The 110,078-nt window shown below is 40.9% G+C and overlaps 3 protein-coding genes and 1 long non-coding RNA gene across 6 annotated transcripts; 1 reads left to right on the top strand and 3 right to left on the bottom strand.

The window, feature by feature from the left end:
• Positions 1-3,654: 3,654 nt before the first annotated feature.
• LOC139387579 (cullin-1-like) lies at positions 3,655-20,571 on the bottom strand. Of its 2 annotated transcripts, XM_071133911.1 has the most exons (23): positions 20,344-20,539; positions 19,422-19,475; positions 17,953-18,310; positions 17,588-17,765; positions 15,609-15,776; positions 15,455-15,505; positions 15,256-15,346; positions 14,976-15,139; positions 14,670-14,832; positions 8,391-8,521; positions 8,142-8,249; positions 7,917-8,023; positions 7,650-7,698; positions 7,283-7,414; positions 6,947-7,064; positions 6,652-6,728; positions 6,419-6,550; positions 6,115-6,207; positions 5,396-5,443; positions 5,189-5,271; positions 4,938-5,043; positions 4,605-4,718; positions 3,655-4,378 (listed from the first exon to the last, which is right to left on the bottom strand). In XM_071133911.1, exons 3-23 carry the CDS (start codon positions 18,090-18,092, stop codon positions 4,298-4,300), a joined length of 2,334 nt encoding a protein of 777 aa, XP_070990012.1. In that variant the 5' UTR covers positions 18,093-18,310; positions 19,422-19,475; positions 20,344-20,539; the 3' UTR covers positions 3,655-4,297. The 2 variants fall into 2 exon arrangements, with proteins under 2 accessions (XP_070990012.1, XP_070990011.1); XM_071133910.1 differs by lacking the exon at positions 19,422-19,475 and having other exon boundaries at positions 20,344-20,571.
• Positions 20,572-22,441: 1,870 nt separating this feature from the next.
• On the bottom strand, positions 22,442-109,808 carry LOC139386844 (contactin-associated protein-like 2). Its single transcript, XM_071132695.1, has 26 exons — positions 109,676-109,808; positions 95,152-95,245; positions 68,724-68,834; positions 68,369-68,562; positions 66,453-66,600; positions 63,800-64,003; positions 63,164-63,348; positions 62,224-62,367; positions 54,630-54,888; positions 48,201-48,350; positions 46,455-46,617; positions 44,922-45,028; positions 44,565-44,684; positions 44,182-44,297; positions 43,765-43,849; positions 40,059-40,215; positions 39,725-39,852; positions 39,444-39,614; positions 37,059-37,277; positions 36,485-36,721; positions 36,083-36,313; positions 35,542-35,675; positions 34,782-34,875; positions 31,460-31,690; positions 25,434-25,508; positions 22,442-25,342 (listed from the first exon to the last, which is right to left on the bottom strand). Exons 2-26 carry the CDS (start codon positions 95,231-95,233, stop codon positions 25,143-25,145), a joined length of 3,945 nt encoding a protein of 1,314 aa, XP_070988796.1. The 5' UTR covers positions 95,234-95,245; positions 109,676-109,808; the 3' UTR covers positions 22,442-25,142.
• On the top strand, positions 82,363-84,826 carry LOC139387608 (uncharacterized). Its single transcript, XR_011629195.1, has 3 exons — positions 82,363-82,401; positions 83,791-84,025; positions 84,533-84,826. It is a non-coding gene; the product is annotated as an uncharacterized lncRNA (long non-coding RNA).
• LOC139386843 (protein transport protein Sec61 subunit gamma-like) lies at positions 107,939-109,685 on the bottom strand. 2 transcript variants are annotated; one of them, XM_071132692.1, is made up of 4 exons: positions 109,218-109,685; positions 108,701-108,815; positions 108,213-108,315; positions 107,939-108,074 (listed from the first exon to the last, which is right to left on the bottom strand). In XM_071132692.1, the coding sequence occupies exons 2-4, from the start codon at positions 108,792-108,794 to the stop codon at positions 108,065-108,067; spliced, it is 207 nt and encodes a 68-aa protein (XP_070988793.1). In that variant the 5' UTR covers positions 108,795-108,815; positions 109,218-109,685; the 3' UTR covers positions 107,939-108,064. The 2 variants fall into 2 exon arrangements, with proteins under 2 accessions (XP_070988793.1, XP_070988794.1); XM_071132693.1 differs by having other exon boundaries at positions 108,701-108,812; positions 109,218-109,413.
• Positions 109,809-110,078: the final 270 nt, after the last annotated feature.

Raw genomic sequence — 110,078 nt, 5'->3', positions numbered from 1 at the left:
CTATGCTCTTATGGGAATGAGCTGAATGCCCCCTCTGACTTTAAATATTGTAGGGGGCTTGGGCTAATGCACATAAATGTGCGAAATCTGATTTAAAAATGGATACAATTGACATGGTTACAGGACTCATTCTGGTTCTCTCTGAAACATTGTTAAATGGTTCTGTATCTGATGAAGAGATTGAAGTAAATGATTCTAATGAATTTAGATGTGACAGATTACAGAAAGGGGAGGAGTGGCCATACATGTAAAAATCTAATTTGATGGCGTTCCAATCTTTAAATATCTCTGTTCGCAAGAAATTTGAGCTCCTGGTTGTAGATGTGTCCATAAACAACATTTTGGAAGACAGTAAATGCACTGAAGTGTACAAATTCCCTTCTTCCCTGCCTAAGAAAGTTCTGTCTGACTCTTATTTGAGAGAAATGGTGCTTTAATTGACCCTGGTCAGTCAATCGAGGGCTCTTCCTTCTGCCAGCCTCTAGCTGACTCAATGGTTAACCTGTCAACTTCCAGTGAATATTTGTTTTCATTTCTACAATTTACTATCTGTGATGTGCTAGATGCCTTGCTTAATGTGGATGTTAAAAAAAATCCACTGGGGCTGATACGCTTGATCCATTTTTGCTGCAGCTTTCTGCCCCCGATTGCTGAATCATTAACCCATATTTTTAACCTGACGATTATATCTGGTACTATCCCCAACATTTAGAAGGCGGCCCATGTACTCCATCTTCACGAAGGTGGTGACCCATGTGACCTAAATAATTATAACCCTATTTCTAAACTTTCTTGTCTAGCTAAAATATTATAATCCTTGATCAATTCTCAGCTAACCGCAGGGGTCGATTCTGTGTCCTGTACTTTTTACTGTTTACATTAACAATATCGGGAAAAAAAACTGTAATAGACACTTGCATGCCGATGATACTGTTGCGTATGCTATTGCCCCCATGGTTGACCAGGCTCTATCTGAACTTCAGTCTGCCTTCATTGTATTACAGAAAAACTTTATTGACCTGAAGTTAGTATTGAATTCAGGTAAAATTAAGTATATGTTGTTCTCTACAGCGTATAAAAATAACTTTGATTTAAGCATATGTACTTTAGATGGTATCCATGGTGTCCATTGATTGTGTCCCTACTTACAAATATCTGGGAATCTGGATAGATGATAGGCTGTCTTTTAAAAAACATATTGATGAGTTAGTTAAGAAGCTGATGTTAAAATGGGCTTCTTCTATAGAAATAGGTCCTGCCTCTCACTAAATAGTAGAAAACAGATTATTCAGTCTACGTTCCTATCGGTCCTAGACGATGGCGACTTCATCTATATGAATGCAGCTGCCACTTCATTAAACCGTTAGATGCAGGTTATCACAGCGCACTGCGCATTATTATGGGTGACAGTTTCAGTACTCATCACTGCATTCTCTAGCAGAAAGTTGGTTGGCCCTCTGATATCACATAGTTTGATACATTGCTATGTTTTCATTTATATAGCCCTTATACAAAAACTGCCACTGTAACTAACATCTTTATTAAACTTTAGACATAGGAATTACCACACCCGGTCTCAGGGATGGTTAATTCTGGAAATTCCTTTGGTCTCTACTGAGATAGGTAAATCAGCTTTTAGTTTTCTGGCACCTTATTTGGCAACAATGCAAAACATTATGTTTGGCGTAAAAGCAACACAGCTGAACACACTATCCCCACTGTCAAACATGGTGTTGGCAGCATCATGGTTTGGGCCTGCTTTTCTTCAGCAGGGACAGGGAAGATGGTTAAAAGTGATGGGAAGATGGATGGAGCCAAATACAGGACCATTCTGGAAGAAAACCTGATGGAGTCTGCAAAAGACCTGAGACTGGGACGGAGATTTGTCTTCCAACAAGACAATGATCCAAAACATAAAGCAAAATCTACAATGGAATGGTTCAAAAATAAACATTTCCAGGTGTTAGAATGGCCAAGTCAAAGTCCAGACCTGAATCCAATCGAGAATCTGTGGAAAGAACTGAAAACTGCTGTTCACAAATGCTCTCCATCCAACCTCACTGAGCTCGAGCTGTTTTGCAAGGAGGAATGGGAAAAAATTTCAGTCTCTCGATGTGCAAAACTGATAGAGACATACCCCAAGCGACTTACAGCTGTAATCGCAGCAAAAGGTGGCGCTACAAAGTATTAACTTAAGGGGGCTGAATAATTTTGAACGCCCAATTTTTCAGTTTTGATTTGTTAAAAAAGTTTGAAATATCCAATAAATGTCGTTCCACTTCATGATTGTGTCCCACTTGTTGTTGATTCTTCACAAAAAAATACAGTTTTATATCTTTATGTTTGAAGCCTGAAATGTGGCAAAAGGTCGCAAAGTTCAAGGGGGCCGAATACTTTCGCAAGGCACTGTACCTGGTAAAATAACGGATAAATAAATAAAAATACACTTCTGAGTGATTTCAGAGAGGCCCAACTCTGCAGAAAACCTGTCTTTATATAGAAGTTGTCTCGAGATGGCTATGCATATTCTTGGCATATGGCTAATAGCATAGCATCTCTCTCCATTACAAGCAGTTGATGTCAACAACCCTCATCAAATATTCAAAAAGGTTACAATAATGACATGTATCCACCAATCCAAAGAAAGGATAGGTGGGGGCTAGACAACTCGCTGTGGCTAACGACTCCCATTGTTAGGCCAGAGAGACATGTATCTTGTCAGTATATCCATAATCTTTGGTGATATTAAGCACGAGCACCACCACTGCACACACACACATATTTACTATGACAATAGAATAGCTATGTCAGCAAATTACTACTGTCTGAACAAACAGAAATCTGATTTGGTCACTTGCTGTTTGGATAGTTAGTATTCCAAAACAGGTTTGAAAATAAAAACTGATTTGAGCATTAAGACCTGTGTGAACAAGGCTTTAACGCCACCAAACAGTCATCCATATGTATGTTGAAATGGGTCTGCATTCATACAATAATTAAAAACGTAAAAAATAATAGCATTATGATAGGCTAATTTAAAATGTTTATTATTGAAATAGGCAAGAGAACCCCAAGATCCAATCTCATACATTTTCTGCCCGCATCCTGCCTACGATGTGAACGTTTTCAGTGATTTAGGCTGTGTTTAGACAGGCAGCTCAATTCTGATATTTTTTTTCTCTCAAAAATGTGTCTTTTGACAAATCAGAAAAAAAAGACCTGATGTGATTGGTCAAAATACCAATTAGTGGTAAAAAAAAATATCTGAATTGGGCTGCCTGTCTAAACACAGCCATTAAAGTACATTCTGATTAAAACTGATCATGGGAAAGTAGCAACCTTCGGTTCTAATACCCACACAATACATCTTGTTGACAAGCTTTACAGTTTACAAATGAATGGCAATGAACAGCTAAGTAGGTCATTCATGGATTGTAACATCAAGAAACCAGCAATGATCTATAATATCCAGGGCTGCGTTTAAACAGGCTGCACAGTTCTTATATTTTCCCCCTCTAATTGGTCTTTTGACCAATCACATTAGCTCTTTTTCACAACCAATTAGTGAACATTGTTTAGAATTGGGATGCGTGCGTAAACATCTCAGCCCAAAGTTCACATCAGCTTTGAAGGAATAAATACCATCAGAGGGAATACAGAAACCTTTAATTTTTATTGACCATACATTTAAAAAAAAAAGTGAACCACACTATACAAATGTTTTTCTGGTAGCTGGTAACAATGCAGATTACACTTCTAAGGGCCTTTTTCAAACACAGATCGCTTTCTGGAAGTGCAGCTAAAATTGCACTCATCTTTTTTTAAAACATACGTTCATAATTTGCTACTGCCACATAAAGCAGCAGTGTCTTAATAGCTTCTCATCTATTACGTCTTTTTGCTTCTTAAATGCAGATAGGCAGTAGCATGCAACCCTCGGTGTGAAGGGGTTTTGATAGTTTTTTTTGTATGTTATTAACTTTGCAAGATAAAAGTAAAGAGGTAAAGGTCTCTGTCGATATTTACATATCAAAATGTATCTGTCGATCCTGAGCAGTTCAGATGGGATCTTCAAACAAACACTGGGCGAGCAGCTATCCCATAATGTCAGAGTTTAAAGGGAAGTCCAGCTTTCGCAAACCACCTTGATGATGATTGACAACTTTTTTCTTCTTTTTCTCCTTCTGTGCTCACATTCCTGACAACATTGGCCAAATGTCAAAAGGAATGATGTTAATTACTCAAAAGACAACTTTAAAAAAAGAAAGGAGGGAGGGTGGAGAACAATGAAAAGGTTTTAAGCCAAGTAGCTGTAAGTGTCTTTCTCTCCGTCGACACGCTCCAGGTACTCCTTCTCGATCAGGATGTCGATACATTTCTGAAAGACAAAAACCATACATGACCATTACTAACATGGCACATGTTGCATACAGAAAGTGGTTTCCATAAACCTACAGGAGTATAGATTTGTTACATTTCTGAAAGACAAAAACAAGCACGTTCCTACCATGGCAGATGTTGCATTTACAGTATGTGGTTCCAAGAAATCCTCTGGGGTAAGGTACATTTCCATCTAACGTGGCCTAATTTACGGCATAATTTACCTTGATGACGGGAACTCTTGGTTTAAACCTGGATGACAGCTGATTCAGCACCTCTGCCAGGAGTTGCTGATGTTTTAGCACTTTGCGCATCTTCATGATTCTCACAATGGCAGCCTACAGCAGGGTAGAGAAAGAGAGGACACAGCAGGTTTAGACCAAAATGATCCTGGGTGAATATTCTAGACCAGAGAGGTTGTTTGTGCACGCTAGACAATAGACAGATTTTTGTGAGTGTGACTGAATGCTTGACAAGGTGAGTAATGTTGACAGTGGCAGCATGCAGTGTGAGTTAGATCAGGGGAAAAAAATAGAAGTGTGAGATGTACAATGTACCTGTATTAACAGTTTCCTGTCCTCCTCTATGTTCTTGTGAGTGGTTTCCTGCTCCTGCTTCTGCTCTGTCTTCATTGGCACGTTAATGTTCACCCGAAGTTTTTTGCTGTATAGATTCAAATCAAAATATATCAGCAACAGTTCATGGAATCTATTACAGTACAGTAACATCACAGCAATTTGGAATATCTGGTTCCACAACTTGCAGGTTTGTGACCTATATTGATTACATGGTGTGTGTAATGACTCACTTTTTGTATCCCAGGAAGAGTTTTATTAAGGTGTCTGGTTTGAACTCTACTTCATCCACATTTGCATTCTCATCCTCTAGGACCTAGACAACAGAACATTGCTTAGGTCAAAGTTGAAATCCACAGTGCAGAATAGTTAATTGATGGCTCTCCTAGCAACTAGAGTTCTTTGGTAGATTATCTGAAAATAAGAGGCATAAAACCTACCAGCAATTTAGACTTCAACAAGATTTGCAACACCTGCACCAAAATGTCCTGGTGAGAACAAAAACAAAACAAGCAACGTATAAGGCAGATAGTGGGCTGTTGCTTTCAGCTTATACACATAGTATACCAAACATTAGGAACACCTTCCTAATATTGTGTTGCACCCCCACCTCCCACTCTTTACCCACGGAACAGCCTTAAATTGGTTGGAGCATGGACTGTACAGGGTGTCGAAAGTGTTCCACAGGGATGCTGGGCCATGTTAAGTTGGCTGGATGTCCTTTGGGTGGTGGACCATTGTTGATACACACGGGAAACTGTTGAGCGTGAAAAACCCAGCAGCGTTGCAGTTCTTGACTCAAACCGGTGCGCCTGGCATCTACTACCATACGCCGTTCAAAGGCACTTAAATATTGTCTTGCCCATTCTCGCTATAAATGGCAGGCATACACAATCCAGGTCTCAATTGTCTTAAGGCTTAAAAAATCCTTCTTTAACACATCTCCTCCCCTTAATCTACAATCAGTGGATTTATCATCAATAAGGGATCATAGCTTTCACTTGGATTCACCTGGTCAGTCTGTCATGGAAAGAGCAGGTGTTATTAGTGTTTTGTATTCCCATCAGAGCATAAGGTGTTCCTTTGAAAGACCATCCATCAAAGAGAATAGACTCTCTGTCTGTAGCCAACTAGATGCCGTTGAGTTGTCAGTACTCACTATCTTGATCTGTGTGCTGTCTGCGAGCTGCTGCACTGTGTAGACGTCCTCAGCATTGTACTGCAATAGGATGGCCATCTGGAAGGTAGAAGCCTGGGAGGACAGGAGGAGCAACAGGAAATACGTCAAAACCATTCAATAGTAGAGGATACCATGACATCTCTGCTCCATGCATATTGTTGATTCATTATTTTTTTCTTGTTAAATAGTCAGCACACACCAGTATGTTTGTTCAACAGTGATGGTTGTGAGAGTCTGAGAGGAAATATTCATATTTATCTGATCAGACAACCCCTGTAATCACCTGCAGAGTGTATCTGTTCTTAAAGCAGTTGGTGACCAGCTCTCCTTTGGACAGGTGGTAGAGCCAGGTCAGCTTGCGCCCGCTGTGTCTGCTGGCGTAGAAGGCAGTGAACCTTTGGTAACTCCTCTCCAGCTGAATGAGGGTAGGAGAGAAGAAAAGAGAGAACAGTGAGTAAAACAGTGATCAATGTCAGTAAATTGGGTCACTGTGGAGGGGATCAGTTAGTCTCTCACCTCAGAGGGCAAGGCAAATGTACAGGACTGCTGGAAGGGCCAGGAACCAGAACTGAGGACCTGGATGCTGAAGTCCACTGAGACGCACACACACAGAAAACCGATCAACAATCTTCCTATAATAGTTATTTGTTTCGAAGTGATTTTTTAAACGTTTGGTTAGGAAAAACCAGGGCCCTACTAAATCAATCCAGGTTTCCGAGATTAAGAAACAAATTTCTGTCATCACATAATGAATCCCAGAATGGGGGACAAGGTACCACCGCATATCAGAGTCACAGACAGATATACTCACAGTCCAAAGGCTCAGAGTTGGTGAGGTGCTTTTTAAATTGTTCATTTAGGTCTTTGCTGACTCCGATGTCCTGGAACATGCGCTGGAGTTTGGAGGTGTACTCGAAGCCGCACGCTTGCTGTTGGGAAAGAGGGCAGGACATGCCATTAGGACAGATGATCCCAGGTAAAACACAGTCCAAAGACTGAGCAACCAGAGAATATCTAACAGATTTGTACAATAAACAAACTGCACAACTCTAGTTACCAATCACAATGTAATGTCAATATCACGTTGAAAATGCCAAATTAAAAACATGGTCATGAGGAGGTAAACAGATTTTTTGTGGTATAGTACCTTTAGTTTGGAGATCATACTGGCTTCAGCATCATCACTGGCGCTGTTCTGATGGACTAACCGCTTAGCCAGCATCTTGGCATAGAACTTCTGGAACACATCTTTGTCCTCTATGTACTTAAAGACCACCATCTAGGGAAGAGAACACATAACAGTTAGAGAGCTGTGAATAGAGACTACATCTCGTAAACCAACTCAAATGCAACGCCGGGCTGAAGGAGGGGGAGGAGATTGGGTCTACAATGGAAGGCAGCCAGTGCAGAAGCTCCACTTTTCATCCTGTCGACTACAGGCAACCAGATAATGTATAAAATGCAGTACCAGTGTGGCAGCTGAGAAAAAAGAAAAAAAAAGCAGTTCAACTCACCACTTGGTTTAGTGTGTCTTCTAGCTCTGCCTCCTCTGGGTTCTTTGAGCTGTGCAAAAAAAGAAAGAAAATAATTCAATTTAAAAATCAGACATCCTGCTCTTGTATGTTAGCAGTGTCTATTAAAACCACAAGAGTAGACGTCGTATTGACTCTAGTCAATGTGAACCATTTCAGAACAAATGTCCATAGCAATACTGGAGTGCTGGCTACTGGTCTCAGGTTCTGAGTTATACATTAAGTGAATGTGCCAGAGCAGAGGCACACCTCTTCTTCAGCAGAGAGTCACAGTATCTAGCCAGTAGCTCTGGGGATTTGCTGGATGACTGCACCATCTTGGTCACAGCATTGTTGTTTATGAAGCGTCCACAGGCCTGTGAAGACAAAAAATGGGTGTTCAAAGTTAACAAAAACAACAACAGTAAGTGTGTGTGTGTGTGACACCGTCTGAAAATGTCTAACACCACAAAATATAGTAAAATATGAACACACCTTGTCCAGAGCAGCAACAAAACCAGCATCGTTGTTGAACGCTGACATTACTAAAGCATTATACTTCTTGTGGACGTCTAAGATGGTCTGGACATACATTTTGGGATCCTGTGGTGAAATAAATGAAAACAAAGTCAAGGAACACTCAAGTGAACTGGAGAAAGGACTGTCTCAGATTATTCTAATAAAGATGTGAACCGGTAAAACCCAATGCGTACATTTAACTATTAAATCCATTGTAGTTCTTACATTGAGAGCTGCTTCTCCACACTTCTCTATAGCAGCAAGGCCCTGGTTGTATATGTGCGTCTCCAGGAGTTTCTTCAGCTCTCCCAATCCATCAGTGATCCGGGACACCAAATTGTACATCCGCCCAAGGTCTACAGACAGAGAATGGCGATGCATGTCACATACTCCAAACACTACACTGAAATTCTTACATACAAGCCCTTAACCAACAACGCAGTTCAAGAAAGAGTTAATGAAATATTGACAATTATTTATATAAATATATATAAAAATATATATATAAAAAAAAAAAAAAAAAAATATATATATATATATATATATATACATACACACAAATAAATATATATATGTGTATCAATCAAAGAGTAAAATACATTTACATAACAATAACAAGGCTATATATAGGGGGTAACGGTACTGAATCAATGTGCGGGGGTAATTTGTAAAGTGACTATTGATAGATAATAAAACAGTTAGTAGCAGCAGTGTAAAAACAAAGAGGGGGACGGGTCAATGTAAATAGTTCAGGTGGCCATTTGATTAGTTTAGTTGTTCAGCAGTCTTATGGCTTGGGGGTAGAAGATGTTAAGGAGCCTTTTGGTCCTAGATATGGTGCTCCGGTACTGCTTGCCGTGCAGTAGCAGAGATAACAGTCTAACTTGGGTGACTGAAGTCTTAAACAATTTTTTGGGCCTTCCTCTGACACCGCCTAATATACAGGTCCTGGATGTCAGGAAGCTCGGCCACAGTGATGTACTGGGCCGTATGCAACAGATCTGGATGCTCTCGATGGTGCAGCTGTAGAACATGAGGATCTGGGAACCCATGCCAAATCTTTTCAGTCTCCCGAGGGGGAATATGCATGGTTGTGCCCTCTTCACAGCTGTGTTGGTGTGTTTGGACCATGATAGTTTGTTGGTGATGTGGACACCAAGGATCTTGAAACTCTCAACCCGTTTCACTTCAGTCCCATCAATGAGAATGAGGGTCTGTTCGGCCCTCCTTTTTCTATAGTCCACGATCAGCTCCTTTGTCTTGCTCACATTGAGAGAGAGGTTGTTGTCCTGGCACCACACTGCCAGGTCGCTGACCTCCGCCCTATAGGCCGTCTCATCGTTGTCGGTGATCAAGCCTACCACTGTTGTGTTGTCAGCAAACTTAATGGTGTTGGAGTCATGCTTGGCCATGCAGTCGTGGGTGAACAGAGTACAGGAGGGGACTAAGCAAGCACCCCTGAGGGGCCTCAGTGTTGAGGATCAGCGTGGCAGATGTGTTGTTGCCTACCCTTACCACCTGGGGGGCAGCCAGTTAGGAAGTCCAGGATCCATTTGCAGAGGGAAGTGTTTAGTTCCAGGGTCTTAGCTTAGTGATGAGCTTTGTGGGCACTATGGTGTTAAATGCTGAGCTGTAGTCAATGAGCAGAAATCTCACATTGGTGTTCCTTTTGTCCAGGTGGGAAAGGGCAGTGTGGAGTGCGATTGAGATTGCGTCATCTGTGGATCGGTTAGGGCAGTATGCAAATTGGAGTGGGATTAGGGTTTCTGACATGATGGTGTTGATGTGAGCTATGACCAGCCTTTCAAAGCTACGCGGTAATAATTTTAGGCAGGTTACTTTCGCTTTCTTGGGCACAAGGACCATGGTGGTCTGTTTGAAACATGTAGGTATTACAGACTAGGCCAGGGAGAGGTTGAAAATGTCAGTGAAGACACTTGCCAGTTGGTCCACGCATGCTTTGAGTACACGTCCTGATAATCCGTCTGGCCCCACGGCTTTGTGAATGTTAACCTGTTTAAAGGTCTTGCTCACATCGGCTATGGAGAGCGTGATCACACAGTTGTCCGGAACATCTGGTGCGCTCATGCATGCTTCAGTAATTGCTTGCCTCAAAGCGAGTATAAAAAGGCATTTAGCTCATCTGGTAGGCTCACGTCACTGGGCAGCTCATGGCTGGGTTTCACTTTGTAGTAAGTAATAGTTTGAGACATGCCACATCCGACGAGCATCAAAGCCGGTGTAGTAGGATTCAATCTTAGTCCCGTATTGATGCTTTGCCAGTTTGATGGTTCATCTGAAGGCATAGCGGGATTGCTTATAAGCATCCGGCTTAGTGTCCCGCTCCTTGAAAGCGGCAGCTCTAGCCTTTAGCTCGGTGCGGATGTTGCATGTAATCTATGGCTTCTGGTTGGGAAATGTACGTACGGTCACTGTGGGGAGGACGTCATCGATGCAGTTATTGATGAAGCAGGTGACTGAGGTGGTATACTACTCAATGATGAATCCCAGAACATATTCCAGTCTGTGCTAGCAAAACAGTCCTGTAGTGTAGCATACGCGCCATCTGACCACTTCCGTATTGAGCGAGTCCCTGGGACTTCCTGCTTTAGTTTTTGCTTGTAAGCAGGAATCAGGAGGATGGAATTATGGTCAAATTTGCCAAATGGTTGGCGAGGGAAAGCTTTGTATGTGTCTCTCTGTATGGAGTAAAGGTGGTCTAGGTTAGTTTTTCCTCTGGTTGCAAATGTGACATGCTGGTAGAAATTAGGTAAAACTGATTTAAGTTAGCCTGCATTAAAGTCCCCGGCCACTAGCACTGCTTCTGGATGAGCATTTTCTTGTTTGCTTATGGCCTTATACAGCAGTTGAGTGTGGTCTTAGTGCCAGCATCGGTTTGTGGTGTAAATAGACAGTTACAAATTATACTTATGTGAACTCTCTTGGTCTACAGCTTATCATGAGGTATTCTACCTCGGGCGAGCATTACCTCGAGACTTTTTTAATATTAGACATCTTGCACCAGCAGTTATTGACAAATAAACACGACCCTCGTCATACCAGACATTGCTGCTCTGTTCTGCCGAAACACGGAGAAGCCAGCCAGCTCTATATTATCTGCATCATCATTCAGCAAATCTCGGTGAAACATAAGATACAGTTTTTAATGTCACATTGGTAGGATAGTCTTAATCGTAGATCGTTCAGTTTGTTTTCCAATGATTGCACGTTGGCCAATAATACAGAGAGTAGTTGTGGTTAGGGTTGCAAAGGGTTGGAAACTTTTCGGGAAATTTCTGGAATTTTTACAGAAATTTTCCATGGGAAGTTAAGCCAAGGAATTTGGGGAATTTTTCTTAAATTCATCCATTTTTTTTTAGCTTATAACAGCGAACCTTTGGCATATTTTGGTTAAACTATGGAATTGCAACCCTCTGCATGCACAGTGCACTCTTCCATTCACATGTACAGCTGATTCTCAAGATCTTGCACACTAATGAGATGCTATGGAGCCCACACTACTACACTGTTTGAGCCAAGGACCACATGCTTTATGGTAAGTTTTGAAACACAATACTGGGTGGGGTGAATTTATTTTATACGACATACATGATTTTTTGTTAACTAGTAAATAGTAGCCTACAGCAAAGTGTGTTTAAATAATTTCTAACTTGTTAACCATTTCTCCTAGTTAGTTCTTGCTACCATGTGGGTTTTAGCTTGCTTGAGCCTGCCAACTGAGGAAAGTTAATTCACCTGTTTCCATACGCGTTTCATTTTAAAACATTTATCTTACAAAGGAGTTGTTTAACTTCTTAAGGTATAGGGGGCATCATTTTCACTTTTGGATAAATAGCGTGCCCAATTTCAACTTCCTGCTACTCATGCCAAGAATATAAGATATGCATATTATTAGGAGATTTAGATATAAAACACTGACGTTTCTAAAACTGTTTGAATCATGTATGTGAGTATAACAGAACTTATGTAGCAGGCAAAACCACGAGGACTAACCATTTTTTTGAGGTCTTTGTCTGTTCAGTGAGTTCTCATTGGGAAACGATATTTCTTAGGCACTTGTTTGCAGTTCCTACCGCTTCCACTGGATGTCACCAGTCTTTGGAATTCGGTTGAGGTTATTCCTTTGTGCAACGAAGAAGTACGGCCATCTAGGAACTGGGTAACACTGTTGAGAGTTGCGCAAGACTTGAAAAGTAGCGTTGGTTTATTGTCTTCCTGTATTGAACACAGATAGAACTGTCTTCAATTTGATCGATTATTAACGTTTAAAAATACCTAAGTTGTATTACAAAAGTAGTTTGAAATGTTTTGGCAAAGTTTACAGGTAACTTTTGAGATATTTTGTAGTGACGTTGCGCAAATTGGAAGCTGTTTTTTTCTGGATCAAACGCACCAAATAAATCGACATTTTGGAGGATATATATGGACGGAATTAATCGAACAAAAGGACCAATTGTGATGTTAATGGAACATATTGGAGTGCCAACAAAAGAAGCTCGTCAAAGGTAAGGCATGATTTATATTTTATTTCTGCGTTGAAATATGCTACTCTCTTTGTTTACTGTTGTGCTATCATCAGATAATAGCTTCTTATGCTTTTGCCGAAAAGCCTTTTTAAAATCTGACATGTTGGCTGGATTCACAACGAGTGTAGCTTTAATTTAGTATCTTACGCTGCATTTTCCCTGGCTTTTGGCCAAGTGGGATGCTACCGTCCCCTATCCTAGAGAGGTTAAACTAACTATATTTACCTGTACATGGAATTGTATTTGTTTTTTTTTTACTCAATTTTTTCATAATCTTTATAGGAAAATGCCTCGGCACTATCTGATGTGTGGAGTCATTTCACTGCAGCTAATGTAGAAGGAAAAGCTGTGTACATTTGCAAAGACTGTGCCAAATCATTTGTGAAGAATGCCGAATCAAAGATGCCGAATCATCTGGCCAAGCGCATAAAGTTCCCTCAATGCTCACAACAAGAAACCCCTGACAAAAGTCCCTCTACTTCTATTCCAGGTAAAAATGATGAATCAGACACGTTATCGATAGCAACAGCTCATGGTCCTCCTGGAATCAGAAGTTTTTTTACTCAATGGAGGAACGTAGTCTGAGAAATGCTGATGAATGTCTTGCTCGAGCTGTGTATGCAATTGGTTCACCTCTGATGTTCACAGGTTTATGTATATTGGAAGAGAATTCTGAATGTTCCTCTCCCAGCATACCCCTCCGAACAAACATGCTTTATCTACTCATTGCTGGATGCAGAGTTCAAGTGAAGGTCAAGCAAATCATAGAGAAAGCAGACTGTATTGCAATCATCTCTGATGGGTGGACAAATGTTTGTGGGCAAGGAATTATTAACTACATAATCTCTACTACCTCATCCAGTATTCTACAAGTATTCTACACTGGTAGAGACCAGTGTGTCTGTTGTCCCTTGTGTCTGTGCTCTTGTAGAATACTGGATGAGGTAGTATAGATTATGTAGTTAATAATTCCTTGCCCACGAACATTCGTCCACCCATCAGAGAGGATTGCAAGTCATCAATGGCCCATCAGGAGCTGAAGGCAGTTATCAATGACCTTGGACCACAGCAGGTATTTGCACTGGTGACAGACAATGCTGCAAACATGAAGTCTGCTTGGTCTAAAGTGGAGGAGTCTTACTCTCACATCACACCCATTGGCTGTGCTGCTCATGCATTGAATCTGCTCCTTAAGGACATCATGGCACTGGAAAAAAAAGAAGTGCTTTTCAGCAGCAGGGACAGAGACTGATAAGGATAGAGGGAACAATGAATGGAGCCAAATACAGGCAAATCCGTGATGAGAACCTGCTTCAGAGGCATTTCACTGTACTTGTGCATGTGACATTAAAACTTGAAACCGTCCTTAGACTGGGGTGAAAATGTACTTTCCAACAGGACAATGACCCAAAGCAATGATTGAATGGCTTCAGAACAAGAATGTGAAAGTCCTTGAGCCAAAGCCCAGACTTAATTCCCATTGAAAATCGTCAGAAAGACTTGCTGTTCACCGCCACTCTCCATCTAACTTAACAGAGCTTGAGAAAATCTGCAAGGAAGAATGGGAGAAAACCCCCCAAATGCAGATGTGCAAAGCTAATACAGACATACCAAAGACTACTCAAACCTGTAATCACTACCAAAGGTGCTTCTACAAAGTACTGACTCAGTGGTGAAAATATGTATGTAAATGAGATCTGTATTTAATTTTCAATAAATTCTAAAAACATGTTTTCACTTTGTTATTATGGGGTATAGTGTGTAGATGGGTAATTTTTTTTATAGATTTTATAGATTTTGAATTCATGATGTAAGAAGAAAATGTGGAATAAATAAGTGGCTATGAATAATTTCTCAAGGCAAAGTATAAATGTACGAAAAGTACATAAAGCACAAATCTGGCAATAGCAAAAAGGCATGTCTGGCTGGCAATTGCCATTTGGACTCTCATCCATACCTTCATTTTTGTCAGCGTCCAGAAGGTTCTGGAACTCTGTGTGGAAGATCTCCAGGTGCTTCTCAATGAGCACCTGCTCACACTTGCGGGCCAGCTCGTCCTGCGTGCTCTCATGGAGGTACACCTGCACCCTCCGCTGCTCCTCCAACAGACGCGCCTCAGCCTGAGAGAGAGACAGAAGGAGAAAGAGAGCCGAGTGAGAGACCGAAAGAGATGGAGAAAGAGAGGGATTCTGTACATTTTTACACTAAACAAAAAGGCTACTGATACATCTATTTGGCTCAATATACTGGTTTCATAACCCACCTTTTTCATGTATTCAGTAACTGGATTTTGTTGCAGGAACTCTGTGCTCTCTCGTGTGTAAAAGCGCTCGGTGTCCGCCAAGAACTGAGTCTCGAAGTACTCTTTGTAGACTGACAACGTGGGGCCTTTGGCAAAGGCATCATCCTCATTGAGACCCAACTCAACTGAAAGACACACAACCTCCACTGTCAACCAACATAATTTCAGAACCTTGACATCACATCTCACAAAAGTTTCAAATTGGTTGAACAACACACCATTAAAATATGCCAGGACCTACCATAGGACTGGACGACTCCACTGATAAGCCTAGTGTTGATGGTCTCTCCGTTACGTTCCTTCTCAATGAGCTTCAATACAGCATTTGTGACCTTAGTTGGGAGGGGGGACACATTTAGGATCATACCTTCAACAAAATGTATCGTAATCAACTAAGACTGGGAATAACTTTTCCACAGCTAATCTGAGCAGATACTCACTTGTTTATTCAAAGGTCTGAAAAGGCATTCTCTCCATGTCACCAACGCGAGCTGAAAGGAGAGGAAAGGATGAGGCAATGCATACAATTGAGAAAACCATTTAAGAATATAAGATTTAGGTTAACAAAAAAACAAAAAAAAAGTTTTGTCTTACGGAGTAGATTTCATATATCCCTTTGCGCCCCTCGTCACACTCGCGGCGGACCCAGTGCCGGTTGAGGTAGGCACAGATACCATTCAGCACTTTGCTGGAGAATCTGTAGTCTTCCCACTGCTGAGTGTAGAACTTTAATACACTCTCATCCATCAGGTCTTCTCCGTCCTGCAGATGATGGGGACATGAGTGATATTTACAGTGGCAAGAAAAAGTATGTGAACCCTTTGGAATGACCTGATTTCTGCATAAATTTGACATAAAAATTCCCCTGATCTTCATCTAAGTCCCAACAATAGACAAGCACGGTGTGCTTAAAGTAATAACACACAAATTATTGTATTTTTCTTGTCTATATTGAATACATCATTTAAACATTCACAGTGTAGGTTGGAAAAAGTATGTGAACCCCTAGGCTAATGACATCTCGAAAAGCTAAATGGAGCGAGGAGTCAGTTAACCTGGAGTTCAATCAATGAAACAAGATTGGAGATGTTGGTTTGAGCTGCCCTGCCTCATAAAAACACTCAGAATATTTGAGTTCGCTATTCACAAGAAGCATTGCCCGATATGACCCATGCTTCAAACAAAAGAGATCTCAGAAGACCTAAGATGAATAATTGTTGCCTTGCATAAAGCTGGAAAGGGCTACAAAAGTATCTCTAAAAGTCAGTCCACGGTAAGACAAATTGTATAGAAATAGAGAAAGTTCAGCACTGTTGCTACTCTCCCTAGGAGTGGCCACCCTGCAAAGATGACTGCAAGAGCACAGCGCAGAACACTCAATGAAGTTAAGAAGAATCCTAGAGTGTCAGCTAAAGACTTACAGAAATCTCTGGAGGATGCTAACAGCTCTGTTGACAAGTCTACAATGCATAAAACACTAAACAAGAATGGTGTTCATTAGAGGACAGCATGGAAGAAGCCACTGCTGTCCAAAAGAAACATTGCTGTATAAGTCTGAAGTTCACAAAAGAGTACCTGGATGTTCCACAGCGCTACTGGCAAAAAAAATTCTGTGGACAGATGAAACTAAAGTTGTGTTGTTTGGAAGGAACACACAACACTATGTGTGGAGAAAGAAAGGCACAGCACACCAAAATCAAAACCTCATCCCAACTGTAAAGTATGGTGGAGGGAGCATCATGGTTTGGGGCTGCTTTGCTGCACTACGTAGAGTGACTCTCTCAGTATCTCTACACCTGGACAGCTTGCTATCATCAACATAAAAATGAATTCCCAAGTTTATCAAGACATTTTGCAGTAGAATGTTAGGCTATCTTTCCGCCAATTGAAGCTCAACAGGAGGTAGGTGATGCAACTGGACAACAACCCAAAAGAAAGAAGTAAATCAACAACATAATGGCTTGAACAGAAGAAAATACACCTTCTGGAGTGGCCCAGTCAGTCCTGACCTCAACCCGATTGAGATGCTGTGGCATGACCTCAAGAGAGTGGGTCACACCAGACATATGAAGAATATTGTGGAACTGAAACAGTTTTGTAAAGAGGAATGGTCCAAAATTCCTCCTGACCGTTGTGCAGGTCTGATCCGTAACTACAGAAAACTTTTGGTTGAGCTTATTGCAGCCAAAGGGTCAACCTGTTATTAAATCCAAGGGTTCGCATACTCTTTCCAAACTGCACTGTGAGTGTTTACACTGTGTGTTCAATAAAGACATGAACAATTATAATTGTTTGTGTGTTATTAGTTTAAGCAGACTGTGTTTGTCTATTGTTGTGACTTAGATGAAGATCAGATAATATTTTATGACCAATTTATGCAGAAATCCAAGTAATTCAAAAGGGTTCACATATCACTGTAGTTAGAGATAAGCATGCAAATGTGGTAGGACATTTGATATGCTTCCTTTTAACCTTTACTGGAAGGGCTAATGGAGAATTAACTAGCAGGCCAATTCATTTAATCGATTCATTGACCTCAGTCCATTTAAAAAAGGCACAGAACAGAGCATTACCTTGAGCAGGTTGGTCAGGTAGTTCTTGAGGAACTCCTTGAGTCTCTTGTAGAGCTCCAGGCCCACAAACTGGGCCCCTCCTGGGGTGGGGGCCTTTTTGGAGGGCTTGGATGGAGGGGGCCCTGCCCCACGGGCCTGATTGGACTGATGCACACTGGTACAGTAGTTATAAACATGTCTGGGTGGTGGGTAAAGGCAACAACATAAATGTAGAAACTTAAAATACTGACAATGGATTATCCCAAATATGCTTTAAACTGAGGAAAACCTGTTCTGGTGTCAGCCATAAAAACTGCCCTTAATAAAGAGACACACTTGGAAGCACAGTCAGAGAAGCCTGGGAGTGTATTTATGTGGAAGGATACGTGTACAGTTCCATATATCGTGATTTGGCCATGCTCTGTCTGGTGTACACCTGCTGTATTCCTGCTCGCAGGTCATCCCAGATCTGGTCCAGGCCAATCTGCTTGAGCCCATGAGGGTTCTGGCTTCTGTTGGATGACATTGTCTCTTTGCTTGTTGTTGCTCTCCTCTCAGATGCTCCGTGCCACGTCTTCTTTTATTGCTTGTAATGAAACCGTCAAGAGCTACTCCTCCATAAGGTGATAAAGAGAGAGGCCACAATGTAACACAGAGACAAGGTGGGGTCTTCTCTTTGGAGTGGCAGACGATCTTGGAAGACCCCCTTCAAGTAGCAATCAGGAGAGCATCCTGCCAAGAAACCTGCAAACAAACACAATGTAAGAAAGGAGAAAACATTGTATAAGTCACATAGCACAGGCCCTGAAGATTAAGAAAAAATATTGCATTGTAGAATGTTGTGATTGCAATAATTGATGTTGACATTCAATTGAAAAAGATCATTACCTGGCTAGAAAAAAAAACATGCAATAGGATCTAGCTCATCAATATTTGCACTTGAAACTGCGTCCATTGTAGACTACAGTACACAGCAAAATGATTGGAATAGTTCCCCTGCCATATAAAGCTAGTATCTGCTATCCAGGTGATAATGTATGACATATTGTTAGAGATTAGTCTACTGAGTGTTATATTGACTCCAGCCTCCCCTTGATCAAGACCCAACAGCTGGGCCTGAGATCTGACCTTCACTGGTCCTAAATACTGTAACTACATTCGTGTCAGTGAGTGTCTGCCCACCCCAGTGCAGCCTGGCTGGGGGAATACGGCTGACTGGATTTGGCTTTCCTTCAGGTGGAAACCTAAACCCTACTGCCCTCGGCTTCTGTTGTTAAACCTGTGCAGGGTAGGCAGGGCTGATTTCCGGCATGGAGCAGGAGATCATTCAAGTGATATTGAATAATACATTGAAGGTAGAGAAATCACAAATAAAAAAATATATAATTTAAGCGTAGACAAGAGCGCAGAATTATGATTTCAAGATGAGGCCAAACCTGACCTTATTTCATTACATGTTTATATGTAAATATGTTAACTTGGATTCTACTAAGTCTTAGAATACAACCATAGACATAAAATACACAAGGGGTACGCAACCCTGGTCCTGGAGCAGGCACTTCATGTTTTTGATTTAACTGATCTGGAAGACCAGGTGTTTTGAATGTAGGCAATCACTGAACTGATCATTTAGTTAAGTCTAGTGCCTAGTCGGGGGGGGGGAAAATCCTGCGACACTTCAGGAACAGGTTTGCCTACCCCTGATATAGGCTAACCAAAGTGGATATAATGATATCCTTGGATAATAAAGTAAAACATATCTTATGCGAATACTGCAAGTAATTGTGCATGAATGACAAACATGAGATGGTAAGATAAGTTTTGGGGCTAATTGTTAAATAATCAAGATAATTACCATTTCAGTCCAGGCCCAAGTATTCATCAATTTATCACAGGGACAGTGTTGTCTCTAACCAAGGCAAAAGATGCAGATTAAGCAGCAAACACACTGAAAAGAGGTAGCCTAACAGTGGGCAGCAAAGAGGAAGCTACAACGATAGGGACAGTATATTTTGCCAAAATGATTGCCACTGAGTTGGTGGCAAACAATCTTCGAGGGACTGTAATGCCTGGCTTGCAATCCGACATTACATACCTATTCTCTGTATATTGCTAGCTAGCTTTTATTTGCAAAACCTAATATTGATAACAACTAGTCCAAGGCAATATCTTGTACATTAAATATGAACTTTCTGGCAATGCTAGCTACTACACATGTAGTCTCCATGCACAAGCTTGCCAAGGAAGCTTCTGAACTTTACATTTGCTATCTAGCTTTGTCATGCCATGGCTAAACGTGAAATATTAACCTGGTTAGTGGTGCAGTGTAAGCAAACGTAGCAGTTAGCAATGTTTTTGACTAGCTGACATTAGCATTACATTTGCTAGGTGTACTGTTAGCTAGCTAGTAACTTAAACCAAATAGTCGATAATACAAACTGCAAATTTGGATTGGCAAACGTTATAACCAACTTAGCTAACATGGTATTAGCCAGTGAGCTATCAGGGTAACGTTAGCTAACTACCGTGAGAAATGAGGCCTGTTCAGGCGCAACGCTAGAGCTAACTTAAGCTACCTGACCACAGAAGCCAATTAACGTTACGGAAAAACAGCCAGGCAGTGTTCTCTGTATAAATACAACACACAATAGTCGTGTGTGTTCTGTTTTTGTATAACTAGCTAGCTAGAATAATATTCAAGTTCACTGGTGATTTGTCGTTATGCTTAGCTAGCCAGCCAGTTTAGCTACTGTACTAGCTAGCTGACGTTAGCTTACCATCGTGTAGTGCTCGTTCTTGGCTCCAAATTAAACAAAACAGTACCAATTAGAACCAAATATTACGTTTTTAATCTGAGTAAAGTATTGGAATACTCCTTTTCAAAGACACAACCCCGTTTCCCTCTAAATTATTTACTTTTCACTGCCACAACAATAGCTGCGGCAGTGCATAGAAATAACACTTTACAAATGTGTTTGCAGAAAGATGTCCCATGGAATTTGAGTGGAATTTAAAGTTCCGGACACGCACGGCTGATTATAATGGACATACTGTATGTTGTGCATGGAACAGCATGATTTGTGAGAAGGTCAAGGTTCTAATGAAAACTGATTGATAATCATGTATGCCACTGCAACAAACAATTTGTCGTTATATTCTGAAACATCCTACAATTAATGATATTAGTATTGGTTTTATGCAGGGCTGGCCCCAGCCAAAAGTGACTTTAGGGCCCCTCATTTTAGGAATTCAGTCAGGTCTTAACTTACTAGTGAGAGTAAGAATAGTATAATACACAAGGTGCAATTCTGACATTTGGTTGTGTATCAGCATTTTGTTGTTGTCAGTCACTCAATGAACCATGTCGGCTAACAATTTTCAGATTGGTAAATTAGTCTAGTCAGCAATCTAAATTTAGTAATCATAGCCAAATACACACTGGGCACATTGGTCACTCTCACTCAGATAATGTATTAACATGGTATAGGTCATGGCAAACTGTGTAGAATTGCAGGAAATTTGCCTTAGAACTGAAAAAAAAAACATATCCCCTCAATAGTAAAATAGCTAGAATTTTAGGAATTTGTATAAAATTGCAACATTTTCTAATGGCAAAATGTGTAGAATTGCAGAAAACTTGTTACTTTTAAAGCATGTTTTTCTCCACTGTCAAGAGGGGCCACTAAAATGTTTTACTGTGAGGTGGGGGCCCTCCCAACCAAATCTCACTTAGGGCCCCCAAAAGGCTAGGTCCAGTATAGTTTGACGGACCAGGCTAGTGTCTACCATAAATGTCAGGGAGAGGAAGGTTCTGATGGGGAGGCATCTGATGATAAAGCAACCACACTCTTTGTATGGCAAGGCTTGTTTAATGATTTATATTAAGACAAAAATCACATTACGTATGCAATCTCAAGCCTAACATACAATACTGAACATAAGTAACAAATTAAATGCATTTTGGGGGACATGATCTTAAGCCACTGTAAAATACCATTTTTTACAATTTGTTTTTCACACAGAATTAAAGAAAACTGCCATTTAATTGTAATGAAAAATTAAAATATTATAAAAAGGCTTTTGCACATCATCCCTCAGAAACATACAAAATATTTCCAAGTAATTCATGTAAAATATATTGTACTGCAATGTGGTACTGTTTTAGTTTACATGTCATGCTGCTAATGAAAGTAAAAAATTGTAATCAAACGCCAATTGTTCATTTGACAAGTGGTTATCAGTAACATAAATAGTGTATCCATTATCAGTATGCTATAATATTGAAGTGTTAATCTGACGTGAGCTCATGCTTTGTCATAGTGTTGCTCTACAGTAATTGTCCTCTGATTATTTTAGCTTACAAAATAGTAAGCTTTGATACAGTTGCAACTTGACTATTACCACATACAGTTTGTGATATTCAAATGAGCAAAACTATCTGAAGCACAATCAAGGTTTTGCTCCCCATTACAACAATAAGCCAAACTGTACCCTTGTGAGATGCAGAGGGTTTTGTGTTGATTCATAATAGCCTACATGACAAAATATCAACAACAAACAAACAATGACGCAATTACCAAATAATAAGTGGTGCAAAATTGCTGTGGGCATGTGGAATGCTGACATATGTAAGGAGGCATGCCTTCAGTTTGCAGAATGCAGTAACCGCTAATAATTTCATGTTCATTGCAAAGGTTTTCATTACTCTCTCTCATGCTGTCTACATTTCCCTTAGCTTCTCGAACCCCCCAGTTCTTGTCTTCTGCGCACACACTGTGTTGTCTGTTATGCCACTCTAAATACTCAACCCACATGATGTGAATATGAGCATCTTAACGTGGGAAAGGCTGACATAGAAAGCATACTTGAGTCTTGTTGGCACTTGTAAGAGAGAACCGTTTAATATTGTGGGGCATTCTGAAAATAAGGAAATAAAATTAGTAGACATTAAACCTCACTGTACTCTAACAATCATATACAGTAAAATATTACATAGTACCACATGATGCCAACAAAGCCATACAAGTTCAGGTATTAATTAAGAGCATGTATACAGTTGTGGCCAAAAGTTGAGAATGACACATTCATTTTCACAAAGTCTGCTGCCTCAGTTTGTATGATGGCAATTTGCATATACTCCAGAATGTTATGAAGAGTGATCAGATGAATTGCAATTAATTGCAAAGTCCCTCTTTGCCATGCAAATGAACTGAATCCCCCCCAAAAAAATTCCACTGCATTTCAGCCCTGCCACAAAAGGACCAGCTGACATCATGTCAGTGATTCTCTCGTTAACACAGGTGTGAGTGTTGACGAGGACAAGGCTGGAGATCAATATGTCATGCTGATTGAGTTCGAATACCAGACTGGAAGCTTCAAAAGGGTGGTGCTTGGAATCATTGTTCTTCCTCTGCCAACCATGGTTACCTGCAAAGAAACGTGCCGTCATTGCTTTGCACAAAAAGGGCTTCACAGGCAAGGATATTGCTGCCAGTAAAATTGCACCTAAATCAACCATTCATCTGATCATCAAGAACTTCAAGGAGAACGGTTCAATTGTTGTGAAGAAGGCTTCAGGGTGCCGAAGAAAGTCCAGCAAGCGCCAGGACAGTCTCCTAAAGTTGATTCAGCTGCAGGATCGGGGCACCACCAGTACAGAGCTTGGTCAGGAATTGGCAGCAGGCAGGTGTGAGTGCATCTGCACACACAGTGAGGTGAAGACTTTGAGGATGGCCTGGTGTCAAGAACGGCAGCAAAGAAGCCACTTCTCTCCAGGAAAAACATCAGGGACAGACTGATATTCTGTTAAATGTACAGGGATTGGACTGCTGTTGACTGGGGTAAAGTCATTTTCTCTGATGAATCCCCTTTCCGATTGTTTGGGGCATCCGGAAAAAAGCTTGTCCGGAGAAGACAAGGTGAGCGCTACCATCAGTCCTGTGTCATGCCAACAGTAAAGCATCCTGAGACCATCCCTGTGTGGGGTTGCTTCTCAGCCAAGGGAGTGGGCTCACTCACAATTTTGCCTAAAAACACAGTCATGAATAAAGAATGGTACCAACACATCCTCTGAGAGCAACTTCTCCCAACCATCCAGGAACAGTTTGGCGATGAACAATGCCTTTTCCAGCATGATGGAGCACCTTGCCATAAGGCAAAAGTGATAGCCAAGTGGCTCAGGGAACAAAACATCAATATTTTGGGTCCATGGCCAGGAAACTCCCCAGACCTTAATCCCATTGAGAACTTGTGGTCAATCCTCAAGAGGCGGGTGGACAAACAATACCCACAAATTCTGACAAACTCCAAGCATTGATTATGCAAGAATGGGCTGCCATCAGTGGCCCAGAAGTTAATTGACAGCATACCAGGGCGGATTGCAGAGGTCTTGAAAAAGAAGGGTCAACACTGCAAATTTTGACTCTTTGCATCAACTTCATGTAATTATCAATAAAAGCCTTTGACGCTTGTAATTATACTTCAGTATTCCATCTGACAAAAATATCTAAAGACACTGAAGCAGCAAACTTTGTGAAAATTAATGTCATTCTCAACTTTTGGCCATGACTGTAGTGTATCACTGTCCATGGGGACAGCTGAACTTAAGCCATGTTCTTTCATTTTCCTTTTAGCAAATAGCAACCATCATAAATACATCCCTATTGGCCTTAGTATTTATATTGTTTCAAGGGACAGTCAGTGGGCCCATAATGAAATAGTCTAAAACAGAAGGCTAAGTGGCTGAACCCTGAAGGCACGTTGGGTTAAGCCAGATATTGTAATTTCTATAACTGATATGCTTGTTTGTGCTATAAACCTTTTCATAACAATATCATAGCAATTCCCTTACAAATGTCCCCAAATGTGAACCTGTCATCTCTTACCAGATTACAATCTTTCCAAGAAGAACCATCACGTAGCAAGACTGGGCAAAACAGATAAAGCGCGCTGAATAATTTGGTACAAAAAAAATTTGGCGAGATAAAAGACACATTTGTGAGGAAATACAAGTGCTACTGTGTGGAATGGTGCAATGAAGGGATGTCATAATCTTGAAGCATGCCATTGTATTATACACACAAAGGACTGCAGTGCAATCAAATTAGCACATTACAATACAATGTCAATGTCTGACATAAACCTTGTGTTTTTTAAACTGTGTAGGAATAGTCGTCTCATTTGGCAGCAAAGGAAATAAGTATACAGTTTGTGCTTGACCCACTAAATGCAGGCATAAACATCTCTACAATCAAAGCTCAAATCATTAAGACATATCAACTGTAATGCAAAAATAAATAAAAAAGTTATATAATTTAATCTCCCCCCATTCTCAGTTCAGTGGATGCAGTAATTGAAATAATGGCTCCATGTGAATGACTGATATCATGTTGACAAAACTCCTCACTCAATGTAAATACATTATAGACAAGCCAGCCAAAGCACACATCTAGTCCAAGGGGACATCTCCCTAGTCCACAATTACACATCATTCATCCCTCATCAAAGAAAGCCTTGCCTTCACACAGCGAAGAGCAATGGGCACACCTCTGCCCAGTACCAAAATGTGAATGTCCGATTAGATGAACCACTCCTTCTTGCTCTCATCGATGGTTTCTGTGAAGGCGGGGTCATTGACAATGATGGCTGCATCGGCACAGTCCGCAGACTCCGCCCCTTTGGCCTCGTTGGTGTGGTAGGAGCCCTTGTGACGGAACATATGGCGAATCAAGAACACCAGGGTGCAGAGGATGGTGAAGATGACCAAAGCAATGATACCTGCAAGTACAACGGACATTATGAGGAACATGACCTTTAAAAACATCAACAACCCTGTATAGTCAGCGAGTTGGTTACTGCTCCTACTCACCTCCGATAACTGCAGAGTTCTGATCAACTCCATCCCGGCTAACTCTTTCCTCGTTGAATGGGAATACAGCACCAGCTGAAAAAGTAAACAAAAACAAAATCTCAGCTACAAAATATCTCTGCCCCAAAACAATCCAACAAGCTAAAAAAAATGTAAATGCAGTCACATGTTTTAGAGACAGAATATGTCAATTGTAAACTGGCACATTTTGACATCTATTAAAACAACTGGACAGGAGATGTACACTGAGTATACAAAACATTTCCATGACCGACTGACCAGGTGAATCCAGTTGAAAGCTAGGATCCCTTATTGATGTCACTTGTTAAATCCACTTCAAATCAGTGTAAATGAAGGGGAGGAGACAGGTTAAAGAATGATTTTTAAGCCTTGAGAGAATTGAGACATGGATTGTGTGTCATTCAGAAGGTGAATGAGCAAGACAAAAAACACAAGTGCCTTTGAACGGGGTATGGTAGGTTTGTGTCAAGAACTGCAACGCTGCTGGGTTTATCACACTCGATAGTTTCCCGTCTGTATGAAGAATGGTCCACCACCCAAAGGACATCCAGCCAACTTGATACAACTGTGGGAAGCATTGGAGTCAACATCAGCCAGCATCCATTTGGAACACTTTTGACACCTTGTAGAGTCCATGTCCTGACGAATTGAAGCTGTTCTGAGGGCAAAAGGGGAGGGGTACGCAACGCAATATTAGGAAGGTGTTCCTAATGTTTGGTATACTCTGAGTGTATAGCATGCAGTATATGCACAGTATGTGAGTCTATGGGGGAAGTAGGAGTGGGCTCAGAGTCAAAAGGGGCAGTCTACTCTTTTTTTCCAGCTGATCTCTGTGGGCACTAGTCCATTTGAGTGGATCCTGCAGAATCTGTGCAAAGAACACATTTTAGTCATTTAGCAGATGATCTTATCCAGAGGGACTTGTTTTAAAAATGATATTTCTTACATTCAGTCATCTAACAGAGTCCCATCCAGAGAAGCAACCAGGGTCAACGTCCTGCTCAAGGGCACGTCAACAGATCTTCCACAAGGTAAAAGAAATGGGGACCTGAACCAGAACTATCAGCTAGATGTCTACCGAGTTAATTAGGGCCGATTTCAAGTTTTCATAACAATCGGAAATCGTTATTTTTGGGCGTGGATTTGCCGATTTTTATTTTATTTTACATTTTTTACACCTTTATAATCTATGTTCTCATGTTCTGAGCAAGGAACTGAAACGTTAGCTTTCTTACATAGCACATATTGCACTTTTACGTTCTTCTCCAACACTTTGTTTTGCATTATTTAAACCAAATTGAACCAAAATGTTTCATTATCTACTTGAGGCTAAATTGATTTTGCTGTATTATATTAAGTTAAAATAAGTGTTAATTCAGTATTGTCGTAATTGTCATTATTACATCATCCCACCCATCTCTGCTGGCCACCCTCTTCGGATTTCTACACACCATACAGTGAGGGAAAAAAGTATTTGATCCCCTGCTGATTTTGTACTTTTGCCCACTGACAAAGAAATGATCAGTCTATAATTTTAATGGTAGGTTTATTTGAAGAGTGAGAGACAGAATAACAAAATCCAGAAAAACGCATGCAAAAATGTTATATTGATTTGCATTTTAATGAGGGAAATAAGTATTTGACCCCCTCTCAATCAGAAAGATTTCTGGCTCCCAGGTGTCTTTTATACAGGTAACGAGCTGAGATTAGGAGCACACTCTTAAAGGGAGTGCTCCTAATCTCAGTTTGTTACCTGTATAAAAGACACCTGTCTGCAGAAGTAATCAATCAATCAGATTCCAAACTCTCCACCGTGGCCAATACCAAAGAGCTCTCCAAGGATGTCAGGGACAAGATTGTAGACCTACACAAGGCTGGAATGGGCTACAAGACCATCGCCAAGCAGCTTGGTAAGAAGGTGACAACAGTTGGTGCGATTATTCGCAAATGGAAAAAACACAAAAGAACTGTCAATCTCCCTCGGCCTGGGGCTCCATGCAAGATCTCACCTCGTGGAGTTGCAATGATCATGAGAACGATGAGGAATCAGCCCAGAACTACACGGGAGGATCTTGTCAATGATCTCAAGGCAGCTGGGACCATAGTCACCAAAAAAACAATAGGTAACACACTACGCCGTGAAGGACTGAAATCCTGCAGCACCCGCTAGGTCCCCCTGCTCAAGAAAGCACATATACATGCCCGTCTGAAGTTTGCCAATGAACATCTGAATGATTCAGAGGACAACTTGGTGAAAGTGTTGTGGTCAGATGAGACCAAAATTGAGCTCTTTGGCATGAACTCAACTCGCTGTGTTTGGAGGAGGAGGAATGCTGCCTATGACCCCAAGAACACTATCCCCACCGTCAAACATGGAGGTGGAAACATTATGCTTTGGGGGTGTTTTTCTGCTAAGGGGACAGGACAACTTCCCTGCATCAAAGGGACGATGGACAGGACCATGTACCGTCAAATCTTTTCTGTGAGAACCTCCTTCCCTCTGCCAGGGCATTGAAAATGGGTTGTGGATGGGTATTCCAGCATGACAATGACCTAAAACACACAGCCAGGGCAACTAAGGAGTGGCTCTGTAAGAAGCATCTCAAGGTCCTGGAGTGGCCTAGCCAGTCTCCAGACCTTAATCCCATAGAAAATCTGTGGAGGGAGCTGAAGGTTCGAGTTCCCAGACGTCAGCCTCGAAACCTTAATGACTTGGAGAAGATCTGCAAAGAGGAGTGGGACAAAATCCCTCCTGAGATGTGTGCAAACCTGGTGGCCAACAACAAGAAACATCTGACCTCTGATTGCCAACAAGGGTTTTGCCACCAAGTACTAAGTCATGTTTTGCAGAGGGGTCAAATACTTATTTCCCTCATTAAGATGCAAATCAATTTATAACGTTTTTGACAAGGCGTTTTTCTGGATTTATTTGTTGTTATTCTGTCTCTCACTGTTCAAATAAACCTACCATTAAAATTATAGACGGATAATTTCTTTGTCAGTGGACAAACGTACAAAATCAACAGGGGATCAAATACTTTTTTCCTTCACTGTATTTCAACTATGCTGTGATGTTTAACATACAATTTGAATCTATCTAATCGAATAGAATCCACAGAGTGTGAGTTGAAGGTAAATACTTTTATTACGAGTATTAGTATATTAGTAATTGACTGACCAGATCTCTCAACAATACTATTTCTAAGGTCAATTTTGATAAATGTTGTGCATTTTCAGCCATTCCTGAACCTGAGACCAGAAACAGGCTACCTAAGTGCAATACCAAAACAAATTGTCTATTGATTCTGCATCCTCACAACAAAATCTGCAGGGCTGCGATGATTGATTCTGTGCAATAATTTTAGCTGAAAAGCATGAAGTCTTGAATATTGCATTGTTTTATATATCAACTCATACACCTTGTCCATGGAATCGCTACATAAAAAATATCTTCCCAGCGATTTACAATTAAGATAGCTTGGTTGGACACATACCACATACAGTGGTGAGAACAAGTATTTGATACACTGCCGATTTTGCAGGTTTTCCAACTTACAAAGCATGTAGAGGTCTGTAATTTTTTTAATCATAGGTACACTTCAACTGTGAGAGACGGAACCTAAAACAAAAATCCAGAAAATCACATTGTATGATTTTTAAGTAATTAATTTGCATTTTATACATCAGAAAAGCAGAACTTAATATTTGGTACAGAAACCTTTGTTTGCAATTACAGAGATCACATGTTTCCTGTAGCACTTGACCAGGTTTGCACACACTGCAGCAGGGATTTTGGCCCACTCCTCCATACAGACCTTCTCCAGATCCTTCAGGTTTCGGGGCTGTTGCTGGGCAGTACAGACTTTCAGCTCCCTCCAAAGATTTTCTATTGGGTTCAGGTCTGGAGACTGGCTAGGCCACTCCAGGACCTTGAGATGCTTCTTACAGAGCCACTCCTTAGTTGCCCTGGCCGTGTGTTTCGGGTCATTGTCACGCTGGAAGACCCAGCCACGACCCATCTTCAATGCTCTTACTGAGGGAAGGAGGCTGTTGGCCAAGATCTCACGATACATGGCCCCATCCATCCTCCCCTCAATATGGTGCAGTCGTCCTGTCCCCTTTGCAGAAAAGCATCCCCAAAGAATGATGTTTCCACCTCCATGCTGCACGGTTGGGATGGTGTTCTTGGGGTTGTACTCATCCTTCTTCTTCCTCCAAACACGGCGAGTGGAGTTTAGACCAAAACGCTCTATGTCTCATCAGACCACATGACCTTCTCCCATTCCTCCTCTGGATCATCCAGATGGTCATTGGCAAACTTCAGACCGGCCTGGACATGCGCTGGCTTGAGCAGGGGAACCTTGCGTGCGCTGCAGGATTTTAATCCATGACGGCATAGTGTGTTACTAATGGTTTTCTTTGAGATTGTGGTCCCAGCTCTCTTCAGGTCATTGACCAGGTCCTGCCATGTAGTTCTGGGCTGATCCCTCACCTTCCTCATGATCATTGATGCCCCACGAGGTGAGATCTTGCATGGAGCCCCAGACCGAGGGTGATTGATCGTCACCTTGAACTTCTTCCATTTTCTAATAATTGTGCCAACAGTTGTTGCCTTCTCACCAAGATGCTTGCCTATTGTCCTGTAGCCCATCCCAGCCTTGTGCAGGTCTACAATTGTATCCCTGATGTCCTTACACAGCTCTCTGGTCTTGGCCATTGTGGAGAGGTTGGAGTCTGTTTGATTGAGTGTGTGGACAGGTGACTTTTATACAGGTAACAAGTTCAAACAGGTGCAGTTAATACAGGTAATGAGTGGAGCACAGGAGGGCTTAAAAGAAAAACTAACAGGTCTGTGAGAGACGGAATTCTTACTGGTTGGTAGGTGATCAAATACTTACGTCATGCAAATAAAATGCAAATGAATTACTTAAAAATCATACAATTGGATTTTTGTTTTAGACTCGGTCTCCCACAGTTTAAGTGTACCTATGATAAAAATTTCAGACCTCTACATGCTTTGTAAGTAGGAAAACCTGCAAAATCGGCAGTGTATCAAATACTTGTTCTCCCCACTGTATCTCAGTCATAGTAAGTACATTTTTCTTCAATAAAGTAGCTAATCAGCAAAATCAGAGCTAGTAGGGGAAAAATCAAATGCAAGTACTGGTTCACAAAATACTTTGTTTTTTGTTATTTTCACATACACACATGTACACACATACAGTAGGGCAGGGATCGCAGATGCCTCTCACAGGGAGCTTATGCAAGGCTAAGATCAAATGATAAAAGGATTCTCCCTCTTATTCTAATTTTTCATCTAAAATTCTATTTGTCTTTTACTATCAGTGGTGTAAAAATCAATAACTGAAAAGATCAACCCACTACTTCCATTAGGCCTAGCTGTAAGATAATTGAACTTGTTAATATTAATCCTTACCAAAGCAGTATCACTAAAATGACTTATCTGACCTATTGAAACCTCACATATGCCTCCATAGGTTAAACATACAGCATAGTCACTGAGAGATGGAGTTCATACCCTAGTACAGAGCAGACCATTCTCAGAGCAGGCAGGAGATGGATCTTGTGTTTCCCAGCAATATATCTCATGTATCTGGAAAAGCTCGCCCAGGATCAATACACTGACCCAGTAATAACCACCCTGTAGAGCAATCCGCAGGAGCTAAACAGCACATGGGTTTAAATGGTACAATAGCTGGAGGAGAAGAAAAATACCACCATTAAATATAACGGCTTGACGTTACAATGAAATATCAGATCTCTTTGGAGAACTGAGTGGGACCGCTGGTGCTGCCAGTTGACCGCTGACAATTAATCTACTATACACACTAACGGCCTTACAGTGCTTACCGTAAAAACGCAGTATTCAAGATGGAACAAGACGTAAAACCACAAGAATAGAATCCCATGACACTGTATAAATAAATGGTTCCATTGGCTGGACAATCAAAGGAGATAGATTAATACATAATGATTTACTGTACCTGAGTCCATGTGCCAGGGATCGTTGGCAGCAGCCATTGGTGAGATCGTGAGAGGAGACGCCCCACAGTTTGACTCCACTAGAATGCCCTGGGTGGTCACCGGGGCGACGATGCTAGACCTCAGTGCTGCCTTCAGAGGGGCAATGTTGTTGAAATGAACTCTGGACAGGCAGCCCACAAACCCTGGAGTGTTGTACTTCTCTATGAGGACTGGGTCAATCTGGCCAGTTTCTGATCAAAACCAAGACAAATTAAATTAAAACATAACAGCAGTTCTGGATTAGATAGGAGTTCTTCCTTATGGTATCCCTGTCAACCCATGTGAAATGTATAGACCTTGAGTGTATCAGTGCACAGTAGAGCTTTATCATCTTCTGCTTGTGTGGAGCTGCTGACTGATTCTATTTGACCACTTAATACTGGTCTACCACCACGATGTACTACTACTCAGCACACTGCAATACTGTAAGCCTCCCCAGTTTGATTTATGTTCACTGGAATCTAGCCTCTGGTTGGTGATGCTGTATTCCCAATCCCTAGTCTCCCCCTACATTACAGACAGGCAGCTACTGTACAAGCTCCTACTGCAGACATATACTCCCAATAGACCAGGGAAAACAAAGTATCCAATTCTACTGCAATACAGCATTCTCCAAAGGTGGCTAAAGAAGAAGAATCTCACCATTTTAAGGTTACATGTAAGAAGGATGTTTCATATGCCCCCGGGTTAAAAAAAATACAAAACACATCCTGTTTGGAACATTAGCCATACATTGTGCCATTCATGATCTTTACTTTTGAGAACTCATCCCAATACCTACAGGAAGAAAATTCACCATCTTAAACCAATGATAAAACTACAGTGGCAAGGTTTGTTAAAAGCAACATAGGCCTACCCTACAGTATATCCTGTATAGGAAATGCCAATCTAAAACAAATCTTGCAACCACAAATCACAAGGTCAAGGTTTACAATAAGTCTCCCCAATACCTATGTATTTAGTGTAGTTACAGTTATGTTGTTATCCAAAACACTATGCCACCTCAAGTTAGTCAAATACAGAAGAGTAGTACCTGTTTGCCCTGTTGTCCTCCCTGAATGTAGTGATGCTTGCTCTGCCTCTACCTTGCAGACCCTCTATCCACAGCACAAATCCTTGCCTTATACAGTGCTACCACTGGCCGCTGTACACCTGTCCATGTCCATGATCGTCTGTCTGTCTGTCTGTCTGTCTATGATCGTCTGTCTATGATCGTCTGTCTGTCTGTCTATGATCGTCTGTCTGTCTGTCTATGTCCGTCTATCTGTCTGTCTATGATCGTCTGTCTGTCTGTCTGTCTATGTCCGTCTGTCTGTCTGTCTATGATCGTCTGTCTGTCTATGTCCGTCTGTCTGTCTGTCTGTCTATGATCGTCTGTCTATGATCGTCTGTCTGTCTGTCTATGATCGTCTGTCTGTCTGTCTATGATCGTCTGTCTGTCTGTCTGTCTGTGATCGTCTGTCTGTCTGTCTGTCTGTGATCGTCTGTCTGTGATCGTCTGTGATCGTCTGTCTGTGTCGTCTGTCCGTCTGTCTGTCTGTGATCGTCTGTCCGTCTGTCTGTGTCTATGATCGTCTGTCCGTCTGTGATCGTCTGTCCGTCTGTGATCGTCTGTCCGTCTGTGATCGTCTGTATGTCTGTCTGTCTGTGATCGTCTGTCCGTCTGTCTGTGATCGTCTGTCCGTCTGTCTGTGTCTATGATCGTCTGTCCGTCTGTGATCGTCTGTCCGTCTGTCCGTCTGTGATCGTCTGTCCGTCTATGATCGTCTGTCCGTCTGTGATCGTCTGTCCGTCTGTGATCGTCTGTCCGTCTGTGATCGTCTGTCCGTCTGTGATCGTCTGTCCGTCTGTGATCGTCTGTCCGTCTGTGATCGTCTGTCCGTCTGTGATCGTCTGTCCGTCTGTCCGTGTCTATGATCGTCTGTCCATGTCTATGATCGTCTGTCCGTCTGTTCGTGTCTATGATCGTCTGTCCGTGTCTATGATCGTCTGTCCGTCTGTCTGTGTCTATGATCGTCTGTCCGTCTGTCCGTGTCTATGATCGTCTGTCCGTGTCTATGATCGTCTGTCCGTCTGTCTGTGTCTATTATCGTCTATGATCGTCTGTCTGTGTCTATGATCGTCTGTCTGTGTCTTTGATCGTCTGTCTGTGTCTATGATCGTCTGTCTGTCTATGATCGTCTGTCTGTCTATGATCGTCTGTCTGTCTATGATCGTCTGTCTGTCTATGATCGTCTGTCTGTCTATGATCGTCTGTCTGTCTATGATCGTCTGTCTGTCTATGATCGTCTGTCTGTCTATGATCGTCTGTCTGTCAGTGAGTCACCAGGTCCATTTACCTCTATCTGCCTCGCTGCCAGCTAGTAGTCTATTTGTCTTCCTGCCAATACATCTATCAATCTCTCTGTTTGTTTTCCTGTGTGTATACCTGTCTGTCAGCCTGTCTATGTACCTGCCAGGGTGTCTACGTGCCTGCAGCCTTGGTTAGCCAGCGAGCTCTGAATATGAATGCACCCCGAGTGATTCAGTCCACCTCCTTTCCCTACCTTCCCCACAGCCAGACCAGAGAAAACATGGAGAAAATATGATGTCATGGATCAGTGAACTAATGCATTCACCGCACGGCTCAGAGAAAACCTGGATGTGCGTACAGGAGTGCAAGATGGGGGATCAGGATCGGGCCTCTGTGCTCCCTCCCTCCCTGAGGATGATGTCAGAGATCGGTGGGCCTGTTGTTAATTTATTCACAGAGTGCAGCAGCAAAGCACTCTAGGGAGTCGTAAGGCTTTACAAGCCAGGCAGAATGGGGCATTCTACTGTTCTCAGAACAGGACCAGTGTACTGGTGTCTGACTCCTGCTGACACAGTACTGCTCCCTCCCACCACATCACATTATTAGAGTTCCTATTCCATCCCTCGTCTGGTTACAGAATACTGTTGTGTTGTGTGCTGCAGTGGTGTGGTACTACATCAGTCAGATTAAGACCTAGACAATATGGCCACTAAAATACACGTACATGATTTTCTGTCAAGGCAACATCACCTTTACCATCTATATTGATACCCTCATTACATATATTAATACACCTGGACTAAACCAGGACTCATCACTTTTTAGCCACGGATGGGCAACACAAATTATGATTCTGTTTTTTATCAGAACACACAGAACCAAAGTCCTAAAATGACTTAGGGGCGAATTCTAAGAGATCTGTACACATACCTCTGATGGCATTTATTATATTTGCACTCCAGTAATACATGGATCATATCTGCACTTACCAAAGACTTTCCCCAGGAATATGGTCTTGACCAGGTTGAACTGAGTGTCAGAGTCATCAGGCAGAGTGTAGCTGACTGGGGGGTAATGATCCAACTGGAAAATAATACCATATGGTCCTGAATCATGATGTATTACAGTCAGTTATAAACCCAGTTCAGCTGTACTGTATTATTACTGCCCCCTCGTGGTAGGCTTTAGAAAAAGTGTGCTAATAGCACAATGCACTAAACACCATCTCCACAGACAAGGTGGGTCAGGTGTGTCAACAGCCTAATGCAGTCAGAGGACAGCACACTCTCACTGAGAGTGGTGTCCTCCCCTCCTGAGAGCACTAGTCCTGCCGTTCAACTCCTTAATGAAGTGCTTTATCTATAGTCTATGTAGCTATCAATCAGCCTAATGTAGTCAGAGGACATGGAAAGGTTGTATTTTGTTGGATTTCATGACGTCAGCAAATCTCCCACTGAGAGCAGTGCCCTCCTTGGGACAAGTAGAACATTAAAGTCCAACCTTTCAACTGCTTGATGAAAATGGTTCTTTAAATAAAGCTACATTGGTATGATTTTTACCTGCAGCCTAACGTAGTCTTAGAGGAAATAAAACATTATTATTTTTTTTTTTAATTTCATGACTTCAGCAAATCCCACTGTGTGTTAGATCAGCCTTTGTGACAGGGGAACACTAGGGTCATACTGGACCTGCAGCTGAAAAGTGCTTTATAGAGAAATAAAACCACATTACTGTCCTCATTATTATCACCTGCAGCCGTACGTTCCTCTCCTGCCTGGAGATGTTGATGTGGTGGGGCTGCCCGTTGGCCATGTTGCGCTGGTCCAGGTCGATGGTGAACGGCTCCCTCAGGCCTCCCAAGCTGTAGCGGATCTGAAGTGTTCCTGACAGAGGGAGATGGAATGGACAGTCAGTCCCAATGTTCCATCACCATCGTAATTCATATGGCTGTCAGTCCATATTCTGATAGGCTTAGTAACATGGTAAGAGTATCACACTCAAGTGGAAGTTGTATTTTAAATGACGCTTTACATTGCCAAATACTAAATTGACTATCACTCTCTCTTTCTGCTTTTTCAGTGAAATATGTATGTGCCTGGGACCATGCCCAACCTGTGTGTTGCACTATATAATTAGCTATTGAGCTAATTTACAGTACATTCTGTGGTTCTTTGCTGACTGAGTCATTAACTTCACCCTCCAAGCATTTCAAACCCTATAAACGGACAGCCAGGGTTGCTCTCTTGTTCTTTCAAGCATTTCAGAGCAGTTTGAGCAGTTTCTCTCTCACCATTATGTCTGAGCACCACAGCCAGGTAGTCCTGAGTCCTAGAGCTGATGTACACCAGGATGCTCGGGGCGTTGGAGGTGCTGAAGCTGAATACCAGCTCCTCCTGGGTCAGGTTGCCCTCCGTGGGCAGCAAGGGAGACAGGCTCTTCACATCCCTGATAGCTGGAAGGCTCCTCTCGGGAAGGAAGTCGTAACGAACGAGTGTTCCACTCTCGAAGTAGCCGCCCACATCTGATACACACAGGAGACATTTGGCAGCAATACAAAACATCAGCATAAGTTTGAGAGATTGACAAGCGTATCGATATTAGCCTCCCTAAATCACTGTGCAAAGTTGAAAAAAAAAATACCAGGACATATTCAGAGTTACTATTCTCTCACATGACTGTGACTGTATTTTACCTTCAGTGCAGAAGGGCCCATCATACGCCGTCAAGGTGCAGTCACATGAGTAACCGTTGTATTTCTCCATGCACTGGCCACCGTTTCTGCAGTGCTGCCCATAGCTGGTGCAGTGGCCAGAGCAGCCAGGCTTAACCCCTGGGGTGACCTTCGCCCTCTCTTCCAGGTCAAGGGTCACACCGTTCATCTTCAGGGCACGGATACATCCTAGGAACCCCCTCTGGCCACCCGATGCACCTGGATGATAACGTTTATGACAAGAAGTTGTATTAGGTATTTTGGTTTACAACAACTTATGTTACAAAGTACACTTCTGGTAAAAAAACTACTAAAAAAACAGGTAAACTCATGTTTTTTTTTAGTTGTTGAAGTTGTTGAATTGACATCCTTATACCTTTTGACATTGTTGTTGTGTGCAATGTGAAGACTGCGTGGGCCTGTATCCAACAGTGCAGCCTGTATAAGTCGGGTCATAACACCAAGAGCTGAGCAGCAGTAGTCTAACCCACATAGACATATAAACCGGATCATCATTACGCTATGTGGTGGGAGGCAGGTAGGCAGGATATCTTACCCACGTAGAGCTGGCTGTATAGCTCCAGGCGGGTGTGACCCTGTGGGGGTGCAGGGCGAACCTCCTTGTAGTGCCCATCCAGCTGCAGCACAGCTTCCTTCACATTGCGCTCAGCCACCACCCTGTGCCACTGGTCATCATTAAGAGGAGTGGACGACCTCACACTCAGCTCCACCAGACCGTTGCCCACATCAAAGGAGAAGGACACAACCGTGGCAGCTGGGCAGGAGGGGAGAAAGGGCAAGGAGTTAGATAAGGTTTTGGGTGCTGCCAAACAGGCTTTGGATGTCAGAAGTGGAGAGGTCTTGTATCTGCCTTATGAGCAGGTGGGCACAAAGAGGATAAGTAAGTAAGAGTCTAAGTAAGTAATTTTTGGTGAGAAACAACTTAATTAAGAGGTGGAAATGTGTCAAGGAGGTTGTTTTTGAAACAAGGATTAGGCTTGGGCTATACAGGAGATTTGAAAGACCTTGGTCTGTTTCGGAGTGGTTGAAAAGCTAACAAGCATTTTTACCGAAATTGAATTCTGCTTACATACAGTGTTGACTTTTCCCATGAATGCGAAGGAAACTGTTGTATAATTTCCGTTGCTGTTGAAATCATGATGACTTCAAAATAAAAATGAATGACACTATGTATAATTCACAGCTCTGAAAAACTGATCACTTTCTAGATGTGTATTTGACAAGTACCTATCAGCCATTACTTATAAATGCGTAAAGCAGACAAATACTTCAGGGAGCAGTGAAATAGCTCTCCCTTTCACAACGACACAGTTCTCTCATTTCCCCGTCTATCATCATTTACTTTATTGAAACCCTGTTGACAGGTACCATCATACCCCCTGTTGGGTCCAATTCTACAGAGACGTACGTTACATACTGACAACTTGTCTAATCACCCAACACCCTGTCCGATTGCTTAATCCACAGAAATCCCAGACTCCAGGCTGCCATCGAGTAATGAGATTTCACAGCGATTGTGATTGAGCTCTTTTCCACTTACCAGGGGGTCTCACCCTGGACCACATTGGGAGAATCATTATTTGATTTTATTTCCCAACCGACTCAATAGATCTGTATTAAAGGGAGCTGTCTGACTGCATTTGTTCTCCATTCAGAGCATGTACTGAAGCTGTGGAGATGACATGGGGGAGCCTTGTCAATCATAGATCCACCTGTTCAGAGCAGATGCTTGGCCTGCAGGACTGGCAGAGAACATTCTGAAGCTCAGAGAGGAATTTTGGAGTGGAGCCAAGTCTCATTAAAACAACTGCCAGTGCCAAGCTCTAAAGAGAAATTCTAATGTGTACCAGTACTCAAGAGTGTTTAAAACTGTTTAAAATATAAAAGCTCACCAGAGGCTTAGTAAATCCATTTCCCTTGGCAGACTAATACTATACCTTGTGAATATTAAAATGGGGGGAAAATATTGAATATGATTTTTTTTTAACAGAATATTGTCTGTCTCTGTCTCCAAAGAAGAGACCGTGTTTCTTCAGAGCAACTGAATCACTAATAATACTGCTCAAATATTGTCAACGCATTGCACCAAAAGATGGCGTCAGTAAAGCTTCAAACCTGCCAGAGAAAAAGGGTCAGAAACAATAACAATGGGTTCTGAGGCGACGGAAGCAGCTCAAAGATATTTCTGACCATTGATCTTTCCCAGCGGAAGGAAACTGCTCTCCCACCAGCTCACAAATCATGCTTAAATGTCACTGGAAACCAATTTCATCTAACAATACCATTTCCAAACAGGGTTCCCACTGTGCTGGTGAACTTTAAGTTAATACTGACTTCTAGCCATTTCTAAGTGGAGATTTCTAAAGCACTGAAGTTGAATATAAGCTGAAAGAAGTATGGACTACGATCGATGAGATAGATGGCAGCCTTTATGGAGAGCCCTAGAGGTACCTTGGGAGGTTTCACCTTCACAATGTTCTCAGACTGAGACTCTACAGTACACACACACACTTGTCTACCATCTACCATCTTGTTACAGTCCCCAAGAGTTGACTGAGAAGCTGTACTAAGAACTGAATGGTAGCTCTCAGGGAACATGGCAGGTGACAATTGCTTAGTGACTGGTGGTTTGTTTTTAGTAGGAACACGAGATTCTTGTTTTGTGGCCACAAGACAGACAATATACTTTTTATATAGTGGAAAGTCATAGTGGCAAGTCAAAGTTGATATCTACTGTGAATAAGCCTTACCAACACTGTCCAAAACCACTGAATTTATACTGCATCTATACATTATATATTGTAATGGGAAAATGTTTTGCAGATGTTGACCCAGAGCTTTGATATTGAACTGCACAGACACACATCCACAATATAAGTCTACAGGTAGTGTTACTGTTACTGAGTAGTGGTATACTCACCTTTTAGTTCCAGGCGGATGAAGTCAGCGTTGCCAAGGTTCTCCAGAAAGACGCCATAAGAGGAGGAAGTCTTGAAATAGAAAGAGATGTCAGCACTGGTCTCTCCTTGGAAGGTAGGGAAGTGCAGGTAGGATCCAGGCGTGTTGAAGGATGCTGCGTTCCAGTAGTTACCTGGGAAACAGACAGGAAACATGAATCACTCAATGTGCATTCTAGTCATACAAAGCAGAGAATAATGGCCCAAAATACTACCATAGGTGTGGAAATTATAACAAACTCACCATCTCCTTGACAACGCAGTGGACCCACAGTCAATTTAGCCTCCGAGCCAGCACGATTAGTGTCACCAACCACCACCTGACTCACAGGCAAATGGTCTTTATACACCAGAAGACCAGCGTCCTCTCTCCTAAATTAAAAATAAATCAAATATGTGAGATACAGAGGAATATTTTCACTACAAAAAGGCACAACAGTAAGATTGTAGCTCAAAGCAAATGTTACAATGTATTATGTCTTGATTCATTTCATGTATGACATTTCAGGATAACTAGATTATAAAACTAAATTTTAATACTGTAAACATCGAATCCATGGTCTTGTTCAGTCACTCACCACCGTGTTTGGTCAGCGTCACAGTTGCAGTAGTACTTGGGGTCGGTGCAGTTCCTCTCGATTCCACAGGCACACTTCTGTATCCCTGGGCCTGAACCACCCCAGTAAAAATGCCTCTCATTGGCCCTGCCAACCCACCATGTAAATGGAGATCCCTCTGCAAAATAACAACAACATGAATCAGCACAGTAAAAATGCCTCTCATTGGCCCTGCCAACCCACCATGTCAATGGAGATCCCTCTGCAAAATAACAACAACATGAATCAGCACAGTAAAAATGCCTCTCATTGGCCCTGCCAATCCACCATGTCAATGGAGATCCCTCTGCAAAATAACAACAACATGAATCAGCACAGTAAAAATGCCTCTCATTGGCCCTGCCAACCCACCATGTCAATGGAGATCCCTCTGCAAAATAACAACAACATGAATCAGCACAGTAAAAATGCCTCTCATTGGCCCTGCCAACCCACCATGTCAATGGAGATCCCTCTGCAAAATAACAACAACATGAATCAGCACAGAACTTACCAAAACCACAACATACTCAATACATAAGCATCATGGTACAATATTTGTATATCTACAGTAAACAAATGACCATAGATCGTCTAAGCAGTTTTTTTTTTCATGTACTCTTCTCTACTGGTACACAGACAATAACATGCTACCGTTGTTGATGTCAAACTCGCATAGCAAATAGCCTTGAAACTGAGATGAAGAGGCTATTGACGCCTATACTGCTTATGTTATGTGCAGTCCCATGTTTAGATCCTTAAACAAGTGTAACCAGCTGATCCATTTTCCTTCACTCTATTTGGCACTTTACTTTTTTATTGATTGAGACAAGCTATGTGGTCTATTAATCAGCTATTCCTCCTGTTCCACACCAACAGCAGCACAGACCGATAGTGTTATTCAGCACTCCAGGTAATCAAAAATGACTCGCTCTAAGGAACGGGAAAATAACTGGCGTGAGGAATCACATCAAGTGGAAATGTCTGTTTGTATAGATGGACAAACAAGATCATTTATCAAGACAAACACACCCCAGGGCATTTGTTCTTGTTCAACATCTCCACCGTGCTTGTGTAGTCATACTGACTACTGTAGGATCACTGAACAACTCTTGTGTTTTGCTGTTTACAATGTGAATTATGCTTTTGAATTTCAAGTAGTTAAACAACAGGCATGCTTAACAATAAGCAGTGGGAAAAAAACAATGTTTACACAATGGTAATTTGGGAAAGACAAGAAAATATAATTTCATTTGCCATTTTCCATCTTGTCATTGTTACTTATCAGCAGCACCTGGCTGAAGTTTCCCTCCAGTGAATGACAAATAATAATTTTATGAAAAATAATAATTGGCTGGTAGTACATTATTGAAGGGGTCTGGTATCAAGCCACTGACAGTGAAATATTTACACAATGTTTGCATCAATGGGGAAATAATAGTTGAAGGACAATGGGACTGCTGTTTCTAGCCACAGGGGTGGTCTGTTCAACACATGCCTCAGAAATCGGCTAAAAAAAATTCAGCAAAAGCCAAGGGGACACAGAGTGAAGCGGTGAGGCTCCAGGGAGAGAACAAAGGCTGTTACACAGGCTGTTCCCCTGCAAGGTATCCATGTTCCACACTGGTCCACATGCAGGGGAGGGGGGGAGGGGGTGAAGAGAGGGAGATGGAGAGACAGAGAGAGGGGGGTGGATGGAGAGAGGAGGGTGGATAGAGAGAGAGAGATTGAGGGGAGCAGCATGGACCATTGTGGGGTTCTGGGTATTCCCTGGCTATAGAGTAATCAATAATTCAGGTTCTTTATGGTGATGAGAAGGGAAATAGGCTAAGCTGAGGGCCTGGAGGCCAAGTGTCTCCCGTCTGTGTGAGGGGAGAGAGACAAACCAGCAGCGGTGAAACTGGGAGGTAGAGTAAACTTCTATTCCTCAATACTGGATGAATGGGCACCACTGAGGCCAACACAATAAGACTACCAAATGAGGGAGAGGTACTACCACCAACCAGCAGCTCTGACCAGGACCTCTTTCAGCTCACTGATCCTGCCAACCAACACGCTCCCTTTCACCATGCTAAACGGCTGTTGAGCAGCAAGGTGTACAGAGCTCACCAGAACACTAATGATGTGTGGGTTTTATCTGTCAACGTCTCCAGTCAGTCAGGCCCCTGTCTCAGATCCTAACACATCCAAAGGACATGATGAAAGCTTGTTATGCTGCTCATATACACCGAGTGATGCACAAATCAGTGTCTACTCTAGAGGCTGGGAGCTGGGGCTACCCTGCTGCTGACAAAACCTCAGGCTCAGAACTCTATGGACCCTCAGGGGGAACGGCTGTTGCTTGATAACGCCAGATGAGATAAAAATCAAACAAGGTAAAAAAAATTTAAAAACACTACATTGTTGGATGAAACTGACAAGCTTTTAGGTTCTGTGGCTGTCATGGAATTTCAGTTATAATGTTCCATATGGTTGGCTTAAGGGAATAAACCAGTTCCATTTATCACAGGTCGTATTCCTCAGAGCCACTGCAATAAACGCTTGGCTCAATTCTATGAGTAATGACAAGGGATGACAACTGCTGTGTCGCTGTCTAATGTACGCCAGCTTGTCGCTGTCTAATGTACGCCAGCTTGTCGCTGTCTAATGTACGCCAGCTTGTCGCTGTCTAATGTACGCCAGCTTGTCGCTGTCTAATGTACGCCAGCTTGTCGCTGTCTAATGTACGCCAGCTTGTCGCTGTCTAACGTACGCCAGCTTGTCGCTGTCTAACGTACGCCAGCTTGTCGCTGTCTAACGTACGCCAGCTTGTCGTTGTCTAACGTACGCCAGCTTGTCGCTGTCTAACGTACGCCAGCTTGTCGCTGTCTAACGTACGCCAGCTTGTCGATGTCTAACGTACGCCAGCTTGTCGCTGTCTAACGTACGCCAGCTTGTCGCTGTCTAATGTACGCCAGCTTGTCGCTGTCTAATGTACGCCAGCTTGTCGCTGTCTAATGTACGCCAGCTTGTCGCTGTCTAATGTACGCCAGCTTGTCGCTGTCTAATGTACGCCAGCTTGTCGCTGTCTAATGTACGCCAGCTTGTCGCTGTCTAATGTACGCCAGCTTGTCGCTGTCTAATGTACGCCAGCTTGTCGCTGTCTAATGTACGCCAGCTTGTCGCTGTCTAATGTACGCCAGCTTGTCGCTGTCTAATGTACGCCAGCTTGTCGCTGTCTAATGTACGCCAGCTTGTCGCTGTCTAATGTACGCCAGCTTGTCGCTGTCTAATGTACGCCAGCTTGTCGCTGTCTAATGTACGCCAGCTTGTCGCTGTCTAATGTACGCCAGCTTGTCGCTGTCTAATGTACGCCAGCTTGTCGCTGTCTAATGTACGCCAGCTTGCCTTCACATCTTCTGAAACACTTGCCAAATCAAATAGATAAGCGTATTCTTCACGTGTAGCCATAATGCTAATAACAATCGGCTAAACAATCTAGCAACACCTAAATGGACATTCATCAATAACAAACACTGGGAAGGGGCAAGAGAAGACAACATATTATTGCCATTTTCTCTCTCCAGATGCCTAAATTGCTGTGTCTTTGTTGGAAAGGATACTACAGTACTGTCCAATAGAAACAGATCCTTAAAATATTCTCAGATGTACACAACAATTAACATACAAACACCAATATCCTCTTTACCTGGCGTATTGAGCAGTCGAGACATTCGGCAGGCGTAGGCAACATGCTGTTCACAGTACTCCGCACTGCCCATGATGGCTGTCACCTGTCGTAGGGAGAGAAAAGAGGGTTTAAGCAATGCAGAATGCATAACATTTAGTAATAGTAGTGGAGCTGAGTGAAAATACAGTGAGAACATCTTTAATAAAAACGTAGCTAGCTAGTGTCTTCGGCTGTAACATCAAAATACATAGAAAATACACATCGGGCTGGTTTCTCTAGACTGAAAATATAGAGTTTCTCCATTGAGTATTGTTTTTTTGTATGAAACTAGGCTTAATGCGGGTCCATTAAACCCACTGATAAAATACAGATTTCTTTCCCATTGAGATGGTTCCTTTATGAATGATTCAATGGGTGAAGATGTCATAAGGTGACCTGCTCTATGGACATGTTGTAATTGAGCTGCAGCACAGCCTTCCCCTCCAGGTCTGAGCCAGTCACTGAAGTCTGGGGAGACAGGTTGTTTCTCACTGTCGTCCAGACCTTGTCCTCTGCAACACACACAGTCAACAACACCATCAACAAACCAGTCAGCCGTGTACAATATTTACAGGGGAATAATTAAATGTGGGTCAGCCATCAATGCAGTCAAAACTGGGTGCAATGACATCATTCCAACCAGATACCAGATTTGGTTGTAATCTGGTTATAATGATGTCATTTTAACATGATTGGCCCGCTGGGATGGGACAAAATCATCAGACGCAGAGATGGTTTAGTTGATTTTCATCTTGGGTCTTATTGAGAGGTACTCTTACCAGTCATGTTGCAGTTGACTTTGAAGGGGCCAACAGGACCACTCCCATCAGGGTCGATCCAGTACGTGCCAGATGTTTTACCAAGGTGTTTGTATTCCTCACAGGACTGTTCATACACGGCTGGAGAGGAGGAATACACACGCGAGAGAGGAAGCCACATGTATTATGAAGCGGACATTGCAGTAGAATGACTTATTCATCATTACAAATCCAGGTGTTTCCCCATTTGTAAGGGAGGTGAATGATGTGCAAAAATGTGACTGACGTTTCAGATGGGTCCCTGAGGGTATGAATATTGACAGACCATAGATGAAGATGTCTTGATAGGCTAAGGAGGAGGAAGGGGAGGATACCTACAGGTATGGCATGTAGCCCCGGTGTATCCTGTCCCGTTACAGGAGCAGCTGAAACTATCCCAGGTCTGAGAGCAGCGGCCTCTATGTTCACAGTGGTTAGGGACACATCTGTGTGGGGGGGAGATCATTCTCACATGAAGAAGAAGAAGTGACCTCTAATTTAACTACTTTGACCTTTGCGAAACTACACATGGGTCAGAAGAGAATAGATAGGACAACATAGGAAGAACTTTCATAGAGTGCATATTTCAAATGTAATTTACGCTAAAAAACAAATTCATTGGAAATGGATGGATACAAATTCAACAAGAAGACATCTAATTGAAATACGTTGACCTTTGTGAGACAACAGAGGATGTTACTGGGCTGTCGCCGTGTCATGACAGTAATCAGCCAACACACGGGTGCTGTGAGGAGGTTCGTGACCTTTGTTTCATGTATTTTTGATACCACTTCATGGTGAACGTTAGGCTGTATCACTGTACTCTCTTAGTCCATGTCCAGTGCAGGACCTCCTTAAACCTGCTGGTGTGTGATCAAAGGGCTGTGGTAACATGGAGTTCCCTTTGAAGTTAGTTGAACTCCCCCTGCTAGCATAGTTTAGAATGACGATGTCATCACCACAATCCTGTAAATTTACACAGGGCAGAGATGTTGGAACGTTCCTATTTAACGGGAGAGAAAATCTGGTGTATCGGATAACCTTGGCCCTAATAGATCAGTCAAATGAACAACACATCAAGAGTATTCAGCCATAAATGGATTTATCATATGTACATATTACACAAATGTCCCTTGAACAATAATATAGTTTGATTTGACTAAGGACGTTAAGCTGAAAACAAATCTGGATGACCGTCCAGAACTTTTTTTTGCGGTCTTGAAAATGTCTTCTTCTGATATTTCAAAGGGTGTCGTTAACAATTCCAGCACAAAAGGTTGGAATAACAGGATCTACAGTTTGACTCCTAATCACTAACAGAGAATAAGAAGCAGAGATAAGATTCCATTTATGAACCAGAACCATGTGTTGGAGTGAACCAACATACTGTGAAAATACCGTTAATGTGCTTATCTTGATAAGAATGTAAGCGCATGTCCAAATTCTCCAGGCGGACTGAGTAACCTTTTGCTAAAATTGCATTTCCATATCTCGGGAGAAGCAACAGAGCTTTTCCACTTCATTGTTTTGATGAGTTTTGCATTGGGGATGTGTGCCTGTTTGGCTGTGTACACAGGCATTTACCAGCAGGAGCACAGAGATTGCACACCAAGACATCCACTAGCAAGCCTTGTGTGATCCTCTGATCCCTGCCTCTCGCTGTGTCGCTGTGTGAGATGCTTTCTTGATCTTGATGGGCCACCTACCGTCTTTATGAAAAGACTGTGTAATGCATGCCCATGAGCAACCAGCCCCTCAGGTAATGTCGCAGTAGGTTTTTATACATTCACTTTCATGATCAACAGCAAAGCAAAAAGGCTGCTTAGATTATCAAGCTCAATAAGATCTTTGGGGAATGGTATAGAATATTACCTGTCTATGATGGCACACATATCCAGGCTGACATTCTCAAAGGTTCCCATGTTGCCTTGCTCTACCGCCACCAGGTCAGCGAGCTGGTCGTCCACGTGGATCAGTTGCATACAGCCCTGGAAGGAGCGCTGGGCAGGGGGAGTGTTGGTACGCAGGAAGTAGCCTGCATGAGGACAAGAGGGAGAAAGAGTTCCAAAGTTAACCATATGATCAAGACAGAGCTTTCTGTTTGAAAAGTAAGCAACATTAATTCTGAGTGTTGTGTTTTCGTTTAAATCATTAGGGAAGAGTTTCATTCAATATTTAAGACACTGTCTTAAAGGAAACATCTTCAAAGGCTAACAAAACACAAAGAAAACAAAAAGGCAACCAATCAAAAGTAACAAAGAGGATTTTTTTTCAAAAAAAATTTTTTTTTGTTATTTAATGCCTCAGACCACTAGTTGAACAGCTAAGTGTGTTGTCACTTTATACACATAAGATCTCCGCTAAACATAGAGTCAAGATGTCTCTCTGTGACCGCAGATAACTTCAGAACGAAGTTGACTACAAATACAAAGTTGCAAATGTCTTTGCAATTGTTACAAAGAAGCAAAAGATAATACCATGCTTCAAATAAAAACAGAGATGAATGCAGTATTGAATACAGTAGGCCTATAGACTACATAGGACAATATTGAAATCATATTAAAATCAATTTCATGTTCATTCCATTGAGTTCTATTTTGCTAACTGTAGGCTGTCAAATGTTTTCCTTCATATTTAATATGTAACAACATGTGCGCAATGATATGCCACATCTACGATAATTTAGTATTATAGGGTAGGCTAAGCATTGGAATAAACTGTCTCAATATTTGCAGCCATATAGGCAATAATTCTAATGTGAATGTAAAATGTGAATGAAGAAACGTGATCTGATTGCAGCACTGTTTCAATCCTATCAATATAAAAACAAGCTTGTACGAAAGTGAAAGTTCTCCCTTCGAGGTGTTTTGGGAAATGCATCCGAGTTCGTTATAGTAACGGTGCATTGTTAAAACACTTGTAAACCTCAATTCCATCTCTTACGAGTGTTTTAACGCTGCATCGCAGGGTGAGATATGGCAGTGGGACGGTAGGCCCCTAAAGGGCAGGTAATCCAAGAAAGACGAGTAGGCGGCCACTACATTGCAACAAACTTTAGTGAACTATTTACAGAACATATTTACAAAATAATACATATAGGAGCAGTCAGCAGTGCACATCAGGATACACAACGGCAACACGTGTCGACTTCTAGAATCTTCCTCACGCTGCCTGAAAGATGCCAACTAGAAGTTGAAACGCGTTGCAGGTGTGCATATCTAATGTATAATGCCTTCTGCTCCTATATGTACCATTTTTAGGCTATTTATATTCAATTAGGAAGTTTTCGGCGGTCACAGAGAGGCAGATACACATCTTCATTCTATGTTCAGCAGATATTTCCTGTGTGTAAAGTGACGCGGGAGGACAAACGGTGATTTAACGATGCACTCAGCTGTTCAACAAGTGGTCTGAGGCAGGCGTTAGATTACAAGCGATTTGAAGTGCAACGTTAATAAAGATGGGTTTGGGAAACAGCTCGAGAATGTAAAGATGCTCCTACGAAGGTTCTAACGATGAAATAAGCCTTATTATGCTTTTGAGAAATCGGGCCCAGAGCCATACACCTGTCCAGGTATAGAGCTATATGGTTCTGTTATAGACCATCTGTGTAAATACCTCCAAAGTAGTATTGGCCCCCTGTTCTAATCTGAATGGGAATGACCGTTCTGACTGTGGACGCCTCATCACCATCGATGGTCAGCATGGCGCAGTTCTCCAGAGCATGGAGATAGACGTTATGCCACTGGCCGTCGTTGAGCCCCGAACCTTAACAGTGACCACAGACAGAACAATATGGCTTCATGAATCACAGTCACGGTGGGTGATAAGCAGACAACTGCAATTACTGAAACATCAGAAAAACAACAATACAACAATACATTCGGAGAAAGACTATGATATACAGATCTGTTTGGTATTCCCTCTCTTTACTAAAATATCCTTCTTAAACACAACGAAACAACGAAAATATTCAAATGTCAAAAAAATATAAACTGACTGAACTGGGCAAACGTGTGGAGGAGGCTGAATCTGGCTTAACCCTTAAAATCACACTGTACACTTTTCTGACAATCTGAAATGGTCCACCCACATAGACAGTATGGTAAAGAAGGCGCAACAGCGCCTCTTCAACTTCAGGAGGCTGAAAAAATTTGGCTTGGCACCTAAAACCCTCACAAACTTTTACAGATGCACAATTGAGAGCATCCCTTTGGGCTGTCTCACCACCTGGTACAGCAACTGCACTGCCCGCAACTGCAGGGCTCTCCAGAGGGTGGTGCGATCTGCCCAACGCATCCCCGGGGGCAAACTACCTGCCCTCCAGGACACCTACAGCCCCCGATGTCACAGGAAGGACAAAAAGATCATCAAGGACATGAACCACCTGAGCCACGGCCTGTTCACCCCGCTAATATCCACGAGACGAGGTCAGTACAGATGCATCAAAGCTGGGACCGAGAGACTGAAAAACAGCTTCTATCTTAAGGCCATCAGACTGTTAAATAGCCATCACTGGCAGGCTTCCACCTGGCTACTCAACCCTGAACCTTAGAGGCTGCTGCCCTATATACATATACTTGGAATCACTCACTTTAATAATGGAACACTAGTCATTTCAATAAAATGTAAGTAATGTTTACATACTGTATTCTATTCTACTGTATTTTAGTCAATGCCACTCCGACATTGCTTAATCTAATATTTACATATTTCTTAATTCCATTATTTTACTTGTAGATGTGTGTATTGTTGTGAATCATTTTTTAGGTACTACTGCACTGTTAGATACTACTCCACTGTTGGAGCTAGGAACACCCGCAATAACATCTGCTAAATACGTATATGTGACCAATAAAATTTGATTTGATTTGAATGAACTGCATAGACTAGGACAGCCTCTTAACAGACAATGTAGCACAGATGGGTCACTGGACCATTGAACTGTTTAGGCAACTGAAATGAAGTGAAGATGGACTATTACACCCCACCACATCAAAGACACAAAAGAGAAAGATAAGTGTTGTTAATGCCTTCACTCACACACCTATTGAAAAGACAATCACAGTACCACTCAAGCGATCTGTCTAAATTAATAACACTTTAATGACTATTGGCTATGCAGCTTAAATGGCAACCCATTCATTTGTAGGCTATAGACATGATCTATTTCTTTAAGTAACGAAATGACAAGGGAACAGGACAACATGATGATTGCTATGATCTGAAGAAAAAAAATTGGAATGTTCCCTTCGCAGACAGGCTATAAAGGCCTGAGTAAATGGGATGAATTTAAATAGCCAAATATGAAAAAAGACTGGGAGAGATAAATTGTTAGAGCCTAAGACGCTGAAATTGTAAGCACGCTGTACTTTTATTTCAGTTGTTTTCTCTCTCTCCCTTCCTTACTTTTTCTTATTTAATTTTGCCCAATTAAGGCATGATAATGGAGAAATTGATATATGAATAGAAAAATACAGCACCAGTCAAAAGTTTGGACACACCTACTCATTCAAGGGTTTTTCTTTATTTGTACTATTTTCTACATTGTAGAATAATAGTGAAGACATCAAAACTATTAAATAACACATAAGGAATCATGTAGTAACCAAAAAAGTTTTAGATTATTCGATGTAGCCACCCTTTGCCTAGATGACTGTTTTGCACATCAGAGGCATTCTCTCAACCAGCTTCACCTGGAATGCTTTTCCAACAGTCTTGAAGGAGTTCCCACATATGCTGAGCACTTGGCTGCTTTTCCTTCACTCTGCAGTCCAACTCATACCAAACTATCTCAATTGGGTTGAGGTCGGTTGATTGTGGAGGCCAGGTCATATGATGCAGCACTACATTAAAAAAATCCCTTACACCGCCTGGAGGTGTGTTTTGGGTCATTGTCCTGTTGAAAAACAAATGATAGTCCCACTAAGCACAAACCAGATGGGATGGCGTATTCGTTGCAGAATTCTGTGGATCATCCGTTCACCTACTGCGTCTCACAAAGACACGGTGGTTGGAACCAAAAAAATGCAAATTTGGACTCATCACATCAAAGGACAAATTTTCCACCGGTTTAATGTCCATTGCTTGTGTTTCTTGGCCCAAGCAAAGTCTCTTCTTCTTGGTGTCCTTTAGTCGTGGTTTCTTTGCAGCAATTCAACCATGAAGGCCTGATTCATGCAGTCTCCTCTGAACAGTTTATATATTTTTCTCTCCATTTAACTAGGCAAGTCAGTTAAGAACAAATTTTTATTTACAATGACGGCCTTCCCAGGACAACACTGGTGCCAATTGTGCGCCGCTCTATGGGACTCCCAATCACGGCCAGATGTGATGCAGCCTGTATTCAAACCAGGGACTGCAGTCACGCCTCTTGCACTGAGAAGCAGTGCCTTAGATCACTGAGCCACTCGGGAACCCAGTTGATGATGTTGAGATGTGTCTGTAACTTGAACTCTGTGATGCATTTATTTGGTCTGCAATCTGAGGCTGGTAACTCTAATGAACTTATCCTCTGCAGCAGAGGCAACTCTGGGTCTTCCTTTCCTGTGGTGGTCCTCATGAGCCAGTTTCATCATTGCGCTGGTTGGTTTTTGCGACTGCACTTGAAGAAACTTTCAAAGTTCTTCATGTCTTAAAGTAATGATGCACTGTCGTTCTTATTTGCTTATTTGAGCTGTTCTTGCCATACATAATATGTACTTGGTCTTTTACTAAAATAGGGCTATCTTCTGTACAGCACCCCTACTTTTTTTTTTTCTTCAGGTGGTGGATCAACTTTAATATTGTGGATAGATTGTTGCTTCCATCAATGTAATTGTCTGCATCATTTCCAATACCCCATATATTTTTGGGGTTAATATATATATATATTTTTTTTGTTTGTTGGGGGGGTTAATATATATATATATACACACATACACACTACCGTTCAAAAGTTTGGGGTCACTTAGAAATGTCCTTTTATTTGAAAAAAATAATAATTGTGTCCATTAAAATAACATAAAATTGATCAGAAATACAGTGTAGACATTGTTAATGTTGGAAATGACTTGTAGCTGGAAACAGATGATTTTTATGGAATACCTACATAGGCATACAGAGGCCCATTATCAGCAACCATCACTCCTAGAAAACCTGTTTGAAATTATGTTAGCACAGCTGAAAACTGTTGTTCCGATTAAAGTAGCAATAAATCTGTCCTTCTTTAGACTATTTGAATATCTGGAGCATCAGCATTTGTGGGTTCGATTAAAGCCTCAAAATGGCCAGAAACAAAGCACTTTCTTCTGTAATGTAAATATGTATTTTTAAATGTACAATAATAATATTATTTATGAAGGCCCTTGTAAACGAGAACAGTAAATTGGCACACAAGCAACTAACAGTGTATGGAGGTGTATGCTCAATACAACATTTTAACTCACTCCTCGTAGCTCAGCCACCAAATTGGAAGAGACAATTGATGAAAGAAGAAATAAAAATCATAAATGGCTTAGTATAAATAAATACTAAATATTTGTTCAACTTAAAGTCTAAAGGTTTGACAGCAATACAGTTGGTTTTTTGTTTTCTCAAATCCTTGGCATCAGGTCAATGAACTGCCGTATAGTGCCTTCAGAACTATTCACACCCCTTGACTTTTTCCACATTTTGCTGTTACAACGTGGGATTAAAGTTGATTTCATTGTATTTTTTTTGTGTGAATGATCTACACAAAATACTCATGTCAAAGTGGAAGAAAAATACATATAACCCCCCGCCCCACTAATATAAGTATTCAACATTTAATTTTTTTTTTTTTTATCACCTTTAGCAGCGATTAGAGGTGAGTCTTTCTGGGTAAGTCTCTAAGAGCTTTCCACACCTGGATTGTGCAACATTTTCCCATTGCTCTTTTAAAAATTCTTCAAGCTCTGTCACATTGGTTGATCATTGATAGACAAGCAGATTTAAGTCCAAACTGTAACTCAACCACTCAGGAACATTCACTGCCTTCTTGGTAAGCAACTCCAGTGTTTTAGGTTATTGTCCTGCTGAAAGGTGAATTAATCTCCCAGTGTCTGGTGGAAAGCAGACTGAACCAGGTTTTGCTCTAGGATTTTACCTGTGCTTAGCTCTATTCCGCTTATTATTTTATCCTGAAAAACTCCAGAGTCCTTAACGATTACAAGAATACCCATAACATGATGCAGCCACCGCTATGTTTTAACATTTTTATTCTGTACAGGCTTCTTCCTTTTAACTCTGTCAATTAGATTAGTATTGTGGAGTAACTACAATGTTGTTGATCCATCCTCAATTGTCTCCTATCACAGCCATTACACTCTGGGACTGTTTTAAAAAGTCACCATCCATGAGCGCTTACCTTCCTCTCTGGCAACTGAGTTAGAAAGGACGCATGTATCTTTGTAGTGACTAGGTGTATTGATAAACCATCCAATGTGTAATTAATAATTTCACCATGCTCAAAGGGATATTCAATGTCTGTTTATTTTAAAATTGTACCCATGTACCAATAGGTGCCCTTCTTTGCGAGGCATTGGAAAACGTCCCTGCTCTTTGTGGTTGAATCTGTGTTTGAAATTCACTGCTCGACTGAGGGTCCTTACAGCTAATTGTATGTGTGGGGTACAGAAATTAGGTAGTCATTCAAAAATAAAGTTAAACACATGCAACGTATTATGTGACTTGGTAAGCAACTGTTTACTCCTGAAATTATTGAGGCTTGCCATAACAAAGGGGTTGAATACTTATTGACTGAAGAAAAATTAAACATTCTAAAAACATAATTCCACTTTGACATTATGGGGTATTGTGTGTAGGCCAGTGACAACAAATCTCAATGAAATCCATTTTAATTCAGCCTGTAAAACAACAAAATGTGGAAAGAGTCAAGGTGTGTTAATACTTTCTGAAGGCACTGTAAAACAAAAATTGGCAGGCACATACAAAAATACTGCTCAATATATGGGGCATTGAACAGTCAGCTTTGTTCAGACACGAGGAAACAGAATCATTAGAACATATTTTCTGGTACTCTCCATTGGTGTCTCGCTTTTGGAGTCTGGTCCAGGAATGGTTGTTATGTCATAATATAAGGGTTCCGATGGACCTGCAAACCGTATTGTTCGGAGATCCGAAAAACCACAATCAGTCAATGGGAAATATCATTATACTCTAGGGTAAAGTATTTATTTTTAGGGCAATATCGGTAGAAATGTTACATATAGGAAGGTTCAGGAGCCTTGTAAGACATCATAGTAAAATGGAGAGTTGTATTGCAAAAGTAAATAGCAAAATGGCATTATACTGGAAAGATGGTTTAATCTGTGGACATCAAAGGGTTGGAGTTAAAATTAAAGTACTTTTTTTAATTTTTATTATTTATTTCACCTTTATTTAACCAGGTAGGCTAGTTGAGAACAAGTCCTCATTTACAACTGCGACCTGGCCATTGCCCACTGTGCGTGAAAATCCAGTACTTCAAGAAAAAGGAAATTAGGAATATATGTATAATTATTGAACTACAGGTATCGTAGATGTGAGCAAAATAGCTGTAAGTAGCAGTAGAAATATTGTTGTCTGTTAGTTTACTCCAATTAGGGTAGATGATGGTAGGGGAGGAGGAAAAATGTATAGAGAAAATAAATTATGCAAGCAATGAAATTTACAGAACCTTCAATCTATCTGTAATATTAAAGACAAAAATACAAATATATACAGGGCCTAAGAGACAGGGCCCAACAGACAGGGCCTAACAGACAGAGATTCAGCTACAGAAGACCCTCCTGGGGAGGGCCTCCCCAGATCGATAGAGAGAAGCAATTAATGCTTTCAAGGGAGAGGAAGGTCTTCAGACTAAATGAACAGGTCTACTGTAGTGCATTAGCCAGCATGGCAGTACTAACGGGACCAGGGCTTTCCAACCCTGTTCCTGGAGATCTACAGTCCTGTAGGTTTTCGTTCATACCCTAATCTAGTGCACCTGGGATTTAATTGAAAACCGACAGGAACAGGGTTGGAGAGCCCTGAACTAGACCGTACCTGAGGAGATGTCTATGCGCATGTTCTTCTTCTGGGTAACGTTGATGTAGACAGTGACCTTCCCCTCGGTGAGGCCCACCTCCACCACACCGTCGGCCAGGGCCGTGTAGAGGAGCAGACCGCTGGGGTTCCATGTTCGGAAGGACAGGCTGACCGACAGGGTGTCACTGTCCGACAGCCCCGGAAGACGCAGGAAGCTGGTGGCGTTGAAGAACAAGGGAAAGGAGTGTGTCTCACTGCAGGAGAACGTCAGGTTCCTCTGTAAGGTGGATAGTAAGTATAATAGTACATGGGTTTACAAGTTAGGGCAGCTTTTCCTTCTTGACTTTAGCAACAACAACAAAAATTTTATTCACACAACGTATAAACAAAGCTAGGATATATTTAGCATATATACCATTTTTTAGGTGCTTTTTAGATAGCAAACAGGTCTATAAATTAGGGCAGATTTTCCCTGTTGATTTAAGCTCAAGACATTGGCACAACCATATAAACATAGTTTGCATATATTTTCCATAAGAGGCGCATCAGAAAACCTAAGGTGCTTTTTAAATGTACATTTTGCGGTTTAATGCATGAGAAAATGCAAGCGCCTGCATTATTTCAGAGCGACACAGAAAATCACTCATCATACAGCAGCACTTGACAAAAAACTATTTTGCCTTCTCTTATCAAAGCTGACCTTTCTCCCTCTACTTGTGCTGAACACAAAGCATGCAATGCAACACCAAGGAACATGCTCACAGGAAAACAAAACAAGCTAAGAGGCACATAAGAAGTGAAATCAATAATAATGGTTGGATCCATACTTCAGCACAGTAATGGCTCACACACCATCACATACCATTGACAACTGAGCAGTAATTGTCCTGTGCTAAACGTTGAGGACTTCTGAAGCTTGACACATTTAGTGGGTTCGATCCCATTGCATGGAATACTTTTTTATTCAACATTTCCCAAACGAAAAGAAAACGACACGTAATAAATATTTTTGCATCTTTGCTAAAATGAATTGAATGCTTTAAATGTATTCCAGAGATGCATGTACATACATTTGCATCTTTGCTCATTTGCATGCCTGACAATATTCCAGAAATGCATGGCTATGACATCTAGTCTATAGGGTGGCCAAAGTGGTTCCTAATTCGGCTTCTTAAATTATGTATTGATCAATGGAGATTTTTTTTGGGGGCCACAAAGCCAAAACTTAACCAGTGATTTTTTTAAAACCTTTTGATTTCACAATTTTAACATTCTGTCATAAAGAGCACATGTCCAACTTAATAAAAGACATGTCCCATCTCAAGAGGCTTTTCTAATAATGTTTTATTTGAGTTTGTTATCGATTTAAACAAAAACACAATATGTCAAAGTGTAGGTCTAGATCTTGCGCTTCCAATGAGTGGTATTATATGGCTCTACAGTGGATGGTTTACCGGTGTTATGGTGCATTCGTAACCAAGTGGGAAGTGGGAATTTACCACATAAGGGAAAAATCCACTTGAACGGCCCTCCAACTGGTAATTACTAGTTAAATCAGCCATGAATCCCCATGGAAGCTTGTTGTTTGCAACAAGGAGGGGCAAATTAATGCAAGATTTACCACAAAAACATAGTTAGACAGGCAAGACATTTTTTATCTATGGGTTGACGTGTTATGCTCGACCCGTTCAGATTTTTACCACAAAACACCAGAAAATGGCCAAAAAAACTATAATTTGACTATTACTGTAGATGTTCAATATTTCTTTTCAAATAAATATTTTAAAAGGAATAGTTTCACCATATCAAAGAGTTTAGTTTGAGTAACAGGCTTGACCTTAAAATGAGAGATAGACGTAAATGAATCTAATCACTAAGTAAACTAATCACACTAAATGAATAATAATCTTCCCGAAATAACTTTGTCAAAGCAACAAAATAACAAAGGCTAAGCCATGATTGTCTATAATGGGACATGCCGAGAGATGAGTTCGGATTGGTCTGCCATGTAGCACGCTTCTGTCTATAACATGAGCTGGCCAGTATGTGTAGGTAATTCGGTAAACAGTGCTTTTTTTTAAAGATATCACATAGTAGAATTGCAAAAGTGTTGCTCTCCACTTTCTGGAAGACAGAGTTTTGAAATTAGTGAAATGCCCTGTGGAAGTAGAGTATGATAGCTAGGGAGATTCTGTGGAAAATTCTGCCGTTTGATTGCAAATATGCAGAGGGAGTCAAAAAGAGAACACACAGAAAGCTGTTGTATAGAACATCTGTCTCCAGATTACATCTTCAAACTAAGGGCAACCATGGCATCCGTGACAGAGAGGAAGAAGCGTCTATCCATGTACACGGGTAAGATAGTCTAGCTAGCTACATTTTCAGAAATTACACGTTTCTAATTGTCAGAAAGTCATTTTCATTTAAAGTTAAAGCATACTGTTAGGTAGCTAGCTAACTTTAGCTGGCAGTCTCGATAGCTAATGTTACGTGTATGATGTGTGTAGTAATATTATTTGTATCTCAGAGCCATTTTCATTGCTAGTTAACATTGAATCTGGTTGGTTAGTTACCTGCAGATTCATGCAGGGTAGTAACGTTATGAGTTGGGATTATGGTTCACTGTTTAGCTAGCTACATGTCTAAACGAAAGACTCCAATATGCAAGTAACCATTTCAATAGAATGTTCATGATGCCCCAATCACCGTCAAACCTGTCTCTCCTCTCTGGGGAGGTTCCCATTGCTTGGACGGCAGCCATCGTGCGTCCTTTATTTAAGGGGAGATTAAGGGGATCCTAATTTATAGGCAAATATCTATTTTGCCCTGTTTATCAGAAGTGTTGGAAAACACTTGTCAATCAACTGACTGGCTTTCTTGATGTCTACAGTTCTCTCTGGTATGCAATATTGTTTCTGCTCAGGTTATGTATGTGTCACTGCAACCTTAAAAAGGTCCTAAATGATTTCACCATTCCCCTTGATTCTAAGCAATGTTGTGCTGCTATTTTTATTGACTTGGTCAAAGCTTTTGATACGGTAGACCAGGTATTCCCACGATGCAATACCATCGGGGGTACGCCAAATAAAAATGGGATTCACAATAAAAATATATATTTCTTCACATTTTCAAACAGTCAAATTATATTTCTAACGGGGCTATACATTTGGGTGAAGTTTTTTTCTCGCCCGAGTAGCCTCGTTTCACTGCCCAAAATAAAATGAATCCATCTAGTGTTCAGCAAAATAACAACACAATGTCAAATACAGGTAGCCTAGTCAAATAATTAACATCCAATCACATTAACCGTTACTCTCTAACGGGAATTCCACGAATGGTCCGTATGTAGCCAAACGTAGCCGTTGCTCATGTTGGTATCTGTACTAATGGCGCAAAAGCCATGACAAGGAGACATAGTGGAGTGGTAACGTGCGTGCAAACAGTTGCTCCTGACACCACTTGGGTACACTGCAGCATCCACCGAGAGGCTCTTGCTGCCAAGGGAATGCCTGACAGCTTGAAAGATGTTTTGGACACTACAGTGAAAATGGTTAACTTTGTTAAAGCAAGGCCCCCGAACTCTCGTGTATTTTCAGCACTATGCAATGATATGGGCAGCGACCATGTAACGCTTTCACAACATGCGCTGTTTATCAAGGGGCAAAGTATTGACACGTTTCCTTGAATTGAGAGACGAGCTTAAAGTTTTCTTTACTGATCATCATTTTCACTTGTCTGACCGCTTGCATGGTGACAAGTTTCTAACATTACTGGCCTATCTGGGTGATGTTTATTCTCACGTGAATGATCTGAATCTAGGATTACACGGACTCTACGCAACTATATTCAATGTGGTGGACAAAATTGAGGCTATGATTAAGAAGTTGGAGAAGGACAACACACAGGTCTTTCCATCATTGTATGATTTAAGACACTGATGCCCTTTGTAACCACGTACCTATGTAAGAGTGAATTCTAGGCCTCACTAGCAGACTGTGCGTGGACAATGATGCGTGGAAAATGATTTAAGACTGAGACTCTCCAATACAACCCAACATTGCAGAGTTATATACATCCTTTCAAGCACACCCTTCTCATTAACCTGTGGTGAGTTATTCACAATTTTCAGGTTTATTTGTAAGATGGCTAAATAAAGTGCAAAATTATTGATTATTATTACCAAATCGGAGGGCCTGTTGTCCAGACCTCTGGCAGTCTCTTTGGGGGTGCCACAGGGTTCAATCCTCAGGCCGACTCTTTTCTCTGTATACATCAATGATGTCGCGCTTGCTGCTGGTGATTCTCTGATCCACCTCTACGCAGACGACACCATTCTGTATACTTCTGGGCCTTCTTTGGACACTGTTAACTAACCTCCATATGAGCTTCAATGCCATAGACTTAGAATATGTGGACAACTACAAATACCTAGGTGTCTGGTTAAACTGTAAAATCTCCTTCCAGACTCACATTAAAACTCTTGGGATAGGGGGCAGCATTTTCACTTTTGGATGAATAGCGTGCCCAGAGTGAACGTCCTCCTACTCTGTCCCAGATGCTAATATATGCATATTATTAGTAGTATTGGATAGAAAACACTGAAGTTTCTAAAACTGTTTGAATGATGTATGTGAGTATAACAGAACTCATATGGCAGAAAAATCCAACCAGGATGTGGGACATCTGAGGTTTGTAGTTTTTCAAAGCTTGGCCAACCGAATACACATTGAGATATGGATACAGTTGCACTTCCTCCGGCTTCCACTAGATGTCAACAGTCTTTAGAAACTTGAATGAGGATTCTACTATAAAGGAGGGGCTCATGAGACCTCTGAGTCAGTGGTCTGGCAGAGTGTCTCAGTCTCGTGACGCGCGCTCCCGACAGAGTTACCTCTCGTTCCAGAGCTTTTCTTCAGACCTAGGAATTCTCCGGTTGGAACATTGATGTTTTATGTTAAAAACATCCTAAAGATTGATTCCATACATCGTTTGACATGTTTCTAAAGGACTGTAACGGAACTGAGTTTTTGTCTGGACGAAGTGCCTGCGCCTCATGAAGATGGATTACTGGGCTGAAAACGCTAAGTGGCTATTTGGACATAAATGGACTTTATGGAACAAATCAGTCATTTATTGTCGAACTGTGATTCCTGGGAGTGCCTTCTGATGAAGATCATCAAAGGTAAGTGAATATTTATGGTGTTATTTCCAGTTTCTGTTGACTCCAAAATGGCAGCTATTCCTCTGGCTGTTTTGGGTTTTTTCCGTAAAGTTTTTTTGAATTCGGACACAGCAATTGCATTAAGGAGAAGTCTATCTTTAATTCTGTGAATAACAGTTGTATCTTTTATCAATGTTTATTATGAGTATTTCTGCAAAATCACAGGATGTTTTGGAATCAAAACATTACTGCACGTAACACACCAATGTAAACTGAGATTTTTGGATATAAATATGCACATTATCGAACAAAACATACATGTATTGTGTAACATGATGTCCTATGAGTGTCATCTGATTAAGATCAAAGGTTAGTGATAAATTGTATCTATATTTCTGCTTTTTGTGACTTCTCTTTTTGGCTGGAAAAATGACTGTTTTTTTGACTTGGCTATGACCTAAACCATATGTTGTGCTTTCGCTGTAAAGCATGTTTGAAATCGGACACGATGGGAAGATTAACAAGATATTTATCTTTCATTTGCTGTATTGTACTTGTTAATGTGTGAAAGTTACATATTTCAAAAAAATATTTTAAAATTTCGTGCGCTGCCTTTTCAGCGGAATGTTGTTGAGGGGTTCCGCTAGTGGAACGCCTGCCCTAGAAAGGTTAAGCATCTCCAATCCAAAATTAAATCTAGAATTGGCTTCCTATTTCGCAACAAAGCATCCTTCACTCATGCTGCCAAACATACCCTCGTAAAACTGACTATCCTACCGATCCTTGAATTCGGCGATGTCATTTACAAAATAGCCTCCAACACTCTACTCAGCAAATTGGACGCAGTCTATCACAGTGCCATCCGTTTTGTCACCAAAGCCATATATACTACCCACCACTGCGACCTGTATGCTCTCATTGGCTGGCCCTCGCTTCATATTCTTCGCCAAACCCACTGGGTCCAGGTCATCTATAAGTCTTTGCTAGGTAAAGCCCCACATTATCTCAGCTCACTGGTCACCATAGCAGCACCCGTAGCATGCGCTCCAGCTGGTATATTTCACTGGTCACCCCCAAAGCCAATTCCTCCTTGGGCCGCCTTTCCTTCCAGTTCTCTGCTGCCAATGACTGGAACGAACTGCAAAAATCACTGAAGCTGGAGACTCACATCTCCCTCACTAGCTTTAAGCACCAGCTGTCAGAGCAGCTCACAGATCACTGCACCTGTACATAGCTAATCTGTAAATAGCCCATCCAACTACCTGATCCCTATTCTGTTATTTATTTTGCTCCTTTGCACCCCAGTATCTCTACTTGCACACTCATCTTCTGCACATCCATCACTCCAGTGTTTAATTGTTATATTGTAATTAATTCACCACTATGGCCTATTTATTACCTTACCTTACTTGTCCTACCTCATTTGCATACATTGTATATAGACTTGTTCTATTGTATTATTGACTGTATGTTTGTGAATTCCATGTGTAACAACTCTGTTGTTGTTGTTGTTGTGTCGCACTGCTTTGCTTTATCTTGGCCAGGTCGCAGTTGTAAATGAGAACTTGTTCTCAACTAGCCTAACTGGCTAAATAAAGGTGAAAAAATAAAAAATAAACCAGCCTTTAGTCTTGAAATCTTTGGTTGTTCACATGTGAATCCTTAAAGAGATTGGTGGGGCTAAGACTTAAGAGGGTGTGAACGATGCTGAATGGGTGTGGAGAAAGAAGTGGTTTACCAAAATATTCAATGGCCATTTTCTCAAAAGTGAGGTTACAAGTTTATCAACTTTCAAAGCAGAATTACTTTGCCATTGTTCTTCAACTGTGGTGTATGATATACAATTTTCTAGCTTGGAGTCTCTACTTTTATCCAATGTAAAAAACATAATTTCAAATTTTGCTACATAAGACCGAAACGAGCCGGTCGGTCACATTTTCACAATATTATTCCGACCTCATAGTATTGAAATATATACAAAACATTTTTTGACTGCACTAGGCCTTTAAATACATTCCATAATATATGTTGTAATTTATTTAAAATGTATGAATGAAAATGTTTTTATACATTATTTGGCCAATTTAAAATATTTCACGTGTATCCTAAAATATTTAGCTAAAAATACTTTTAAAATGTTTCCATATAGGATGACTTCTAAGAAATTAATTTGTTATCTGTCATAATCACCACAAGGTAAGAGTATCTTCTCTTCTGATTTATGCTACAGTGAGTGTACTGAGATGCACTATACTGTTTTATTGTAGTGCCTCAGTGAAAAAGGATCATTATATTGAAGTGAGGTGTTGCAACACTGGACTTTCCAAGTAAGTAATCACAAATACATGGCTGTTCTTACCGTTTATGTTTTCAAGGCATACCAGTGAATCACAAACCACCTAGAAAAGATGCTACTCAGATGTACAAAACATGTCAGAGAAAGGTTCTTACAAAACTTGAAGTATCAATTTTCTTCCTCTTGACCAGGTTGGTAATGTTATCTCCGTTGTAGGTGATGCCCTCCATGCAGCCAACAAAGTTCTCCCTGCCTCCCGAGCTGGGCTTGGCAGAGAAGGGCATGCCTCCAAAACTGATCTGAGGACACAGAAGGAGAAGAGGAAAAGGGGTCAAGTATTATTTGAAGAGGCTCTGCAGCAGGAGCCACACCTCAGAGCAATTTGTCGCTTTGAATCAAATCAATACAGCAGCATACATCCCTTCAGAGAGTGTATTGGTTTTCGCTTGTGCCTGATTGCATTAATCTCCACTTTATAATGAATGTATGTATGTATGGTGTTGTGGTTTTTTACTTCTCTTTCCCTGCGGAGCCAAAGTAATTTCCTTCGGTATCGCACACCGATAATTACACAGACAAACCTAAAAGCTGAGCTTTGTACACACAGGGGAGCCGCAGTACAGAGAGAGCTTGTTCCGATTTGGCATCTGTGAACTAACACATCTTCACACAGACCTCTGAGTAACCTGACTCACAGGAGCCAAAGGATCTAATTAAATAATCTCTCATATCCCCTCTCCTCGTAGAGATAGGGAGGTATGTGAGGAAATGAACCAGAACACAATACAACTTTATTGGGAGGGTTGTAGAAACGCACCAATGACAATATACAATACAATTTTATAGGAATGGATGGAGAAATTAACCAAGACAATATACAAACTATATAGGATTGGAGTCATTAAAATTCCTGTTAATTTAGAAAGTAAATCAAATTTTAATTTCATATTTTCCTAATTGAAAAGCATTGAAGAATTTTTTTAATTTCAGTGTATTTCCTGAATTGACATTTTTATGGAATTGACCCCAACCCTGATAGGGAGGGAAGCAAAAAGAGTAACCACTAAGACAATACACAATAAAACTGTGGCCTACCTCATAGTCCAGGTCAAGATGATCAAATTCCCCGTTGGTGCGGAAGTGCTGCGTGTGGCGATCCAGGGTAAAGTTGACATTCCGTCGGTAACGCTCGATAATTACGGAGTGCCAATGGTCATCATCCAATAAACTTCCGCTTGTCACGGAGGTGTGCCCGAGGATGGAACCATACTGATTGCTGCCTGAAGTTTACAAGACATAAACAGATTGAATTCAAGAAAATGCTTAAGGCGACATTTTTCCTATAAACAACAGTCTGACATAGTGAGATAACATTTTACAAATGCTAATTTGTGTAGGCTACTGTGATGAATAATTATCTTTCTGACAACAACTATTGCTGAAATCCATCAAATAAAAACTGAAGATGATTAATGCATAAGGGCCAGTCATATTAGCAAATATGCAGGAATTGTATCAAGTTTCATCAACTGCCGTAAGTAATTGCCATAAGAAGCTATATTAACAGTGACTACAGTACACTACAGTAGGTGTTCATCCATATGGCACTCTGTTCCCTATATCTTGCACTATTTTTGACCAGAGCAAAAGTAGAGCACTAAATAAGGAATAGGGTGCCATTTGGGACGCACACAGATATCCCATAGACAGGATCAGATAATGGTCCATTACCCAGGTTGATCATGAGCAGTAGTTTGGATCTCTTCAGCTCCAGGCTGATATAGTCTCCCTGCTGTCCCTCCCCATGCAGGAGCACACCGTTACTGGCCGTGGTTTTAAACTTCAGGGAGATGACATCCTTCAAGATCTTCATCTTCTTCATCTTGAAGCGGTAGGATATCACACCCTGGCCTTCGAAGTTGATCACATCCGCCCCTGAGGTCACCGAACAGTGATAAAGGTTACAGAGCTTAATATCCCCTCTACTGTCCTGTGTCAAGGCTTTTGACATTAAAGGTAATGTGAGTGTTAATGAGAAGAACCCATAGTCCTTTAGAGATCACCTACTGCAATCACAAGCAATGTCAAAAAGGTGAGGCAGCTTATACGGATTTCTCTATTTATAATTGGAGGAAAAGAACAACTGCGGGAGAAATGACTGTCTCTAATACATATAACCATGGCTGCAAAGTAAGCTTGGGCAGTATCCAGATGGTCAGTATGAAGGTATGACATTGTGCCATATCGGGATATCCGGTAATACCGGCACTGAACACAAGCAAGGGGCACTATTTTCAAACACCACTGACTCTGTAATCCGAAGATTAGCATTGCTAACAAGTACATGATAAACTCCCATAGAGAATGCTATCTAAATGCTAATGAGTGCATTGTGAACATTTTATACAGTCTCTGACCTATACAGTCTCTGATGTATTACGACATCCCAGCTCATAAAGTTATACAAGTAACTAAAAAATACTACAGTTTGCTGCAAGCACAAAACAAATATTAGACAGCAAGTCTCTTGATTTAGGAGGGGATTCTCTGCTGTTACCAAGTGAAGCTTGATTTTGGAAGAAGCTAACCCCTTAGTTAGCTCTCGAAAGCTCTAGGCAGCATTCTGACTTCTCCCTAAAAATGTTCAGCCATTAGTTTCGTCTCCGACTAGCTCATGTGTACTACAATCCCAATGCGGTTTTAAAAAGTTTAGAAATTTCAACAATGATCGCTGGCTTTTGAAACATATGGCCTTATCGTTCATCAGTGAGAAAGAATCCTTCAAATAAAAAAAGATACTTACTGTAGCAGTTCTGCACATACAGCCATGGGTGCCTCCATCCGACGAAACTACACTTCAGCTACACTTCCCGAGTTATGCTTACACACAGTTGTTCAGAGCACGCCAGTTAGCAATTAGTACAGGTGACAAGACCTCTTGTCTTCGGTCTGATTTTCGTAAACATGCGCTGTAACATTGACTTATGGTCGCGTGAGAACACTAACTCTAATCCTATCAAGGTGTGTATCAATTTATTTTGGTATTTTTTTATTATTTCTTGCTGATATTTATTAAGATAATGTCCTTATTCTATCTAAACCGTACCGCAAGCGATGCGTGTTAATCTTCAGATTGAGCGTCAGGGCTCTTAACAAAACTCCCCCGAAGAGAAGACGCCTTCGTCCAATGACTCTTATGTGTAATGGAATGGAACTGAGAGTCATATTCAAGGGCTAACCACTTAGCTTAATAGCTACTAAATTAGCAAACCAAATGCACAACTGTAGAGCATAAAGCACATTTTGGACAATTAACTTAATAGTCATAAGATATCTAGCTGGCAAACAGTTTGTTGTGATCTCCATACTGTAACTACCTGGCGCGTGCTGCACAAGAGTGAATGACTCACAAGGCTCCGGTCTCTCATCGTTCTGTACTTGTAAACAAACACCACCTGAGTGGGGACTACCGGTAAGCTTCATTATGAAAAGTTATGTAACAGGTGAAATGAAGAACGCAATCTTCTTTACTTAAAAAAATTGCTACAAATATTAAAATGTATTAAAAATATATACTTAGAAGAAACCGCTTCAACGGTATTGGCGTTATTTAAATACCCCGGTATATAAGCCTACTTCAAATACTTTTCTGTCTGTTGAGATGTGCCAGCCTACGTGTCTTTAGACAGCAGCATGGCATTGTGATATCACCCTGTGGCAACTTTCTCCTTTCAAAGGTGCTTTCATCTCTTTACCCGGTCTGACAGTCGGATACATCTATTTGCTGTTCAATCTTAAGGGCATGGATGCAGTATTCGCAGTAAGGACAAGTGGCCAGGGGGAACTAGACTGTTCAATTACTAGAGCAAACAAGTTTCTCCTGGTCAGTTTTTCCTGTCTATCAGTTTCTACAGTGTGTAATACAGCATAGGATGGACACAATAAAGGGTGGTGTGGCAGGTGAAAGCTTTGAAGAAAGAAATTGATCAGTAAAGCGTGTTTTTCTCTAGTATAAGGTAACAACAGAAACCAGCCAAGGTAAACAGCTGTTCTCCATCTCCTACTCTATCAAAAACCTGTAGCTGTGTGAATGTCGCTGTTGGCACATAGATCAGTAATGTAATTATGTAAACTCAATGAATCTACATTACTGAGCATATTAATACAACCACCTGACAAATATGATATGATACCAAGATAATTAAAACCTTCAGTATTACATATTAATTAAGCCCATATTGGCCAACACCTAATTATTCTCATATTTTCTTCATGTTTTGAATTAAGAGATTCCTTTATGTTCTTCTGTTAAAGGATGTTTGCATATACTCTCTCTTGTACAGTAGAGTGAGATGTGCATGGATGTACAGTACCGTACACTCACAGTAAGAACAGCCATAGACTTCCACTCTCAAGCCGATCCTCCCCTCCTCGCTCCACTCAAGTGGGATGATGCGGACGTAGCGTGTTATGATTGCATGCTGCAGATCATGGCGGACCACACTCTCGCTGTTGGAGTTGCCTGAAAATGCCTTGGAAAGCAAACAGAAACATAACCTTTAGGTTCCACATTTTGAAGCCAATTACTGTTCATGGGGAGCATTTCAGATGGTGTGTGATATTATTAAAAGTTCCTTAATAACAAAATAATAATACAGAATCATAATGTGGACCAGTAAATAATATGCTGTTCATTTGTCTGATGTGAGTTTGATAGGCTATACCAAGGAATTCCTATAGGGGCTTCCCAGCACACTCGTTACAAGCGACTTGAAGCCGAAGCTACATCTCTGTGTGATTTATTTCTATATTTCCCCCTTTCAGGTATGAATGCGATTTAATATATTTGTTAATGTCAGAATGTTAATTAGTCACAGCAAAGATGTTTAAAGCATTACATTTGTTATTTGTATGTTTAGACCACGTCAAAATGAGCCGTTTTGCTAGCTAGCTTGCTAGAAGGATGCTCACTTACACGAGGTGACTTCGTGATCAGAGCGTGCCCAAGAGAGACGAGCACAGCTCCTGTGTGTGTGGTTGGTGAATGGGAACAATGGAACATTTTTCGAAAATGTGAATGTTGTTGTAATCTAAAGCACTAAATATGAATTCACCCATATGTTGCCATGAACATGAATTCATGTTTTTGTTATTAGGAGGAATTTGCATGCTGATAGGAATGAATCCATACAGTATCTAATAAATATAGGAACAGTATATACAAGGATAATCAATGGGGATTATTATAATTTTTTTAACCTTTATTTAACTAGGCAAGTCAGTTAAGAACAAATTCTTATTTTCAATGATGGCCTAGGAACAGTGGGTGCCCCTTGTTCAGGGGCAGAACGACATATTTTTTTTTACCTTGTCAACTCGGGGGTTTGAACTTGCAACCTTGCGGTTACTAGACTATCTAACGCTCTAACCACTAGGCTACCCTGCCGCCCCTGCCGGATAATAAATAGTGGAATACGTGATGCATTTCATTGTCAATTTAAAGAGCGATAATAAAGGATTATTCAAGCCATTGCAATGTATAAATGAGACAATATTGGTTTATTGAACAATTGTAACAGTTATGTAATTTAAAGAGAATATTTTGTGCATTTGTAAAAAATTATATATTGTACCTATGTAAATGGTTAATGATTGTATATGAAAAACACTCATTACAAGTGACTTGAAGCTGAAGCTACATCTCTGTGTGATTTATTTCTATATTTACCCCTTTCAGGGGTATAACAGGTGCACAACCAAAAGGTTTGTAATCCTAAAAAAACGGAAATGAATTACTTCTGGTTCGTTCAGCAATTGCTATGGGGAAAATTAATGGGGAAAGAATAGGGTTTTGGGATAAATGCCCGAAAATAAGGTCTGAGATGAACACAGGCTTAGGAGATATTATATGTTTTGTTCTATGAGGTAATATCAGTCAGTCAACATGACCTTCATTCATTATGAAGTCTTTTATGTGCTTTTTTTATTACATACAGTAAATGCTTAAAGATTTACAAAACGTGACATCAGCTGATGAAGATTATCTCATAGAACAAAATGTATAAAACCTCCTAAGCCTGTGTTCACCACAGACCTTATTTTCGGCATTTATCCAATAACCCTACAACAAAATTTCCCCATAGGATTTGTTCAACAAACCATGACGCTAGTGCCTACAAAAATATGCCATTTCTATTGCTCACTTTAGGCTATAATTATATTAACAAAGTACAAACATTTAGAAATGATTGTTGATTAAGTAGGCATTTCTGATACACGAATGACAACTAACACACTCACCCATATGTTGCCATCTTGCCGATATGGTCTCCAGTTCTTTCCTGTATCACTGTAGAGGAGTCTGTACTGGGTTGTCCAATCAGAGCTGCTGTACCGGCCCTGTGTGGCAATGAAGGTGACTTGCTTCCTGGTGCCCAGGTCCACCTGCAGCCACTGGTAACGGTCAGTGTCCCCCGGAGACCAGCCTCCAGCACCTGGAGATGAGAGAAACAATCAAACCAGCAACCATTAGTATCCTCTGCTTCTACGTGGCAAAACATATGTGAGTGAAGTGAATGAGACTGCAGCTTAAAATAATCATAAGATAAAAATATTGAGATGTTACGCTTTCATTCTGAATTATTTTAGTTAATACCTCCTCTCCTGTTGAGCTTTGCGTATCCAGCCCCATATCCACCAGAGTACACTGAGGAGCTGGTAAAAGCTGTGTGAGAGAGTGGTGTGGCCAACACTTCATCACATTTCCCTGGAGGGCAACACAAAACACAAGATACAGACAATGGAGGAATGAGTCATCGTCCCATAAAATGACACTTCAGCGTGTTTTAACAATGTATTTGATTAAGTTCTTTTCTTCCTTACAATTGTATTTTACATTACTGCTCCTTACCATAGACAGGTTTTTGGAGAGAATAGCACATGTGATGTCTCTTACCATTCACATCCTTTTCTATAGCAGGCCCGTGGTGGTAATGACTGGAAGCAAAGGCCATTCAATATAAGTACAATATGAATACTGGCAAGGCCAATTTCTGTCTGGTTTGGTTATTATTGAACACGTCAATAGCAATACATGAATAGCTTTGAAAAATAAATCAAACGTTCAGCCTGTCATGTTCCTGGTAGACACACTCAATCTTGATGAATAACTTTCCAAAGATCAAATCAAAATCAAATCAAATGTTATTAGTCACATGCGCCGAATACAACAGCTGTAGACATTAAAGTGAAATGCTTACTTACGAGCCCCTAACCAACAATGCAGTTTGAAAAAAATATGGATAAGAAATAACAGTAACAAGTAATTAAAGAGCAGCAGTAAAATAACAATATCGAGACTATATACAGGGGGGTACCAGTACAGAGTCAATGTGTGGGGGGCACCGGTTATTTGAGGTAATATGTTCATGTAGGTAGAGTTATTAAAGTGACTATGCATAGATGATAACAACAGAGAGAAGCAGTGGCGTAAAGGGGGGGGGGGGGGGCAATGGAGTCTTATGGCTTGGGATTAGAAGCTGTTTAGAAGCCTCTTGCACCTGGACTAGACGCTCCGGTACCACTTGCCCTGCGGTAGTAGAGAGAACAGTCTGTGACTAGGGTGGCTGGAGTCTTTGACAATTTTTAAAGGCCTTCCTCTGACACCGCCTGGAATAGAGGTCCTCGATGGCAGGAAGCTTGGCCCCGGTGATTTACTGGGCCGTACACACTACCTTCTGTAATGCCTTGCGGTCGGAGGCCGAGCAGTTGCCATACCAGGCAGTGATGCAACCAGTCAGGATGCTATCGATGGTGCAGCTGTAGAACCTTTTGAGGATCTGAGGACCCATGCCAAATCTTTTCAGTCTCCTGATGGGGAATATGTTTTGTTAAGCCCTCTTCATGACTGACTTGGTGTGCTTGGACCATGTAAGTTTGTTGGAGATGTGGACACCAACTTAAAGCTCTCAACCTGCTCCACTGCAGCCCCATCGATGAGAATGGGCATGTGCTCGGTCCTCCTTTTCCTGCAGTCTACAATCATCTCCTTTGTCTTGATCACGTTGAGGGAGAGGTTGTTGTCCTGGCATCACACGGCCAGGTCTCCGATATAGGCTGTATCGTCGTTGTCGGTGATCAGGCCTACCACTATTGTGTCACCAGGCAAACTTAATGATGGTTTTGGAGTCGTGCCTGGCCGTGGAGTCATGAGTGAACAGGGGGTACAGGAGGAGACTGAGCACGCACCCCCAAGGGCCCCCGTGTTGAGGATTAGCGTGGCGGATATGTTGTTACCTACCCTTACCTCCTGGGGACGGCCTGTCAGGAAGTCCAGGATCCAGTTGCAGAAGGGGATGTTTAGTCTCAGGGTCCTTAGCTTATTGATGAGCTTTGAGGGCACTATGGTGTTGTTCGCTGAGCTGTAGTCAATGAATAGCATTCTCACATAGGTGTTCCTTTTGTCCAGGTGGGAAAGGGCAGTGTGGAGTGCAATAGAGATTGCATCATCTGTGGATCTGTTGGGGCGCTATGCAAATTGGAGTGAGTCTAGGTGTTCTGGGATAATGGTGTTGATGTGAACCATGACCAGCCTTTCGAAGCACTTCATTGCTACAGACGTGAGTGCTACGGGTCGGTAGTCGTTTAGGATGGTCGCTTTAGTGTTCTTGGGCACAGGGACTATGGTGGTCTGCTTAAAACATGTAGGTATTACAGACTCAGTCAGGGACAGGTTGAACTTGTCAATGAAGACACTTGTCAGTTGGTCAGCGCATGCTCACAGTACACATCCTGGTAATCCGTCTGGCCCTGCAGCCTTGTGAATGTTGACCTGTTTAAAGATCTTACTCACATCGGCTGCGGATAGCGTGATCACACAGTCTTCCAGAAGAGCTGGTGTTCCATGCATGTTTCAGTGTTATTTGCCTCGAAGCAAGCATAGAAGTAGTTTAGCTCGTCTGGTAGGCTTGTGTCACTGGGAAGCTCTCAGCTGTGCTTCCCTTTGTAGTCTGTAATGGTTTGCAAGCCCTGCCACATCCGACGAGCATTAGAGCCGGTGTAGTACGATTCGATCTTAGTCCTGTATTGATGCTTTGCCTGTTTGATGGTTTGTCAGAAGGCATAGCTGGATTTCTTATAAGCTTCCAGGTTAGAGTCCCGCTCCCTGAAAGTAGCAGCTCTAGCCTTTAGCTCAGTGTGGATGTTGCCTGTAATCCATGGCTTCTGGTTGGGGTATGTACATAGAGGTCGACCGATTATGAGTTTTCAACGCCGATACCGATACTGATTGTTGGAGGACCAAAAAAGCCGCTACCAACTAATTGGCCGATTTTGAAAAAAATAAAAACATGTATTTGTAATAATGACAATTACAACAATACTGAATTAACACTTATCAATAAAATCAATTTAGCTTCAAGTAGATGGAGAAGTGTTGGAGAAGAACGTAAAAGTGCAATATGTGCTATGTAAGAAAGCTAACGTTTCAGTTCCTTGCTCAGAACATGAGAACATATGAAAGCTGGTGGTTCCTTTTAACATGAGTCTTCAATATTCCCAGGTAAGAAGTTTTAGGTTGTAGTTATTATAGGACTATTTCCCTCTATACCATTTGTATTTCATTAACCTTTGACTATTGGATGTTCTTATTGGCACTTTAGTATTGCCAGTGTAACAGTATAGCTTCCGTCCCTCTCCTCGCTCCTCCCTGGGCTCGAACCAGCAACACAACGACAACAGCCACCACATCGAAGCAGCGTTACCCATGCGGAGCAGGGAAAACAATCACCCCAAGGCTCCGAGCGAGTGAAGTTTGAAATGCTATTAGCGCGCGCTAACTAGCCAGCCATTTCACTTCGATCACACCAGCCTCATCTCGGGAGTTGATAGATTTGAAGTCATAAACAGCGTAATGCTTGACGCACAACGAAGAGCTGCTGGCAAAACACACGAAAGTGCTGTTTGAATGAATGTTTACGCGCCTGCTTCTGCTCAGATACTTAGATATTGTATGCTTGTATGCTCAGTCAGATTTATATGCAACACAGGACACGCTAGATAATATCTAGTAATATCATCAACCATGTGTAGTTAACTAGTGATTTATGATTGATTGTTTTTTTATAAGATAAGTTTAATGCTAGCTAGCAACTTACCTTGGCTTACTGCATTTGCGTAACAGGCAGTCTCCTTGTGGAGTGCAACGAGAGAGAGGCAGGTCGTCATTGCGTTGGACTAGTTAACTGTAAGGTTGCAAGATTGGATTCCCCGAGCTGACAAGGTGAAAATCTGTCTTTCTGCCCCTGAACGAGGCAATTAACCCACCGCTCCTAGGCAGTCATTGAAAATAAGAATGTGTTCTTAACTGACTTGCCTAGTTAAATAAAGATTAAATAAATATATATATTTAATTGGAGCCCAAAAATACAGATTTCCGATTGTTATGAAAACTTGAAATCGGCCCTAATTAATCGCTCATTCCGATTAATCGGTCGACTTCTAGTACATACGGTCACTGTGGGGACGACGTCATCGATGCACTGATTGATGAAGCCAATGACTGATGTCGTGTATTCCTCAATGCCATTGGAGGAATCCCGGAACATATTCCAGTGTATGCTAGCAAAACAGTACTGTAGCTTAGCATCTGCTTCATCTGACCAATTTTTTTATTGACCTAGTCACTGGTGCTTCCTACTTTAATTTTTGCTTGTAAGCAGGAATCAGGAGGATATAATTATGGTCAGATTTGCCAAATGGAGGTCGAGGGAGAGCTTTGTATGCGTCTCTGTGTGTGGGGTAAATGTGGTCAAGTTTTTTTCCCTCTGGTTGCACATTTAACATGCTGATAGAAATTTGGTCAAAGGGATTTAAGTTTCCCTGCATTAAAGTCCCTGGCTACTAGGAGCGCTGCCTCTGGGTGAGCGTTCTCTTGTTTGCTTATGGCAGAATACAGCTCATTCAATACTGTCTGAGTGCCAGCCTTTGACTGTGGTGGTATGTAAACAGCCTTGAAAAATACAGATGAAAACTCTCTAGGTAGGTAGTGTGGTCTATAATTTATCATGAGATACAGTACCTCAGGCGAGCAATAGCTCGAGACTTCCTTAGATACCGTGCACCAGCTGTTATTTACAAAAATACATAGACCGCCGCCCCTCGTCTTACCAAACGCCGCTGTTCTATCCTGCCGGTGCACCGTATAACCAGCCAGCTGTATGTTGATAGTATCGTCATTCAGCCACGTCTCCGTGAAGCATAAGATATTACAGTTTTGAATGTTGGTAGTTTAATCTTCCGCGTAGGTGATCTATTTTATTGTCAAAAGATTGCACGTTTGCTAGCAGAATGGAAGGAAGTGGGGGTTTATTCAATCGTCTATGAATTCTCAGAAGGCAGCCCGCCCTCCGGCCACTTTTTCGCCGCCTCCTCTTCACGCAAATCACAGAGATCTGGGCCTGTTCCCAAGAAAGCAGTATATATCGTTCGTGTCAGCCTCGTTAACCTGTTGAGTGTAGGGGGCAGTATTTAGATTTTTGGGTGAAAAACGTACCCAAATTGAACTGCCAATTTCTTAGGCCCAGAATCTAGAATATGCATATAATTGTCAGATTAGGATAGAAAACACTAAAGTTTCCAAATCTGTCAAAATATTGTCTGTGAGTATAACAACTGATATTGCAGGAGAAAACCTGAGGAAAATTCAACCAGGAAGTGGCCTCTATTTTGAAAGCTCCATGTTCCATTGAATGCCTTGCCTCCATTTAAAGGGATATCAACCAGATTTATTTTCCTATGGCTTCCCCATATTGTGAAGTCTTTAGACATTGTTTCAGGCTTTTATTTTGAAAAAACGAGCGAGAAAGATCACATCGCGTCAGTGTATAGCTAGCTGCGTGTCCCAGCTATTGTGTCTCTCTCTCTCCTATTGACGAAGCTAAAGTCCGGGTTGATATACACTGCTCAAAAAAATAAAGGGAACACTTAAACAACACAATGTAACTCCAAGTCAATCACACTTCTGTGAAATCAAACTGTCCACTTAGGAAGCAACACTGATTGACAATCAATTTCACATGCAAATGGAATAGACAACAGGTGGAAATTATAGGCAATCAGCAAGACAACCCCAATAAAGGAGTGGTTTTGCAGGTGGTGACCACAGACCACTTCTCAGTTCCTATGCTTCCTGGCTGATGTTTTGGTCACTTTTGAATGCTGGCGGTGCTTTCACTCTAGTGGTAGCATGAGACGGAGTCTACAACCCACACAAGTGGCTCAGGTAGTGCAGCTCATCCAGGATGGCACATCAATGCGAGATGTGGCAAGAAGGTTTGCTGTGTCTGTCAGCGTAGTGTCCAGAGCATGGAGGCACTACCAGGAGACGGGCCAGTACATCAGGAGACGTGGAGGAGGCCGTAGGAGGGCAACAACCCAGCAGCAGGACCGCTACCTCCGCCTTTGTGCAAGGAGGAGCAGGAGGAGCACTGCCAGAGCCCTGCAAAATTACCTCCAGCAGGCCACAAATGTGCATGTGTCTGCTCAAACGGTCAGAAACAGACTCCATGAGGGTGGTATGAGGGCCCGACATCCACAGGTGGGGGTTGTGCTTACAGCCCAACACCGTGCAGGACGTTTGGCATTTGCCAGAGAACACCAAGATTGGCAAATTCGCCACTGGCGCCCTGTGCTCTTCACATATGAAAGCAGGTTCACACTGAGCATGTGACAGACGTGACAGTCTGGAGACGCCGTGGAGAACGTTCTGCTGCCTGCAACATCCTCCAGCATGACCGGTTTGGCGGTGGGTCAGTCATGGGGTGGGGTGGCATTTCTTTGGGGGGCCGCACAGCCCTCCATGTGCTCGCCAGAGGTAGCCTGACTGCCATTAGGTACCGAGATGAGATCCTCAGACCCCTTGTGAGACCATATGCTGGTACGGTTGGCCCTGGGTTCCTCCTAATGCAAGACAATGCTAGACCTCATGTGGCTTGAGTGTGTCAGCAGTTCCTGCAAGAGGAAGGCATTGATGCTATGGACTGGCCCGCCCGTTCCCCAGACCTGAATCCAATTGAGCACATCTGGGACATCATGTCTCGCTCCATCCACCAACGCCACATTGCACCACAGACTGTCCAGGAGTTGGTGGATGCTTTAGTCCAGGTCTGGGAGGAGATCCCTCAGGAGACCATCCGCCACCTCATCAGGAGCATGCCCAGGCGTTATAGGGAGGTCATACAGGCACGTGGAGGCCACACACACTACTGAGCCTCATTTTGATATGTTTTAAGGACATTACATAAAAGTTGGATCAGCCTGTAGTGTGGTTTTCCACTTTAATTTTGAGTGTGACTCCAAATCCAGACCTCCATGGGTTGATAAATTTGATTTCCATTAATAATTTGTGTGTGATTTTGTTGTCAGCACATTCAACTATGTAAAGAAAAAAGTATTTAATAAGAATATTTAATTAATTCAGATCTAGGATGTGTTATTTTAGTGTTCCCTTTATTTTTTTGAGCAGTGTATAATCGATTATATATTGAAAAAAACAACCTGAGAATTGAATTTAAAAAAAAGTTTGACATGTTTCTTTGAACATTACGGATACTATTTGGAATTTGTGTCTGCGATGTCGTGACCACTCGAGCCTGTGGATTTCTGAACATAACGTGCCAAACAAATTGAGGTATTTTGGATATAAAAATAATCTTTATGGAATAAAAAGGAACATTTATTGTGTAACTGGGAGTCTCGTGAGTGCAAACATCCGAAGATCATCAAAGGTAAGCAATTTAATTTATTGCTTTTCGTGACCAATCTACTTGGCGGCTAACTGTTTGTAATATTTTGTCTACTGAGAGAGATGTTCTTACATAAATGCTTGGATAGCTTTCGCCGAAAAGCTTTATTGAAATCTGACACACCAGGTGGATTAACAACAAGCTAAGCTGTGTTTTGCTATATTGCACTTGTGAATTCATGAAAATTAAATATTTTTTGTAATTTAATTAGAATTTGGCGCGCTGCAATCCAGCTGATGTTGACGTAAATGATCCCGCTAATGGGATGGGTGCATCAAGAAGGTAAAGGAAAAAAAGGATTCTGCCAGTCTGTGGTGAGTAATTGCAGTCCTCATGTCCAGAAGTTATTTTCAGTCTTAAGAGACAGTAGCGGCAACATTATGTACAAAATAAGTAAACAAATAAGTTAAACAACGCAAATAAAGTGTGCCAAGAAACACAAGGTGACATCATCACACAGCATACATAATCAGAGCGCGCAACAGAACATTGTACTGTCTACACTTGGTTTGTTGTTTATATTAAATATTTTTCATTAAAATGATTTTTGCTGCTAAGGATTCCACGGCGCGGTTATCCTTTACGTCTGGGACTGCAAGTTTGTGTTCCATTTTTTGCGTGGATACCGGGAAGGCTAGCTGGCTGTACTACAGACACCTGTCGTCGTCATGAGAAAGACTCGTTATCTTTTCGTAAAACAACTGTTTGCAGTAAAGAGCCAACCTGGATACTAAGGAGATCCCGAGGGATATCGACGAGTACCAACAGCTTTACGCTATGGGGGAATAACATACTCCCATCATGGAAAGATCCGACTACCTCACAAAATAACTTTAACCCCCCCCCCCCCCCCCCCCAAAAAAAAAGAAATCCAGTTTAATCTACAGACATGGACAATTTACTTACAGTGCCTTGCAAAAGTATTCGGCCCCCTTGAAATTTGCGACCTTTTGCCACATTTCAGGCTTCAAACATAAAGATATAAAACTGTATTTTTTTGTGAAGAATCAACAACAAGTGGGACACAATCATGAAGTGGAACAACATTTATTGGATATTTCAAACTTTTTTAACAAATCAAAAACTGAAAAATTGGGCGTGCAAAACTATTCAGCCCCCTTAAGTTAATACTTTGTAGCGCCACCTTTTGCTGTGATTACAGCTGTAAGTCACGTGGGGTATGTCTCTATCAGTTTTGCACATCGAGAGACTGACATTTTTTCCCCATTCCTCCTTGCAAAACAGCTCGAGCTCAGTGAGGTTGGATGGAGAGCATTTGTGAACAGCAGTTTTCAGTTCTTTCCACAGATTCTCGATTGGATTCAGGTCTGGACTTTGACTTGGCCATTCTAACACCTGGATATGTTTATTTTTGAACCATTCCATTGTAGATTTTGCTTTATGTTTTGGATCATTGTCTTGTTGGAAGACAAATTTTCGTCCCAGTCTCAGGTCTTTTGCAGACTCCATCAGGATTTCTTCCAGAATGGTCCTGTATTTGGCTCCATCCATCTTCCCATCAATTTTAACCATCTTCCCTGTCCCTGCTGAAGAAAAGCAGGCCCAAACCATGATGCTGCCACCACCATGTTCGACAGTGGGGATGGTGTGTTCAGCTGTGTTGCTTTTACGCCAAACATAATGTTTTGCATTGTTGCCAAAAAGTTCAATTTTGGTTTCATCTGACCAGAGCACCTTCTTCCACATGTTTGGTGTGTCTCCCAGGTGGCTTGTGGCAAACTTTAAACGACACTTTTTATGGATATCTTTAAGAAATGGCTTTCTTCTTGCCACTCTTCCATAAAGGCCAGATTTGTGCAATATACGACTGATTGTTGTCCTATGGACAGAGTCTCCCACCTCAGCTGTAGATCTCTGCAGTTCATCCAGAGTGATCATGGGCCTCTTGGCTGAATCTCTGATCAGTCTTGTCCTTGTATGAGCTGAAAGTTTAGAGGGACGGCCAGGTCTTGGTAGATTTGCAGTGGTCTGATACTCCTTCCATTTCAATATTATCGCTTGCACAGTGCTCCTTGGGATGTTTAAAGCTTGGGAAATCTTTTTGTATCCAAATCAGGCTTTAAACTTCTTCACAACAGTATCTCGGACCTGGCTGGTGTGTTCCTTGTTCTTCATGATGCTCTCTGCGCTTTTAACGGACCTCTGAGACTATCACAGTGCAGGTGCATTACACACAGGTGGATTGTATTTATCATCATTAGTCATTTAGGTCAACATTGGATCATTCAGAGATCCTCACTGAACTTCTGGAGAGAGTTTGCTGCACTGAAAGTAAAGGGGCTGAATAATTTTGCACGCCCAATTTTTCAGTTTTTGATTTGTTAAAAAAGTTTGAAATATCCAATAAATGTCGTTCCACTTCATGATTGTGTCCCACTTGTTGTTGATTCTTCACAAAAAAATACAGTTTTATATCTTTATGTTTGAAGCCTGAAATGTGGCAAAAGGTCGCAAAGTTCAAGGAGGCCGAATACTTTCGCAAGGCACTGTATGTTACGTAGAAATCCGAAGAGGGTGGCAAGCAGAGATAGGTGGGATGAGGGAAGCTGAGGGTTGGGATGTGGAATTGTAGACAAGTGGGAGTGGAGTTGCTGTGCGGGAGATGGTCAAAGATAAAAGTTTTAAAAAATCACAATAAAACAGAATTAAAAGTATATTTGAATGACACTGATGGGCAGTGTTTTTACAGCTAATGCCGGGTTGCCTGAGGCTGATGCCGTGCAGGTGTTTGAACCCTTGCATATATACACACACTATCATTCTAATAAACGCATACAAGAACACATATACATGTAATAGTGCCGGAAATGCACACAAAATTATACAATTGGCATTGTTGTTATGATTTTAGTTAGTTGTTGGTGCATTGGGGGTTCTTGGGGGTGGGGGTTCATTCTCTTGGTTGTTGGTGCATTGGGGGTTCTTGGGGGTGGGGGTTCATTCTCTTGGTTGTTGGTGCATTGGGGGTTCTTGGGGGTGGGGGTTCATTCTCTTGGTTGTTGGTGCATTGGGGGTTCTTGGGGGTGGGGGTTCATTCTCTTGGTTGTTGGTGCATTGGGGGTTCTTGGGGGTGGGGGTTCATTCTCTTGGTTGTTGGTGCATTGGGGGTTCTTGGGGGTGGGGGTTCATTCTCTTGGTTGTTGGTGCATTGGGGGTTCTTGGGGGTGGGGAATGGAATTATTTGTATTTTTTATTATTGGGGGGACTGTAGGAGGGAAAGGTTTCACTGCTCCTTTACTAACAAACTATGACATGTAGATTCAGATTTTAGCGATGTGGCTACCTCCCACCAAATTTGTTATAGAGATACTATCTGAATAACTCCGCTGTCTACATTCCTGAGGTTTCCCTAAACAACAAACCAACTGCTTGGTAAATAATGCGAGAAGTGTCAATATATCCAATATCAAATTGACTTGGATAAAAGGCTTTGCGTGATGTAGTGCATACAAATGTACTTTTTCGCTTAATTTTTCATATACCAAATAAAAATACAAATTTCAATGCGTTTCCATTGCATGGAAATTACGCACGGCTGAAATGCGGTCACTCTTACCGATAGTTAAGTCACAAAAACTGTTGCGTTTACAGCAGATGTGTCTGGTTTAGGCGTGTGCGCTCTAGCCAGCAGATACAGTGCGTGTATAGCAGATACAGTGCGGGTATAGCAGATACAGTGCGGGTATAGCAGATACAGTGCGGGTATAGCAGATACAGTGCGGGTATAGCAGATACAGTGCGGGTAGGGTAGTCTACATGATGAGAATATTTTTATTTGTCAAAAGGCAGTCAAACCTCGATCATCAGGTCTCCAGAATAAGACCATCAATATTTATTGGAAAGGAGCATCAATATCGCTGTGCACTTTCACCACCCTGTGAAGTTCATAAGATATTTCATCTGTGGCCTAATAAACTGTATGGTTTCCCGAGTCATAGTGGGAGGACCACACACAATATCATCGCGTGACTCCAAGTTTACTTCGATATGATGGTTATTATATCAATATTTGCACATAGCGGCATTTCCACCACCATTTCTTGTATACTTAATTTGACTGACACAAAAAGATCCCACCATGTCCAACAAACGTGTCGGCATTTATAAAATATATTTATTTAATTCGATATGAGTTTACTCACATAAAAACTGGATGGAAACGTGGTTTATGACACTAGACAAGGACCAATGTGATTGTGGACATCTGAATCACCTACAGTAAGAATGTTGCTGGACCACTGAGTGCCTAAGGAGTTATATTGATTGTTTGTTACTTTCCCTTCATTTGCCTCAATTAACATTTAACAGAAAATTGCCTCCATCAAAGTGTCTGCACAGACTGACAAAGAAGGAATGCTTTTTGTTTGATAGAAATGCAAAAGAACAAACACATAATTTCCTCTTTGTATTTTGACAGGTGGAGATGGAATGTGTAGCCCCTCACAACAGAATAAAGATATCCAGACAACAAACACTTTCTAAGACCCAAGAAACCTAATAATTATTTGTGGATGAAAATGTTGAAACACACTGCCATGTTATAGAAAATACCCCACTGCTTTCCAAGACAGATTTTGTCAACAATGTTTTGAGAGCAGAACTTGAAAGTGGAAGAACTTCATCACAATACTGTAGCTTTGGCATTACGATAGTTTTCTATACACCAGATTAGGTCATACACCGAGTGTTGACTGAGTTTTACTCATCACCTGTGAGCAAATATTGTGCTGTATGCACACCCACCTACACACACACACACACACACACACACACACACACACACACACCCACCTACACACACACACACACACACGTCTTGTATCATGACCGTCTGTTGTAGTGAGATTGTCCCAGATGGTCGAACATACATTAAGTGAACCAGATGAATTCCTTGGCGCATAAAGGCATGGCTTAGATGCTGACAGCTCATTTCTCAGACTGCTGTTCATCTACTGTAGCTGTGGGCTGAGCCCAGATCTCCCCATCTCTGATGTAGACAGTCCAATGTTATTGATTTGGCAACAGAGCCTAAGTGCAGTCTCCTGTGATAGCCTCATTTCTGCTAAGAGCACAACGAAGACCTTCAATATCAGCAGCAGCAAGGCCCACTCTCATCTCATGTCTAGGACTGGCAGTACACATTTTCCTTAAACATAGGGACAATAATTCCAGCAGCCTTGTGGCTATAGTAGCACAAAATTAACAAACATTGAGCTTACATGAAAACAAATTAATTGAGCGCGATGACTACAGGGAAGCTGATGTTTCAAAATGGCCACTGGATATTTTGTACATCAGCTCGTTTTCCTTATTGGTAATTTCTTGTCTAACAGTGCATGAGCTGCTGAGTTTTGTTTTAGTGGAGAATAGGCAGTTTATTCTATTTACATCACATGGAACTAGGCCTATATTGCCATATCTATCTACACAAAACATTAGTAGTAATGTGGTTAATGGTGACTATAGCCACACGCCCACTAGCTATCATCAAGCTACGCCTAAGGCTTATAGTCAGACAACATTTCTTCATTTTATGAAGCAATTTAAAACCGGAAGACTCCTAAATATTCAAGACAATGTTGATGGGGATAGGCTAATGAATTGGGTCCACCATGTAATGCTCCTTTAATTTGTCGATGACCCATGTCTTTTTGCTGCGCCAAGGTCAGTGACAATGGTAGAGTCGCTACAGTAATACACTGAGAAGTGTTAATCAGACCGCTCGCTCGCCCACATAAAAAATACTTCAGTTTACTATAGAATACTATAGTACTTACTATAGGATTCTGTAGTAAACTGTAGTATACTGTAGAATCCCAAACGACACACTGTACTATCCCTTGATCATGGGTAGTACTTACCTTAGAATGTTGTAGTATACTATATAATTCTATACTACCCACTGTAGTATCCCTCGATCGTGTAATGCTTACTATGATATAACTAGTATACTTTAGTATTCACTATAGTGTTTAAATGGACATGACTGTAGAACTGTATAGTGTAGTATTCAATGTAGTGTTTTGAGGACATGACTGTAGTATACAGTAGTATTTACTATAGTGCTTTTCCGTACATTACTAGGATACTGTAGTATTTACTTAAGTGTCTTTGTGGACAACATGCCTAGTATATTGTTGTAACTAGAGGTCGACCGATTAATCGGAATGAGCGATTAATTAGGGCCAATTTCAAGTTTTCATAACAATCGGAAATCGGTATTTTTGTGCGCTGATTTACAAAGAAAACAATATATATATATATATATATATTTTACACCTTTTATTTAATCTTTATTTAACTAGGCAAGTCAGTTAAGAACACATTCTTATTTTCAATGACGGCCTAGGAACGGTGGGTTAACTGCCTCGTTCAGGGGAATCCAATCAGCTCGGGGAATCCTATCTTGCAACCTAACAGTTAACTATTCCAACGCAATAACGACCTGCCTCTCTCTCGTTGCACTCCACAAGGAGACTGACTGCCTGTTACGCAAATGCAGTAAGCCAGGTAAATTGCTAGCTAGCATTAAACTTATCTTATAAAAAACAATCATAATCACTAGTTAACTACACATGGTTGATGATATTACTAGATATTATCTAGCGTGTCCTGTGTTGCATATAAATCTGACTGAGCATACAAGCATACAATATCTAAGTATCTGACTGAGCGGTGGTAGGCAGAAGCAGCCACGTAAACATGAATTCAAACAGCACTTTCGTGAGTTTTGCCAGCAGATCTTCGTTGTGCGTCAAGCATTGCGCTGTTTATGACTTCAAACCTATCAACTCCCGAGATGAGGCTGGTGTGACCGAAGTGAAATGGCTGGCTAGTTAGCGCGCGCTAATAGCATTTCAAACTTCACTCGCTCGGAGCCTTGGGGTGATTGTTTCCCCTGCTCTGCATGGGTAACGCTGCTTCGATGTGGTGGCTGTTGTCGTTGTGTTGCTGGTTCGAGCCCAGGGAGGAGCGAGGAGAGGGACGGAAGCTATACTGTTACACTGGCAATACTAAAGTGCCAATAAGAACATCCAATAGTCAAAGGTTAATGAAATACAAATGGTATAGAGGGAAATAGTCCTATAATAACTGCAACCTAAAACTTCTTACCTGGGAATATTGAAGACTCATGTTAAAAGGAACCACCAGCTTTCATATGTTCTCATGTTCTGAGCAAGGAACTGAAACGTTAGCACATATTGCACTTTTACGTTCTTCTCCAACACTTCGTTTTTGCATTATTTAAACCAAATTGAACATGTTTTATTATCTACTTGAGACTAAATTGAGTTTGATGTATTATATTAAGTTAAAATAAGTGTTAATTCAGTATTGTTGTAATTGTCATTATTACAAATACTTAAAAAATATATATATATATTTTTTTTATATATATTTTTTAATTAAAATCGGCCGAATAATCGGTATCGGCTTTTTTGGTCCTCCAATAATCAGTATCGGCGTTAAAAGGTCATAATCGGTCGACCTCTAGTTGTAACACCTGCCGACTAGGTTTAACTAAAATGGCACAACTACCAGACTATACGAGTTACTGTTTAATGAGGGGAACATCTCAACCAGACCAGAACATAAGACACCGGTTCTTGACAGACCACCTATTGAGTTGGGTCAACAGTTCTAAGCAATACAATGGACCAGACAACACTTTGCTCTACTCAGACAATCATAAATACTTAGGACTTCAAGTCACACATCATTTCATCAAAGAGGATAATTAAAATACTTTGCATATTTATGATTGTATGATTGCCTAGTTAAAAAAGAAGTTGACCTAGCCACTATCTGGGTATGTATTACTGGTTGTCTGGTTATTGTTGATTATTTATACTTGTAAAGCCAAAATGAACTGCCGGTTGGTTTTTAATCTTTGTACAGAATTCCTTGCTCTGTGACATGGATGTGGGGGAGGGCATCGTGGCAGGTGTGCCCTTAACCATCTCTATAGTCACAGGAGGACAGAGGGCACTCTATAAAACTCTATGGCAAGGTATTTATACGGGCATGTTCGAAGGTGCCTCTTTTCAATCCGGGTCCTTCACCCAGACAGAGCTGAGTAGTTGAGCGCGACAAACAACTCTCACAAAGAACAACCAGTACGTGTCATCGAAATGTGAGTACAAGCCTTTCATCTTATAAAAGAGGACTCTCTCGCCATTGTTTGTTTTGTATAGTTGATTTCGGCCACTAATGGCTGCGAAATGCTAACGGCTCAGTCAAACAGTTATTTTCAATTGACTGTTCTCTTTGGTACTTGTAGTGTTAATAGACACATGCTTATAAGTTTTGCACTTTTTGTGCATTGCCTTTTGATATGCTAATTAGGCTTAATTTATGGCTATGCTTGCTACTTTTGTTAGCTTTATATTGTTTGTTATGCTATGCATGTAGCCATTGATTAAATTATCCTGCTACTGTATAACTTCGGCCTAACATGCAGCATGCCACTGCACCTCTTTCTGAAGTTCATTGTTGACTGCTGCTATATTTATGCATAGTTTTCCAAATGTAAATGTTTATTGCATATTGTCAATGATTATTGACATTAATGGACAATTAATTATGTATTTTCATTGCTGTTATGGCATGTTATTTGTACCTAGCTGTTTCTCCTTTTTAGATCAACCATGCTCCATACAAAGACAACCAAGTCTCAAGACCAGTCTCAACTGTCAATCATTCCATGTATCATCTCAGTGCCTGAATCTATAAAGCCTCAAACTGAACTGCATTACTGCCTCCGCCTGCTCTTCAACTGGAGCCCCACAGTAGATGGGCATCACCAGAACTCTCCCCTAAACCTCAATCGTTACAATCTTGTAACTGAAGTATATTGAGTGACCAGATAGGAACCAAAGGTTTTGTCAGTGTTTCCCTCGGAACCCTTATTATGGGAGGACATGCAGGGAATGTATAAAAGCACCCCTTAGTCTGCAAAAACACTACAATAAATACTGCAATATACTAGCAATTTTCACAAAAACAATACTGCAGTATACTAGTCATATCTGCAAAAACACTCAAGTCTGCAGAAACACTACAGTGAATAGTAAATAAATATAGTAATACTACAGTATATAGACAATAGTATAACACTGGAACACAAGTACTGTGTTGTAAAGTATTTGTTACATTTTAAATGCATTGCAGTACAGGACAAGGGTCCAATTCATGCACTTATCAAGAGAACATCCCTACTCCCGCTGATCTGGCGGTGTCACTAAACACATGCTTTGTAAATTGTTGGAGTGTGCCCCTGGCTATCTGTATTACGATTATTTTTTTACTAGAAAATAGTGCTGTCTGGTTTGCTTAATACAAGGAATTTGATATGATTTATACTTTTACATTTGATACTTAAGTATATTTTAGCAATTACATTTACTTTGATACCTAAGTATATTTAAAATCAAATACTTTGACTTGCGTAGTATTTTACTGGGCGACTTACACTTTTAATTGAGTATTTCTTTTATTAAGGTACTGTATCTTTACTTTTACTCATGTATGACAATTGGGTACTTTTTATACCACTGGATAAATCATGGGTTAGATTCAATATGTCACTGTGGAGCTTCTGACTTTCTGGGCCTTATTAGCACAGCCAAAGCCGTGACTGCAGCTGAGCTGTTATTGGAGCATGGCCTCCGCTTAAACTAACGGAATGGCATGTTTTGTCACCTCCAATGTATGTGTTCAATGATATGGATCTATGCAGCGGTACATAGGCTATGTACATTGACCTTGTTCAAAGATTTTCCTGAGTCAAACTAGGTAGCTATTGTATTGATGGTATTCCAGAGAGGGAGAGAGAGTGGAAATTAGCTGTCTATAGGCTTCTGTCCTTCTCTTCCCCTGTTATTTTTCAACAATGAGTGAATGGCACTGTGATGCCACATGTGCAGACAATACTAAACAGTACAGTAGGCCCCTGCAAAGCCAATGAGTGTCGCAAGGACACTTGCTCACAGGATTAATATAAAAGTAGAAAAAAAAAAGTGTTGGAGCAGATTTAATTCACTATATCAGCAAATGAAGCTCTAAGAATAATTATTCTCAGTGGGACCATTACTGTACTTTCATTCTGCTGTGATAATGAATTAGCTACTACTCATTGAGCACCAAGTCTTAGCTCTCTGAGCGGAAAATTATAGAAGCTAAATAATTTATTCTGCTGGGAAGTTTGATCGAGTGATGTTTGAATGTAGAACTGTATTGTAGAACACATTAAAACATCAGAGAACAGGGATACCAAATTGAAATGTGGCAGCAAATCACAATTTGACACATTTTTATTCACGGTGGAGCAATTCTGCTTCAAATGACATATTGCTCCGTTACATGTCAGTCAAAATGACATATTTACATTTCCTTGCCTTTTTAGATTAGTTTGAACAAAAGCAACAAGCTTTCAGAAGCCATCCCTGTGAGATTTGCAGAGAGTAACCAAGCATCAAATTAAACACGCTCCTTCTACCTACTGCTGTCCTTCAAAGGAAATGGGTATTTTTGAGTGTTTAAATAACTCTCAAGATGCTGCTCCTTAACACCACAACGCTAGATGCACAAACACCACTCGATCATTGCCAATTTAGACACAGGACTTTATTTGCAGGAGTGGTAATACATTTGTTACATCTGAATTCAGTAACTGCTGCTATATAGGTACTGTATACTGTACCTACAGTTGTTGGAATGTCTACTTTGAGTTGATGAGGCCAATTCTTCTGCCAAGGAGTTCAAGTTCGTCCAGAAGGCAAGGTCAGTACAGGTGCATCATCACTGGGACAGAGACAGAAGCTGTTTTTCAATCGCAAGGCCATCAGACCGTTAAATAGCCATCACTAGCCAGTTACCAGTTACTCAACCCTGCACCTTAGAGGCTGCACCCTATATACATGACGTGGAATCACTGGTCACTTGAATGTTTACATACTACCATACTCATTTCATATGTATATACTGTATTCTATTCTACTGTATTTTAGTCAATGGCACTCCGACATTGCTCATCCTAATATTTATATATTTCTTAATTCCATTCTTTTAGATGTGTGAATTGTTAGATATTACTGCACTGTTGGAGCTAGGAACACAAGCATTTTGCTACACCTGCAATAACATCTGCTAAATATGTGTTTGTGACCAATACAATTTTATTTGATTTACGGGTGATATTCTGTCAAAGAAATGGATGTGACATTGATCAATAATGGATGCCTTCTAAGAACTGGAATAACCAGGAAAATAATTATGTTAATATCGCAGACATAAATTGGGTGGGTCTAAACTTAATATGAATTCCTCCTCGATAGTAATGCAGGTGGAGATATCAGTGAATATGAGTCTGAATGGATATGAGGAGAGGGGAATCAAAAAGCTAATTTAAATAGACAAATATGACAAGGTTTATACAAAGTACAGTCATCTCATTAAGTATCTCAGATCAGTAGTTCCCGATCTGTGGGGCGCAGGGGGGCACCATAGATTTTGTTGTAATGTGTGAGTCATTCAAATATCACATGAACACATATTAGACATGGCAAAATGTATAGAATTGCTAGAAAATTAGCTTTAAAACTGCATCATTTTCTCTGCACTCCATGACAAAATGTGTAGAATTGCAGGAAATAAGCTTACAGGTAAAGCTGTAAAACCTCTCTCCACCAACAAGAGGCGTGATAACAGTTTGCGTAATGAACGTGGCTGGTGCGGAATGTTCCCCAATACTGGAAGGGGGGCCTGAGTTAAGAAGTTTGGGAACCCCCGTCTTGCAAGCTCAATTAATGTTTTCTTTCAGTTATCATTTATTTTGCCCCCCCATCCCATACTAGATGTGAACTCAAAAATAAATTCAAACTAGAATTACCATCTTCTCATACAATTATCTGTATGCATCATTTAACTCTCTATTAACACACAATAATATAAAAAATAGCCCACTTCTGCATCATATTAAACCACTATGCTGCTGCTACAGTATGAAAAACATTTGGTTTAAAATGTGCAATAAAAAGGGGACAGTAATTAATGAGACAGGTTTTTGTTTACCAGTAAACCAGAGCAGTTGCTTTAAAGAGAATTCTGTGCCTAAAGATCTGTGTCAGAGACATGGTTAGTCCCATATGTACCTCCTTAGTTTAGAGGCAATGGGGCCACACTCAAACGCACCTCAACTATCCCCACCATAGCATAGATACAATGTTTCAAACAGGATCATGTTTAATACGGAACCAATCATACTGAACACAGCAGCTACAGTTCAACATCATTGTGCATGCTATATTTGATCATGGATTTCATACAAGGCCGTGTTTTTGGATAACTCTATTTACAGCAGGAGCTGGCTTTAAGTTAAGCCCCTGAAGCTTGTGGTAAACAAAGCTATTCAATTTCCACTATTTAGCTAACTCAACTGGAGCTAATTACAATAAACATATATTTTTTACAACCTCCCTAAAATGATGATGTTAAAAAGTTTCGATTTTAATCTCAGATTTCAGTGTTGGGAGTCATCTTGGGAGTTTGACTGATTGACACTCCATATGTTGTGAGTTAATACGGGTGATTACTTTTGTTGTGAACGCTGTCAATTATGCCTCTCCAACCCACAGCCCCATCAAGTGGTAATGACTGAGCTAGGCTTTGAATAGCTCCCTCCTTGGCTCCCTCTCTTTGTTCGACCCAATCATACTGAACACAGCATCTGCCCGCACTGCTCACAAATGAATACTAATTTTTTTTACGAAAAACAGTCTGTCAAAAGCTGGTGATCCGCGGGGAGGTCTGCTGCCTGAAAGCGGGTGCATGAGTGCTTCCTTTTTAATCTCCTCTTGCTGGGACTCAGAAACCCAAATGATTTTCTTCACAATCACACACAGAGAGTTATGACCAGCAATCAGCCATGGCAAGACATTGTGACTGGGAGTGTGTTTCCTACAGTTAACCCCCCATCTCAATCCAAACAACAATGTGATAAATGTGTAATCATTTCAGATATGCATGTATAGAGGCCATGAGGCTAACCTGTCTCCATATGTGCAATGCCAGTGACAGTGGAATAACGGCCATATTTTACTAGAGATTTAATGTGGTATTGTTATTTTGGGAGCTGATTTGGGGTAGGTCTTTGTTCTGGAGATGTCCACCAAGAGTGAACAAAAGGAGGATCCTGGAGAATGGGGGAGGGTCACGGTAAGGGTCGTCACATGTTTTGACAAATGATGGTGGCAGGTGTCCAGAATCTTAATGAGCTTTCTCATTTGCCTAACAAAAAAACACCAATCTAGAGGTTCATTCTCAAAAGGGGATATGCAGCAAGATTATTATCTGTAGACGCAATCACTATTCCCCTACTTACATGACCCACGCAGCAGCTTCAGTTCAATATTATTGTTAACATTTAGTTATTTAGGGTCACTGGACACAAGTATAAAATCCATACAGCATTTGTAAGGAGTAGTCTCTCTTTCAGACAGTAGAAATCCTCTCTTTTGTGGCATATGTTTATTGTACAGTCCATTGCAGGTATTTATGCCTCAAATATGCATGATTCATTTGTTTTTATAGTTCGTTTGGTGAACTAAAGAGAGACCTGATTTGTTTTGGTCTATTCCCTATGGCTTCTCTATGCAGGTCTTTGAGCTACCTTAGTGAGGGTTGACTGGGTCCATTTTTCAATTGGATTTACTTATTTAATTGGCCAAATTGTATTACTATTTTAGATTTATTTAAATCCTTTAGCCAGGGAAAGTACATAACTAATCACTTAATTCATCAGACTCTAAGATTTAATTTCTTGGGTGGAAAAATAAAGAATTTAAACTATACATTGCATTTTTTATTTATCAATCCACTTTGTTAAAGGTCCTGAACAGTCATTCTGAAAAGTACTTTTTCTCTAATGGCTAACTACCAGGAAGTTTGAAAAGACAGGCTGAGTGGGTGGAGAACTTATATTCACGAGCTTGCCTTGACTGACCAGCTAGCTCTTTGAAACACCAATGTCAAGCAACTTGGTTGCAATGCAGTAAAATCATCTCAGGCTAATTTGGTGATACACAAAGCAACTCAAACAACACTGAAATTGCACCTATGATATCATTTTCATTATTATTTTACATGTCTCTTGTGATGCGGTTCACAGCAGCATTGACAGATATTGACTTGACAACGGCATCAAAGTTTTGAACAACCCTTCCCCCCCTTTTGTTCCATGCTGTCTGAAGACCTAGCTAGCCAGTAACTAGCTAACACCCGACACAGATGAAAGGAGAAACATATATACTGAACAAAAATAAAATGCAGCATGCAATAATTTCAAAGATTTTACTGAGTTACAGTTCATAGAAGAAAATCAGTCAATTTAAATAAATAAATTAGGTCCTAATCTATGGATTTCACATAGTGGGCAGGAGCACAGCCATGGGTGGGCCTGAGAAGGCATATGCCCACCCACTGGGGAACCAGTCCCAGCCAATCAAAATGTCTCTCCACAAAAGGGCTTTATTACAGACAGAAATACTCCTCAGCACCCTAGAGTGTGGCCCCATTGCCTCTAAACTAAGGAGGTACATATGGGACTAACCATTTCAAGGATAATTTATTTTAGTTCATGAAAAATGGAAACACTTTATATGTTTACATTTTTTGGTATAAGTATCTTTGCCATAGATGAATAGGGTAAACTTTGAATTATATTTGCCGACCCCCTACAGTCTAGCTAGTATATAAACCACACCCCTCTGCAAACACGCCTTCTCCAATGTTGGTTACAAGGCAGTACTTATTTCAATTAGGTAAGAGAATATCATGTTACCATTGGTGTATTAAAATTATAGTTAAGGTGATGTCACCTTATCCTCTTAATAGTGAATCCAAGTGTTTGACATGGGGGAAGGGACCAGTAACTTCATGATCAATTTTATCAATGTAGAAGCAACAGTCATTTTTCATACTTTGATCTGGTTTCCTTCAAATAACTAATTTCATGAAAAACATGATTGACTGTTCATGACCTTTAAATGGAATCTTACTGTAGGAAATCATTGACACACAAATGTGACACGTGGCCACAATGAGTCGGTCTTAATGTCCCAGTCATTACAAATACCAAGAGGTCAACACAGAGACATCAATGGAAGTAAGGGGTGATTGGCCCCTGGCTTCCCTTCTCATTAGGCAGGTTTCCATTGACCCAGGTTTATTCGACAAAAGCAATGTTGCAAAAATAATTGTGTCGTGTAATGGAAACAGCAGATACAGGATACATTTTCTAACGATATACATTTTTATCTGTTCGACATGGATGGATTTGTACGGCTGAAATGCGGTCACTCTTACTGATAGTTAAGTCACAAAAACTGTTGCGTTTACAGCAGATGTGTCTGGTTTAGGCGTGTGCGCTCTAGCCAGCAGATACAGTGCGGGTATAGCAGATACAGTGCGGGTATAGCAGATACAGTGCGGGTATAGCAGATACAGTGCGGGTATAGCAGATACAGTGCGGGTATTTGTCAAAAGGCAGTCAAGCGTCGATCATCATGTAGTTAGCCAGTACACATTTGGATTGAAATGTGGAGTGGAGATTTATAGTTGCGGTGACATCACGTGCACCTTCAAAATGATTTGGAAATCAAACGTATTGCGACAAATGTGAATAAATTATGATTTACAAATCATTTCGAAGGTGGCAGGGCACGTGATGTCACCACAACTATAAATCTCCACTCCACATTTCAATCCAAATGTCTACTGCTTGCAAAATAAAACTACAAATATTATGGTTTCTTTGCAGGACAAGAATTGTCCTGACTTTCATGAATGCCTGAATTACATCGCCTTGCTATTCTGGTTGGCTGGCAAGTTTCACCATCCAATTATTTCAGATCTACAGGAGTGTAAGTTTCACCATGGCACGGACCATGGTGATACGTTGGCACAGGAGAATTATTAGAACATATGGCAAATATGAGTAAATTGTTGCCTTCTACCCATGCTGGCTTTCGTGGGCTACCTGAGACATGAAACAGATAGGTGGGAGGGCATACAGGCTGTCGACAATTTATTCATGCGCAATTTGCCTTAATGAGTCATGGAAACACTTCAACCACTACATTTTTATTTGACACTGTACGTTTTTAGGTGTGACGTCATTACGTCCAGCTGTTTTAATGACACAAGATAGTTAAATGTAAACACACCCTAGAAAGCAATTGTCGCATCTATGTTCTATGCAAACTTTTTAAATGTCGGAAAAAATAAAATAAAATGGACAAATTAATGGAAATATAGCTACTGACAAGGTACTAGCAAAATAACTCATCTGGTTTTACCATGTTAATTTACTAACCCTTATTTAACCACGTAAGTCACTTAAATAACATGATAATCTGTCAGGGAAACCGCTACAATTGAAATCCAATAATATTTCCATAGAAGTTTGACTTTCAATGTTTATCTAGTCTAACACAATCGGTATAAAGATGTAGATAAGGTAACCAGGTAGTTACAGCTAAATCTGATCCGAGACGTTCAGAATGATGAAATCCAACCTTCATTAAATCTAAACTTTCTGCCTCTCCACTCATACAAATAGTGAAAGGTCAGTGCAGGCTGGAGGAAAGCAATTAAATAATGTGTTTAGCAGCTCTAATAGGCACAAACACACAAGCTCTCCCTCTGTTTCTCTCTCCTTCGGTTTCTCTCCCCCTCCATTTAATTTATGAAAACTGAAGGAACATTGCAAACGCAAGTTGTGACGATAATGATAACAACAAGAAGTGTATATTTGGAGTTAAGAAAACTGTATCCTTATGGTGTGGCAAGAGAGTTTTCAAACAGTGTTAGTGAGGTCACTACCTCAGTGAGCTCAGCCTGCAGTCAGCTCTGCCTGTGAAGTCGTGTCAATGGTCAGCTGTGTTCACTGAGTTTGGGCAAAGTTTTTCTAATTTGTCTGTGTGTTTCTCAACTTTCTATCAGGCATGATGATAAGATAGTTTGCCCCTGAAACAAACTTATTTTGCGCACTGAATGAATGGCGAGGGCATAACATCTGAACACTTTACCACAATGTACACAACCTCTTGAATAGACAGAAATGACAGTGAGATTTTTATGGCTTAATTTGGAGGAGCTAATCATCTTTCCCTCTTAGCAGTTATAGAGTTTGACAGAAATGACATGTAATACCCCTTCCTCTGTTCCTCAAACATGATAATGGGTTACCGTTACACTAAGGCCAAGCGTCACAGACAGGCATAGGCAGTGCCTCCAATAGGGAAATACATTTGCCAGAATTCCTAATTACTCCTGTCTACAGTGCATTCGGAAAGTATTCAGACCCCTTGGGCAGGGCATGCGGCAAATGTAGGACTAGCTTATTGAGTTGCAGCTGTCAGTGAAAATCATGAAGATATTGTATCTTGTGTATAATTTAAAAAAAATTGAGACAAGAAGAAGGGGAGGGGTGTGTGGCGAGGACATACACCACTATGTATTGTCTGTTAAATAGCCAAATGTAGTGCCAAATATCACTGAGTTATGTGATCTATTTTTTGTTTTATTTCAGTTGATCTGGATGTCTGTTTACTGCTGTCCTGGGACTTCTATGCTCTCATTTCATGGCATCTTAATGTCTCTCTTGCACATGGACATGTGTAAACAGACACATCCACACACAAAATATACTGAACAAAAATATAAATGCAACAATTTAAATGATGTTCAGTTCATATAAGGAAATCAGTCAATTGAAATAAATTCATTAGGCCCTAATCTATGGATTTCACATGATTGGCCAGGGGTGCAGCCATGGTGGGCCTGGGAAGGCATAGGCCCACCCACTTGGGAGCCAGGCCCATCCACTTGAGAGCCAAGCCCAGCCAATCAGAATTAATTTTACCAGACAAAAGGGCTTTATAACAGACAGAAATACTCCTCAGTTTCATCAGCTGTCAGGGTGGCTAGTCACAGACGATCCCGCAGTTGAAGATGTCGGATGTAAAGGTCCTGGGCTAGCATAGTTACACGTGGTCTGCGGTTGTGAGGCCAGTTGGACGTACTGCCCAATTCTCTAAAACGATGTTGGAGGCATCTTATGGTAGAGAAATTAATCTTAAATTCTCTGGCAACAGGTCTGGTGGACATTCCTGCAGTCAGCATGCCAATTTCCTGCTCCCTCAAAACTTGAGCCATCTATGGCATTGTGTTGTGTGACAAAATGCACATTTTAGAGTGACCTTTTATTGTCCCCAGCACAAGGTGCACCTGTTTAATCAGCTTCTTGATATGCCACACCTGTCAGGTGGATGGATTATCTTGGCAATTAAGAAATGCTTGCTAACAGGAATTTAAACAAATTGAGAGAAACACGTTATTTCAGCTCATGAAACATGGGACCAACACTTTACATGTTGCATTTATATTTTTATTCAGTATAGATATATTGGTTAAATAATGACTTTGCTTGTAAAGATCTTAATGTTTAACAGTTCCATTTAAAGTTAATGTCACATGGGACCAGCACTCTCACCCAGCCATCAATACAGCTGTGTCAATCCAGTTTATTTTATGCCTGCTATATTGGCTTAGACTAGTTTAGAAATAAAGAGTAAAGCACGCAAAAATAACTTCCTAAAACACACGCTGTTACGATAGCTATCCTTCATATGTATGTATGCACGTTAAATATTAGGCTTAATTAACTCATGACTTATCACAGAATAAAACGACAGTATGTGTTCTGATCTATACCGTTAAAATATCATTTTTAAATCAACTTTTTGGAGACTTAAATGTGCCTTCAGTAAAAATAAACTATATTGCAGTACACTGTAATAAAAACCGCATCTCCAGAAACAACTGCAGAAACATGTATCAAGGGGAAGATTATTTTGACACAGACCAAACGTAGCCTATACTGTAGCCTGCCATTCAGAATCATCTATTGGATCTACGAACGACACAAGGAGTCAGGTCAAATGTAGCCTAATAAGCAGCATAGCCCCATCCCAATAAATAAATACAATAACAGACGATAAACACTGAAAACACCGATATAAGCACTGAAAACACCGGTACTCTTCTACTGCCATGTGTTCCAAGCAGGTCTGATGCCGAAGTGTTAAACACTTTGACGCATAACACTCAGCCTGCAATGAATGCCCTGGTCCTTGTCCTGCACAAGACGGACACAAAGCAACGAAGCCTAGGACATATAGTGTGTGTTAGCCTACTCACTGGATGTTGAAGATGCTGAGCTGAGGCTGCTGATGCAACTGAAGATCCAGAGCAGTAATGTTAGCTCCGGTCCAGGAAGCATCTTCAATTAGACCTTGAAACAAAGAAAATTGTGTCAAGTTGTTGTTTTCCGTTGCCTATGGATGCTTCGTATAGTAACCCGCCTCTTTAGGCGGAAGCAAGCTGAAGACAGCTATCCAGATAGGGCTTTATTAGCTATATAGAAAGTGTCTGCTACCAAGCAATGGCTCGCTTACACGCTGGTGCGCATTATTCGCTACCTCTAGTGTCACCCAGCAAAACTAAACACTTGACAAAAACGGTCCTCTTTTTCAAAGAATATCCTCACGAACCATGTTTTTTCAGTGCACTGCCCCATTAGCTCTAACTGCATTGAGGAATACTCGCTTGCTAATTATGACCGGGCAAACAGAGTCGCCGCTGTTCAGGTACTGAATTGGAAATTGTCTTGTTGTTCCCCTTTATTTCGGTGATGGTACGGTCCACCAAACATACACAAGGGGACACGCGTCGGTGAAATAAAATTAAGGCGGAGAACATTTTACTCTGCCACATATAACATTTGGTCCAAGTCTAAAAGAGTTAAGCATACAGTTATATTTTCAGAGCTGTATATGCTACATTTAGTGTTGCATCATTACGTTTCACTCTGTACAGTATTAAATGAAAATTAATTGTTACTTCTTTAACTTTTTGAAGTGTTGATCAGTAGGCCTATTCTAGAGTTAATTATTTAGAGTAATGTTTACTCACAATATAATTGCAAGAGTTAATTCAACTCCTCTGGAGTCAAACAACACTATATTGGGGGTTACATTGCCATTGCCTGATTTTAAAACAGTTAAGAATTCAATGGCTGTAAGGAGAAAATCCGAGGATAGATCAACAACATTGTTGTTACTCCACAATAATAACATCAATTACAGTGTGAAAAGAAGGAAGCTTGTACAGAATAAAGAATATTCCAAAATACTGCAAAAAATGTGGCAAAGAAATTCACTTTTTGTCCTCAATACAAAGCATTATGTTTAGGGAAAATCCAATCCAACACATCACTGAGTACCACACTACATATGTTCAAGCATGGTGGTGGCTGCATCATGTTATGGATATGATCGTCATCGGCAAGGACTAGGAAGTTTTGGGGGGAGGTAAAAATAATCGGAATAGAGGTAAACGCAGGCAAAACCCTAGAGGAAACCCTGGTTTCCAACAGACACTGGGAGACAAATTCACTTTTCAGCAGGACAATAACCTAAAAGACAAGGCCAAATATACACTTGAGATGCTTACCAAGACGACATTGAATGTTCTTGATTGGCCAAGTTACAGTTTTGCTTAAATTGGCATGAAAATCTATGGCAAGACTTGAAAATGGCATTTAAGCCATTATCAACAACCAACTTGACAGAGATTGAAGAGTTGAAAAAAGAATAAACCTGCCTATTTCTAAATGTCTTTTCTTAAAATGTGATTCTAAACCTAACCACAATTCTAACTTTATGCCTAATCCTCATCTTAAATTAAGACCAAAAATAAAATAGTTATCATCAATATTTACTATAGTCCATTTTGACTTTGTGGCTGTGGTAACTAGTGGAAACCAATCTGTAGTCCTATCCATTTAAATATATATATATATTTAACCTTTATTTAACTAGGCAAGTCATTTCAGAACAAATTCTTATTTACAATGACGTCCTACCCCGGCCAAACCCTAACCCAGATGACGCTGGGCCAATTGTGCGCCGCCCTATGGGACTCCCAATCACGGCCGGTTGTGATACAGCCTAGAATCGAACCCAACACTAAAGGACACCAATAATAAGAAGAGACTTGCTTGGGCCAAGAAACACGAGCAATGGACATTAGACTGGTGGAAATTTGGAGTCCAAATGGGAGATTTTTGGGTCCAACTGCCCTGTTTTTGTGAGACGTGGTGTGGGTGAACAGATGATCCCTGCATATGTATGTCCCACTGTAAAGCATGGAGGAGGAGGTGTTTTGCTGGTGACACTGTCTGTGATTTATTTAGAATTCAAGACAAACTTAACCAGCATGGCCACCACAGCATTCTGCAGAGATACACCATCCCATCTGGTTTGGGCTTAGTGAGACTATTATTTATTTTTCAACAGGACAATGACCCAACACACCTCCAGGCTGTGTAAGGACTATTTTACCAAGAAGGAGAGTGATGGAGTGCTGCATCAGAAGACCTGGCCGCCACAATCCCCTGACCTCAAACTAATTGAGATGGTTTGGGATGAGTTGGCCCGCAGAGTGGAGTAAAAGCAGCCAACAAATGCTCAGTATATGTGGGAACTCCTTCAAGACTGTTGGAAAAGCATTCCAGCTGAAGCTGGTTGAAAGAATGCCAAGAGTATGCAAAGCTGTAATCAAGGCAAAGGGTGGCTACTTTGAAGAATCTCAAATATGAAATATATTTTGATTTATTTAACAATTTTTTGGTTACTACATGATTCCATATGTGTTATTTCATAGTTTTGATGTCTTCACTATCATTCTACAATGTAGAAAATACTAAAAATAAAGAAAAACCCTTGAATAGGTGTTCTAAAACTTTGACCTGTAATGTAAGTATTCACACCCCTTTGCTATGATACTCCAAATTGAGCTCAGGTGCATCCAACTTCCTTTGATCATCCTTGAAATGTCACTACAACTTGTTTGGAGTCCACCTGTGGCCAATTCAATTATTTGGACATGATTTAGAAAGAACACACCTGTTTTATAAGGTCCTACAGTTGTCAGAGCAGAAACTATACCATGAAGTCCAAGGAATTGTTTTTATAACTCCAAGATAGAATTATGATGAGGCATATATTTGGGGAAGGGTATAAAACAATTTGTAGTGTTGAAAGTTTCCAAGAGATTAGTGGTCATTGGAAAATTGAAGAAATACGGAACTAACCAGACTCTGCCTAAAGCTGGCCGTCAGACCAAACTGAGCAACCAGGCAAGAAGGAACTTGGTCAGGGAGGTGACCAAGAACCCATTGACCATTCTGGCATAACTACAGAGTTCCTTGGCTGAGATGGGAGAGCCTGCCAGGACAACAGTCTCCACAGCACTTCACAAATATGTGCTTTATAGGAGAGTGGCCAGATGGATGGCACTTCTGAGAAAAAGAGGCACATGACATCACGCCTTCGCAAAAAGGCACTTGAAAGACAGAGCATAAGGCAAAAGATTCTGCGGTCTGATGAGACAAAGATTTTACTCTTTGGCCTGAATGCAAAGCACTATGTCTGGGGGAAAAAAACAGTTTTACACCATTGTTCCCGTGAAGCATGCTATGGGGATGCTTTTCAGCAGCAGGGACTGGGAGACTGGGAAGGATGGAGGAAAGATTGAATGGAGCCAAATACATTCAAATTATTGATGAGAACCTGCTTCAGAGTTCAAAACGACAGACTGGGGCGAAGATTTACGTTCCAACAGGACATTGACCCAAAGCATTCAGCCAAAGCGATGCTTGAATGGCTTCAGAACAATAATGTGAAAGTCCTTGAGTGACCCAGTCAAAGCCTAGACTTGAATCACATTGAAAATCTGTGGAAAGACCTGAAGATTGCTGTTCACCACTGCTCCCCATCTAACTTAACAGAGCTGGAGAAAATCTGCAAGGAATAATGGGAGAAAATCCACAAATCCAGATGTGCAAAGTTGATAGACAGACAGACCCAAGACGACACAAAGCTGTAATCGCTGCCAAAGGTGATTCAACAAAGTATTGCCTCAGAGGTGTGAATACTTATGTAAATTTGATTTTTTTTGTATTTCATTTTCAATAAATGTGCAAAAAAATAAAACATGCTTCCACTTTCATTATGGGGTATTGTGTGTAGATGGGTGAGACAACAAAATGTGGAATAAGTATTTTGGGTCTGAATACATTTATCTGGACGATGGATGAAGTCTGCCTAAATATTTTTGTTTCATTTTGTTAAGACACTCCAGGACTGGACATTTTGTAGATTGTGGATAAAGACCTTTTCATATTTCTATCTGTAAATCGCAAAAAAAAGTGTGCAAAATGCATTTGAGGTGGATTTCTTATCAACAATTCCCTACGTATAAATCTGGAGAATATGTCTAAGGATAACCCCACAACATGGTGTATGCTGATGCTTCTGACGATGAGAAAAAGTCAGACTTTCTGGAAATGTCAGTTAAAGACAAGTAAACGGAATTTAGACTATCAAACAGTAATTTCGACACAATCACCATCTCTTCAAAGTATGTTACTACATATAGTCCTGTTTGTAACATTCTCTATGAAATGGGCCTTTACTTGATGCGTGATTCAATGAAGTTAGCTTAGAAATTACGGATGGATGTTTAAAAGTGCTTACAATTCATGACAAACAGTGGGGCAAAAAAGTATTTAGTCAGCCACCAATTGTGCAAGTTCTCACACTTAAAAAGATGAGAGAGGCCTGTCATTTTCATCATAGGTACACTTCAACTATGACAGACAAAATGAGAAGAAAAAAATCCAGAAAATCACATTGTAGGATTTTTAATGAATTTATTTGCAAATTATGGTGGAAAATAAGTATTTGGTCACCTACAAACAAGCAAGATTTCTGGCTCTCACAGACCTGTAACTTCTTCTTTAAGAGGCTCCTCTGTCCTCCACTCATTCATTACCTGTATTGATGGAAGCTGTTTGAACTTGTTATTATAAAAGACACCTGTCCACAACCTCAAACAGTCACACTCCAAACTCCACTATGGCCAAGACCAAAGAGCTGTCAAAGGACCTAGTGAATGACCTGCAGAGAGCTGGGACCAAAGTAACAAAGCCTACCATCAGTAACACACTACGTCACCAGGGACTCAAATCCTGCAGTGCCAGACGTGTCCCCCTGCTTAAGCCAGTACATATCCAGGCCTGTCTGAAGTTTGCTAGAGAGCATTTGGATGATCCGGAAGAAGATTGGGAGAATGTCATATGGTCAGATGAAACCAAAATATAACTTTTTGGTAAAAACTCAACTCGCCGTGTTTGGAGGACAAAGAATGCTGAGTTGCATCCAAAAAACACCATACCTACTGTGAAGCATGGGGGTGGAAACATCATGCTTTGGGGCTGTTTTTCTGCAAAGGGACCAGGACGACTGATCCGTGTAAAGGAAAGATTGAATGGGGCCATGTATCGTGAGATTTTGAGTGAAAACCTCCTTCCATCAGCAAGGGCATTGAAGATGAAAAGTGGCTGGGTCTTTCAGCATGACAATGATCCCAAACACATCGCCCGGGCAACGAAGGCCCGGGTTAGGGTTAGGGTTAGAAGCATTTCAAGGTCCTGGAGTGGCCTAGCCAGTCTCCAGATCTCAACCCCATAGAAAATCTTTGGAGGGAGTTGAAAGTCCGTGTTGCCCAGCAACAGCCCCAAAACATCACTGCTCTAGAGGAGATCTGCATGGAGGAATGGGCCAAAATACCAGCAACAGTGTGTGAAAACCTTGTGAAGACTTACAGAAAACGTTTGACCTCTGTCATTGCCAACAAAGGGTATTGAGATAAACTTTTGTTATTGACCAAATACTTATTTTCCACAATAATTTGCAAATAAATTCATTAAAAATCCTACAATGTGATTTTCTGGATTTTTTCCATAATTTTGTCTGTCGTACTTGAAGTGTACCTATGATGAAAATTACAGGCCACTCTCATCTTTTTAAGTGGGAGAACTTGCACAATTGGTGGCTGACTAAATACTTTTTTGCCCCACTGTATGTAGTATAATAAATTAATGAAAATATACCTTTATCAACTGACTTTTTTGTTGAAAATACAGTCGTGGCCAAAAGTTTTGAGAATGACACAAATTTTAATTTTCACTAAGTCTGCTGCCTCAGTTTGTATGATGGCAATTTGCATATACTCCAGAATGTTATGAAGAGTGATCAGATGAATTGCAATTTTTTAAAACATTTTTAAACCTTTATTTAACTAGGCAAGTCAGTTAAGAACAAATTCTTATTTTCAATGATGGCCTAGGAACAGTGGGTTAACTGCCTGTTCAGAATGACAGATTTGTACCTTGTCAGCTTGGGGGTTTGAACTTGCAACCTTCCGGTTACTAGTCCAACGCTCTAACCACTAGGCTACCCTGCCGCCCCCTCAAAGACCCTCTTTATCATGCAAATGACCTGAATCCCAGAAAAATATTTCCACTGCATTTCAGCCCAGCCAACAAATGGACCAGCTGACATCATGTCAGTGATCTCTCGTTAACACAGGTGTGAGTGTTGATGAGGACAAGGCTGGAGTGCACTCTGTCATGCTGATTGAGTTCGAATAACAGACTGGAAGCTTCAAAAGGAGGGTGGTGCTTGGAATGATTGTTCTTCCTCTGTTAAACATGGTTACCTGCAAGGAAACACATGTCATCATCATTGCTTTGAACAAAAAGGGCTTCACAGGCAAGGATATTGCTGCCAGTAAGATTGCACCTAAATCAACCATTTATCTGATCATCAAGAACTTCAAGGAGAGCGGTTCAATTGTTGTGAAGAAGGCTACAGGGCCCACAAGAAAGTCCAGCAAGCGCCAGGACCGTCTCCTAAAGTTGATTCAGCTGCGGGATTGGGGCACCACCAGTACAGAGCTTGCTCAGGAATGGCAGCAGGCAGGTGTGAGTACATCTGCATGCACAATGAGGTGAAGACTTTTGGAGGATGGCCTGGTGTCAAGAAGGGCATCAAAGAAGCCACTTCTCTCCAGGAAAAACATCAGGGATAGACTGATATTCTGCAAAGGGTACAGGGATTGGACTGCTGAGGACTGGGATAAAGTCATTTTCTCTGATGAATCCCCTTTCCAATTGTTTGGGGCATCCGGAAAAAAAGCTTGTCCGGGGAGAACAAGTGAGCGCTACCATCAGTCCTGTGTCATGCCAACAGTAAAGCGTCCTGAGACCAGCCATGTGTGGGGTTGCTTCTCAGCCAAGGGAGTGGGCTCACTCACAATTTTGCCTAAGAACACAGCCATGAATAAAGAATGGTACCAACACATCCTCCGAGAGCAACTTCTCCCAATCATCCAGGAACAGTTTGGTGGTGAACAATGCCTTTTCCAGCATGATGGAACACCTTGCCATAAGGCAAAAGTGATAACTAAGTGGCTCGGGGAACAAAACATTGATATTTTGGGTCCATGGCCAGGAAACTCCCCAGACCTTAATCCCATTGAGAACCTTTGGTCAAACCTCAAGAGGCGGGTGAACAAACAAAACCCCACAAATTCTGACAAACTCCAAGCATTGATTATGCCTTAATGGGCTGCCATCAGTCAGGATGTGGCCCAGAAGTTAATTGACAGCATGCCAGGGCGGATTGCAGAGGTCTTGAAAAAGAAGGGTCAACACTGCAAATATTGACTCTTTGCATCAACTTCAAATAATTGTCAATAAAAGCCTTTGACACTTGTGAAATGCTTGTAATTATCCTTCAGTATTCCATAGTAACATCTGACAAAAATATCTAAAGACACTGAAGCAGCAAACTTTGTGGAAATGAATATTTGTGTCATTCTCAAAACTTTTGGCCACGACAGTACTAAGATTAATGGATCAAAACACAAAAAAAATCTAAAAATGTGATAGTAGATGCAAAAATGTAATCTTAGCCTGTGATGCCTGGCCTTAAAAGTAGTCAGTCCCAATCAACTCCAGTTATCAACACTAACTCCAGAAAGTGTATCACTCTGTTGAGGGTTAAGATAACTCCAGTAGAGTAGTGATTTAAACTCCTTGAATTACCTTATTCCTATATATCACGCTCTTCCTTTCCATAACAACACAGCTACAGTTGAAGTCGGAAGTTTACATACACTTAGGTTGGAGTCATTAAAACTCGTTTTTCAACCACTCCACAAATGTCTTGTTAACAAACTATAGTTTTGGCAAGTCTGTTAGGACATCTACTTTGTGCATGACACAAGTCATTTTTCCAACAATTGCTTAAAGACAGATTATTTCACTTATAATTCACTGTATCACAATTCCAGCGGGTCAGAAGTTTACATACACTAAATTCCAGAAAATTATGTCATGGCTTTAGAAGCTTCTGATAGGCTAATTGACATAATTTGAGTCAATTGGAGGTGTACACCTGTTTATGTATTTCATGGGAAAATCAAAAGAAATCAGCCAAGACCTCAGAAAAAAAAGTGTAGACCTCCAGAAGTCTGGTTCATCCTTGGGAGCAATCTCCAAATGCTTGAGGATACCATGTTCATCTGTACAAACAATAGTACGCAAGTCTAAACACCATGGGACCATGCAGCCGTTATACCGCTCAGAAAGGAGACGCATTCTGTCTCCTAGAGATGAACGTACTTTGGTGCGAAAAGTGCAAAAAAATCCCAGAACAACAGCAAAGGACCTTGTGGAGATGCTGGAGGAAACAGGTACAAAAGTATCTATATCCACAGTAAAACAAGTCCTATATCGATATACAGTGCCTTGCAAAAGAATTCGGCCCCCTTGAACTTTGCGACCTTTTGCCACATTTCAGGCTTCAAACATAAAGATATAAAACTGTATTTTTTTGTGAAGAATCAACAACAAGTGGGACACAATCATGAAGTGGAACGACATTTATTGGACATTTCAAACTTTTTTAACAAATCAAAAACTGAATAATTGGGCGTGCAAAATTATTCAGCCCCTTTACTTTCAGTGCAGCAAACTCTCTCCAGAAGTTCAGTGAGGATCTAATGTTGAATGATCCAATGTTGACCTAAATGACTAATGATGATAAATACAATCCACCTGTGTGTAATCAAGTCTCCGTATAAATGCACCTGCACTGTGATAGTCTCAGAGGTCCGTTAAAAGCGCAGAGAGCATCATGAAGAACAAGGAACACACCAGGCAGGTCCGAGATACTGTTGTGAAGAAGTTTAAAGCCGGATTTGGATACAAAAAGATTTCCCAAGCTTTAAACATCCCAAGGAGCACTGTGCAAGCAATAATATTGAAATGGAAGGAGTATCAGACCACTGCAAATCTACCAAGACCTGGCCGTCCCTCTAAACTTTCAGCTCATACAAGGAGAAGACTGATCAGAGATGCAGCCAAGAGGCCCATGATCACTCTGGATGAACTGCAGAGATCTACAGCTGAGGTGGGAGACTCTGTCCATAGGACAACAATCAGTCGTATATTGCACAAATCTGGCCTTTATGGAAGAGTGGCAAGAAGAAAGCTGTTTCTTAAAGATATCCATAAAAAGTGTTGTTTAAAGTTTGCCACAATCCACCTGGGAGACACACCAAACATGTGGAAAAAGGTGCTCTGGTCAGATGAAACCAAAATTGAACTTTTTGGCAACAATGCAAAACGTTATGTTTGGAGTAAAAGCAACACAGCTGAACACACCATCCCCACTGTCAAACATGGTGGTGGCAGCATCATGGTTTGGGCCTGCTTTTCTTCAGCAGGGACAGGGAAGATGGTTAAAATTGATGGGAAGATGGATGGAGCCAAATACAGGACCATTCTGGAAGAAAACTTGATGGAGTCTGCAAAAGACCTGAGACTGGGACGGAGATTTGCCTTCCAACAAGACAATGATCCAAAACATAAAGCAAAATCTACAATGGAATGGTTCAAAAATAAACATATCCAGGTGTTAGAATGGCCAAGTCAAAGTCCAGACCTGAATCCAATCGAGAATCTGTGGAAAGAACTGAAAACTGCTGTTCACAAATGCTCTCCATCCAACCTCACTGAGCTCGAGCTGTTTTGCAAGGAGGAATGGGAAAAAATGTCAGTCTCTCGATGTGCAAAACTGATAGAGACATACCCCAAGCGACTTACAGCTGTAATCGCAGCAAAAGGTGGCGCTACAAAGTATTAACTTAAGGGGGCTGAATAATTTTGCACGCCCAATTTTTCAGTTTTTGATTTGTTAAAAAAGTTTGAAATATCCAATAAATGTCATTCCACTTCATGATTGTGTCCCACTTGTTGTTGATTCTTCACAAAAAAATACAGTTTTATATCTTTATGTTTGAAGCCTGAAATGTGGCAAAAGGTCGCAAAGTTCAAGGGGGCCGAATACTTTCGCAAGGCACTGTAACCTGAAAGGCCGCTCAGCAAGGAAGATGCCACTTCTCCAAAACAGCCATAAAAAAGCCAGACTACGGTTTGCAACTGCACATGGGGACAAAGATCGTACTTTTTGGAGAAATGTCCTCTGGTTTGATGAAACAAATGATAGAACTGTTTGGCCATAATGACCATCGTTATGTTTGGAGGAAAAAGGGGGAGGCTTGCAAGACGAAAAACACCATCCCAACCGTGATGCACAGGGGTGGCAGCATCATGTTGTGGGGGTGCTTTGCTGTAGGAGGGACTGGTGCACTTCACAAAATAGATGGCATCAAGGGCCTCCCGGGTGGCGCAGTGGTCTAAGGCGCTGTATCGCAGTACTAGCTGTGCCACCAGAGACTCTGGGTTCGAGCCCAGGCTCTGTTGCAGCCAGCAGCGACTCCTGTGGCGGGCCGGGCAAAGTGCACAGTGTTTCCTGTGACACATTGGTGCTGCTGGATTCCGGGTTGGATGCACATGTGTTAAGAAGCAGTGCGGCTTGGTTGGGTTGTGTTTCGGAGGACTCATGGAAAACCTTCGTCTCTCCCGAGCCCGTACGGGAGTTGTAGTGGTGAGACAAGATAGTAGCTACTAACAATTGTATGGAATTGGGGAGAAAAAGGGTGAAAATGAAACAAAAAACGATATATATATTTTTTTCATGTGGATATATTGAAGCAACATCAGGAAGTTAAAGCAAATGGGTGGACAAAGCATACTTCCAAAGTTGTGGCAAAATGGCTTAAGGACAACAAAGTCAAGGTATTAGTAGTAGCTACTAACAATTGTATGGAATTGGGGAGAAAAAGGGTGAAAATGAAACAAAAAACGATATGTCCAGCTCTGTCAGGAGGAATGGGCCAAAATTCCACCATATTATTGCGGGAAGCTTGTGGAAGGCTACCTAAAACATTTGACACAAGTTAAACAATTTAAAGGTGATGCAACCAAATACTAATTGAGTGTATGGGAATGTGATGAAATAAATAAATGTTGAAATAAATAATTCTCTCTACTATTATTCTGACATTTCACATTCTTAAAATAAAGTGGTGATCCTAACTGACCTAAGACATGGATTTTTTTACTAGGATTAAATGTCAGGAATTATGAAAAACTGAGTTTAAATGTATTTGGCTACGGTGTACGTAAACTTCCAACTTCAACTGTATCTCTGAATTATAGGCTACTCGGAATGATTATGTTGAGTCGTTGGCACTCAGTTATTTCCATTACCAATGTGCTATTTCAAGGAATTATTTTTAATATAGCCTACTACTGAAACGACATAAACATGTATAGATAGCACATAACTAACAACATCTACTGCGTTGTAGTCTGCAGGCCACAGCTATGGGCCTAGTCTATATACAAAGAGATGAATACTATTAAGGTGTTAGGAATAATAGTCTCGTCTTGTACTTCTTCCAGTGCCATAGAATAATCACTAATGTGCAGGACATTTCAAATTGTAATGTTTGATTTGTTTTTGCCTCAGGTTTTCATCCATTATCCATGAGTAATTTAGTCAAACAGTGGATGCACACACTTTAAAGAAAACTACACTAGCCTACTCAATTTTGACTTTTTTTACCTCATCAGATCATTAAACTTATCATTAAAATTATATACTATATGACTAGAGAAGTCCTTTGTGTTCAAATGTTAGGAAATTAAAAGTGCCGGATGTAGTTCTGTCTGTCTCACTGGAGCAAACCTAATATGTAAAATACACCTGTGGTAGTGAATGGATGAATGTTAATCTTTGAAGTGTGATCGTCTCTTCCCTGTGCCTGTCAACCACTTGTATGACCTAATCTGAAAAGAATTCTAATGGAAATTTATTTGATGGGGATATTTTATATTGGTATTTTCCACACCGTTGCTCTGAAACCCCACCCTATGGCGATGTGAAAGACAATGCAACCTCAGAATCAACGATTCATACTTGGAGATGATTTTCATAACATGAAGCTTACGATTTTACTCACCTCTTCAAAATGTAATCCATACAGGTTTCCCTTCTGGTAAAATAAAAATATATATATTTTCACACACTGGGCTTTGAACCTTTTCCCACCACGTTACAAATTAATTTCCTTCTGCCTATAAATTTAAAGCTCTACTTGTTTTCCTCATGTGTGTTGCATTATTTATAGCAGTAAAATGGGAGGAAAATCCAAGCCATAGAATGTGGAACACACAGGTTCACATAATACTCCTTTAGAATTCCCTAGAGATACTCACTGATTCTCAAGATTCTGCACTGTACAGAGAAAGGTCATGTTTTCTGCTAGCCTTATAAGGGAACAAGGTCTACACAAGTGAACATAGTAAATGGAGAAAGGTTAAGTGCAGCAGAAGCTCTGCAAGCTTATCTTATCTGACTATGATATGAAATTGTGCAAAACAAACTGAGCCTGAATAACATGGAGATTAAATGGAAAACAGGAGATAATGAACTTTATTTAATCAGTCCATTCAGAATCAGATCATGGAAGACAGTATCAGTCATTCCTTACAGGAAATGTAACAAATAATGTGTTAATCAAAACAATATGCCCAATGCCAACGCCCTAGATCGAAGTTAATATTTTCTGTGATTTAGAGGAAATAAACACATGAGATTTGATCTCTTATTAATCCAAATTTATTTACAAAGCAAACAAATATGAACTGAAGATAATTATAATATACAAAAAATGTTAACACTTTAATCCCATGTCCAGTTGCAGGTAGTTAATCAGCCAGGGGAGATATTCAACCACCACTGCAAGACAAAATTATATGAATTAATTGCAAAGTCATTCATATAAAAAGCAATCTCCATTGAGGAACACTGCCATCTATCATCATTGTGCAGTGGTTGATTAACAGTAATAATAGGCTATTATCGATTAATACTTACACAATGATGTTGTTGATTGGGATGTGGATGAGTTTGACGAAGAAACCAATGAAGCCCATGATAGCAAAACCTATCGCTGTGGCCATGGCAATCTTTGAGAATTCTGAAATTAGAAAGAACAAAGTTTAATCCGATTTCCCATGGCCAAATTCAGATAGCTGCTACATTGCAAAGTTAGGTCAATCAGAGGCTAACAAATCATAAAATAAATACAATAAAATGTACAATATTGTTATTGTAAACAACATATGAATTTGAACAGTCAACTGATTAATAAAGCAGAAAGAGTGATAATGATCTATAATACAGAGAAATATATGCCCATTCAGTTCAATGCATCTATACCACAGCATGCTAGAGAGAGAGGCTTGTGAGAATCCCTCAAAGGTAAGTACATTTAATTTCCTGTACAAGGGTACAGTGTTTGATATCAGCCCTTCACAACAGTCAATTCATTATAAGGATATCTATGATATAGGATAGATTACCTTTTCTGTCTGGCTTGGTACACCTCTTCACAAGCCTTATCGAGTCCTTCACAAACTGCCGACTGGGCTCCACAAATTGCATTACCTGGTCCATGTTGAAAAGGTTTTTGTCCTACTGGGGGGGAACAATAAATAAAATGTATAAATTAACGTTTACTTAGCATCCTATATACATATAATACAGTATAAGCTTATAAAAATGTGTTTTAGGTAACGTTAGCCTACTACACCAGTGTAACCCTCCAGTCCCCTATACTTCAGGCTTGGGTAAATGTTTCAAAACATTGATTTGTAATAATGTTTAACATTTCGTGAAGACAATGTAATACTCGTGTTACATTGTAGCTGATAGTGCTACTCTGCAAATGAAAGTTACATAACACTGTAACGACTGTTCTTCATAATACAAGGTAAAGATATTACAATGCGCGACTTGATGCAACTTTAAAATAACACTATTAACAGAACAAAAATACATCCGTAAATTAATCTGATAGGGCAATTCTAGTTCACTTACCGGAATACTTAGACACGTATGTTCTAACTCGAAAGCTGACGTCGACTTCGTGTAAATGCGAAAAAGATTATAACCCGGATGGGATTAGGAAGGATGACGCGGACTCTTGATGCACGCGAACAGGAAAAGTGGCGCCAAGTAAAGTTTTTGGTTGTCACAGCCACAAAATCGAGATTGGCTATATCGTAACAAAAATATTCTGAAAACAAAACGTAGCCTTTTGGTCTTAAGGTTAGGAGCCGGCATAAGGTTTAAATCGGATTTTAAAAAATACATTGTTGAAATAGTTGGGGTTTCTGACTGGGCTACAAACCTGTACTTATTATGAATAAACTAACGTTAATGCCTAGGAATGGTTAGGCTACATGCTCCCCTGATAACCTCAAAATGGAGTCGGTTGCTAGTGAATGCTCAGTAATCGAACCTGACGAGAGTGAGGATGATTAAGCCTATTGTACCTGCTGCTACAGGTGTGGTGAAGTCTCCCGAGCCTAACCACCTGAGATGATTCTGCCCCAGTGGGAGAACGATTTTTTTGAGAAATTGGATCACTGCTTTTTGGCCACCAATATGTGTTTACCAAGCCATTTGGAGGAGGTTGATCTTCCGCACTAATACGCATGCGCTCAAAGATAACCCGGATGCAATCTCTGCCATCATAATAGCAAGCGTAGGGTGTGGTTTAAAATTGCCCCACCGTGCCCGTGATAATGTCGAATGTCTTAATAATGTAGCCTACATATGTGAACATAATGCTCAAAAAGAAGAAAGAGCATTATTAACTGTTTAAAAACAATCATTTAATTGTGGTAAGCAGTTTGTGTAAATACAATTCAAATCCCCTCCTGTCCAGATAGGATA

The sequence above is a fragment of the Oncorhynchus clarkii genome, chromosome 28 (genome assembly GCF_045791955.1).
Source record: "Oncorhynchus clarkii lewisi isolate Uvic-CL-2024 chromosome 28, UVic_Ocla_1.0, whole genome shotgun sequence".
NCBI lineage: Eukaryota > Metazoa > Chordata > Actinopteri > Salmoniformes > Salmonidae > Oncorhynchus > Oncorhynchus clarkii.
Note: the sequence above shows the minus strand (reverse complement) of the source record. Positions and strands in the feature narration are given on the sequence as shown.

What these genes read in the sequence shown, in the direction of transcription:
- LOC139387579 (XM_071133910.1), bottom strand. Translation starts at nt 18,092, where the DNA reads ATGTCATCCAACAGAAGCCAGAACCCTCATGGGCTCAAGCAGATTGGC. An exon ending in TCAGACCTTTGAATAAACAA is followed by an intron (nt 15,347 to 15,454) that starts GTGAGTATCTGC and finishes CTCCCAACTAAG; the next exon opens with GTCACAAATGCTGTATTGAA. An exon ending in CTCTTCCTGGGATACAAAAA is followed by an intron (nt 5,044 to 5,188) that starts GTGAGTCATTAC and finishes GAATCTATACAG; the next exon opens with CAAAAAACTTCGGGTGAACA.
- LOC139386844 (XM_071132695.1), bottom strand. Translation starts at nt 95,233, where the DNA reads ATGCTTCCTGGACCGGAGCTAACATTACTGCTCTGGATCTTCAGTTGC. An exon ending in AGTCAACTGCAACATGACTG is followed by an intron (nt 44,298 to 44,564) that starts GTAAGAGTACCT and finishes TGTGTGTTGCAG; the next exon opens with AGGACAAGGTCTGGACGACA. An exon ending in GACGCTGACCAAACACGGTG is followed by an intron (nt 39,853 to 40,058) that starts GTGAGTGACTGA and finishes TTTTTAATTTAG; the next exon opens with GAGAGAGGACGCTGGTCTTC.
- LOC139386843 (XM_071132692.1), bottom strand. Translation starts at nt 108,794, where the DNA reads ATGGACCAGGTAATGCAATTTGTGGAGCCCAGTCGGCAGTTTGTGAAG. An exon ending in TACCAAGCCAGACAGAAAAG is followed by an intron (nt 108,316 to 108,700) that starts GTAATCTATCCT and finishes TTCTAATTTCAG; the next exon opens with AATTCTCAAAGATTGCCATG.